This window comes from Cryptomeria japonica, chromosome 10, assembly GCF_030272615.1.
Source record: "Cryptomeria japonica chromosome 10, Sugi_1.0, whole genome shotgun sequence".
In the NCBI taxonomy this organism is placed as follows: domain Eukaryota; kingdom Viridiplantae; phylum Streptophyta; class Pinopsida; order Cupressales; family Cupressaceae; genus Cryptomeria; species Cryptomeria japonica.
The window spans coordinates 732677172-732821350 of NC_081414.1; the positions used below are offsets into that span (position 1 = coordinate 732677172).

The 144179-nt window shown below is 35.5% G+C and overlaps 1 protein-coding gene and 1 long non-coding RNA gene across 4 annotated transcripts; one reads left to right on the forward strand and one right to left on the reverse strand.

The window, feature by feature from the left end:
• Positions 1 to 7093: 7093 nt before the first annotated feature.
• On the forward strand, positions 7094 to 24974 carry LOC131858712 (uncharacterized). The gene is made up of 3 exons (XR_009359052.1): positions 7094 to 7427; positions 13965 to 14217; positions 24670 to 24974. It is a non-coding gene; the product is annotated as an uncharacterized LOC131858712 (long non-coding RNA).
• Positions 24975 to 51894: 26920 nt separating this feature from the next.
• On the reverse strand, positions 51895 to 110888 carry LOC131045574 (disease resistance protein RPV1). Of its 3 annotated transcripts, XM_057979182.2 has the most exons (10): positions 110176 to 110888; positions 68314 to 70974; positions 68126 to 68185; positions 58529 to 58669; positions 58371 to 58442; positions 58195 to 58277; positions 53646 to 53802; positions 53008 to 53317; positions 52816 to 52915; positions 51895 to 52690 (listed from the first exon to the last, which is right to left on the reverse strand). In XM_057979182.2, exons 1-4 carry the CDS (start codon positions 110688 to 110690, stop codon positions 58612 to 58614), a joined length of 3294 nt encoding a protein of 1097 aa, XP_057835165.1. In that variant the 5' UTR covers positions 110691 to 110888; the 3' UTR covers positions 51895 to 52690; positions 52816 to 52915; positions 53008 to 53317; positions 53646 to 53802; positions 58195 to 58277; positions 58371 to 58442; positions 58529 to 58611. The 3 variants fall into 3 exon arrangements, with proteins under 3 accessions (XP_057835165.1, XP_059068067.1, XP_059068068.1); XM_059212084.1 differs by lacking the exon at positions 53646 to 53802; XM_059212085.1 differs by lacking the exons at positions 58195 to 58277; positions 58371 to 58442.
• Between the last annotated feature and the right edge of the window lie 33291 nt (positions 110889 to 144179).

A 144179-nucleotide genomic window follows, 5' to 3' on the forward strand; every position in this document is an offset into this window, starting at 1 on the left:
AAGTTTTCTCACTAAATCTGCATGTGCTACAAGAGAAACACCTGAACCATCTGGACTCTCAAAGCCATCAAACCAGTATAACCAAGAATCGAGATCAACACTGCCAGTAGCCACAACCAAATTAGGATCATGGAGCTCTCTAATAACCACATCATGTGGGGAGAACTGAATTGTTTTACTAGAGCCAAAATGCAAAATCTGATAAATAGAGAGGAGGTTTGTCAAAATATCAGGAACCAAAAGAACATCCTGAAAACAACCCGTCAATGGAACAAAACCTGAACCTGAAACTGAAAGTTGTGCTGAGTCACAAACTGCAATCTGTAAAGTATTATTGTGAGCAATTGAGGTAACAAGCTGCGGTGAGTGTGTCATGTGGTGAGAAGCCTCGAAATCAATAATCCAAGTGGATGCAGAAGGAATAGCTCGTGCAGAAAGAGCATGCCATTTCCCAGTAGAAGAGGAAGATGGAGGTTGAGGAGGAGAAATATGATGCTGTTGCATGGCTGCCTCCAAGGCCTCTAATCATTTCCAACAACGAGAAACTGGATGACCTTCTTTGCCACAGAAACTGCAAATTTCATCTGACTTCTTCTTAGTCTTGGAGGAAGACTCACTAGACTTAGAAGAGTGCTCCAATTTGGGATAGGACTTCGGTTTGTAATCAGACTTAGGTGGTTGCTTGCAGGAACGCTCACTGCCAGCTAAATCCTTCTTAGGCGTCGGTTTCTGCTTCTTGTTCTCTTTAGATGTCTGAGCAACCAATGCTTTCGACTTTGATCCATAAGCTTGAGTACAATGCCTTCCTATGTAGAATTGGCCACAATTTAAAGGTCTAAAATGTCATTCAAAAGTGCTCCAACCCATCCAAATCTTGCACAAAGTAAATGCTAAGAAATTTCGTCATTGTTTTTACATGTTGAACATCTAGATGGATGACTTAAACCCATACTCCTAAACTTTTCCACTGTCAACTGTATTCTCATTTCTCTTGCTTTGTACATAATAATTCTTTAAGAACACTATGGCATCTGTTTTCATTTGATGATCATTTCATACTATGCCTGTGCCTATGTTTCATCCATTTGCATGTGACAAAGGATCACCAAGCATACCTCTTTTGTCATTATTCTTTGAGGACTTGATTGTTCTTTGGATGAAAATTCCCTCCTAAATTAATTTTTACAATATGACAGCCTTTTCTCTTGCCTAACTTGCTTCCTGAAGCAACGACATAGAAAATATAGACATTTACAAAACAATGCCATCCACTTACAATAGACTATCCCTCTATGGTAGAGATGAAGCTAATCAAGACGATATGTTTAAATATGAATATAAAAGTTCATACAAAATAAGAGCCATCAAGAAGAAACCAACTTTTAAACTATGCTTCTTACTCCTTCAACCATGCTCCTATAAATTTTAAAGCTCTTCAAATATCTTTAACTACCTTCTCTTCAATGTGCTCATCATCAAAGCTGAGAGACATGGTTGAAAAGAGTAGCAATAGAAATCTAGGGCTCGAGCTAGAATAAGCTAGAATAAGGGGGAGTATGGGCAAAAGCTTCAAGTCAAATGATGGGAGACATATATCAGATTGATATACACGCTTCATAACCTTTTTTTTCTTATTCAACTTCTCCTCGCACCCACCCCCGTGCACTGCCACCTGAGCAATCAATGTGGAGCATAAGTGCATGTCTATAAATAGATGAAGAATTGTGGATAGACGAGGAAATGGTAGTGTTCCCTTAATGTTCCTCCTAAGAATCATGTATGTTTTTAGGTGCCCCTTCATTAATAATAAGCTAGCACAAAACACTTGAAAAAAATTGTTCCAAGCTAATTTTACACATCATTAAAAGATTACCGTAACTGCTAACCTTGACCAAAATTTACCCTTAAAACCAAACTCATGAAAATCTAGCAAAATTTTTTTAAACCCAGTCCATATCAAAATCTCAACAAATTACCAAGTACTGCCATAGATTAACACAAGGGCCTCCCACTCAATGTATGTCATCTTGCTCCACAGTATACCATAAGTTAAATTATAAAAAAACACAATCTTCAGTCCAACAAACATACTCAATTCGAAACAACAAAATAACAATCCTTCCAAAATGCTTAAATATGCAAGTATAAGTGTTTTGGACACAATACTTTATCAGTGTTAAATAATTGTGAGGAAAAATATTTGTTGTATCCATAAAGCCAAAACCCACACACCTTATCAACAACATGCTGTAAATTTTATGGATTCATGGCTAGCCATACTCCTTACATTGGATGGATGTATCTTTTGGTAGGATACAAAGGTGGAGACAAAAATGTGGTTTTATCATTTTGTGCGTGAACATAAGAGTACAAAAGTGCAACCATGATAAATTAGGATTCACAATAAGTTGACCATCTGGCAATAGAGTCCTGCATGTTTTGTATCCAGTTTGCAGACATCGTCTTCCATAATTTAGTGAATTTTTTAACAATACCTAAAATCTTTAGAGGGCACCATGAAATTAGATATGCTAAATTTCATTGATGTTAGTTTGAGTTTGTGGGTACTGATACAAAGAAAGATTCGCTAGAGAAAAAACCACTACTTTTGCAGGTTCACGAAGCTAGAAAGTACGATTAAAAGAAGGGCAACTGGGCACCAAAAATTGCTCCCACAAATAACCCTGTGGGTTAGAAACACCTCTATAGGGCTGCATAGAGAAGAGCCTCACAGGTTGTAAGTCTGATGGAAAAGTTCCTATTAAGCACAAATTCTATTTTCTCATGTTTGTTGGTAAGAATTACAACGAAAGGTGATTCACTTAGCGCAAAAGAAAATCTAATTAAATGTTAGTAGTATAGAAGACTGGTGAATGTAACCATTGTTTTAAGTTTTTCTCAAAAATGTAGATTTCCTTAGAGTTATTCCCATTTCAATTTTCAAGTTGTGTTATCAGTTGAAACAATGCAAAATGACAAGCTTGAGGATATATGTGTCTGTGCATGATAGAAAAGAATATAATTTTTTCCTCTTGAAGAAAACTATCAGTTTTATGAATTTTGCTGCAATAATTTGTCTTGACCATATTACACCCCAAACATTGGCTCTAACTGTTTATAATCTTCCAAAAACTTACATTACCTTAGCTGATGATTAAATTAAGAATACTCTATTTATATCGATGCCTATGACCTGCCATGGTGAAATCAAAATAAGTCACAGCTTGCATTACACCCAAAGCAATCTTACCTCAGAGGGTGGAATGATAAACACAAATTTGGGGCAGAAGAAGAAATAAAAACATATGAAAGAATCCATGAGACCCTGAGAGACCAACCTTTCCGTCAGGGGGCAAAGCAAGGGCTGTGCAAAGCAGAGAATTTCCCTTCCAATAGTTTGGCATATAAGCATGGGCGAGGGCTCTTTTGGCAAGCGCATCCTCCTCCTCCTTGCTCGACTTAAAATCATAAAAATCAGAATATAAAAAATCTCTGTTAGAGTTCATCAAGATAAGAAAATGGAGGTGTTTTCGTAATCGCCAATGCTCTATTTGCTCGTGAAGAGTGTCCTTAACTTGTCTTTTCTCTGCATTTGTGATAAATGCAATGAACTGGTACTACCGCCAACTGTGGGAAAACTTGGCACTGGCTATGCAGGGGAAAATTTGCACCCCCGATTCTCGTGCTCGTCCTCCTTCCGTACGGATGCAGTCAGAATTCCTGCAAAATTCGTACTCTCCTATAGCCTTCATTTGTCTTAAGGCTCCCGACCATACGGTAAAGTTAAATATTTTTTTTTATAATATTTTTATTTATAGTATTTTTTTATAATTTTTATTTATTATAAAAATAACGAAAATTTTAATATTTTTTTAATAATTTATTTTAATAATAATATTATAATATACAATTAATTGATTTTAAGATATATATTATATGTAAATTTCAATAATTTTTTTTTTTAATTTTAACTTTTAAAATATATATGTAGATAATAGTTTATTTTTTATAAATATATATTAATTTTTATATTACATATTGAACTTTTAAAATAAATTTTAAAAATAAGTTATACGTAATAATTTTTTATTTTTATTTATATTTAAAATAATTATATTATAATATATAATTAAGTGATTTCAAGATACATATAAGTAAAAAAAGTTTTTGCTTTTTTAAATTATATTTTTAAATTTTTAATAGTAAATTATATGTTTAAATATTTTAAAAATTTTGTTCTTATTTATTTTAATAATCATTATATTACAATATACATAATATATAACTTAGTGATTTTAACATATATCAATTTTTTTATATATATTTGAAAATCACTTAATTATATGTAAAAGATCCTCTCCCAACCTCTGCCCCTCTTCCCCCCCAAAACCCTCATTATGAACATCCAAAAGAATCCCTTTTCAAAAGAAATTTCCATATACCTAGAACTGAAAAAAAATGTCACAAATCTATAACCCTAAAAAGTTAAATATATAGTGAACAACTTGCACAAAACCCTCATACCTTGCCATGTCTCCATTATTTCCATACATGTCATAGATTCAACTTAACACATTATTTTGTCAACCTAGGGTTAAACAACTACAACAATAACTCTAATACCAAATGTTGGAAAATATGTAGCCATACAATGACAATTTCCAAATATCTTTAATGAGGAATCTATCCAAACAAGTACTCATAATCCATATATGAAAAAGAATATAAAACATAATCATCAAATATGATAAAAGATATAACCTGGGAAAACCCTCATGAGGGTAAAACCTATCCTCCAAAAACTTCCATCAACCATATATTATTCAACAATTCAACATAACAATACATCCATGAACACCTCAGAATCACAAGTCCTATACAGGTACTCCATGTGTACAAGCATGTAAACACACATCTCACGACATGCTTCAAACCCTCACAAATGCAACAAGAGATGCTCTCAACCCCTTAGCCAATTTAGCCAATATGAACAACTACCCTTGTGGCTGCTTTTATAAAAACAATCTCCCACAAAACCATTGGTATTACACAAAACCATGTGACAAATATCATGGGATTATAAACCATTAAACCTGCATTTAATTTTGGGTACTAAGTTTCCAGGAATTTTGACTGCATCCATACGGAAGGAGGACGAGCACGGGGACCGGGGGTGCAAATTTTCGGCACTGGCTATGCAAATTTTAAAAGTTCAATATGTAATATAAAAATTAATATATATTTATAAAAAATAAACTATTATCTACATATATATTTTAAAAGTTAAAATTAAAAAAAAATTATTGAAATTTACATATAATATATATCTTAAAATCAATTAATTGTATATTATAATATTATTATTAAAATAAATTATTAAAAAAATATTAAAATTTTCGTTATTTTTATAATAAATAAAAATTATAAAAAAATACTATAAATAAAAATATTATAAAAAAAAAATATTTAACTTTACCGTATGGTCGGGAGCCTTAAGACAAATGAACGCTGTAGGAGAGTACGAATTTTGCAGGAATTCTGACTGCATCCGTACGGAAGGAGGACGAGCACGGGGATCGGGGGTGCAAATTTTCCCCTGCATAGCCAGTGCCGGAAAACTTGGCATACGTCGAAATATGTGAAAACGTGGATCGAAAAATGTGCTTGGAAAAAATTAGACATGCTCGGAAAAGATTTCGTTATTGGCTCAATAAATGTATGCCCGTCAAATAAATGCCATTGCCAACTGTCCCCATTATCAGGCAAGTTGCAACTTTCTGACAAGTGAGTTTTAAACTGGCTTTTTTTCTAATCTTTTTTCCTGGTGGCACATTATACACCCCTTTTTTATATAAATATGTGCGCACAAATTTGTATCATATATATTTAATATGATTTGATTGATGTAATGGAATATGTAATTTAAAAATAGTTAGTGATATAGATTAATAAGAATAAAGAAAAATGATATTAATGTAATCATGTAAAATAAAAATTAAATATAAACTATAGAATTTTCAGTCAAAATTTTTAATTCCTTGGTGTGATTTGTTGAAATAATTGAAAAAATGAATCCGCCTAGAAATTTAATAAAATAAAAAACCACATGAATTTTTGCATTAAAAAAATTTAATTTAAAAAGAAGAGGGTAAGCACATTGCCATTGACTGTTATTTTAATCTTAATTTGTTTAAACTTTCAAGTTTAAATACTGCAAGTGTGACAGGCTGCCAATTTTCAAGTTCAAATACTGCAGATCGCCAGTGGTTTTAGTGGGGTTATTTACTTCTGAGTGCCATTCTAAGTCCAAATATTGTAATTCTGTGAGATCGTCAATATTATCAAATAACTTCTTCAATGCTGTACGCTCTTCTAATTTTAAATATTGCAATTGTGATAGGTTACCAATGGTAAGGAGGGGGTTAATTTGATTTTGTATAACCTTCCAAGTTTAAATATTTCAATTGTGAGAGGTTCCCAATAAAATTAGGAAGGTTAAATACATAGGAAACAGGGTTAAATTCTTTGTGAATGAGATCCTCAGTCACGCTTTCCAAAGTCTTTTTCACGTCATTCACCACTTTTTTTATCAGCTGAGCTTCCAAGCTGCACATGACCAATTTAATAACAATTAAAAGAGATCACACAATCTATCCTCAAGTAAGAAATGTTGATGTAAAAAATTGAAGTAAGTAAGAATAACATTAATGTGGAAACTTGATGTCATTAATTAAAAGAGATGTAAATTGATATTTGAAACTATCAATTGTAAAAAGTACTAAGTATTATTATCTATGTACAATTGTAAAAAAAGTTGGAAACTGATAAAGTATTATTAGTCCCTGCCTTAGAATTAATATTTTCTATCTCATTGTCAGCATATTAATTTTGCTTAGAATATTGTGTCAATGAGAATATATTTTCCCTATCTTAAAGTTTAAAGATATAATTGTTAATTTTTAGAATTTTTCTAGTAGCAAAAATTAATTAAAATTATATCTTCAATGTTCCCTCATAAGATTGCGTATGAGTTTGTTATCCAAAAACATTGAAGATATTATATCATGGATGGTGAAAACTTGATGTAGTTTCCTCAAAAAATCTAAGATAATGTTTGCTAGGGTTGAAAAGAAAAAATTAAAATAAATTATTATTCCTCGAAGAATGCAGCTACGAGTACGTGTTAATAATAAAAATGCAGCTGGCATTCTGAAAATATTAATAAGGATGCAGCTGGCATTCTGAAAATATTAATAAGGATGCAGCTAGCATTCTTAAAACGCGTACGTGAGGCTTCTTCATTTTAGAGGGTTTGTTTTGATTTTTGCAGCAAATATCAGTTCACTACGACCGCCTGACCTTTGAATTTCTGAGCAGAAGATCATTGAAGGACTATCGTTTGTTTGTCTACACAGGCAACATTGCAGGTTTGAATGGCTTGTATTTTTTTGGTCTACATTGGCAACCTTGCAGGTTTTTAATGGAGATATTAACTCTTCCATATGTTGCATTAACTTGATCATTTGAAAGTGTCTAATTTTTTCTTTCCACTTCGAGAATGAGTTTCCTCTTATTTTCATTGCGATTTTGGGGAATTTTTGTCTCAGTCAATGGCATTCACATCACAAATTCCTGAAACCCTGATACTGTAAGTTTCCATGTCCTTTTTGTCTAATTTATTTCTGCGTGTTGTAGCAGGGCTACCTCTAGGTGTGGCACATTCAAAAAAAGAGTTCACACACTAAACCACACAGAATCTGAAACCTCACTCTTTGCTCGGTTTATATATATAATTATAATTTACAGGCGGAGGACGAGGTAGTCCTGATTAATGGCTCTGTCTAGAATTAAGAATACAATGGCTGCAGTGGTCGCAGGGAGAGGTTGTTGTACTGCCTCAACGCTCTTCTTTTGTTTGTGTTTCCTGGCGTCAGGAGCCTAAGGCCACTACCACACTCTGCACGTCACCGGCTTCATCTGCACCTACCAATAGGAGCTCGCCACATACCCTGCTTTGACTATAGGATAGGTTCATTTTTTGTCTGAAATCATTGCTAGAGCTTAATTTGCCGCAAATATGCAAGTTTGATTTTAATATGTGTGCATTTACATACAATCTTGAGTCCGAGTCATGAGTTATGTTGAATCGTTTCTTGAGAAAGGCCTGGACAAATTTTAAAGTTCTTACTGTCTTACTTGACAGGTTAAACCTGTGCCTGAGAGAAGTTATAGTAAATTTTAATGAAAAATTTTATTAGTAGACACTGCTTAGAAGTTTCAGGACATTTTGACATTTTAGGTTTACACAGCTTCCTGGAATTTTTTTCTTTCAGCTATTGCAGATTTTGAAAGAAAAAAAAAATCTAGAGGCCAAATTGTATCAAACGGAAAGTACCTGATGAAATATTAACTATTCCAAAAGTAGTTTGTGAATTTTGTTACAGAGCAGAAAACCTTTCTATGATTCGTTTTAAACTTCTTGTCCTTAGTTTCTCTTAGTACCTGCAATTCTCCACCTTCTAATGTTTCACAGCTTCGACACCCTTGGCCATTTCTGAAGTCTTCTACAATTTTGGCATTTGAATCCTTTGTTTGAAAATTTATTTATTGGATGAAATCTTTAGAGGGCGGCTTATTTTCAATTGAGATTTGAATGGATTCAAAGAGTCGGAGAATTCTTTCCTCACCATAGGAAGTTGCAATGGTTCTATGGCTTACAACACATAACGTGGCTACTTACCCTGCTTTGACTATAGGATAGGTTCTTTTTTTGTCTGAAATCATTGCTAGAGCTTAATTTGCCGCAAATATGCAAGTTTGATTTTAATATGTGTGCATTTATATTCAATTTTGAGTCCGAGTCATGAGTTATGTTGAATCTTTTCTTGAGAAAGTCTTGGACAAATTTTAAAGTTCTTAGTGTCTTACTTGACAGGTTAAGCCTGTGCCTGAGAGAAGTTATAGTAAATTTTAATGAAAAAAATTCTTAGTAGACACTGCTTAGAAGTTTCAGGACATTTTGACATTTTAGGGTTACACAGCTTCCTGGAAATTTTTTCAACAATAGCTATTGTAGATTTTGAAAGAAAAAAAAAATCTAGAAGCCAAATTGTATCAAACGGAAAGTACCTGATGAAATATTAACTATTCCAAAAGTAGTTTGTGAATTTTGTTACAGAGCAGAAAACCTTTCTATGATTCGTTTTAAACTTCTTGTCCTTAGTTTCTCTTAGTACCTGCAATTCTCCACCTTCTAATGTTTCACAGCTTCCACACCCTTGGCCATTTCTGAAGTCTTCTACAATTTTGGCATTTGAATCATTTGTTTGAAAATTTATTTATTGGATGAAATCCTTAGAGGGCGGCTTATTTTCAATTGAGATTTGAATGGATTCAAAGAGTCGGAGAATTCTTTCCTCACCACAGGAAGTTGCAATGGTTCTATGGCTTACAACACATAACGTGGCTACTTACCCTGCTTTGACTATAGGATAGGTTCTTTTTTTGTCTGAAATCATTGCTAGTGCTTAATTTGCCGCAAATATGCAAGTTTGATTTTAATATGTGCGCATTTACATTCAATTTTGAGTCCGAGTAATGAGTTATGTTGAATCATTTCTTGAGAAAGTCCTGGACAAATTTTAAAGTTCTCAGTGTCTTACTTGACAGGTTAAACCTGTGCCTGAGAGAAGTTATAGTAAATTTTAATGAAAGATTTTCTTAGTAGACACTGCTTAGAAGTTTCAGGACATTTTGACATTTTAGGGTTACACAACTAACTGGAATTTTTTTCTTTCAGCTATTGTAGATTTTGAAAGAAAAAAAAAATCTAGAAGCCAAATTGTATCAAACGGAAAGAACCTGATGAAATATTAACTATTCCAAAAGTAGTTTGTGAATTTTGTTACAGAGCAGAAAACCTTTCTATGATTCGTTTAAAACTTCTTGTCCTTAGTTTCTCTTAGTACCTGCAATTCTCCACCTTCTAATGTTTCACAGCTTCCACACCCTTGGCCATGTCTGAAGTCTTCTACAATTTTGGCATTTGAATCCTTTGTTTGAAAATTTATTTATTGGATGAAATCTTTAGAGGGCGGCTTATTTTCAATTGAGATTTGAATGGATTCAAAGAGTCGGAGAATTCTTTCCTCACCACAGGAAGTTGCAATGGTTCTATGGCTTACAACACATAACGTGGCTACTTACCCTGCTTTGACTATAGGATAGGTTCTTTTTTTGTCTGAAATCATTGCTAGAGCTTAATTGGTAGCAAATATGCAAGTTTGATTTTAATATGTGTGCATTTACATTCAATTTTGAGTCCGAGTCGTGAGTTATGTTGAATCGTTTCTTGAGAAAGTCCTGGACAAATTTTAAAATTTAAAGTTCTTAGTGTCTTACTTGACAGGTTAAACCTGTGCCTGAGAGAAGTTATAGTAAATTTTAATGAAATTTTTTTTTAGTAGACACTGCTTAGAAGTTTCAGGATATTTTGACATTTTAGGGTTACACAGCTTCCTAGAATGTTTTTCTTTCAGCTATTGTAGATTTTGAAAGAAAAAAAATCTAGAAGCCAAATTGTATCAAACGGAAAGTACCTGATGCAATATTAACTATTCCAAAAGTAGTTTGTGAATTTTGTTAGAGAGCAGAAAACCTTTCTATGATTCGTTTTAAACTTCTTGTCCTTAGTTTCTCTTAGTACCTGCAATTCTCCACCTTCTAATGTTTCACACCTTCCACACCCTTGGCCATGTCTGAAGTCTTCTACAATTTTTGGCATTTGAATCTTTTGTTTGAAAATTTATTTATTGGATGAAATCTTTAGAGGGCGACTTATTTTCAATTGAGATTTGAATGGATTCAAAGAGTCGGAGAATTCTTTCCTCACCACAGGAAGTTGCAATGGTTCTATGGCTTACAACACATAACGTGGCTAGTTATTTTAGTATTTTTTTGACTGCGTAATAATCCTACCCAATGCTTAGCGATGATACTTGAACCCTGTCGTGTGGATTACATTAGGGAACATGTTGCAGCGAGTACCCAATTCCAATATTTAACATGTCTTATGGGGATTTGAATATGAGACTTGGAAATTATATCATGTCTAAGTGTATTCCATTCAATTAGCTTTTCAGTACTAGACATGTCTTCCCTTTTCGTGGTTGGTAGAGTTGGATGCGGTACTTTTTGATTGGGAAGTAATCTAACCAATTCCCAGCGATGAAATTCAAACTGAGTCATGTGGTTTCTATCCGGTACCATGCAACAAGTACCCAATTCCAATACATAACATGTCTTATGGAGATTTGAATATGGGGTATTGCCATAGTTTTAGGTTTATGTTTATTCCATTCAATTACCTTTTTATACCAGACACGTTTTCTATGGATTTGAATTTTGGACTTTACCGTAACTTTATATTTTATTATTTTGTATCATATCGTTCAAGTAGTTTTTCAATGCTAAACATCCCTTATGACAATTTGAATTTGGGGCTTTGCTCTACTGTTGTGCTTGATTAGCTTTTCACTATTTAATATGCCTTTTGAGGGATTTGAATTTGGGGCTTTGTTACAATTTTGCATTTAATTTTCATCCGGTCAAGTATCAATATCTAACATGCCTTCTATGGATTTGAATTTTGGGCTCGGTTATTTATCAATGCAATACTTTCCATATTAGGTTCCTTTGATAGCCTGGAACAAACTTGAATTTTCTTTCATATAAAACCAAGCAAAGAATTAGACAAGCAAGTGATTAGTATCAGCGATGAGCTCAAATCTCTGGGCAGCTTTTTGTCCATTGTTGATCAGTTGGTGTTGATCCCTGTTGTGTTATTGTAATCTGTACTGTTGTATAGCGTTTTTCAGCCTATATGATCTCTTGTTTCAGTTTAACTTTCAATATATAAAATATAAGTAAACCCCATTTCAAATCCCTCGGCTAATAGTAAATATTATGGGAGGAATTTTAATCTCAGTGACCATAGAAATATTGGATGATACAAGGTATAAGATTTTATTCCGTAGGACCATTTCACATTAAAATTTATATATAGATCTCAACTTTACTCAGCAGCATCTGCTGAGTAATTTGATGTGCCCCCATCCCACCCTAGCTCCGTGAGACTACAGCCTTTTGTCAATTACAAATAAAATTATAAAAGTCAGCATATGGTGGTTCAAAATTCCAAACTCTTACGATAGCTATTCATGTCAAATTTTACGATTTGCATAAATAGAACAAAAACAAAGGATACAGATAGAGAATAACTTTCTTAAGTTATAACCAATTACATAATCCAATGCAAGAAAAATGTATGTCAAATAAAAACAAAGAGAAATCTAGGCCCAAGAAGAGTTGGACAATAAGAAGAACTGAGAGAAATCTAGGCCCAAGAAGAGTTGGACAATAAGAAGAACTCTCTTGCTTCTCGAGACAGCTAAGGACATGACTACCAACCACCAGAATATCTGAATTCAATCTTTTGACTTCATTCCAAATCCCTTCCTTCGGATCTCCTCCTTTGATCCACGCTTCACATGCAAGCTAATAGAAGAACGTGGTTTTTGAGGCAGAGCACAAAGAGAGAATATTTTTAAATGGAAAGAGAAAAATTCATAAAAGCAAAAAATAATATTATAGTGTCAAATATGCGTATGAGTGACATATTCTCATTACATATATAAAGGCAGGTGAATGTTTGGGTTTGTACCTCATCTAGTTGGGTTGAAACTTTAAGATGAAAGCAAACAAAAGACTAACACTAATTTTTACCTACTCGTTTTCATTGCAGTGCCTCACAAAGTACTCTAACAAATGAATGCCCTTTATCTTTTTATTGTTCTTTAGGTCCTTGAAATCATCTGGGCAAGCAAAGATACTATCCACATCAGTGAATGTTGCAACATAACATTCAAATTTCATCATCTCATAGGAAGAAATCGCTAAAGATTTAGACATATTTTCATTCCAATTTTTAATGCTTTGATCAATGTCAACGTCGTGTTCCAGAGCTCACATTTTGTACAAATAGAAAGTACACTGAGAAGGGTTATGCAGTCTGCACCTACATCTGCCAATTGCATTTGGTTAAAAGTTTCTAAACCCTTTTCAATAAATACAATTTGTGTTGTAATCATTGCATTCCTTCATACAACATTTCTTTGAGGTACTTTCTCAAACAGTTCAGTTCCTTGTCCATGCTTTTACATTTTGCATACATGTCTAACATGGTAGCACAGGCTGAACGTGGACTAACAAATGTGAACTGACCAGCGTACTGACCAGCGTAGAGACCTGCTTGTAGCATATAGTGTCGATGCTCTATGAAAATTCTCATGTCTTCTGTAGGCTACAATTATTGTATTCCCTGAGATGGGTTAACAAATATTTTTTCCACTTGTTAAGGGAGGCATGCATACATGTATTTGTTTTTGTGTGTTGTGAAGAAGTGATGCAATACTTGTTCTCTATTAAATAATTTTAGATTCCGGTTCAATAACAGTCTTTGCTCTGATCACTCTTAATATGAATCAGTCTTTGTATGAGATTTACTGCACTTCGAATTCAATTAAAATGCACAATTTTTACTCATTTTCTATTTTAGCCATTGAGAAGTGTGACATTGTGGAAAATTAAATTATTTTGGTCAAACAACAGTCTTTTCTCTGATCACTTGTAATATGAATCAGCCTTTGTACGAGATTTACTGCGCTTGGATTTCAATTAAAATGCATAATTTTTATTCATTTTCTATTTTAGCCATTGAGAAGTGTGACATTTTGTGGAAAATTTTTGCCCATTCTATAGCAAGACTGCACTTTAGCAATTTTTGCATTTCCTTACTGTTATAGGGATAAAAGTTTGAAGGTTCGGGAAGTGCAACTTTGTTTGCTTTCAAAGAAGTTATGAATTTTACATTTTTCTAAATTTGATATTCTTTTCAATGTACACAGGTAGCAATTCACAAAAGTGTCAAAGCATTTATGGCAAGAGTCACAGCTTGAGTGATGCTTCCCTTGCTTCTTTATATTGTGGAGGGTGTGAGCTGTTTATGGATTACTTGATAGTCTTGTTTGGTTTTCATACCAATTTAAGAAAGAAAGTTGAAGAATTTTGCTAAAAGCTTGATTCAGCGCAAGTTTTGTCCACCTTGGTTCCTTAGTTCATTCTGTACAGATGAACACCTTCCATTGAATGTATTGAGAGGTTTAATCTTATTTCCAAAAGGCTCTATCAATAATCTAGATAGATTGCTGTTTTCAATCCCCAAAACAAACTAGTAGCCGCACTGTACATGATTTAATATTTTTGTCAAGATACTTAACTTTTGAACATCTCCCAACAATTAATGTTATTAAATTTTAATTGCTTTTTTTTGATAAAACCGTGTATGAATTTTTTCAACATTTATAAAAAACTCTGATCGTGTATGAAACACAACTTCTAATTTAATATATGATAATCCAACTATTAAATACTAAATTAAAAATACTGAAAAGTGGGCTTCGTTACTTACCCTCCAGTTGTATTCATGGACCACCCTGAGCGCGAACAGATCTCTTTCAGGGCATCCTTCCATCCGTCGATCTCTTTTCTTTGGTATCGAACTGAATGCCCATAAAGTTGTAGACATGGACAGGTCTGTTGAAGAGTATACTTCCACCACTCAATCTCTTCTCTTTGGATATGATCGGAATGGCTATAATGTTTTCCAAATGCTTGTTTGTACGGACTGGAGATCCCTCGAGGATATCTAACGTGAGTTGGTTCCACGTCATAAAAGAGAGGAATGATTAAACCCTCAGTGTTCACCATTGTTGTGGCCTCCCTCAGACACCATGCGGACCCAGCATAGCCTCTAGTAAATATGGGAATGCGTATGGCACTGCTTTCGATTGCTTTTTCCAAACTCAATCCAATTATTTCTCCCTTTTTCAGTTTCTGGCTGTCTAAAAACACATTGAGTCCGGCATTGGTGAGAGCTACATAGAGTCCTTTACATGCTTAGTAATGTCTCTTTACTCTTTATATGCTTTACTACATCTCTTTGCAAAAGCATTATTTTTTTTTTCTCACAATCAACTCCCTTTGGGACTATATTCTCAATTTATTTCATGGTTCTTGTTGTCCTTTGTTGCGGGATTTAATGCATGCATTGCCACTGTCTCTGTGTCAATAAACTAGTAGGCCATCAAGTGTTTAATCTCAATTGTACTAATCCTGCCCCTTTTGTCTATGACATTCATGTGTTATGTGATAGTAGACCTTTTAATTAGTAATGCCCTGATTTGAAACTTTCATCATGGGTTCAACAATGCACTTTGCCTTTTAGGTTGTCTTTATTCAAGTAGAATGCCATTTATCGTTTCAACAGAGATAACTTCAAATTTTTTTTAGTCTGCACTAAATATTCTCTAGTAGCTTTTCTTTTACCTCAATAATCCTTCATGGAGGATAGAAGAACCTTTCTCATTGATTTTACCCTTTCTATTCTCATTTCTTTTGCTTTGTACATAATAATTCTTTAAGAACACTGTGGCATCTGCTGTCATTTGATGATCATTTCATACTATGTCTGTGCCTGTGTTTCATCCATTTGCATGTGACAAAGGATCACCAAGCATACCACTTTTGTCATTATTCTTTGAGGACTTGACTGTTCTTTGGATGAAAATTCCCTCCTAAATTAATTTTTACAATATGACAGCCTTTTCTCTTGCCTAACTTGCTTCCTGAAGGAATGACATAGAAAATATAGAAATTTACAAAACAATGCCATCCACTTACAATAGACTATCCCTCTATGGCAGAGACGAAGCTAATCAAGAGGATATGTTTAAATATGAATATAAAAGTCGTACAAAATAAGAGCCGTCAAGAAGAAACAAACTTCTAAACTATCCTTCTTACTCCTTCAACCATGCTCCTATAAACTTTAAAGCTCTTCAAATATCTTTAACTACCTTCTCTTCAATGTGCTCACCATCAGAGCTGAGAGACATGGTTGAAAAGAGTAGCAATAGAAATCTAGGGCTCGAGCTAGAATAAGCTAGAATAAGGGGGAGTATGGGCAGAAGCTTCAAGTCAAATGGCGAGAGACATATATCAAATTGATAATGCTTCGTACCCTTTTTTTCTTATTCAACTTCTCCTCGCACCCACCCCCGTGCACTGCCACCTGAGCAATCAATGTGGAGCATAAGCGCATGTCTATAGATAGATGAAGAATGGTGGATAGACGAGGAAATGGTAGTGTTCCCTTAATGTTCCTCCTAAGAATCATGTATGTTTTGAGGTGCCCGTTCATTAATAATAAGCTAGCACAAAACACTTGAAAAAAATTGTTCCAAGCTAATTTTACACATCCTTAAAAGATTACTGTAACTGCTAACCTTGACCAAAATTTACCCTTAAAACCAAACAAATCTGAAAATCTAGCAATTTTTTTTTAAACCTAGTCCATATCAAAATCTCAACAAATTACCAAGTACTGCCATATATTAACACAAGGGCCTCCCACTCAATGTATGTCATCTTTCTCCATAGTATACCATAAGTTAAATTATTAAAAAACACAATCTTCAGTCCAACAAACATACTCAATTCGAAACAACAAAATAACAATCCTTCCAAAATGCTTAAATATGCAAGTATTAAGTGTTTTGGACAAAATACTTTATTAGTGTTGAATAATTGTGAGGAAAAATATTTGTTGTATCCATAAAGCCAAAACCCACACACCTTATCAACAACATGCTGTAAATTTTATGGATTCATGGCTTGCCATACTCCTTACATTGGATGGATGTATCTTTTGGTAGGATACAAAGGCGAAGACAAAAATGTGGTTTTATCATTTTGTGTGTGAACGTAAGAGTACAAAAGTGCAACCATGATAAATTAGGATTCACAATAAGTTGACCATCTGGTAATAGAGTCGTGCATGTTCTGTATCCAGTTTGTAGACATCGTCTTCCATAATTTAGTGAATTTTATAACAATACCTAAAATCTTTAGAGAGCACCATGAAATTAGATATGCTAAATTTCATTAATGTTAGTTTGAGTTTGTTGGTATTGATACAAACAAAGATTTGCTAGAGAAAAAACCACTACTTTTGCAGGTTCAGGAAGCCAGAAAGTATGATTAAAAGAAGGGCAACTGGGCACCAAAAATTGCTCCCACAAATAACCCCGTGGGTTAGAAACACCTCTATAGGGTTGCATAGAGAAGAGCCTCACAGGTTGTAAGTCTGATGGAAAAGTTCCTATTAAGCACAAATTTTATTTTCTCATGTCTGTTGGTAAGAATTATAACGCAAAGGTGATTCACTTTGCGCAAAAGAAAATCTAATTAAATGTTAGTAGTATAGAAGACTGGCAAATGTAACCATTGTTTTAAGTTTTTCTCAAAAATATAGATTTCCTTAGAGTTATTCCCATTTCAATTTTCGAGCTGTGTTATCGCAAAATGACAAGCTTGAGGATATATGTGTCCTGTGCATGATAGAAAAGAATATAAATTTTTCCTCTTGAAGAAAACTATCAGTTTTATGAATTTTGCAGCAATAATTTGTCTTGACCATATTACACCCCAAACATTGGCTCTAACTGTTTATAATCTTCCAAAAACTTACATTACCTTAGTTGATGATTAAAATAAGAATACTCTGTTTATATCGATGCCTATGACCTGCCATGGTGAAATCAAAATAAGTCACAGCGTGCATTACACACAAAGCAAAGCAATCTTACCTCAGAGGGTGGAATGATAAACACAAATTTGGGGCAGAAGAAGAAATTAAAACATATGAAAGAATCCATGGGACCCTGAGAGACCAACCTTTCCATCAGGGGGCAAAGCAAGGGCTGTGCAAAGTAGAGAATTTCCCCTCCAATAGTCTGGCATATAAGCATGGGCAAGGGCTCTTTTGGCAAGCGCATCCTCCTCCTCCTTGCTTGACTTGAAATCATAAAAATCAGAATATAAAAAATGTCTGTTAGAGTTCATCAAGATAAGAAAATGGAGGCGTTTTCTTAATTTCCAATGCTCTACTTGCTCGTGAAGAGCGTCTTTAAGTTGTCTTTTCTCTGCATTTGTGATAAATGCAATGAACTGGTACTACCGCCAACCGTGGGAAAACTTGGCATGCGTCGAAATATGTGAAAAGGTGGACCGAAAAATGTGCCTGGAAAAAATTAAACATGCTCGGAAAAGATTTTGTTATCGGCTCAATAAATGTATGCCCGTCAAATAAATGCCATTGCCAACTGTCCTCATTATTAGGCAAGTTGCAACTTTCTGACAAGTGAGTTTTCAACCGGCTTCGTTTTTCCTGGTGGCACATTATACACCCCAATTTTATATAAATATGTGTGTACAAATCATAATTTTGTATCACATATATTTAATATGATTTGATTGATGTAATGGAATATGTAATTTAAAAATAGTTTGTGATATAGATTAATAAGAATAAAGAAAAATGATATTAATATAATCATGTAAAATAAAAATTATAGAATTTTTCAATCAAATTTTTTATTTCCTTGATGTAATTGGTTGAAATAATTGAAAAAATGAATACAATAGACACATCCCGCCTTTGACAGAAACTAATAATAAAAGATTCTTTGAAATTTAATAAAATAAAAAACCACATAAATTTTTGTTATTATGAATGTGAAAAAAAAAAAACACATCAAAAAAATTAAAGCTGCCTTAATGACATTTACTCACCCATATTTCTTTTCACATAAATAAATAATAAAAAAAGAGAGCTTTCCATTGATCATTATCGACAGATGCTTCAAATTCAATTTAAAAAGAAGAGGGTAAGACTACATTACTCCCAGAGCACATTGCCATTGACTGTTATTTTAATCTTAATTTGTTTAAACTTTAAAGTTTAAATACTGCAAGTGTGACAGGCTGCCAATTTTCAAGTTCAAATACTGCAGATCGCCAGTGGCCAGTGGTTTTAGTGGGGTTATTTACTTCTGAGTGCCATTCTAAGTCCAAATACTCCAAATACTGTAATTCTGTGAGATCGTCAATATTATCAAATAACTTCTTCAATGCTGTACGCTCTTCTAATTTTAAATACTGCAACTGTGATAGGTTACCAATGGTAAGGAGGGCGTTATTTGATTTTGTATAACCTTCCAAGTTTAAATATTTCAATTGTGAGAGGTTCCCAATAATATTAGAAAGGTTAAATACATAGGAAACAGGGTTAAATTCTTTGTGAATGAGATCCTCGGTCACGCTTTCCAAAGTCTTTTTCACGTCATTCACCACTTTTTTTATTAGCTGAGCTTCCAAGCTGCACATGATCAATTTAATAACAATTAAAAGAGATCACACAATCTATCCTCAAGTAGAAAATGTTGATGTAAAAATTCAAGTAAGAAATGTTGATGTAAAAATTGAAATAAGAAAGAATAACATTAATGTGGAAACTTGATGTCATTAATTAAAAGAGATGTAAATTGATATTTGAAACCATCAATTGTAAAAAGTACTAAGTATTATTATCTATGTACAATTGTAAGAAAAGTTGGAAACTGACAAAATATTATTAGTCCCTGCCTTAAGCAGGGAATTAATATTTTCATCTCATTGCCAGCATATTAATTTTGCTTAGAATATTGTGTCAATGAGAATATATTTTCCCTATCTTAAAGTTTAAAGATATAATTGTTATTTTTAGAATTTTCTTTGCAGCAAAAAATAATTGAAATTATATCTTCAATGTTCAATGCTTGGGGATAAGATAAACATTGAAATTAGTTTCCTATTAGACATTGTGCTCAAAAAATCTAAGATAATGTTTGCTAGGGTTGAAAAGAAAAAATTAAAATAAATTATTATTTCTTTGAAGAGTAAAGGTACGAGTACGTATTAATAATAAAAATGCAGTTGGCATTCTGAAAATATTAATAAGGATGCAGCTAGCATTCTTAAAACAAGTATGTGAGGCTTCTTCATTTTAGGACGCGTCTATTTTGGTTCCAAAAAGACACCGTCGATTTTGCAATTAATGGTTGCGGTTGACTAACCTGTCACTAACATGCTGTATAAAAGGTCTGTTTTGGAGCTAGAATAGCTGCGGCCTTCATTTTAGAAGGTTTGTTTAGATTTTTGAAGCAAATATCAGTTCAATACGACCACCTGAACTTTGACCTTTGACCTTTGGCAACCAATGCATAATCAATCTGAGAATTTCTGAGCAGAAGATCATTGAAGGAATATCTTTTAGGCAACATTGCAGGTTTGAATGGCTTGTATTTTGTTTGTCTACATTGGCAACCTTGCAGGTTTTTAATGGAGATATTAACTCTTCCATATGTTGCATTAGCTTGATCATTTGAAAGTGTCTAGTTTTTTCCTTCCACTTCGAGAATGAGCAAGGCCACAATTTTCCTCTTATTTTCATTGCGATTTTGGGCAATTTTTGTCTCAGTCAATGGCATTTACATCACAAATTCCTGAAACCTGATACTGTAAGTTTCCATGTCCTTTTTGTCTAATTTATTTCTGCGTGTTGTAACTAGGGCTACCTCTAGGTGTGGCACATTAAAAAAAAAGAGTTCACACACTAAACCACACAAAATGTGAAACCTCACTCCTTGCTCGGTTTATATATATAATTATAATTTACAGGCGGAGGACGAGGTAGTCCTGATTAATGGCTCTGTCTAGAATTAAGAATACAATGGCTGCAGTGGTCGCAGGGAGAGGTTGTTGTACTACCTTAACGCTCTTCTTTTGTTTGTGTTTGCTGGCGTCAGGAGCCTAAGGCCACTACCACACTCTGCACGTCACCAGCTTCATCTACACCTACCAATAGGAGCTCGCCACATACCCTGCTGACTATAGGATAGGTTCATTTTTTTGTCTGAAATCATTGCTAGAGCTTAATTTTCCGCAAATATGCAAGTTTGATTTTAATATGTGTGCATTTACATTCAATTTTGAGTCCAAGTTATGAGTTATGTTGAATCGTTTCTTGAGAAAGGCCTGGACAAATTTTAAAGTTCTTAGTGTCTTACTTGACAGGTTAAACCTGTGCCTGAGAGAAGTTATAGTAACTTTTAATGAAAATTTTTCTTAGTAGACATTGCTTAGAAGTTTCAGGACATTCTGACATTTTAGGATTACACAGCTTCCTGGAAATTTTTTCTTTCAGCTATTGTCGATTTTAAAAGAAAATAAAAATCTAGAAGCCAAATTGTATCAAACGGAAAGTACCTGATGAAATATTAACTATTCCAAAATTAGTTTGTGAATTTTGTTACAGAGCAGAAAACTAATATTGCAAAAGTAGTTTGTGAATTTTGTTACAGAGCAGAAAACCTTTCTATGATTCGTTTTAAACTTCTTGTCCTTAGTTTCTCTTAGTACCTGCAATTCTCCACCTTCTAATGTTTCACAGCCTCCACCCCCTTGGCCATGTCTGAAGTCTTCTACAATTTCGGCATTTGAATCCTTTGTTTGAAAATTTATTTATTGGATGAAATCTTTAGAGGGCGACTTATTTTCAATAAAGATTTGAATGGATTCAAAGAGTCGGAGAATTCTTTTCCTCACCACAGGAAGTTGCAATGGTTCTATGGCTTACTACACATAACGTGGCTACTTATTTTAGTATTTTTTTGACTGTGTAATAATCTTACCCAATGCTTAGCGATGATACTTGAACCCTGTCGTGTGGATTACATTAGGGAACATGTGCAGCGAGTACCCAATTCCAATATTTAACATGTCTTATAGGGATTTGAATATGAGACTTGGAAATTATATCATGTCTAAGTGTATTCCATTCAATTAGCTTTTCAGTACTAGACATGTCTTCCCTTTTCGTGGTTGGTAGAGTTGGATGCGTAATTGCAGTAAATTTTAATATCTTTTTGATTGGGAAGTAATCTAACCAATTCCCAGCGATGTAATTCAAAATGAGTCATGTGGTTTCTATCCGGTACCATGCAACAAGTACCCAATTCCAATACATAATATGTCTTATGGAGATTTGAATATGGGGTATTGACATGGTTTTAGGTTTATGTTTATTCCATTCAATTACCTTTTTATACCAGACACGTTTTCTATGGATTTGAATTTTGGACTTTACCGTAACTTTATATTTTATTATTTTATATCATATGATTCAAGTAGCTTTTCAATGCTAAACATCCCTTATGACAATTTGAATTTGGGGCTTTGCTATACTATTGTGCTTAATTAGCTTTTCACTACTTAATATGCATTTTGAGGGATTTGAATTTGGGGCTTTGTTACAATTTTGCATTTAATTTTCATCCGGTCAAGTATCAATATCTAACATGCCTTCTATGGATTTGAATTTTGGGCTCAGTTATTTATCAATGCAATACTTTCCATATTAGGTTCCTTTGATAGCCTGGAACAAACTTGAATTCTCTTTCATATAAAACCAAGCAAAGAATTAGAAAAACAAGTGATTAGTATCAGCGATGAGCTCAAATCTCTGGGCAGGTTTTTGTCTATTGTTGATCAGTTGGTGTTGATCCCTGTTGTGTTATTGCAATCTGTACTGTTGTATAGCGTTTTTCAGCCTATATGATCTCTTGTTTTCAGATATATAAAATATAAGTAAACTCCATTTCAAATCCCTCGGCTGATAGTAAATCTTATGGGAGGAATTTTAATCTCAGTGACCATAGAAAAATTGGATGATACAAGCTATAAGATTTTATTCCGTAGGACCATTTCACATTAAAATTTATATATAGATCTCAACTTTACTCAGCAGCATCTGCTGAGTAATTTGATGTGCCCCCATCCCACCCTAGCTCCGTGAGACTACAGCCTTTTGTCAATTACAAATAAAATTATAAAAATCAGCATATGGTGGTTCAAAATTCCAAACTCTTACGATAGCTATTCATGTCAAATTTTACGATTTGCATAAATAGAACAAAAACAAAGGATACATGATAGAGAATAACTTTCTTAAGCTATAACCAATTACATAATCCAATGCAAGAAAAATGTATGTCAAATAAAAACAAAGAGAAATCTAGGCCCAAGAAGAGTTGGACAATAAGCAGAACTCCCTTGCTTCTCGAGCCAGCTAAGGACATGACTACCAACCACCAGAATATCTGAATGCAATCTTTTGACTTCATTCCAATCTCTTCCTTTGGATCTCCTCCTTTGATCCACGCTTCACATGCAAGCTAATAGAAGAACGTGGTTTTTGAGGCAGAGCACAAAGAGAGAATATTTTTAAATGGAAAGAGAAAAATTCATAACAGCAAAAAATAATATTATAGTGTCAAATATGCGTATGAGTGACATATTCTCATTACATATATAAAGGCAGGTGAATGTTTGGGTTTGTACCTCATCTAGTTGGGTTGAAACTTTAAGATGAAAGCAAACAAAAGACTAACACTAATTTTTACCTACTCGTTTTCATTGCAGTGCCTCACAAAGTACTCTAACAAATGAATGCCTTACAAAGTACTCTAACAAATGAATGCCCTTTATCTTTTTATTGTTCTTTAAGCCCTTGAAATCATCTGGGCAAGCAAATATACTATCCACATCATTGAATGTTGCAACATAGCATTCAAATTTCATCATCTCATAGGAAGAAATCGCTAAAGATTTAGACATATTTTCATTCCAATTTTTAATGCTTTGATCAATGTCAACAACGTGTTCCAGAGCTCACATTTTGTACAAATAGAAAGTACACTGAGAAGGGTTATGTAGTCTGCACCTACATCTGCCAATTGCATTTGGTTAAAAGTTTCTAAACCCTTTTCAACAAATACAATTTGTGTTGTAATCATTGCATTCCTTCATACAACATTTCTTTGAGGTACTTTGTCAAACAGTTCAGTTCCTTGTCCATGCTTTTACATTTTGCATACATGTCTAACATGGTAGCACAGGCTGAACGTGGACTAACAAATGTGAACTGACCAGCGTACTGACCAGCGTAGAGACCTGCTTGTAGCATATAGTGTCAACGCTCTATGAAAATTCTCATGTCCTCTGTAGGCTACAATTATTGTATTCCCCGAGATGTGTTCACAAATATTTTTTCCACTTGTTGAGGGAGGCATGCATACATGTATTTGTTTTTGTGTGTTGTGAAGAAGTGATGCAATACTTGTTCTGTATTAAATAATTTTAGATTCCGGTTCAACAACAGTCTTGCTCTGATCACTTGTAATATGAATCAGTCTTTGTATGAGATTTACTGCACTTGAATTTCAATTAAAATGCACAATTTTTACTCATTTTCTCTTTTAGCCATTGAGAAGTGTGACATTTTGTGGAAAATTAAATTATTTTGGTCAAACAACAGTCTTTTCTCTGATCACTTGTAATATGAATCAGCCTTTGTACGAGATTTAATGCACTTGGATTTCAATTAAAATGCATAATTTTTATTCATTTTCTATTTTAGCCATTGAGAAGTGAGACATTTTGTGGAAAATTTTTGCTCATTCTATAGGAAGACTGCACTTAAGCAATTTTTGCATTTCCTTACTGTTACAGGGATAAAAGTTTGAAGGTTCGGGAAGTGCAACTTTGTTTGCTTTCAAAGAAGTTGTGAATTTTACATTTTTCTAAATTTGATATTCTTGTCAATGTACACAGGTAGCAATTCACAAGAGTGTCAAAGCATTTATGGCAAGAATCACAGCTTGAGTGATGCTTCCCTTGCTGCTTCTTTATATTGTGGAGGTGTGAGCTGTTTGTGAATTACTTGATAGTGTTCTTTGGTTTTCATGGCAATTGAAGAAAGAAAGTTGAAGAATTTTGCTAAGCTTGATTCAGCGCAAGTTTTGTCCACCTTGGTTCCTTAGTTCATTCTGCACAGATGAACGCCTTCCATTGAATGTATTGAGAGGCCTAATCTTATTTCCAAAATGCTCTATCAATAATCTAGATAGATTGCTGCTTTCAATTCCCAAAACAAACTAGTAGCTGCTCTGTACATGATTTAATATTTTTGTCAAAGATACTTAACTTTGGAGACTATGCAAATTCCTAAAAGAATTCCTAAAAGAATTTGAACATCTCCCAACAATTAATGTTATTAAATTTTAATTGCTTTTTTGGATAAATTCATCATTTATAAAAAACTCCAACTTCTAATTTAATATATGATAATCCAACTATTAAATACTAAATTAAAAATACCGAAAAGTGGGCTTCGTTACTTACCCTCCAGTTGTATTCATGGACCACCCTGAGCGCGAACAGATCTCTTTCAGGGCATCCTTCCATCCGTCGATCTCTTTTCTTTGGTATCGAACTGAATGCCCATAAAGTTGTAGACATGGACAGATATGTTGAAGAGCATACTTCTACCACTCAATCTCTTCTCTTTGGATATGATCGCAATGGCTATAATGTTTTTCAAATGCTTGCTTGTACGGACTGGAGATCCCTCGAGGATATCTAACGTGAGTTGGATCCACGTCATAAAAGAGAGGAATGATTAAACCCTGAGTGTTCACCATTGTTGCGGCCTCCCTCAGACACCATGCGGACCCAGCATAGCCTCTAGTAAATATGGGAATGCGTATGGCACTGCTCTCGATTGCTTTTTCCAAGCTCAATCCAATTATTTCTCCCTTTTTCAGTTTCTGGCTGTCTAAAAACACATTGAGTCCGGCATTGGTGAGAGCTACATAGAGATGATCAACCACAGTATGTCTGACATCTTTCCCCCTGAAACTCAGAAACACATGATATTCTTTATTACTTCTGAAAGGTATTTTAGCTGTGGGAGGGATGTATTCTTCCATCTTGACTTCTTTCATGTTGAGAGTTGCGAATGAAAGGATTGAGCCCAAATATACCCACAGATCTTGGAACTCTTTCACAAATTCCAGACTCCAGTGCCGAGTCCTTTGTACGAAGCTAAGTCAAACTGCATCTCTTTCCGAGAGATTCCTCATTTCACAGCTCTTTCCACCATAAAATTCTAAGGCACGTTTACTTGTAAATTATAACCTTCAAAAATCAAGGCAAGCCGGGCCACTTTTGTTATTTTTAATTCTCCATGGCATATTATTTTTGTCATATTCAATGTGCTACATTTAGGGCAGGTAGACTGCGAGGTCAGTCCACAGCTGGAATTAAAAGAAGTGTGTATTTAATTAGTATCCCATACCCATGTATGTATACCATCATCTCATTTTTTTAAATTTTTTAATTTATTTTACATTTAATGTGTTCAATACGGTTGAATTTTTTTCAATTTAACAAAAGTGATTAGAAATAAATAATAGTTTAAAGAATGAACTTTTAGATTTGAGAAACTTGTATCAATATCTTTAAAGAAGGAATCCTTTTGCATACCTTTATATCATCATCCCTTCTTTTATTATTTTTTAATTTACTTGATTCAAGTGTGTAGTTTTTGAGTATTTAATGTGTCTTATTTAATATAAATTGCATACAGTTGGAATTGAGAAAATTGTGCATTCATTTAATACCTTTCAATATTTTTAAAGAAAAAACTTTTCACATTTGTTTAGAGTCTGATCCCTTCTTTTATTTTTTAATTTTAAATGTTATGTTAAAAATCTTGTCATATTTTATATATAATTTTTAAAATATAAATAGATAATCTCATCTTCAAATATGACCAAAACAAGGTCTTCTGTAAAAAAAAGGTAAGAATTTAATAAAAATAAAAGAATGACTATCAAATATATATTAAAAGAGTGAAGGTATTCTTCTATGGTATTTTTTAAAGAAAAGGTTTATTATTTAAAAGGTATATTAGGAGGGTTTTGGACTCGAACTTTTTCAAGAATTCTAGATGACAAGTAGTACAAACAAACCCTAGCTAGAAGGTAGACACAAAACAATGTTAATGCTACCTAAGAGTCATAATTTTGTTAACTATTTATAATTAACAAAAGAATTTTTTTTGTCTCATCTATCATGTAAACTTATTTTCACCATGGTTTTAATAAAATAAAAGCTTTGCCACATCTAGCTTCTCAAAAAACAAGCCTTATCCTACTTTATTATATCTTCCATCTTCCTACATAAAGTATTGTAATTTTTTTTTGTTTGGTCAAAACACAGTGGCACAATTTCTTATCCTACTTTATTATATCCTCCATCTTCCTACATAAAGCATTGTATTGATTTTTTTGTTTGGTCAAAAGACATTGACAAACTTAGGATCATCGATGTTGTGAATTCATTTGGATGATGTCACAACATTTTTTCTTAATACTTTTGAGGCTTCAAGGAGGCACTGGTCTCTAGTTCTCAAGCCTCATTTGATGGCTTTCAATTGGATCACTAGCCTTTTTCTCCTCTCGTGGCCTCATCTTCCAGAAACCCTCATGTTGGCTTAGCTAGTGCATAGGGGCTCTCTCTACCCACGGTCCAGTTGTGTAAAATTCTAATTGAACCTACATAGAATAAAGATCTAGCATGGAAGAATAAAACAAAGTTGTAGAAATTAAAAGAACAGGGCATCTATAGAAGATTGGAATGTTTTATGAACTGAATACAATGCAATACAGTAATTATAATGAATTTAATTAAGATTATGCACTATCGTAAAATATAAATTATGGGGAAAGAAGCCAATGAAAACTAGGCTAACACATTGTTGCATTAGTTAGCTTATTGTAGTAATTCATATGAGATGAATGCCCGTAATTACGGAGAAGTGGTGAAGCAAACTATCACTTCAATTATGTGATTTATGAAGAGGAACCACACTGTGAGTTCTATGATGCATGAAGATGTGATACATGAAGTTAAAACTACCACTAACAACCCCCGTTTTAAGTCTAACTAAGGAGACATAATAAAATGAAGAAAAGAGGAAAGAGGGAAAACCCAGTAGGAAGAAAACCTCTCCTCAAAATAGATGCTAACTAAGTATAATAACTATTGTGTTGTAGTGTCCTTCATGCCAAGGTGGTCTCGAAGAGAGTGAAACTTTTGTTCAGTGAACGTCTTCGTGAAGATGTCTACAATTTGGTGAGAAGTAGGACAATACTACAAATCAATGATTCCATCATGAATCAAATCTCAGATGAAGTGCATGCGAACCTCAATGTGTCTAGTTCGTTTTTGTTGTACAAGATCTCTGCAAAACTTTTGTGTACTTTTATTGTCACACTAAATGATAGTCGAACGATGTAAATGTATACCAAGCTCACTGAGGAAGTTCTGCAACCAAAAAGCTTGAATGGTAACATTGACTGCACCTCTATATTCAGCCTTTGCAGATGATAAGGCAATCGTAGATTGCTTCTTACTTGACCAACAAATGGGGCCAAATCCCAAACTTAGAACATATCTTGAAGTGGAATTGTGATCAATGTTATCACAAGCCCAATCAGAATTAGTGTAGACAATGAGATCCAAAGTGCACCTACTGAATAATGAATCCCATAGCCGATGGTTCCTCGAACATATCTAAGCATACGCTTCACAACTTTCCAATGTAGCTCATGCGGCTCTTGCATGTGTTCGGAGGCAACCCCCACTACGTATGAGAGATTTGGATGAGAGTGAGTGAGATAAAGAAGATTCCCCATAAGTTTATGGTAGTGTATACAATCAACCAAGGGTGTGTCCTTGCCATCTTCAAGCTTCACGTTGGATAGGAAAGGTGTGGCTGTAGGATTGCAATCGGTCATGTGAAACCGAGTTGAGAGATCTCTCGCATACTTGGATTGAGAAACTTTGATTCCTGATGCATTTTAGTTGATTTCAAGGCCAAGAAAAAAGTGTAAGAGACCCATATCTGTCATGCAAAACAATTTTGATGGCCGCAATGGCTGTGACGGAATCACCTATTATTAGTAGATCATTTACATAGTGTACTATGAGAAATAGAGAGTCAGATGTTCTCATCATATAAACATTTGGATCAGATTTGCATTGAACAAAATTTTGAGAAAGAATATAAGAATCCATTTTAGCATACCACGCTCTAGGTGCCTACTTGAGGCCATATAGAGACTTCTTGAGTTTGCATACCAATGAGGAATTTTGCACATAACTTGGTGGCTGCTTCATGTAGATCTCCTCCTTGAGATCATCGTGAAGAAATACATTCTTCACATCCATGTGATGTACCTCCCACCTTCTTGTTGCTGCAATGACAAGAGCCAATCAAATGGAGTCCATTTTTGTCACTCGTGCAAAAGTTTCATCATAGTCAATGCCATGAACTTGCTAAAATTCTTTAGCTACCAATATTTCTTTGTATTTTCTCACTTGTCCATCTACTTATTTCTTTGTCCTAAAGATCCACCTACACCTAACAAACTTGCGATCAAATGGAAGTGGAACCAAATCCCATGTTTGGTTCGCAATAAGAGAGTTGTATTCATCATCCATGGTTGCTTCCCAAAGAGGATTCCCTGCAGCTTCTGCATAAGTTTGAGGGTCAAATGTTTGAGCCACATAGGTATACATTGGTATGAGGGGATCGGTAATGAAGAGTGCATGAGAGACATCATATATATCAGTTAAGCTCCTCGTTCTTTGATTTCTCACAGGGGATACTGAATCATCACTTGAATCCTTATTAGAGATTGGATGTGGATCTTGACATGCATAAGGTTATTCATCTAGATCAGATTCAGAATCACTGGCTGCATCATATTCGAGATCTGTAGGAGGTGGTAGCACAAAAGTGGTGGCATCTTGCTTCTGATACACTTGCATGGGACTTTCATCAAAGTAGACACTCCTCTCAATGAAGAGAGTTTCTGTCGAAAGATCTAGTAATCTATATCCCTTTACACCATATGGATATCCAACAAAGATGCATTCTTTTCTTTGAGGCTCCAAAGTCTTCCTCTTATCTGCAGGAATGTGAGCCCATGCATGTGATCCAAAAATGCGAGACTTCTGGTTGCTTACCACTCCATGCTTCAAAAGGTGTTTTTTCGGTGACTAATTTATGAAGAGATCTATTATGTATGTATGAAGCATAGTTGATTGCTTCAACCCACAATTTGTAAGGAAGGGATCTAACATGCAACATGTAGCTAGCCATCTCTTTCAAAGATCGATTCTTCCTCTCAGCTACCTCGTTTTGTCGCAAAGTGTAAGGAACCGTGTTCTGCAATTGTATTCCATCTTCATCACAAAGATGTTGAACATTGTTGACATACTCCCCCCATTATCTGTATGGAGGATCTTGATAATTTTGCTAGACTGCTTCTCTGCGTGGGCTTTGAAAATCTTGAGATTCTTAAACACTTCAGACTTGAACTTTAGGAAATACACCCATGTGTATCTTGTGTAATCATCAATGAATGTTAGGACATATCTGGCTTTGCTCATGGAAGGTTCAGAAAATGGACCCATGAGATCGCTATGAACAAGCTCTAAGGGAGAAGAGGATCTCCATGCCCCTTTTGGAAACTTTTCTTGTGGATGCTTTCCAAGAGCACAACTTTCACAAATTCCATTAGAAAATTCTATGATAGGAAAGCCTTTCACCATCCCCTGTTTGCTAAGTTGTTGCATGTATCTAGAGTTTAAATGAGAAAATATTTCATGCCAAATTCTACTTTCATCATTTGCATGTGTTAGCAATAAAGTAGAATCCGATTTAGCAACAAAGTTAGAAAAGGTATACAAATGAGATTGATGATTCACCTTATTAATATCAATCTTAGAGTTGTCTTGCATGTCAAATATGCTCACAAAATCTAGGGTGAATTCAACTATCCTTCCGGTGCCAATATGTGTCATTTTATAGATAAAGAGAAGATTAAAATAAAGCTTTGGAATGTGCAAGACATTCTCAAAAATTCCAATTCCAAGCTCTACTCTCCACATTTTGGTTGCGTCTACTGGAGAGTCATCTCCCATGATAATAGGAGGACTAACATATGGTTGTAAAGAGGAGAGAGCATCTTTTGTGGCTGCCATGTGCATCCAAAGAAGAATGAATAGAAATTAATGCATGTGCTTTATCTCTTGCTTCTAGTGCTTTTTCTTCCTGCTTCTTCTTGGAATTTTTTGGAATAAAATAACCAAAGATTATTGTTCTGAAGTGTTTGCACCATGAGATCAATGATCTTCTTCATGCATGATGATTCTGGATGGTAACCATGGTTGCAATAGTTGCACTTTGATTTGCCCTTTTTATCCTTCTTTTCCTTCGATCTTGTAGATCCATCTAAGGCTTGGTGTTGTCTTCCTTTTTCAAATCTGGATCTTTCTTCCCTTTGCCTTTTAATTGCTGATTTGACTTCAAATTGTTCTTCCCACTTGTTTGCATAACAAATGCATGAACTTAAGAATTTTTTTAATGTGCTCATCTTTATGAGCTTATCTTGCTCATGTATTAATGACTCAATAAAAACATCGAGTGTGGGCATCTTCCAAGTTGCTCCTATTGTAAGCTTGACTGTGTAAAAGGCCGAGACAAATACCACATATTCTAGACCTAATTTTGACATAATAGAAATAATTAATTTGTTTTCTTCCTTGGATTTGTCAATTCTGCATCCTTTCAACTGGAGTAATAAGGCCTTGAACTTTGTGAAGAAGCCTTGAATGTTTTCAAAACTCTTTGGATCTAATGAATTTAGTTCATTGTCAAGAATGTGACTCCACATCTCATCTTGCTTTCCAAAAAGAGTCTCCAACGTTGTCCAAACTTCATTTGGATTTTTGCATTCTTCCACATGAAACAATAATTCTAGAGACATGGATAAGCATAAGAGACCGTAGGCCTCATCCATCCTATTGAAGTATTTAGATTTTTCAACTACAAGATTTGGTTCAACCTATGTTGCCATAACTATTCGATACAAGCCTCTACTTCCGAGTTGAAGCATAATCTTTGGCTTCCATTCAAAATAGTTGTATGGTGTGAGAAGAGCAGAGACTAGAAATTCCATTCTTTGCAACATATTTGATCTTCAATACTTGCAAATATAAATTGTTTTTTTCTCCTTCATAGCTTCTAGGCTTTGATACCATGTAAAATTTTGATTGAACCTACACAGAATAAAGATCTAGCATGGAAGAAGAAAATAAACTTGCATAAATTAAAAGAATAGAGCATCTACAAAAGAAGACTGAAATTTTTTATTAACAGAATACAATGCAATACAACAATTATAATGAATTTAATTATGCATTATGCACTACTGTAAAACAAAAATTACGGTGAAAAAAACCCGATGAAAACTAGGCTAACACAGTTGCATTAGTTATCTTATTGTAGTAATTTGTATGAGCTTAATGACCATAAACTACAGAGAAGTAGTGAAGCAAACTATCGATTCAGTTATGCGATTTATGAAGAGGAAGCACATTGTGAGTTTTGTGATGCATGAAGTAAAAACTACCGCTAACAAGTCACCTCTTCCCACTTCCCATGGCCTACTGAGTGTTATTTCCTTCTATTGTTCGTGAGGTTCTATAAGGTGGACACATTTGTGATAGGGAGGCATATCTTCAAGAACATGCTTTAGTTTGTAAATTTTTAAAGATATGGCTGAAGTTGTGTAATCTACACCCTTAGATCTTTAAAAACTAGAAACATGCTATGGAAGAAGAGATTTGTATTTACCCTCGTTCCAAGGACTTTTTCATTTGAATTTGACTCTCTTGAAGATAAAATTCAATGTTAAATAGTGGTCTGCAATGGAGTTTTCCTATGCATCAAGTCGCGTTTCCCATCATTTGACCCTCATACTAAGTCCTTCTCCTCAAATTTCCTCTAGCTACAGTTATCGTATTTACCCCTACAATTATGCGAATTAGAAATCCTACAAGCCATTGGGAATAGTTTAGGCAAGTGTCAGTGCACCTCAAATGAAATGGTTAATCACCAAAGTTCAATATGTGCACGCTTGTGTGTTGTGATGGATCTTTCCTAAGGCCTTCTCGTCGAGGTCTCTCTGTAGGTGGGTTGATAGATGCTAGAGATAACAGTAGATTATGAGAAACTTGCATTTAAATGTTTGAATTCTACAAATCATCCTACCTTTCAATGCCAAAAGCTAAAGACTCAAGCACTAGGTTCTCAATCTTCAAGTGATCGTCCACCTTGGTGGATTGGGATCAATTCCCTGCACTATATAATTCCACTTGAAGCGCAGGTTGGGGCTACCATCTCTCAGGATCTAAAGGGCTCTTTGAAGCCATGCTCCTCTCCTACGCTTGATTTGCTTGATACATCATTTGGGGAAAAACATGATGCCCAAGATGTTGGTGTGGCATCAGCGATATCTTCCACCTATTGAACAACGCAACCACGAAGCTTGCAGATCTATTTGAGGTCTCATTAGTTCCTCCTTATATAGAAAAAGATTGGATTGAGGTGAAAAGGAAGAAATCCTCTCTTCGTAAGCTTCAAATGACACTTAGATCATTAAAGAGAAATGAGAATTATGAATGATAATTTATTCTTCCCATAAGTGGAGGTGCTCATGAAACTCTATATTTTTTTGTGTATGCATCCTTCTACGATGCCTTGATGTGCTCATGAAACTCAGACATTCCTGATGACATGTAATGGCTATTTGATATCTAATAATAAAAAAAAAAATGATAATTTATTTTTATTTTTATTTTATTTTATTTTTTATTTTTTAAATTTTTTTTAATTTTTTGTTGTGTTAATGAAAGTCCATGCTTTCATTAATTGGCTAGTTTTGTTGGGATATTAATCTTTTGATTGATGTACGCTTTTTTGTTTACATTTTGTACTCGTGTTAAGGTTGTTGACTCCATTTTGACCTTGATGCCAAAAAGTGTGCATCATGGCTAAACTTAATCATGGTTCATTTTGACTCTTATCCGTCATAAGTGGTTGCGTGGCAGTAAAGGTGAGTGAACAGGTTGTTTGACTAAGTACTTAAAACACTTGGATATTATGATCCACGTGGGAGGCAATGTGTTATGGATTTCAAATGAAGTTCATTTTTATTTACGGACACTAAAAGTCTTGGTTAAGTTTGAAAAGAAAGAAAGGCTTTATCATATCTGTGTTTCTTCCATACCTCAAACCCTAGCCGCTGCCGTGAACTATTCTATGATTGCAGAGCTTATCTTTGAGGCTACACTTGTGGGTTTTCTGCTATGTTAAACAGCTCAGTTCAAGCTATCTTTTGGTGGTATTTTCGGCTTTGTTTCTTGGGATAATATAAAATTTTTGTGGGATTTGCTAAAATCCTCTTCAGGTGATTCTTGGTTAACAATGACAGGTAATATCTTCTACATTTCATTGTCTATTTCGTTTATTTCACAAAGGCAGTGCAAAGAACAAAATAAGGAAAAGTTTACAATTACTCTTTGGTGGTTTTTTGAATCTGTTATCCATGCTTGCTTACATTTTTGTTATGATTGGTTATTCTGTTTCTTTCCGCATTTTGGAAATCAGAATGGAAGTGTTTGTTAAGAGTAATCATTATTTGCAATATCCTCTTCAAATGTATACAGAGCATTTACATTTGTTTTTAAAAAAACAACAAAACAGTTGGTGTAACTGTGTGATCTATTTTCAGTTGTATTGAGTTTTAACCCTAACGCAGGTTTGAAAACTCTACTTAAAGGGTTTCTCATGAAGACTTCTGAAGACATAAAATCTGTGTGATTTTCTTGTTGAAAGGCAGAGAGAGAGAAAAAAGGGATTTTTCAGCATTATTGAGACTGAAAGTATTTTTCAGAATATTTTTTGTATGCATTGAGATACACACAGAAAACAATGTGTTTCAGATTCAGAGGTTGAAATTAAATTCACCTGAAAGTATTTTTCACAATAATTTTTGTATGCATTGAGATACACACAGAAAACAATGTGTTTTAGATTCAGAGGTTGAGATTAAATTTACTCTCTCTGTTTGAAGTTGAAAAAGACTTCCTTATAGTTGGAATAATATTTTATAGTGCTCAATTTTTTTTTCTCGTTCCAACCATTGATAACCTTGTGATTACAATATTCTGTAATTTCAAGGCTACCATTGTTTGAAACTTGAGATTGTAGAGGAACAGGGGTTGGTGCTCCTTGAACAATGTACAGGGTTGGTGCTCTTTGAGAAAATAAAAAGGAATTGTTACCGAGTGGTTTTTCTACCCCAAGAGGGTTTTCCACTCACGAAAATCTTGGTGTTGTGTATTCAATCTTGTTTCATTGTATTTCACTAGTTAAAGCTCTGATATTCCAATTTCTTGTTATTTCTTTGTTTCAGTTCATGTTACTTGGCAGTCACTGCAATATTCTTTTAAGTTTATATCTGTTTTGTAAAAGGAGCTTAGTCATCTTGTCTTGCCTCAAAGCACATAACAAAGATTATTCATTTGATAATTGGATGATCACTTTTACATGCTTTGACAATAGTTTATTTTTCCTTGAGTTATGGTTTACTCGTTCTGATTTGAATCGTGTAAAGTCTCTACTAATTTGTCCTATTTTCTAAAACTCGTTTTTCTAATTTATTAAAACTGTTCTTGTGTTAAAGTTCATACACTCTGATTCACCCACCCCCCCACCCCCACCTCAGAGTGCCTCTACTTCCAACAAAGGTTATGTAATTTATCTTCTTTTTTTCGCATTATATTAATGGGTACGGCTCCTTTATGCCTAGCTTATGAATTAAAAAAAAAAATCTTACCTATTCATTTTAATGTATAATTTAAATTTTATTTATTGAATGTTATAGAAACATTTCATATTTTTTCCAATGTGCAATCAAAATTTTAAAACACAATTAATGAGACATTTCATATTTATCCATAAATTTAATGGAATTTATATTTAAAGAGTATACACCTTACATGAAATTATTAAATTTTCAAAAAAATTGAATCTCTCTTCTCAACTTTCCTCTTGGAGAGTTGCTTCCATGTTTTCATTTTTCATAATGATCGTATGAAAATGGTGGTGAGATTGTAATTCCATCCAAGGCATTAACACATGATACGACAATAATTATTAAACATGCTCTTTCCCTTGGTCTTATATATGTTATTATTGGAGTGACCAGGTCACTTTGCTTCATGTAAAAAATTAAAGAGGAGCAACAATTTCCCACCTTCTTGAGGACAAGAAGTAATTGCCTTATTAATGAATTTTCATTTTCATGAGAGGGGGAGGTGACGTGCATATCCATTTGTTCTTACTAGCTCATTCCCTATCTTATTCTATGGGGGGGAAGCAACCCACTCCCCCTTAACCTCCATACATGCACTTGTGCTTGTTGGATCTAAGCTACCTTAATCTGACATGATATTCAACATGACCTCCTTCCTCTCTTCAATATATTCATTCATTGGTAAGAAAGAGATTGGGTTCTATGCCAAGGAATCCTTGGGAATCTCCTCTCTAAAAACCTTGATTTTGATCCTCAACTTCTTATTCTCTTCTTTAGCATTACACCTTTTGGCAATATGTCCTACCTTTCAATAGTTGAAGCATCTAATAGGTAAGAACTTGTACTCAGATTCCTAAATCTAATCCACCATAGCTTATGTTGACCTTTATGGAGTGTTTAATAGGTTTTCTTAAGTACTACATAGATCCTACAATAGGTGACTATTTTTCATCATTTTAAGGCTCAATAAATCTACACAAAATCCCCAAGTGCATACCCTATTAATTGAAGTATATGCTCTATCCAATAATCTTGCAACAACTTATGCAAATGAATTTAAAGGGGGGTTTCCTTAATAATTTATGTGTGGGGATCAATTTCTGGCATCCATGCTCTTAAGAATAAACCCACATTCCCCATGAACCAAGGTCCTTCTTTGAGAAAATTATCTTTCAAATTAGAATTGGAAGACTATTTGTAAAAATCTTAAGTTCAAGAAGCTCACCTCTAAATTGAATCAAAACCTATTATTTCCTATTCATGCCTTGATATTAGCCATAGAAGTTTGTATCCCAATAAATTTAGCAAAGACAACATTCTTCTTTATTTCTTCCACTGTGGACATGAGGAGTTCATATGGGATGCAAATGATTGTGGTATCCTCTAAGATCTCCACATTAAAATTTCCAACAATTATTTAGTTAGGTTTACTTTTTCTCCCTTCTTACTTCTTCATCTACCTTTAAAAAACGCGTTTCCATGTCTTGCACTCATGTATTTCCTCCTTGGTGATATGTAATGTCCCCTTCTCACTAGTATTCACACATTGAAGGAGTTTGGCCTATTAGTTGACCCTCGTAGGCCAAGGAGTTGATGAGAAGGTCGCTTGGGTAGTTGTTTGTGGCTGCACATTTCATTTTTATATGATTTTTGGTGAGATAATACATTCTCATGTATGATGTTGTAATACCCTAAAAATGCTCACCTAGACCAAGGGACCCTTAATCTTGACAACAAACTCGACGAAGACCTAATCAAGGCAATCTGATCATCTAAAATCTTGAGCATCTTACTAAATATTAAGACCTTTAGTTAATTAAAGCTAAGCTATTTGGATTAAATTGACCCTAAAATATAACAACTATGTAATTGATTTCATCAATTATTTAGTTTATCAAATCAAATTAATCCAACCCATTCAAATCCTATACATGGCTAATTTAGTTAATTTTAGGAATTCATAATTCAATCAAAACAAACTGGAGGTATTTTGGAAATATTTAAATCCTAATTATCCCTCAGCAATTAAAAATCAATAAAGGCAAACCACTTTCATTTAAAAAGCCTTTTTCTGATTATTAAATATAAAGTGTGGGGAACATTCTTGTCATTTCTGTCATAATGGGGAACATTTCTGTCATCCCTATCATAGTGGGGAACATTCTTGTCATTCCTATCATAAGGAAATCAATCTTTTATTCACCTCCCCATGACTGAATCTTGTATTCATTTATCCATTCTTGGGAAATTAGTCTTTTATTCACTCCTCCATGAGTGAATTCTTTATTTCTTGGGATAGGCAATCTAATCCCTTGTCTCCCTTGCTCTGGCTTTTAAAAACTCCTTTGCCCATGACTTTCCAAAAGACATTCTCCTTGGGCCTTGCAAAACCACTTAAAATTCTTAAAGGCTTAACCTTGATCAAACCATGGTTTATTCACTCTACCCCCTATCTTTGGGAGTTTCCTATAAATAGGAGGGGAAAATGGGGTAGAAGGGGAATGCATCAAATAGGAAATGGAGGCTAGAAGCTAGAGAATAGTGTCCTCATTACGCTCACTTAATTGCTTACATTCATGCTAGCTTTATTCATCTCATACTTAGATTAGATTTTCTACATTCTAGGATGCTAAATTATTTTTTTATCATTCATCCTAGAATTCTAGTTGTTTGCAGGGTAAGTGCACCAAGTTGTGGTACCAAAAAGGTGTCACTTTTTACTTTTTCATAACAACGCATCATTGGCATGAAAAGGTCGTCCAAACCTATAGGTTGGATACCCAAGGAAAATCTAACCCAAAGGGTTGGTATTCTCCCAAGCAAACCATTTGGTGAGTGCCAAATGCAAAATTTTAAATTTTCACATCTGACGTGCGCCAAATGTTCTGCATTATCCAATGTGAAGGTTTTGTGAGTGTGTAGATTTTCCAATCCGGGCACAAGTTATATCCACCCTCGAAGGAGAATATATACATGAAATGTAACATTTAAGCATAGCTCTATAGGACTTATAATGTAGATTCTAGTTTTTAGAGGATCATATAAAATTTCAGACAATTAAATTTCAGTAATCAGCATGTCAAATTTTAGTAATCTGCATGCTCCTATCAACATTCTTTAGCTATGTATCCCACTCTCTTTATCTTCCTGAAACTCTAGACCTATCTCTCTCCCTCTCTTGTCTCTCTAACTTCTCTATCCTTGACTCTCTCCCTCTCTCTTCTCTCTCACTCTCTTATTGTTTCTCTCCCCTCCCACTCCTTTCTCTTGGTTGCTACCTATCCCTTTTATCCTCTGTCTCCCCATATCCAGGGTTGTCCCTCCCTCCCTATTCACCTCATTGTCTCTCCCTTCTTACATTATTACCCACCTTTCTCTCCCCCTCTAGGTTTCTCACTTATCTAATTGTCCACCCTCTAGTTCTCTCCCTCCCTCTCCACCTTTCTCTCCCTTCTCCTTACCTCTATCTATTTATGAAATCTCTCCATCTCTCTCTCTCTCTCTCTCTCTCTCTCTCTCTCTCTCTCTCTCTCTCTCTCTCTCTCTCTCTCTCTCTCTCTCTCTCTCTCTCTCTCTCTCTCTCACTCTCCAAACCTATCTATCTCCTCATTCTCTAGGTCTCTCACTCCCTCCATGTCTACCTCTCTATCCATCTACTCTTACTCATCTCTTTGTTCTTCTATCTCTTCTATTCTCCGTCCCTCCCCTCTCCAAGTCTCTACCTTTCTTTCTTCCTCTCTCCTTCTCTATCTCCCTCTCCCGCTCTCTCTTTTTTCTCTCTTCCTCTCTTATTCTCTATCTTCATTGTCTAGGTCATTACCTCTCCATCCCACCCTCTCTCCCCTCTCTAAGCTTCTCCCTCCCTTCCTCTCCGCCTATCTACCTCTTCATATAGGTCTCATTACCCACCTCTCTTTATCCTCCGCTATCGATCTCACTCCTCTCTAGCCATCTAGGTCTCTCACCTATCTATATGCCCCCTCTATAGTTCTCTATGTCCCTCTCTACCTCTCTCTCCCTCCTCCTTAACCCTATCCCTTTATCAACTCCCTCCTTTTCTCTTCCTCCCCTAGCCTCTTTATCTCCTCCTTCCATAGGTCTCTCACTCCCTCCATGTCTACCTCTCCATCCATCCCCTCTTACTCTTCTCTTTATTCTTCTATCTCTTCTCTTCTCCCTCCCTCCCCTCTCTTGGTCTCTCCCTTCATTTCTTCCCCTCTCCCTCTCTACCTCCCCATCCATACATACCCCCATATATATCTCACTCCCCCACTTTTTAATTCTCTTTTCCTATTTTTCTCTCTCTCTACATTCTAGGTCATCAACTCTCTCTCACCTCTCTAGGTTTATCACTTCCTTCTTCTCCACCTATCTACCTCTGTATCATGTCTCATTACTCACTTCTCTCTCCCCCCTCTATCTATCTCATTCCTCTCTCTTGTCATCTAGGTATCTCATCTCTTTTTCCCAATATAGTTCTCTCACCTATCTATTTGTCCCCTCTCTAGTTCTCTCCCTCTCTCTTCCCCTCTATCTCCCTCCCCCTTTACCCCTATTTATTTTTTAACTCTCTTCTCGTCTTATCTCTTTCCCCCTACCTCTCTATCTTCTCCTTCCCTAGGTCTTGTATTCCCTCCATGTCTACCTCTCCCTCAATCCCCTCATACTCTTCTCTCTCTTTATTCTTTCATCTCTCCTCTTATCCCTCCCTTCCATTTATAGGCATCTCCATTCTTTTCTTCCCCTCTCCCTCTCTATCTCCCTCTCACTCCTTATCCCCATCTCTCTCTCTCCCTTCCCTACTAATTCTTATTCTCTCTTTACTGTCTATATCATCAGCTTTCCATCACACCCTCTCTACCCCTCTCTAGGTTTATCCTTCATTCCCTCTCCACCTCTCTACATCTCCATCCATATCTTATTACCAATCTCTCTCTACCCCCCTCCATCTATCTCAACCCTCTCTCTCTCTCTCACCCTATCTAGGTCTCTCATGCCTCTCTCCCCCTCTAGTTATCTTATATCTCTATATAACCCATCAGTTAGGACCCGAAGGCAACTGAGAGGGGGGTGGGGGGTGAATCAGTTGTCTATTAATTTCAACCCAAATATAACTTAATAAAAATTGATGGGTATGTGCAGGATCATGGTGGGCCAAACAAGCCCTTAAGTGGCAATGAAAATCAACAAAATAAAGTTAGGCACCTTGATGTAAAAATTTGAATAAATTACCAACATTATTTTAAAAATATGTAAGAAGAGAATTTCTAAAAAATTGTATTTAGTTTTTAAGCTACTAGTTCTTTTCTGAAAATAAAAAAATATATTTGACAAAAAATTGAAATTTCAATCCAGTAGTACTAAATTCAGGAAAAAGATAAGAAGCAGGTGCTTGTCTAACCACCCTAAGAAAAATCAAATCATAATATTTTTTAATAATATTTTAAATATAAGTAGAAGACTCATGTCCGGATGTGACACATATTTGTTTCTATATATTTTTTAAATAAACAATTAATTATGATTTTTTTACTACAACTTTTTTAAAATCTAAAAACTTGTATGTCTGACCACCATAACTTGTTCAAAACTTTATGAAATTCAAATTTTATTTTTTTAATCCTATAGTATACGAAGCATAGAATGTGAGGCATTTTTCAGATTCAAAAAATGTGACACCATTTGAAAGTTATAGATATTTTTCAATCAACCTATCAATCAGGACTTAGTTTGAATATCACCACTTTTTGGCCCCTCATGATCCTGCACATACCCTGATACTTAATACCGGTAAACCAAACTTAATGTCGGTAGACAGGTTAGCAGTTAATATTAATACCGGTGAAACTCAATGCATAGAATAGAAAGAGAAACAACATCCACAACACATAACACAGAGATTTGTACTTGGAAACCCTGTGAGGGGAAAAACCATGGTGGGAAACCTTACCCACAATCAGATGATATTATTCCAGATAGTATGTGTATGCAAATTGGGTCTGCACAAGAAGAAAGGCCAACCGCCTAGAGCTCACTGCTCAATCACAAAATAAGAGTCACACTGACTACAATTGGATGATTAAATCCAATGATAATGTACTGCTCAAAGTAGCATCTCCAATGTTGGATTCAGTACCGGTTAAGCTATGATAATCACCTTCAAACCTTCCTTGAACCTTCTCTATGGTCTACTCATATGATCTTCAATATTCACACATACATGTTACAATACCATAACCATATACCATCTCTCTATCTCTTATGTTATCTCATAAATGAGATCTTACATATATACCAAAACCTAGGACCAAATGTGTAGGTCGGCTCACCAAGAATATTACAACAAAATAAATTACAAATAAGTCAAGATGCGATGCATCACGTCGACTCAATACATTTACAACAATATCTAATTAATTAAATCACCTTCATAACGTGTCGTGCTGATCTGGAATAGATAATGCATGTCGGTCATCACCTGGACCAATTTGCCAGTAACAACAAATATGTCAACTCGATTAGACAAATAACCAAAATACCAAAACCAAGTGTCCAAACCATGTCTTCGACATAACCAAGTAATCTCCAGATGATAACAAGTCATCTTCAGTGTCGGTGAACAATATAACCTGCTGGTGAGTGATATATCGGTGACTGTGCATAAGTCACTGAACTTGCCGGTGAAAATAATGTGTCGGTTCAACATAACCAAAGATCTCCAAAAGGATAAGTGTTGATAAGTGTTGACATCAATGACAAAACCAATGCAACATGTCCATAATACCAACAATCTCCCCCTTTGGCATTGATGGCAACACAAGATGGAAAAACATCTAGATGCCAAAACATAATGCCAAAAACCAAAAACCAACAATCTCCAGAATAGATCAATACTAGAAATCAAAATACAGATGCAGAGAGTATATATCACTCCCCCAATGAATAATCTCTCCCCAAAGGATAATGTTTTTCCATAGATATCTCTCCCCCTTTGACATCAAATGCCAAAGCAATAAAAATACCAGATACAACCAATTCATAGAACCAATTACAATAACCAATGACTCCCCCTAAGAAGTAGCTCCCCTCCATCAAAGCCGGAAGAAATATTGCTGATGAGATAAGCATTTTGAGCCTCCGAAATGATGGGTGGAATAACATCCAAAATTCCTTCACTGTGGTAGTCCTGATCTTGATAGTTAGCATTACCAAAGAAAAAATGAACTATGAAAAAAATATCCTCTTTCTCTTTAAGAACAAAACCATTATCATCCTGCATAGAAAAAAATTATTACTCGCTCTTCGAACCTTGACTGAATAGTGAAAGAACTTCGTGTTTCTATCACCTTCCTTCAACCGCATATCTCTTGATTTCTCTCTTGAAGATTTCTTCCCTGACCAGAATCTCATTATATTCTGTATTTAAAGATTTCTCTAACCTGAATTCCTCCTCACCCAAACCACCATCAATCACCTTCTAATGAAACTCTGCAAATTCTTTCTCAAGTCTGAGATTTTCTGTAAAAAATTCTTGAAAACCTCGCTATTCCATTGCTTGAGCTTCTCCTTAATGAACTGTAATTTTTTAAAGAAAAGGAAATCTTTGTTGTCTGACCTCTAGGGGGCTTCCATCCACCAACTGGCCACCATCTCCAAGAATCCATCTTCTCTTAGCCACATCTTCTCAAATTTGAAGGGACATCTCTCCAACACCGCATCTTCATGAATACTAGCACAAATTAGATATTGATCAGACCCAGTAATAGGAAGTATTTCTGCCTGCAACAGTCGTTGATCTCTATCCCATTCACCCCCTAACAAGAACCTATCCAATTTCTCCACAATATAAGAGAACCTGCTACATCTGTTATTCCAAGTAAATTCTCCCCTTGAAGGGAACATCCACAAGGTCATTGGCACAAACAAAATCAATAAAGTCCTTTTGTTTCAAGTTATTCCATCCAATCCCCCCACTCTTATCTTAGGGTCTTAGAATGGAATTAAAATCACCTCCCAGAAGGAAAATTTTATCCCCATTACTATCCAAAATAGTTGATAGGGACTCCCAAACCAGTTTCAATTCCCTGGGGTTGTTCAAACCATAAACATTAATCAGATTAAAATTGAAATGTAACGGCTTAGACCACACCTCAATCACTGCCCCTCTGATTTTATCAGAATAATATTAACCAATGACTCCTTCCACAGAACCCCGAGACCCCTAGAAGCACCAATCGAATCAACAAAAAGGTATTTCCAATCGTTGAAACATCTAGCAAATTTACTGACACTATCACCTTCTAGTTTTAGCTCTTGCAAAAGAACTATTTTAGTTCTCGTTTGGTCAAAACATCTTTTGACCAAACGCACCATGTCAGGGGCATTATAGCCCCTGATGTTCCACGAAAGGACTCTCATTGCTCCCAAGAAAAGGCATAGCCTTTTCCTAATTTCAATTTTTCCTAACCAGCTGCATTGTCGACCATTTCCAGCTTAACTCGAACAGATTTCCTACCTCTCTTTTTCTTTTCACCAACTGTTGGCTTTGAAATAAGTGTCAAGGTCTAATCCAAGTACCTTTTGTTTGTTATGCCCATGCTCGCTGATAAGCAGAGTTCATCCCCATCTTTTGTTTCCTCCTCCGAATGAGACTCCTAATCTAAATCCACTGAAAAATTATCTTCCTCCTTATCTTCCTCAAATGAACTTTCTATATTCCTAAAGAGAGATATCTGAATATCTTTAAAGATGTTATCCGAATCATCCCCTGTATCACCAAAGGGGAGTGTCTAAGTAACCCCTAAGGACCCAACAATCATCTGAGCATTGGTACCCGTTTCTCTAGGCTTATCCATTATGAGGGGTAGCATAAATGTATTCTGAGTGTGTACTGGTTCTATAACCCTCCTTTTGAATTCATTATCGCTAGAAAAAGCTACTGGAAAATTATTCTCACCTTGAGGGTTCTCATTGACACTTGGATTTACCGTGTTCAGAGACTCAATCTCCATAACCTGGAGTCTCCTCAAGGGCATAAATACCTCCCTGCTTGAACAGGGCCAAAAGTCTAGACCTAGGTCAGGATCACCTAGACTTTGTTCAGTGCCGTCCATTTGGTCTCTCCTCTGTGTCATAGCATTCAAAAATTCTGGATCTTCAACACCAAATGAAGCTTCCTTAGTAAGGAGCATATCTGTTAGAGAATCTTGTTCCAAACCTTTGCCTTTCGACAGGTGCAAACATTCGTTCTCTAGGTGGCCCAAGCCCTTGCAAACCTTACACATATCTATATGTTCTTCCACCTCCACTGTTTGTTTCCACACTCCTTCATCAGTTCTTAGTTCAACTATTTTTGGTAATGGGTTCTTCGTTTGCCAGAGAATGCACAATTTAGCATACATACTATAGTCTTTAGATTCAATCACCTCATTAACTTTAACAAAAGTACCCAACTTATTCCCAATCTGTTGCAAGGTTTCCATATTCTAATACTCATGAGGAAGATTATATTAGCCTAATCCACATTGGGGTTTCCGTTATAACTTCCTCTTTAGGGTTGACGTTTGGAGTCTAGTCCTTAAGATAGAAACCCTTACCACCCATCATATATGGACCACTATTAAAGATTCATTCTTTGTCCTTAATAGTTGGGCAAGTTACCACATAGAAGCCATTCAGTAAACTTTTTAGATCCATCTTCCCCCAGTGTGTATTACACCAATCCCTTACCCTTCTAAAAGTCATCCATGGGCCTGTAGATTTTAAGAAAAAAGATTTTTCCTTCAGGTTACTAACAGATTCATTCCAAGCCTGACTATTAATAGATAAGGATACAACTGTAGTATACTCAATATTAGGAAATACCTTATCAAAGCTCGACCCTTGACCCAGAGATTTCTTTCTCCAAAACGTCTTCTCTATTCTCCTGAAATCGAAAGGCCCATCAAATCTCAAGCCCGTGAAACCCCATCTATTGTTCTTTGTACTATCCTCTTTTTGAAGATTGGTTCGCAGCAAACCATTTTGACCATTGAAGTTTTTTTCTGGAGCCTTCCATGCTTGAAAGGGAGGCCTCCATCGCCTATCCGACCAGTGATTTTTCACCCTCCTATTGAAGGGCCAAGCATTGTTTCCATGCCCTGACCATCGATCCTAAGGCCTATGAAACCCTGGCTCTCGCCTGTGCTCCGTAATTTTTTTTGAAGCAATTCATTTATATTTATTATTTATTTAATATAATAATTATTAAAATCACAAAAATTAAAAATAAATAAATAAAAAGTTGAGATTATTTATTGGGTTGAATTGATTATTTTTATATATATCACAATTGAAAAAAAAAATAAAAAAATCTAAGCTTTCAAATTTGAAAATATAAAAAAGTATAAGGTTTTTCATTAAACATATATCCAATTTGGAGTTAGTTGGCATGGTGGCAATGATTTGTATAACATATTCGTAAATTAACAGTATTGATATGGATTGAATGGAAAATGCCTGAGCCCTGGCGTGTATAACATATATCCAGAGGGATTTGTATAGACATCATGGAAAAAAGATGAATGAAATGGCGAACGGGTTTAGAATTACAAGGAATTAAATAAAGTATTTTAATATTCATAAACTAATATTTTCATCTTAAAGACTACCAAAGCAGAACATGTCATGTCAAAATGATTTTCATTCAACAGGGCACAACATGGTTTGTCAAGTCAATGCTCTTACCACTTGCATAGAAGTATGTATGAAAAGTTCTAGTCATTGGACATGATGCTAGTCATTGTTCGTCCACTGCACATTAAAATGTCTGCATTTATTAATGTAGTATACATCATTACTATGCGGAATGGGCAGAGTAAAAATGGATGGAAAGCGAGATCAAAGGTTGTAGACATTTCAATCATCTTGCATACTTCTAAACAAATGTGAACCGTTGATTTCATATATCAGGCCGTCCATCTCCTATAATAAGACGACGTCAATGTAATTAGGATATTCCTCTAATTTTGCAAAATTTTATTACAATATAATATTTCTTATTTCATCACACCCATGCTCATTATATTAAGTGAAATCTATTTTTAATATTTTTATATAGGGTTCTACAATGAGTTGCAACATGACAAAGTTTTCCACATCTATAACACTTGGTTTTTTATCTACCCTTAACTTGATCTTTTCCTTGATAATGTGTATCATTATGAGAATGGTATGCATAGCCATATCGATGTATATTATTATCATGATTTTGATAATACCCTAGATTTCTCTATTCTAACATCTATCTCCCCTAATACCTCTACCCCTCTAATTTTGACTACTGACATGAAATGTACTAGCTATGGATTTAGACCTTCCTCCATTTTCTTATTTTATAGAGTAAAGTTATCATAATAACTCATAAATTCAACAAATTTATCAAAATTAAGACATATGATGTATCTCATCAAGTTATTGTAAAAATAAAATTAATGACTATTTAGTGATCATAAAATTGCAAAAAATATTCATTGTTATATTCTAATTCAAAACATCCTTTTGTTTTAAAATATACTCTCATTTTATACTATCTTTGGAAGACAGAAAAAAATGCCAGTGAAATCAACTATATTCTTATTAGGCTTTTGTCATATAAATCTAACATTTTTGAAAAAATATTATTGTTGCATTTGATGGAGGGGCATCGTCCTTGTTCGATTTCTATTCCATTGTTTTTGTTTTGTTAAGTTTGTCTTACTTTCTTAATTTCCATTAGGCAACAATTCGACCATTCACCGTTAGTTTTCAATTATGGAGGATGGAATTAAAATATTAAAAACTTAGGTAGACTGGGGTGGAGAGTTTATGGTGGTTGGAAACATCCAAGGGGAGAAAAGACCCGTAGGAGGCTATCAGGTCGAGACATTGCAGACACAAAGTTAGATACCTTCATAGGATAGGGGAGACGATTTTGGCTAGAAAGATAGATTAGTGGAAGGTGTCACTGTCTTGGGAGGATTACAAACATTAGTGAATGAATTAGAGGGAGGTTGAAAGCCTACCATTAGAGGGAGGTTGAATGCCTACCATTACGAGGAGTCGTTGTCTTAGAGGGAGGTTCAAAGCCTACCATTAGTGAATGAATTGACATAAATATCTTGTAAACTCTTCCTTATTTTGCAGAAATAAAAGTATGCCCTTTAATAATTGATGTTTTGTGTTTCTGTCATTCCAAGATAAATTGCATTAGTTCTTGTTTGGTTAGTCTTCATCGTATTTGGTAACAAAACGTTAATTTCTTGTCACTCTAATGAGCCCTTCTGAAATCATGTCCACTTGGAAGGCAGGATTAGTTGCGTTTGATTTTGATTGGAAAAGGATTCCATCAATTTGGTATCAGAGCCTTAAAGAGATTGGGAGATGGTGGAGTGAGTAGTATGTCACCAAGAAGAATGAACAAAGGAGGTGGTCAAAGAGGTGAGGAAATGGAATATTTGAAATCTTACAGTAGAACATTATGACAAGGTCAGATGCCATGGAGTAGGCTTAGAGAAGAGGCGCAGTAGTGGATGATGTTAGTGATGTTGACGAAGAAGAGGAACCCCAAGCCAATGATAATGCTTTTGTAGAATCGGTTGGAGATGATGAAAGATTAATAAGAGAAATCATGAGTATAGGATGCGAGGCAAAGGTAGAAGTTTCCACTTATTCTGGAGGTCTAAATGGTGAGGAACTCATCGATTGGATTAATGAACTTGACAAATATTTAGAGTATGAGAGAGTTGTAGAAGAAAAGACAATTAATTTTGCCTCTACAAGACTCAAAGACCATGCTGCAATTTGGTGGGAATATCTTCAATAAGAGAGATGAAAGAAGACTAAGGAAAAGATTAAATCTTGGGATAGAATGGTTGCTAAGTTGAAATCTTGGGATAGAATGGTTGCTAAGTTGAAGGCCAAGTTGTTTCCGAGTGATTATCAAATCAATAGTTTCAAAACATTGCTGAACCATAAATAAAAGGATATGTCGATGGAAGCTTATATAGTTTAGAGTTTTACAAATTGGCGATACAATTTGGTCATAGTGAAGAGGATTTGGAGGAAGTGGCTAGATATGTGAACAAGTTGAAGTATAGTTTGCAGGATGAGTTGAGTCTTGCATCCCCTAGATCATTGGAGGAAGCCTACCAATTTGCCATTAAGGCAAAGGAGAAGCTTACGAGGAAACAAAGCCAACAAGAAAAAGTTAGAGGAAGACGATAGTATGCTAATAAAGAATAACAACAATATCAAGATGAGGAAACAAATAGTTTTATTGGACCAACCAATCAAGAAAGAGGAGGCTATCAAAATAGTGGAGGTAGATCATATGGAAGAGGTGGTTATCAAGGAAGAGGAAGAAGTTTCTTGGGTAATTTTTTAAAGTGCAATTAGTATGTTGGTCATAAAAGTTGGGAGTGTCTTGAGTTTCTCCAGGAAGGTTGAACAAGGCTTGAAAGGAACAATCAGATTGTGTAAGCAAATCAAGAAAGAGTGGGATCACCTTCTCATCACAACGAGAAACCTGAGTCTATAGAGTCTTTGTTGTAAAAAAGAGTATTGTTGAAGCCACCAAAGGAAAGCCAAGAATTGGTACAAAGGAGAGATTTATTCAAAACAAAATGTAAGTTTCTTGGTTATCAAGGAAGAGGAAGAAGTTTCTTGGGTAAATTTTTTAAGTGCAATTAGTATGCCGGTCATAAAAGTTGGGAGTGTCCTGAGTTTCTACAAGAAGGTCGAACAAAGCTTGAAAGGAACAATTAGATTGTGTAAGCAAATCAAGAAAGATTGGGATCACCTTCTCATCACAATGAGGACCCTGAGTCTAGAGAGTCGTTGTTAAAAAGAGTATCATTGAAGCCACCAAAGGAAAGTCAAGAACCAGTACAAAGGAGAGATTTATTCAAAACAAGTGTAAGGGAAAAGGTAAGTGTTGTAAATATTTCTACAAGATATTCAGTGGCAGTTGAAATGGTGGATAAACTAGGTCTTGAGAAGGTTACACATCCTACACCTTACAAAGTTTCTTGGTTACAAAAGGGTCATCAATCATTGGTAGATGAGCAAGCTTTGGTTGAATTTCAAATAGGAAGCTATAAGCATACTCTTGTGTGTGATATCATGCCTGTGGATGTGTGCCATGTCTTTCTTGGTAGACCTTGGCAGTTTGACTAGAATGCGATGCATGATGGTAGAAAATATACTTATACTATTGAGAAGGATGGAACTAAACATACCTTGTTGAATTTAAAATAGCCAAAATGGGACAACCATAGTGGCAATGGTAAGATAATATTACCATCTGGGAAAGAGTTTGTAGATGGTGGCAAGGAAGACAATCTATCAGCAACAACCAAAGAGGTGTTTCTTCGTTTTGCAAGGGTGTGAATGATATTGATTTGCACATGGGAAATTGTAGATAAGAAGGAAGCATAGGTTGGAGCAACAATGATTAAAGAGCATAAAGGCAAACAAATGCAAGATGAAGAAGGTACAGAGATGGGAGTGGAAAGGAGTGAAACAAACTTATGGGTACAATTTTTAGCAATAGAACAAGAGTTGACGAAGAAGCTTATTGATAGAGATATGAGGACAAATAGGATAGTGGAGGACGCAAAGCAAAAGTTTGCAGTTGATGATAAAGAAGTTATTGCAACAAAAGAGGAAGAGTTAACATTGTTGGGAAATGTTTCATTTTCGTTTGACAAGTTGAAAGATGAGAAGTATGGGAAAAAGTATGGAATAGTGTGTGATTTTCGTAATTATATTGAGGGTTCTATTGGAAATGATTGGTTGTTGAATGGTTTGGCCATTGAGGAAGACAAATATGCAATGATAAATGAATGGGTTCGAAGACATGGAACTCTTCAATTTACATGAAATTGTTTGTATAGATTTGTGTGAGGATGAATGGGTGAGGAGAGTTTGGAGGACAGCATAGTAAACAGTGTTTATAACTTCAAAGTTGTTCTAGAACGATTGTAGAAAAGGCGGAAGAAAAGATTAGAGTTATATAAGTTTATATTAATGACCTCATGTGCAACAGTACATGATTTGTTTTGTCTCCTGAGGAGCCTAATGCAGGGGCATCGTCCTTGTTCTATATTTTGTTCTATTGTTTTTGTTTTGTTAACTCTGTCTTCCTTTCTTAATTTTCGTTGGACAGTTATGGAGGATTGAAATTAAAATGAGAAAAGAACTTAGGCAGAGGGCAGTGGAGAATTTACAATAATTGGAATTGTCCAAGGAAAGAAAAGATCCGCAAGAGGCTGTCATGTCAAGAGATTGTTGACACAATGTTAGATACCTTCATAGGAGAGGAGAGACAATTTTGGCTAGGAAGATCAATTAGTGGAAGTTGTCGCTGTCTTGGGAGGATTACAGACATAAAAGAATTGCCAAATGGGAAGGAAGGAGGCACTGTCTTAGAGGGAGGTTTAAAGCCTGCCATTGGTAAATGAATTGACATCAATGTCTTGTAAATTCTTCCTTATTTTGCAAAAATATAAGGATGCTCTTTAATAATTGATGTTTAAAGTTTCTGCCACTCCAAGATAAATTGCATTAGTTCTTGTTTGGTTAGTCTTCTATCATATTTAATAACAGAATGCTAATTTCTTGTCACTCTTCAACATGAACACACGTATCTTGGGTATAAAGCAATTGGTTGATGGTAAGGTTTTAAAATCTACTAAGTTGAAAATAGCTCAAAAATGATCAATCATTTCCAATTAACATAATTGGAAATTGTTCGAGATCATTATCAAACAACAAATTTTCAATTTATAAGATATTATGTACAATTATCACAAAAAAAAAAGTTTTTAGAATAGGAAAAACCTTAAATTTACACTAATATCTTCAATTTGACATAATACCATCATATTATTTTAACAAATATTGATGAAGAGATTTGAATCTTTGACCTTCAAACACACTATTACTTTAAATATATGATGTTTTGATAGTACATGTAATGTATTGTAAAGGTTCAACTAGAAAACTAAGGATAGATTTTTTGCATTGGAATTTTAGATCACTCTATGATCCATCAAAAAGAAGATAAAAATTAATACACAATTACAGAATCGACTCCTTAAATGAAACAAATGATCACAAAAAAAAAACATAATCTTAAGACAATGAAACAAAAATGAAAAATATAAAAAAAAACCCCAAAAAAATAAATTATGATGCATTAAGGCCAACCTATTATAGATGTAACAATAAAAACTCAAGAGGATACGTAAACCTATTTGGAAATTTTTATGCGATGAAAATTATAAAATTATGTTAGCAAGTGTGTTTAATTTTGAGTATTATAAAATTTGTAAATAATTACAAAACAAATTTTTGAATGACCCTATCTTTTACCCAAAAAAAAATACAATGCCATCTACCAAGATTATGGCTAAATCGCCTGGCTTAACGATGTCAAAGGATCGAGAAGCCTTTGGGATGGCAAGACATTTGATTTTTGAGGTTTTGCTTCTGTTTTCTCGTATGGACTGGACTTTTGGAGTTGATGTGTAGCTCATCAGCTACCTCACCATTACGAATGGAATGAAGAAAGATCCTTGTGACTGCCATCTTCACTTGATTTATCTGGTGATTCTTATTGGAGATTCTCTTTATGTTCAGTTCACTTTTGTTATGTTTTATGTTCTTCAAAAGCTACAGAAAGTGAGTTTGCGTGTATCTTATAGGATTTCCCCTGTTATAGTTGAATCCGTAAGCAATTGAGATCCAGAAAATGATTAAAAATCATCAATCTTTAGCTGGAAAATCAATTCCCTGTTTGGACGAATCTTCTGAAATAGATTCATGCTGATGTGCCTTCAGAAACTACTCTGGTGGAAACTGGAAGACACTGAAATTTGTCCCAGTCATAGTCTTCTTCATTCTTCAGACTGGGTTTACCATATGGGAGGTGAACATGACAGAGTCCACAACTGTGGAGACATCTCTGTTTTAGCTGCTGATGACTACACAGCCAATTTTGGAGCAGGAAGAGTAGTTGCCAAACTTAGACGTGGTCCCTTGAACAATATAAATTGAAGACGAATGAGTTCAAAGAGAACAAAATAAGCCCAATTAGGTCTCTTTATAATAACTTCGTATCTAAATTGTAATTTTAAAAAGAAATGCATCGCTTCATCAGTACCTAGGTTGAATTAGAGAGAACATCAGAAGCTATTGTGCGACTTCTCCACAACATATCTTTGCAGTATTGTTCTCAATGCATGTATTTCAGCCAACTCAGCCTAAAAACAAAAATTAAAATACATTAATACCCGTCAACTTTTGAATTATGTATTTTACGTCTTTTGAAAATGCAGAGCAATCCAAAACATACCTGGAGATTTGAATCTACAAGGGTTTTATGAAGATAATTAATGCAACATTTCTGTATAGCACTCCAAAAGTTTTCTTTGGTGTCATGTTCATCTGCAGAATGCTTAAAACAACTAGAAGTAATCTTGACAAACTTATCATTATTCCCGGCAAGAGAGTTAATTTCTCGATGAGGTCCTTAGATGTTTCACTAGTTTCTTAACCATGAAGATTTTCAAAATACTGTTGATAATCTTGTGGAATGGTGTGCCTCAAAGACCCTTAAGGGATTTATATCCGGATCCTGCTATATTCATCCAAGCAAATTTCACCTGTACTCACAAAAAGTCAAAGAAAAACAAGTAGGTAAAGATAGCTAGAAAGAAAAAATATACATTCAATCATAAAATCTGTTCAGAGATGGATAACCATTTAACCATAGAATTGATACTATCCAATAGAATAAAAGTTTTATATCCAGAAATTCATATCACTTATAGACATCTATAATACTCACACGAATAATTTGGAAACATGCATAAAAAAGACATTATCACACTGAAGACTTGGTTAAACTAAGTTCCAAATGATAGGTGATAAATATTAACATATAAAGTTTCTAGCAACAAATTCATGCAAGCAAGAAGAAATGTTACAGACCAATATATTGTGTTGAGAATAGAGTCGCAGCAACCATTGGAGTTAGAAGAACTTGCATAGAACAGGGTTCATGACTATGTCTGCTTCTGTAGAGCAGACATAGTCATCAACGCAGCAACCATTGCATAGAAGAGGGTCGGTGCCACTTTCTCTGCTTCTGCGGAGTAGAGTAAGCAAGTCAAGCTTAAAACGACTACAAAATTAATATCTTGAAAATTAATGAAACTTTATTGAAATATTTCATGCAATTCTATATTCAAAGCATAGCATCTACATAGAACATAATCATTCAGATTCCCAAGTATATATGCATGCTTACTATAAATGTGCGTTTGATCCAAGGAACAAACTAATTTAATACTGAAGGTTCTAAAAGGAGTTAAAGCTTCTAGATAGTCTCCCAAAGAATAGAATTACGTAAAAATGAAAGCAGCAATTAAAAAAAATGAGATATTGCATTTCAAGAATATAATTTATCAAAACAAAACAGAAACATTGATGGAAAAAATACACACAATCGAATCCAGAAAATTTCATAAGAATAAAACAGAAATTATCAACCAAGAAACATACACAATAACATAAATCATATTGAATATGATATTTGTGAATGATGAGTGTTAAATTAGAATGGAAATGAATTGAAGTCTAACGTAGACAGATTAAAGCTTGAAATGAACTATAAGAAATTAATGGGATCATAAAGCTGAAAATCTTTGTGAACCAATTACACACCATTTGATAAAGACAATCCGAAGAAAACAGTGGATAAATGATAAATTGAATGAGATGCAGTTTCCTACTTTCTTAAAAGATTTGCATTTCTTATCAAGACAAATTTGATCCCCAATTCGCACTCTACACATGGAATAAAAATGAGAATATTGGCACAAAAGGGGAACGTCTGAGATGGATATTTTGACCGTATTTTTTTGACTTGATAAGAAATTAGGATCTTACTCTGATACGAGTAGTGTTTTAGAGTGATGTACAAGGTGGATCTAAATAGCAATGTTCTACGTGATGCCACTTTTTTTTCCCATCAATAAGGTCAACTGGAGTTCTATTAAGTCTTGGGATTAGCAAATATTTTAATATCATAATAAGAGGGGTTTCTGAATTGGTATGAAGCCTTTAATAATGACAAAAATAGTTAATGGTCTAGTTTGGGATTAAATAGTAAGTCAGGTATGGATATGCGAAAGTGTGTTATTTGTATGGATTTTAAGAAGAAAGGAAGTCAAATGAGTGTTCAGTATTCTATTAACAAACGGCTTAAATCACACACTAAGTTTTGATTTCTGACTTCTAGGCTTAAAAATGTTAAACACTCAGAATTGACTGATATTATCTAGGCTTAATATGTTGCTTAGTGTGTGTAGTTTAAGGCTGACCCTCTATTAAAGCAAAATAATATATACAATGTTTTCTATTTTGCTTAGTGTCATTTCTCTTTTAGGAGGGAACAGTTGCAAAAAGAAGGGAACACTTACATGGGTGATTTGATTGGTGAGTATTTGGCATGTGAGCAATGATTGCAAACATAAAAAATTAGAGGAAGTAGAGGTGTAGAATATGCTTCTTATAGTAATTTAAGTAAGGTATATAAAAAAATTAAATTGATCGTATTGTTACAAGAGTATAAACATAAAAGAAAGGTACCATAATACGACAATTTATTAGGATAAATTTTTTTTGAGAGAAAAATCCTACTTGAAAGAAACTGCATGTATACTTAAGTAATCAATGAATACGAAACACTTGCAGGGACTAACCCATTATAGAAAAATCATCAATTACACTTATGGACTATTTTTTGCAACAAAATAATACCTACAAACTCACTATGAAACCTCCATCTCAAGCACCTAATAAATAAGAGAAGTAATGCTAAAAAACTTAACATTGTAACTAAAAAATAATGAGCCAAGGCCACCCAAAAAGTGATGCCTAAATCTTTAATAAAAAATCCAATGCCTAAATCCCAAGATGAGTTCATAGGCTAAAAAAATAGCGTATTCATTCCTCAAACTCGTCGTAATCAACTAAACAAATTGAGATATATCTCATTATGCTTCATAACATGCACCTAAGTTGGTCGACAAGTGTAACTCCCTCATATAGCACATTCTTATGCATCATAGATGCTCTTATATTTCCAATGTTGGAGGCCCAACTTTCGAAGGCCATTACATTTGATTTGGGAAGCCAATTAAGCTCCATTTCTCTTAATTGTACATCTAGAAGAGGTTCGCATCATCATAATCTATTTGTCCCAATTAAAACCCATTTCAATATTTTTGGGGCCAAAATCAACCTCCAGAGCCCTAAAATTTGGACCTTTTTATTCTATAACTCAAAATTTGTATTATTTTATTCTTAACATTAGGATTAGGATTGAGACACATTTCTTAACATTCTCCGACTTATTGAACACGTTGCAAAAGCAAAGAGAATACCAACACTAGGAATTATTTGCCAAGGGCTAAGAGGCCCATAGACTTATTGCACCACTTGAACTTCTCTATGTTGACTTGCTTTCTCAATGCATCTATGACATTCTACAAAGTGTCAACTTTCTTCAGCATCATCCTCCCATCATGTACCATGTCACAAACAAAAAGGTACAAAATATTTTTTTGCTATGTCCTTGCATGAAAGGTTGGGTTCTTTGCCAAACATATGGTAATCTAATGGTCACAAAGAAGTTTGACGGTTCCTTGACTTAGCCCCACAAGCATGATTAGTTGTCATATATTGAAACTATGTAGTAGACAAAGTGACCATAGCCTACTACTTACTCATCCAGCTAATAAAACCACCAAATGAATTAAACACATCCACTGGTGGAATTTTTGCTATAAACATCTCTTATCCAATCTAAATCCATGAACCCACAAATATCCTTTGATTGTTGGCTCCTTGTAGAATCAACTTGATAACAAATAAAGTACTTGAAGGTACTCACAAATATTTGAAGATCCTCTTAACTACATCCAAATGATGTCATCAAAGATTAGTCATAAAACAACTCAAGAATACCAGTACTTGGGTGATGTCTGGTACATTATGGACCATAGCATACATCAAACTCGCAACTACACTAGCATTTGGAACCCAAGCCATGGCCTCCATCTTTGTGGTTGTCATTGAACACCACTCAACCATTCTCAATGGACTACTGTTTACCATATTGAAATCTTGTAGTATTGAGTTCACATACTTACTCTGTCCCAACCAAAGCTTTTTGTCCATTCCATCTCTTCTAATATTCATACCCAATATATACTTGGGAAACCCCAAGTCCTTTTCAAATTGTGATGAAATTTGAGACTTCAAATCACAATTCATGTCCTTGGTGTTATTAAAAAAAAACATTTTATCTACACATAATGTGATAACTAGAAATCAATTGCCATCCATTTTATAAGCAGCACAATATTCTAATTTTGATCTCAAAAATCCAAAGCCAACATAAACGAATCAGATTTTTGGTATTACATTTTAGTAGACTGTTTGAAACCATACAAAGATTTTTGAATTCACAAACAAAGATTCCTTTGCCTATAACAATATAGTGCTTTAATTGTGTCACGCAGATCTCTTCCTCCAAGCCACCATGTAAAAATGTTATCTTCACATTTATCTGTTATATCTCTAAATCAAATGATAATGCTACAACTGACGAGAACCTAATAGATGTCTACTTATCAACTAGAAAAATAACTTCACCAAATTCTATCCTCTTAACTAGGAGAATATTCTTTTGCCTGAAGTTCAATTCCTCTCACTAAGAAAAAACTAAAAATTTGTTTAGCCTTCCCCCAACCCTACCCTCGAGTGAATGACCTGTCCAATAACTACTGTCTACAAAATGTATATCTAGATTTCACTTCTATTTAGGGACAGTTGTTCATAAAAACTTCTGGAGCAACATTTGTTCTGATATATTCGTTGTTGACTGCCTTACACATAGATTTGTTGTTGACTACCTGTCCAAAAACTGAACAAATGCAATAGAGACCCTGGTCTATCGAAAGGCCAAGCTGGGGCTTTTTGAGGCATTTTCTTCATTTAAATTCACTCCTTTGGTAGTCTTTCAAAAGTTGGAACAGGGTGAGAAATCAAAGGAACTCGGTTCATTTAATTTCGGATGCAAATCCACACCCACAGACTAACTGGGATACATGGTGAGACCCTCTCTTGCATTTGATTTTATTCTAGCCTCTAAAGGCCTAGAAAAAGCCCAGTCAAAAAGAGCTCCGGACAACTACTTGTAAAGGTAAATCCACCAGTAAAAATCAAATCGTACTTTTATGGGACAGACCATAAAATCAAATTCACACGGAAAGACAGCATAGGGTTTTTGATGATTCACTACTTTCATCTGATTTACTTTGCATATGGGTTTTCTAATAATCTACTGTACATATAATATATCTAGGGTCCAAAAAGAGAGAAGCTACAAGAAATTTGAGTTGAACTACATGCCCCTGCATCAAGAGCTAAAATCTGATCTAGGGCAATCCAATCAGTCTTATTGGTTTACCTGATAAACATTACTGCCTAAGAGTTCTTTCAGCCTCTTTTCGCTCTCTCAAATACTCACTTCTATAGCCAATACCAAATTGCCTGTTCACAATACCAAATTACATCAAATAATATTGATCTCTCCACAAAATGACCAAACAGGTCAATGGGAATGTAAAAGTTTATCTAGCTTACCTTCTTGTAAATTTGATCTAGAGCAGCAGACATAAAATCTGGAAGTTCTTTTGCTTGGTCTTCTCTAATCTCCTTTTGAAAAAAAATCAATAAAGCAGTTCATAGCGATTCAGATTGAATACACTTCCCCAAGATTAATATGAACGAAAATAAATTACCTGCCAACTGTCCAAACAACTGATTATTTGTGTCTCTATCATGCACCAGCTCCTGCAACGCCGGACATTTCAAAACAGAAATGTCAGAATGATTTCTTGCGCTTTCTCCTGGGTCGTACCACTGAAGAGGCCTCTGACAATCTACAGCCACAAATGGAACCCAATCACAGAACAACAAAAGAGTATTTGATCAATATTTTATATACAAAACCTGCAGCTTAACCCTCTCAACTTATGAGCAGAAAACAAATCTTTAGGAAAATTGAATAGTGATTAGTCTGTTAGAGCATTGATACATTGAATAATCACTGGTTAAAGTAGAAGCCCTCCACCATAGTTCCAAGAAGTAACCAACAAAATACCTTACACGCTTGCACCAAGAATTTGATAGACTGGCGAAAAACTAATTACATGTTAGACAATGCAATAGTCTTCATAAACTGAGGTAAAAAGCCATTAGTTATGTTGCCAAAAGCAATGGCCACACTTATAAAACATAAAGCTAGCAAACACATACTAGCATAAATTGTAAGCAGCAAGATAACAGCACCAACTTATCAGTTATTTAGTAGGTCACTTGCTCAGTGTTCAAAAGCCTATAAGGGAGCCAAAGTCCAACATTACCCTCACTTTTAGCCTATAGCTTGAGATTTTTAATCTCTTCGATCTTGCCTTCACATTTATTCTTTTGAAGTGACCTTGCGAATCCAATCATTCCCCCTTTTGCCTCATAGCACTAAGGCTCTGTCTACAATAAGGCGACTAAGTCTTTAATTATGAAGTGCTTGCTTCTTTGTGTCCTCCAGTTGAGCGCTAACTAGGTTTATCAGTAAGATAGTTGCATATTAGAAAAAGGCACGGTGTGTGTGGGGCACAGTTGCATCACACCTGTTTGTAACAACTTTTTGTTTAATTAGAATTGGAATAAAGGAAGATGTGTGTTCAGTCAACTATTGGAACTGCCACCAATTAAGGAGGTTTAACTGTCTGAAACTCGCATTGATTGATTTCCAATATTGAAAAACGTGGGGTAATGAAATAACACTTTTGGAAAATTAGCAAAATATTCACCTCTTATTTTAGTTTTAGTGGCACTGCTACAACAGCGGGGTCCACTGGAGACAAAACCCTTTAAGGGTGAACCTGTCGTCTTAGGAACAGAAACCCTCAGGAGCACTATGTGGTGTATCTTGATAACAAATTTATACAGGGTGAATTCAGACTTGCAAGCGGTAGAGTGCATCAAAGTCATCAAACACAAGCCAATTCTATATCAGTCAGTGTAGAGTTTGCATGCCGGGAGTGCCCAACAAGGAACATCATGCAATTAGGCTCAATCTTAATGTATGTCTATGACTGAACAAAATAATGATAGATTTATGTGTCTACATGCTGATTAGAATAGTTTTGAGTTTGTTTTTTCTATACCGTTGGCTGAGGTAATTATAGTAGTAGCTTTAGTTTACTTTATTATAGTGAATTAAGGACATAACATCCCCTGTAGGAACCTTGACCTGATTAGCACCGTCATAATAATCATTTTTGTGGATCCAAGCCTCTATCTTGAAGAGAGATTGCCCTGTTCATTGTGATCCATTGTAATGCTTGTACTAGATATTTGTGTGGAGGAGAAGCTACTCTGAAGGTGGAGTCTCCGTGCCCTGTAGTACATGGTACAGCAGGTTGTCTAGGGTCATACAAGAAGCCAGGGGTTTTGATGCCTTGTGGCCTGCTTAGGAGACACACAATGGACCTAAAAAGTAGGTTTGGCTTATGAGAAACTTTATTGTGGTCTTATGATCATCTCCTATCCTGCAATAAAATAACTCCCCAAAAAAGGGTAGTGTACAATAATAGAATAAGGGGTTAATAAAAATTAAGGGTAATTGAATTCAGGGGACTCAAGTTATTTTGGCATACTGTAAATCAATGGTTGACGCTAGGTACAATAGTTTGTTAATTTCTTTGAATACTAGCTGAGGGATTTTGCATTGCAATATGTGCAGGCACCCCTACAAGAAGACCTCCCCATGCTCAATATGCTAATCAGAGCATTTTCATTAAACAAAGTTTGATGACGAATACATTGAGCTTCAAAATTGGCAATACGAATTTTTGTTTTTGACAGAATTAACTGATACTTTCCATCATCTGAATGCACATGTTCACCTATCAGATACCGGACGTGATTACGATACTCGTCGATATAGGTTAACATGAATTATTTTTCATTTTTTCAGAGTTATATCCATCTATCAGATACACCACACCATTTGGTGCAGCACCCAGTTTACAGTTTATAAGGATACATCAAAATTCAGAATGTCTTTAGGGTGAAATGTTAAACAGTTCTCGAAAAATTGAAAGTGCAAAATGAAACTATTTATTAGTTTATTAAGTTGAGAGAAATTTTTAAAATCAAATAATTATATTTGAAAAATTGTTGGCTAGGGTATTAGCGGGAGGTATCCAAGTCTAAATGTCACATATTCTTTAACAATTAAATATTTAATTTAATTAGATAATTTAATATACAATTAAAAATAATATTTCAAAATGAAGTGAAGATTTTGAATCATAATTATTAGGAGCCTCTTATCCTGATCATTATCATGCATCTCCATCTTGAAGATCTATTTCTAGACATTAAGAAATTTAATATGAAGTTTCTTTGGGTCTCTATATGGATCTCTTAAGAGTTATCTCTTGAAAATTGAAAAACTTCTAATGAAAGTTTTTTACAGGTAAATCATATAAACTATGTTGGGTTTTCCTAAAAATGGTGATATGTAATTTAAAAAAGTTAGAATACCTAAAAAAATACTACTAAGCTTGTATTTTTCTTTTTTTTCATTAAATTTTACAAGATTTCTATTAAAAAACAAATTCTTATCAAAAAAGATAATAGTGCAAAGGGAAACAATAATATGACTTATGAATGCTATGCACAACTTGAAATTTTATCAAGTGAAAATATAGTCATCTTTAGAATGCTTATTGTGGTCCTTAAATAATGACATTCCCCTTCCAATTAATCTTTTGTAACATAATTATGAAGATTTAAAATAGTATTTTGTATTATATGATGACTTTCAAATATCAATACAATTAATCTTTGCTTTCCTTAACATGATTTTCAATGCTTTCAGATTGCCCAATAATTAAGTTACTTTTTATATTAAACACTACATTTAAATGGTTATTTTAGTTTATTTATAGCTCTTCAATACTTTATTTTGTTTAAATTGTTTATTTATTTATAATTGAAACTCTTAAAAACAATTATATTACATAAGAATTAAATAACTAATTATCTTAAAAAATTAAATTATATTTTTAAATTAAAAATTATAATCGCATCGAATCTGTTCCTTATATGAACATAATCAACTAACTTTCAACCATCTAATCTTCATTCACTTTCTATTTTTAACCACTAGATCTTCATTGATTTTTTATTTTGATGTCAATCCTAATATCTGATTCTAGTGCCTATTCATGCCTAAAAGTTTAGAAAGCTCTTTTGGGCCTTTTCTTTCTTCCATTTTCCTTTTTTAATCATCATTTATAGTATCTTGATAGGGATCCAAACATTTGCCTCTCCTCTCAACCTCTTGTCCACTTTCATTCCCAATCCTCGTAAACCTCCATTTCATCAATGTGGACTTTCAAAGTAGTGTTCTAAACTTCTCCATTATCCCCACATACACTTCCCGAATCCTTTTCCACAAGATTTGTCAAAATCACTCCACCTTCCCTTTGTGAGATTCCTTTTCATCTCTAGACATTTCGACCCCTATTCCAATATCATGTTCTAGCAACCATTTCTACAAATATTTTATTATCTCTCTTCCATTCCCCTTTTGCAAACTTTTGAAGTTGATTTCAATTTTTTCTCCTCCATTTCATCCACTTCCCTTATCTAGTTCTACCATCTACTTCGACATCAAAATCTCACAGAACTTCCAAAAACCTTTTGTCATCCCCTTCATAGAAACAATCCTTTTGTCATCCATTTCTTCTTGTACAAAATTTAGCTTGACTTGTATACATCCTTTCTTCCACTTGGACATCCTATACTGATGTCCAATTATACGTACTTTTCCTACCCTTTCTCCTATCCATTTTAGCGCTTCTGTTCACTCATTTTGCAAAATTTTTAAGTTCATCTAAACTTCTTTTGGATGTCTCATTCTACATGGAAATCATGCATCCCTTTCTTGCCTCTAGTTCCTCATCAAATTTTATTTATTTATTCCATATCCACCTCTAAACTTTTGGATCTTCCTATAAATGTGTTATTAATACTAAATTTGACTTATAAAACTACCAAGCTAGTCTTTTCCAACTATAAAATCTTGTTTATCCCAAGGGCACAAATCCAAGTTTAAAATCAATAGTGGATGATGAAGAACATCATGCCTACATTAATATGATGGTTGAGTTACTAATGTAATTGGTCTTCACGCGAGATCCAAGCTATTGTTTCAATATATTTCAAAGGATTTTGACTTGTTTTACACAACATTTATGAAATTTGGAACTCTTAGTCAAATTCCCACAAGATTTAAGTGACCAAACATAGTGATATAGATCTGTCAATTCACTTGTCATTCCAACAATTTGTCATTTCTCATTTTCGCATGACTACACATGCCAAAGAGCTTCTAGGGTTCCAAAATTTTCAAGTCTAGTTGCCATTTGATCAATTAATTTTATAAATCACAAAAAGGTATATCTAATGTGTAGCACATATTTACAAAAAAATTTCTTATCGGACGTTTGTAGTCTTCAAGTAAACTTTTGAGCGACAAAGTGTGATAGGATCTTCTTCGCTTAGGTTTTCTGTTTCTATATTTATTGCTATGAATTCAATAGAGATTAGATAAATGTCACAACATTATAAATTATTCTTTTTAATGATCTTTCCAATATTGCATATGGATTTCTAAGGTTTGGTGATGACGATTATACATGTTCAATTATCGGTATCTTCTTTTAGTAGGTGCAATTTTGTAACTCAATACAAGACATCATTATTGGATATAATGATCCATCATACGCCTAAAATAGAAAATATTAATCACTAGTAGTGGAGTGAGAAGTAGTTTGTGTCTATTTCATGATTTAGTATTACTCCTAGGGAAACATTTTTAGCAAGCTTCAAGATTTTTTACCATTAGAATCTTGTCTTGGATGTTTTCATTGGCTTAATAGAGGTTGTATGTGCAATAGGTTAGTGCTTGGTCTATCAACAACTTTTGTAGCAAGGCATACAGTAGATACTACTACAAGTTTATTTATTTTTTATCTATAGTTTTGATCAATCATGTTAAGGATACCTCTACAAACCCCTTATGGGTCTAATTGAGCCCAAATTCAACAATTGATTATACACTCAATAGTTGGCCTTCCATCATTTACTCTTTATTGATGAGTTGATCCATTCACCTTCATGAATGATGCTTGCCTAGACTTGAAGTGGATTGATTCTACAAAAAGAATAAGAAATAATTTCAAATCCCAACATGTACCCTATTCTAAAGCTTCCAATTTGGCATAGGCTATAGACAAAGACTTGCAAAGATTGTGGAATTCGGATATATACCCACCCTTGTATTTTCTCAAAATTTCCCATTGTGCCTATTCAATTAACCCATTTTTTACATATACTACAATCATCATTTTAGTCCATGAGACCATATCTCTTTGAGGCATATTGTCAAACAATTTGATTGCCTTGTGTATTCATAAACATTTTTTTATATCAAAATGAATTAGTTATCCAATGATCTAGAGAACACTTGGAGGTAGTAATCTCATAAGGATGGTTCTAGGCGATCCGACAATAGGGGGTTACACTTTCACCCATGAACAAAAAATGAAGTTGACAAAAAAAAACTTTAACAAGCACCTTCGTACAAACATGTGTTCAAATGAAGGATCATTTTTTATCTTCGTATGAACAGAAAGCCTTCATTGGAAGGGGAGAGGCGTTCAAACAAAGGTGCCTCTAGGGGGGTCTTTGTTTGAATCCCCCTCGAAACTTGTTTTTTAATATTAAAAGGGATTCATTTAAAGGGGGGTTAGAACGAACCCCCCGCCTCTAGGGGACCTTTGTTTGTGTAATGGTGGAAAAATGGTGAATGATAGATCAAGAGGACAACTACTCTTTCCCTCAAAGAGAGATGAGAGTCTCACTATTGATTACCCTTCAAACACGTTTCACCATGTTACATTTGGAAGAGGAGAGGATAATTCACTAGATTCAATCTCTCCACACGAAGATGGTAGATTGAATTCTGAATGAAATGGGAACGATAAGTTGATCCCCTCTTCCTTGTTTGAAATGGAAAGGAATTGATTGAATTATGTAATGCAAAAGTGATAAAGGACTGATTATAACTTGAGAATGGAATATGGGATGAAGTTGTGCGCCTGGATCTGGCAGTAATATGTCCAGACGAAGTTGCCCTGCAAATTTGAGGAAAAGTTATCTGGACCGTGGCAGGAATGTACGCGGTCCTCCGAAAAATCCGCGAAACGAAAAGGGTTTTTCCGCCTCTGCAAATGGAGCCCGAATTTGAAAGTACAGTTGCGCACCTGCAACCTACACAGAGAAAAAGAGAGGAAAATGGGTTGGGATTGGGGGTTTGCCTTTAGGTCAAACCCCAGTTTTGGAATTAACCAAGTAATGAAAGAAAGTACTTGCAAATAGATGTAAATGAAAGACTGAATTGTAAATCACCTCAAGGGAGGTTGTGATAGCAATGTTGATAGAAATGTTTGTGTGGAATTGAATGTTGAAATCAATCTCCTCTTCAATGGTTGAATCCTTGACTTGAATGCAATACGTAGCCTTGAAGGGAGACTTCAAGAATGTTTGATCGCTTATGCAACTTGACACACTCCAATCTTATCCAACTCCAACTTATGCAAATGAGAGGACAAATGCCCCTTAAATACATGTTAGTGGATTTGATTTTTGTCATAGGCCGACATTGGGAGAGTTTTCCGCCCAATGCACAACCAACAATGCAACCCTAGGATGGGTCTTGCCCAAAAATAGGGCAGGGACATGGGTGCCACGCCCCTGTCCTACCCCTTTCTCCAAGGCAGAGTGCAGATGGGGTGATGCAGAGGCCAAGGAAGAAGTTTTTTCTAAGGGTTGAGCAATCTCCGGTCTCCGATCAAGCTAGAGGATTTGAACTTGCGTGCGTGAGGACCCTAATGCAGTCAAAAATTGCTAGGGTTGCAATTTCATGACACTACAGTTTGAATCTCTCTTGAAACTTATTTTTAAATATTAAAAGGGGTTCATTTAAAGTGGGGTTAGAATGAACCCCCCTTCATTCAAAGGGGGGGTTATAATGAACCACCTAATTTTCTACATCTCTTCCTCTTCTTGCAACTTTTTACAAATTTTTGGCCTTTAAAGCTTAAGTTGAAGATTCCAATGAAATCAGCTTGACAAACCAAATTGCAAAATGATACTCATCGAAACAAGCCTTCCAACAACTATGATTATAATATATTTTAATTCTATTATGAATTTTTTATTATTCTACTAAACATATGTTTTTCACTAAACATCAACTTCTTTTTTCCACATGAGGAAAAATAGTAGATTACCAAAAAAAATTCTGAAAAATATCTGAGAAAATGGTATTGATGTCCTTGATCTAACAAGGAAAAAATTGAATTCCAATTCATACAATAAAAGTTATCCTCCTAATAGTACACCTATGTCTAAATTGTAATTGGTTTAACTTAGAAAATTAATTTTAAAAAATCAATAAAGTATTATGAAACCATATGCATACATTAGATATTGTAGTTACAAATATTATTTCGAAAAAATTTAAATTTTATTCTTCATAGAAAAAAAGTTATGTGGTTTATAGTACACATCACGTTTTAGAAAGAGTGTGTACTCTTAATAATTAGTTACAAATTTAAATGCAAATTTAATCCAAAAAAAAATTAAAAAACATATATTTAAAAACCTATAGACAAAATGTCACAAATCACTAGTTTGCATCATCTTCAAAATCCTCACGATTTAGCAACTATAGGTGTGAAAGTGAATATTTAGTTCGAAATGTTCATTTCAATGTCAAGTTTGGCCAAAAAGTGTAACCCACTATGGTGGGATCAAGGCCTTATAAACTTTGGTTGTTCTTAAGCTACCTCCTACTTAACATATCGTATAAAGTGTGTTTCAAACCTATAACCAATGTCAATATCTTTCAATGGTTTAAATGTTTAGTTTATGTTCAAGGACCTAAAACTTTATGGTAAAATATTGAGAAATTTTAGACCAACCCAATCTAGTGGGTGCAACTCTTGAAGGACATGGTGGTGGGCTCAATTCCTAAATATGGTTATACTTCACCTTACATAAAGGTGTCCCAATGACATTTGTCTATGCATAGCCACCTTCAGCTCTAGCCTATGACTACTACAAGGGAGATCATTCCTAGTGGGATTTAAACTTGGGTCTACGATGTGTAACTTCTTACTCCTCATTATTAGACCCAAACTTGATAGGTTGCATTTTTTGACATTTCAAATACATATCTACAATGATATTTTTAACGATAATATTTGGCAAATACCCATTTCAGTTACAATTTGATGAATATTGATGCCTTTTGTTGATGATAGTTGACCTTAGACTCATTTGCAAGAATCCTCTAGGATCCTATATCATTAAACTACCAAAATAGAATTTGTTTTGTTATTGGCAAATAAAATGTACCATCATATTCTAGATTTACACTTAGCCCTTAGATTTTCTCAAGAGTTTCCATTTCCTATTCAACAAACCCATTGTCACATATACTACAATCATTATAGTCCATGAGACCCATCTATTTGAGGCACATGTCAAATAATTTAATTTCATTGTGTATTCTTCAACATTTTTTGGGATCAAAGTGAATTAATAGCCTAACAACTTAGATCACACCATTTCGAAGTAATAATCTCGTAAGGATATTTCTCAAAGATAAGACAACCCCCTATAAACTCTAGTTGTGTCTAAAATTCCTAACACTAAGCATAACATTGGAAGTGGCTTTCATAGATATGACCATTGTTTATATCTTTCAACAACTCTGTTTTTCATTCTATACACAAGGACCTAAATATTTGGGGTAAATTCTCAAGAATATTTATGGCAATATATTATTTCATGAAGACTATGAAGTAGTCGATACATAGAAATATTTATAGCCTTGTCTACCAAGTAATACACATAGTGACTGAAATTTATGAAAAAATTACCCTAAATCTAAGTTTGGGCTTGATGTTGTCCTTCTATGGCTTCTTCCCTATCTATTAACTCTTTTTTTTTTGAAATTATAAAAACAACATTTACTTTATGATATTGCTATCAGTGTAGTTTTTGAGTCAAACTCATTGACCCATATTTCACAAGAACCCATCTCCCATGAGAATGAATGGTCCATTTAGCACTCATTGCATTTAGGGACGCTCATAAAATGAAGCATTGGAACTTTCCCTCTTCCTTATCAACATTTACTCTCCAATATTTTGTTTGATAGAAATAAATTAATGGAAGAAAGAACTTACCGTTGATAATCATTAAAGTTGTTAAGTAAAATCTCCAAATTTCCAAATTTGGGCGCATTTCTGCATAAGTAACTCATCACCAAATACAAATGTGTCAAATTCAAAACAAGAAAAAGTGTGTTATCTATTTTCCTACTCTAAACACCATTTTCGGATGAAAAAAGTAACACTACTTATCATGCACCCACCTCACTTCAATCTCTCTTCCCACCAATTGTGTGCCTTGTCTTCGTAGGCGTTGATAGCATCGACGACTCAATATTCGCAGGGTGCCAATGGAATCAGGGAGGTTATATAAATTTGTACATGTCATCAAATCTAAATGTGATAGACTTGATAGGTTGCCAATGGAATCAGGGAGGCTATTTAAATTTGTACACGCTCCCAAATCTAAATGTTGCAGCTGTGATAAGTTGCCAATGGTATCAGGAAGGTTATTTAAATTTGTACACCCTTCCAAGTTTAAATGCTGCAACTGTAATAGGTTGCCAATGGTATCAGGAAGGTTATTTAAATTTGTACACCCTTCCAAGTATAAATACTGCAGCTGTGATAGGTTGCCAATGGTATCGGGAAGGTTATTTAAATTTGTACATCCTCCCAAATCTAAATGCTTTAGCTGTGATAGGTTGCCAATGGTATCAGGGAGGTTATTTAAATTTTTACACCAACCCAAGCCTAAATGCTGCAGCCGTGATAGGTTGCCAATGGTATTAGGAAGGTTATTTAAATTTCTACCCCCTCCCAAGCCTAAATGCTGCAGCTGTGATAGGTTGCCAATGGTATCGGGGAGGTTATTTAAATTTGTACACCCTCCCAAGCTTAAATGCTGCAGCTGTGATAGGTTGCCAATGGTATCAGGAAGGTTATTTAAATTTGTACATCCTCCAAAATCTAAATACTCTAGTTGTGATAGGTTGCCAATAGTATCAGGGAGGTTATTTAATTTTTTACACCATCCCAAGCCTAAATGTTGCAATTGTGATAGGTTGCCAATGGTGTCAGGGAGGTTATTTAAATTTGTACACCCTCCCAAGTTTAAATGCTTTAGCTGTGATAGATTGCCAATGGTATTAGGGAGGTTATTTAAATTTTTACACCATCCCAAGCCTAAATGTTGCAGCTGTGATAGGTTGCCAATGGTATCAGGAAGGTTATTTAAATTTGTACACCTTCCCAAGTCTAAATGCTGCAGTTGTGATAGGTTGCCAATGGTATTAGGGAGGTTATTTAAATTTGTACACCCTCCTAAGCCTAAATGCTGCAGCTGTGATAAATTGCCAATGGTATCAAGGAGGTTATTTAAATTTATACACCCTCCCAAGTCTAAATGCTGCAGTTGTGATAAGTTGCCAATTGTATCAGGGAAATCATTTAAATTTGTACACCCTCCCAAACCTAAATGCACCAGCTGTGATAGGTTGCCAATGCTATCAGGAAGGCTATTTAAATTTGCACATCCTCCCAAATCTAAATGCTGCAGCTGTGATAGGTTGCCAAGAATAATAGAAAGTGGAAAATGGAAGCTGGAAATATCGCCGTGTACTTGCATTATCCTCAACTGCAAAATGTTACCCACAAGAGTGAATTGAAATGTCTCTTGTATCGCAAAGCTGCATTCTTCCAACTTTAACCATATTAAACTTGAAGGAAGCATGGCTAGCGCGTCAATGTGCAGATTCTTCAAGTGAAGAAAACGTAGACCAGGTCTGTAAACTGTTTCAAGCCTCTGCGAATTATCTTCATTCAGTCTAAGGCGAGAGAAATTGACATTATTGAATATGGTGTTCAAATGAGCCCCCTCCCATACTCGGGTACCCTGTCTTTCGTTTTCAACAATGGTTCGCCCCATATCCCGGATATGGTCATGCATATCAAATACACCATCGTCGCCAATTTTTATCAGTAACTTGAGGCAAAGATTAGATATAGCCATATGCACCCTCCTGTACAATGATTTCCAGAAAATAATGGGACAAATTTTGTGTTCTCCGATGAAAAAGCAAGCGATGTCCAGGAATATTTCTTTTTCCTCTTCACTAAGAGCATCATAACTGATGTAGAGTGTTTTCTGGATGTCTTCATGGAGAGTAATGTTGTCAATAGCTTCCGCCCAGCAGTCTCTGTCATTATGCTTATCATACAAAAAGGCTCCAATCACTTCCAGTGAAAGAGGATGCCCCTTACAAGCTCTCACTATTCTTTTGGAGAGATCATGGTGACTGGGGATTGGAGATTCTCTCAGAAATGCATGCCAGCTAAATAATTTGAGACTTTCATTTATCTGCAATCCGCTCATCTCGTGGATGCATTCAGATGAAACCCCCGCAAGATGGAGAATGTGCCTGTCTCTAGAAGTAATAATAAGTCTGCTGCCAGGGGCCAGCCAATCCCCAACCAAAGCATTCAATTGCATGACATTATCTACATCATCTAGAATAAGCAGAAGCCGTTTTCCTCCCAAACGATCTCTCAACAAAGATTTTCCTTCATCAACACTGTACACTTTTTCACCACATCCGGTTGAATCTTTGATCATTTTTCTTTGCAATTTTGTAAGGCCCGTGGCATCTGCATCAGTGGCCCGGACATTAAACACACAGGAGACAGAATCAAAATCAGCAGACACTCGATTATAGAGAGCCTTGGCAGCTGTGGTCTTGCCAATACCGCCAATTCCCCACAATCCAGCTTTGACCACACCTTCCTTTGAATTCAGTTTAAATTTCTGAATGAGATGTTCGGTCAGGCTTTCTAGTCCAACAGTGTGCTTGGCAACTTCTAACGGCACTCTGTCCAGTGTCTTAATTACGTCATTCACCACCGTCTTCACTAGCTGAGCTTCAAAGCTGCAAATAGCCGATTTCATAACAATTTAAAAAAATGTAAATTTAATGTTCACAAACGACAGTGCAGACCAATAGAAATTGCAAGAGCACTAAATATTCCCCTTCTTCTAGTTACATGAAGAATCGCGAGAAAAGTTTTGGAAAATAATAAAATATAATTATTATTGTATAGGAAAATAATGTTATTTTACTTTAGTATAGCTGTCTAAAATAAAGTTAATACAAAATTATTTTATTTTATTTATATAAAGTTCAGAAATATTTTATTTTCCTTTACATCTTTTTAAAAATTATTAGAATGTTCAAAAAGATTATTTTAGTTGTTTAAAAAACTATTTTTATTTAGTTAAAACTTAGTTTATTTTATTTTAAAATTATTTAAGAATTGTTTAATTTATTTTTATTTCAAAATTATTTTATTATTTTTTGTAATATTTGTATAATGTATCACATTTGTAATGCTTGAAATAATGAGATTCATATAATTATCTTTCAAATTGTTGTCAATGCATTTGAATTTTGGATGGTCTATAAGTAGGGCATCAGCCACATAGTGATCAAAGATGAAATTACAAGGACTAGTCAAGCACAACAAATCTGTAGTGTGTAGAGTCTAATAGTTTGTAGAAGCACAAAAAAATCTGTAGTGTCCTATAAATGTTTAAAGGGATAGTTCCAGTAGTGTAATCATCATAAAATATTTCATTAAATGATCAAAATGTAATTAGTTTGGCCAACTAATTAAGTATTTTGGCTCTACTTAGACCAAGGAGGTCATTCCTAGAGATCTTGTAGGATAATAATTAAAAAAAAAAGAGCTAGTCAAACAACTTAAGCTACATCCTATGTATAAATATGCTCTAAAGGTTTTTTCAGTTTAACCAAAATATCCTTGACTTATCAATCTTGTATACCATAGACCTCTAGACAAACAGATCACTATTAAATTAAAATGCAAAACCATATTTGTAAGCCCAACTATTAAACCCTACTAACTGAACAAAAAGATTGTTATGTACTTAGCAATTTTCCTTCTAGTGGAAGCTCCCTGATATGATGAGATTTTAAATCCTTTAATACTTTTAACAAGAAAATATAAAAAGGTAGAAAAAAATAAACTAAAAGAAAAGAAAAGAAATCCAACTAGAACACAAAAGATTTCTTTTAACAAAAAAACAAAAACAAATTATATCTAGTTATAATCTCTAAAATAAGTGTGTAAGGAATGACTGAAATAATAAAACGGAAACTAATTATACATAAAAATAATCAATCTTCAAATGAAATGTTGACATCAGAACAATAAATCTTAATTATAAAAACTTAAAAAATACAGATACTCCAACTTTCCCCTCTCTACTAATTCTACCATTTTAAGTGATGGAAATAAAAAATTATTCTTTAAATCCCTGTCTATATATGTAGGTGAGACTAATGTTTCAACTAAAACCCAGCATTAATCCTATGTTGGTAGCCATGCATGACCGAAAAATATAGACTTATACCAAGGTTCGAGTTTTCGATTTTTATCACTGTTTAAAAAATAATGGCTTGTTTGACTTGTCATTGCACATTGCATATTTTCCTGGGGTTTCATTTACTTGCAAAATATTTGAAAAAGAAACAATCCCATAGGAAAGAGGACGAAGAAAATTAAGCAGAATTTAAAAAATCTTTGTTGTTGATTGCATGGACACAAGTGGTTTGCACGATGAAAGACATGGAAAGCTTATTTTAGGATTTTCTCTATTTTCAATTGTTTCCACAAGTATTTAATATGCAATTACAAACTTCTTGCCTCGCAAAGCTCAAATACAATCCACAAATTATACAGACAATACCCTGCCCTAACTCTCTTAATGCTGCTTCCTTTCCTCTTGGCAGTGACAACACACACCTTTCTACGCAGCTTCTCACCCACATTCTATTCTTTGCACAGCCCACTATTTTCTTTCCTGCGCTGCCATTCACTGCCTATGATGTCACATTGACTGCTGCCCACACATCTCCATCAGGCCCCTCTTTTTTTCACCTCCCCTTCCCATTCAGGTACAATGATCACTATATATATTTTTCATTACAGCTTTCAATCTCCTCCTACGGCTGAAACCATTCCTTATGCTGCACCCCTCTTCTCTTTCCTTCCTTCGAACCTTCTACCCTCCTTCATTCAACTCCCTTAGTTAATGCCAATGCCCGTTATAATTCTGTATTTGGTCATTTCTAAAATAACTGATGCCTCTGTCGGCTTTTATTGCATATTAATCTTCCTCTGACCAAGGATTCTCCCAAGGAATATCTTTATCTGAATCCCCCGAAAACTCCCCATCATGCTTAACGTGGAACATAATGAATATCCTCCACTCTCTTTCACAACCTGCTGTCTCCTAAATTCTCTCGCGATCTTTAGCTTCCACTAACTGTTATAACTCCCATTTTGCCACGGGTAGGTAGGATGCTCCTGCATCATTTAGGAACTTTCTCCAATCAATATTCCAAATTTTTGAATAAGAATTATTTGATGTATCTTTTAAGTTCCAATGCAGTGATATATTCCTTTAGCTAAGTTATCGCATTTTCAACTTCATGAATGATTGCTCCCAAAATTTCAATGTAAAAGCTTAAGGGAAACCCATACTGGCACTGTTTAAGGCAGGTCTTATGTGTATTTGAAAGTTGAAATGCTATGTTTCACAAGTATATCAGATATGTTCATGACCTATGGTCCTCCTTAGAAAACAACAGCTTTTTAATCTTTTAATGAGAAAACTTTTGTGAAGTAACCCCATGGTATCATCCTAATGTCAACCAATCTTAGGTCCACTCTAGAGTCCCATGAACCTATGTATCAACACCTTTTGCTTGAGCCTCCAAAATCTTTGTTCTATTTCCTCCAATGGCTCTGGATTTTGGGGACCAATTTTGGTATCTAATGGCAACCAATTAAAAGTTTTCTCGAACAAGTAAATGGAATCACTATCTTTACGACATGCTGCTGTAAAATCTTAGCATATCCTCTCTTACCATGTTTTTTCTTCTTGCACAAATAATACTCTAAAAGATTGTGGGAATAAGTTTCAGAAGTTTTCTTCTCTTGTGGTAGAATGAGTCTGATCAGTCACAATTTCAATTAAGGAGTGAAAAATACAGGGCAGAAGTTTTCCATTAAGATTTAGCAAGGTGCTTAATTGACCTCAATCCAGTTCAAGTGCGGTTAAGGTGAGTGGAGACTCCCATTTTCTCCAAGGATTTCCAGCCACTTTGTTTCAGTTTCTTTAATATCCATCATTTTTACTACCAGTCTGATATCTTTGAAGGTTTTTGACTGTTGATTCTTCTTACAATCAATTCTGGCAGGGCATGGATAAGGTGCCACCACAATATATTCTAGCTACATTTATCACTTCTATTATGATTGGAGGGCTTTACTTCTTTTACCACGGTGTAGCAGCTCAATTATCCTAAAAGAAAGAATTCAATATGAGAAATCCATCAGCTTACCACTATCATTTTTTTTATTAGGCATCACGATTCTTTCCTGACCTTTCTCCTGGCTTGACTCTCACTCTCTGCTTGTTCTTTTGTACGTGTATCTTACATTGCAAGTAACTTTTTTAATATATATGAAAGATTTGAGTTTCTTTATTGCAGGTCTTAATGTGTGGATTGGTTGGAGTCTGAGAATATCAGTCCCCTTGATTTCAGTATGAATCAGGTCCGATGAAGTGGGTTTTATCAAAAAAGTTCCACTGTTGCAATATACCTGCACACTCCAATTGGACTGATTATCTAACAGGCCATAACTTCTACTAGGAAAGACACTTAATTGGTGCTACGGCCCATTAATGAACTTGTCCATGCCAGTCTAAAAAGATATACGACAGCTGATGCAAGTTGCATAGTTAACAACTTAACATGACTTGAGAGAATATTAGCAACTAATAAACACCCAATGTCTCTGTTTTAATCGATTCTGCATTTGTTTTACTATACACATTGACTAGATTTTGGGTTGAAACCTCCTGGTGTCCCTGATAATATGATGTTCTCGAATGAAGAACTGTAGGTTTCAAAGCTTCTGGCCCTGTCTTTTCTACCACTTCACTGCACCCAAGAACGCAGGCTTATGTGAAAGGTCATATATGTCAATTGCATCTTCTTCCACCATAGAATCAAAATTATTTTCTTTTCCCTTGGATCACAAAGCTCACTAGAAGTGTTACCCATAGAGACCATTACAGGATATATGGGATAGGGAAGCTGGTTATCAATTCGAAATGATGCAACTTGAAAAACAAACTTCTGTTGATGCAAGTCCTGTAATATATTGATCTTGATTTCCTCTAACACAAGCAAAGGCTAGTTCTTGTGGAACAGAATCTACCATGACAAATCCAATGAAAAGCAAATAGACTGATGAGGCTGAAGAAATTAGACATCGGTAACTGTTCAAAAGCCAACTTCACATTTTGCAAATTGTTCTCTACTTTTTTAGTCTAGGTTGTGCAGAGAGAATGGTGAGAGCTCATCGAAACCATAAGAGGAATTAACATGTCTAAGGAAGCCTTCTGTTGGCGCTATTGCTATTGTTGGCTATGGTGGTGTGCCTCATTTTCATGGCATAATTGCCAATGGTTCCAGTCTGCCAAGTAGATGTTGGGTAATCCAACGATAAGTCATGGTTAGTGGTCTCATCAAACATATAGTTGCCATTACCTTGAGTCAGTAAAAGTTTTGCAGTATTTACAGTCCCAAAATGACTTTTGCATCCAAGAACTCTGCAGGTGGGGAATTGAAATATGACATTTCAGAATAGGGAAGAAATTTTAAGTTTTCAATGCTCAAAAATGAAGACAACTGTGTACAAGCTCTCTAAAAAAGGATTTGACAAAGTATCTCCATGTAAGAGGCATATACATTTCGCGAGATTTTGCATACATATACATGTACATGTACACATCTATTGCAAATATATATGTACATTTACACGTCTATTGCAAATGTGTAACATTTATTGTTTAATGAATTAAGCATAGATCAATTTGAATTATTTTGAAGTTTTAAGAGTTTGATTATTTTACTAGATGTTTGATTATTATATATTTAGTTAATCATGCGTGTGTCTTTTTTATTTTAAGTGTTTCGAAATAGATTGATAGCTTGTTATTAGCTTTTTGGCTGTTATGCAATACCTTGCATTGTTAACTGTTATGCAAGATAATGCAAGCCTTTCGATTCAATAATCGATGGATAAACTGGGTTTTGAATGCATGCCAACCCCTAAGTTTTCAGTTCTCACTAATGGAAAACCTGAAGGCTACTTCTCATCTTCCAAGGTATTAGACAAGGGGACTCAATGTCTCCTTTTCTCTTTATTATTATGGTAGAAGCATTTGGCAGAGCTATTAAGGAATTGCATAACAGCAGTCTGATAGACGGTCTTAAGATTACTTCGAATTTTATTGTTACTCATCAGCAATTTGATGATGACAATATTGTTAAAGAAGCAAAGCATTTTCTAAATATTTCTACCTCATATGGTAAAGCCTTGGGTCAGATTGTTAATAAGGAGAAATCCAAAATATATTTTTTCTCAACACCTTAGCAAGTGGAGAGAAGAATTTTGAGTTTTTTCAGCTGCAAGAAGGGTATTCTTTCATGTTTTTATGAATAATTTAATAGTAATATTAATATAGACTGCAATATCGACTCTTCCTATCTACCTATTGTCATATCTAGCACTAACAACAGGGATGATGCTTTCATCATCAAGAAAATGAGAAACTTCCTCTGGCAAAACATGGAAGAGAAGCATAGAATAGCCTTAATTGCTTGGGATAAAATCTGCAAACCGAAGTTATTAGGTGGATTGGGTATCCGCAACCAACAACTTCAAAACCAAGCTCTAGGAGCGAAACTTGTATGGAAAATGATTAAGGATCCAATAGCAAGATGGGCTAGGCTAATGCATGCTAAATATATTTCGGATGAGAATCAAGAAACTTAATGAGAGTTGGCAAACCGCCAAAGGGATCTAGGATTTGTAATTTCATAATTAAGAACAGGAATCTAGTTGCAGATTTCATTTCTTGGGATGTCCATGATGGTTCCACATGCCTTTTTTGGGAGGACTCTTGGGGTGGCTACCCAAGTTAGATAGATTGATTTCAATTCAAAGCACAAGAAATTGTCTTAGACAAAATTGGGGTATTCATTTAAGGGATTATGTAGTGTTTTCGGAGGACAATTCTTCTTTGGACTGGAATTGGAAGAGTTTTGAAGGCTCTAATGAAGTATAGTTGCTTCAAGAGACATTAGAGGATTGACAATTATTTTTCAGAAATGGACAAGTCTCCTTAGATTGGACTCCTAAAACAGGTCAATATAATGCCAAAGATGGCTATTATCTTTTAGCCAATCAAACTAAAGATAATAGTCTAGGAATCCCACAAATGTTTTTTTGCAGCGGCAAACTAATTCCAAAAGCCAGGATTTTTGCTTGGTTAGCAGTGAAAAATAAATTTTTAACAACAGAAAGATTTAAGAAGATAGGTTTTGAGGGTCCCTCAAGGTGTGTTCTGTGTAAGGCACAGGAGGAAACCGTTGATCATCTACTTCTTAATTGCCCTTTTTCAGCCAAATGCTAGAGATGGCTATGCGCTAGACTAGCGTGGATCTCAGCCCTCTCCAATGATATTGTTACCCTCTTTCAAGGATGGCCAATTAGGCCAAAAGATGGCCTTCTTAGTTCTCTCTGGGAAGTCAGCCCCTCTAGCTTCATCTGGGAAATATGGAAAGAACGCAATAGGAGAATTTTTAATAATAAAGCAAGAAGGTTAGAATCAATCCTAATATCCATAGAGACCTCCATTGTGGAAAACATCAATTGCAAGCTAGCACTGAACTCCATTCCTAAAAAAGAATTTACAGACTGGGATGTCAAGATTTGTCATAGATGGAATAGGATGAAGGTTCTCCCTTATATAGGAAGCAAAGATCAGAAAAGAAACCAAGCGGTTTGGTCTCCCTCCAAGAGAATTTGGTTAAAGCTAAACTTTGATGGAGCATCCAAAGGCAACCCGAGTCCATCTGGTGTGGATTGTATTGTCAAGAACCATGAAGGAATCATTAAGGGTAAAATTTCTCTTTCCATTCTTACTGACACCAACAATGCAGCTGAATTTAATGCGCTCATGCATGGCCTTTCTGAATGCTCAAAGACAGGAATCAAACACCTTGAAATTGAGAGGGACTCTGCTATTGTCATTGTAGATGTATAAAAATGACCATATTCCTAAATGAATATTTTATGTTCATTTCTCTATTTAATTAAATCCAATTTAATTAAATCACCCACGTTCCTCTATTTTAATTAAATAAATTACTCAATTTATTTAAATTAAATTCACTAGGCCTCTTTTGACATTTAATGAAAAATCATTTTATTCAATTAAATCCCTTTTATCCACTTTTAATTAAATTCAAATTTAATTAAATAGTTTATCCTAAATTGAATAAATCTAATTTATTTGATTTCCCCAAATTACAACCAAATTGAATTAAATTAATTTTATTTAATTAAATCCTATTATCCTTCCATCCACTTGCAAAATCCTACATCTCCCACTTGCTTCCTAAACCCTATTCCTAACCCCCCTTCTAGACTCTTCTAATCGCTTCCAATTAGCCTAATCCATCTCCTAAACTTTGTCACATCCCTAAGCAAGGGGAACTCAGTTCTCAAACCCTCAAAGTCTTTGAAAACCCTTAAAGGCTTCAACCACTTAACTTTGAAAGTCTCCCAAACCATTAATGGTTAACTCAACCCTCTAGCATGATTAAAGAATCTCCCTAAACTAAACCTCCATGTAACCCGAGGGTCTCATCAAGCATTTATTGCTTTGACCATGGTTATCCTTAATCTTTTGCACAAGAGTTTATCCTTTGGATAAAACCTTTATCCATCGGATAACCCTAACCTAATCTTAACCTAAACTTAACCCTTACCCCCTAAGGTAACCATGAGGTCTTCCTAGGCATTTAATGTCTCCAACCCCTTCTCTCAACCAGTCTTATGTTAATATTTGTCACCATTTCATTGGTGCCAATTGCAAACATGGATTCCCAACTTTCAAACTCAACCCTTGATTAAATCTTTCAATCTTGGCCATCCATTGCCCTATTTTTGCTATAAATAGAGCTCTCATTCCTCCATTTTTATCATCCAAGTCTTTAGCATCACACTTATACTAAAATCCATCCAAGCTTTAATATATCATTTTGTGCTCATCATTTAGCCTCTCTTTTCAATAGGAATTAATCTAAATATGCATGTTTAGAGTATTTTCCTTATCATTTAGCTTAATCATAGACTAATATAGCATGCTAGGATAGTCTTGTTACTAATCTTGTCATCTTATAAACTAGTTTATTGCATTTATAGGATCATGCATAGCTTAGGACGCATTTCATCTTAAAATCAACCAAAGTATCCTTCGTTCTTGCATTTGTCATCCCTAAACCACTTTGCTCAGCAATCTGAGAGCAAAGACATTGGTTTGAGGGACCTTGTGAGATAGAGAACCATGGAACCAACCTTGGGAAGCTGAGTCATACTTCATGACTGCATAGCTTGCACCAAGAAGTCCTGTGGGTGTGTAAGCAAGGCTCCTTAGGCTTCATTTTTCACATTTCAAGTTCTATTGACCCGCTTTTCCCGTATACAATCATAAATGCTTTACCCCAATTGGAGACTGCAAGCCCAATTGGAGAATTTTTTATTTTTTGGGGGAAAAGCTAGAGAACTACTCATGCAGACATATTTACAGAAAAGCCAATTCAGAAGCAGATCTTTTATCAAAATTAGCAGCAAAGGGTCATAAATTGGTTTGGTGCAAGGACAATTTCAAAATTTGTAAGTATTGCCAATGATTCAATCTGTTGATTTGCCAGATTCTTCTCAGAGGGTTAACAACTTTATGATGGTGGTTTAAAAATCAAGTTTTAATTAATATTAAATAAGCAACAGCTTCCCGTCATTTAATATTCCTTGTAGAATTTAAACTCTCAACGAATACTTCTAGATCTTTTGATCCAATCAGACCCGTTGTCAATTATCAGTCATGTTGAGTAACTTCCAAGGTGTAGCTACCAAGGTGTAGATGCATTTATTGATCTCTCGAGAAGAGGTACTCTTTGCTAGGTAATCAAGTCAAATCCCAAGGATCTGTTCTCTTTCTTATTATCAGAGCAATCGGCGGGGTTCTCCTTTCTTCAAAAAGGACTGAGATAAATTAGTCACACGGAACTAATCATTCTCTAAACAAGGCAGGGGTAATTTCTAATTCTAGCAGGTTTTTAATTTTGTCTCTCAATTAAATCAGTCAATGTGCATTTAATAACATGGCTCCGGTCGATGAAACCCGAGATCAAGATTTTAGGAGACCCAGGATTATATTTTTTGGAACCCGAACTCACCAATGGCTCCTAAACTCAAGGCTATACCATACCCCACTTGCCTTGGATGGCAAATTAAGTGGGAGAGTGAGTTCATGCTTTCTTGCACCGGACGGGAAAGTCACATCAAGAGAATGTTTCTCACTAAGATGGCAAACCCAAGTTGAGGGTGACAAAAAACTTCATTAATGACGACATTTCGTTTAATTCCATATTTCTTTAAGCTTGGCATCCTTGTTTCTTCCTCATTTTCTTTCTTTCTAAGCTGTTTCTCGCAGATTTCTCTCTTAGCTGAAGGTAGGTCTTCACTATAAATTTGGCAATGGCGGGTTCCTCCAGGATTATTATCATACTATTTTCAGACTCGATCACATGTTTTAGAGTGGACGCTTTGATATCCTTGTCTAGCCCCCTTCGTCAATGCAGCTTCAAAGAAATCACAAACCTAAGACTAAAGCGTATCTTACGCACTGTAAACCCCTTGGTTATTTTGGCAAGAAAAATGATCTTGGGGCAAGGTCATTTGGATAGGAGGGAGTATTATAGAGACAATTCGCAGATTCCATCAAGATTTGTGGCCTTAGTTCTTGATGCTGGTTTCTCTAAAGTGGAGACTACAACGCTTGTATCTGAATTATTTGAGTCTAAATTGTTAGGGGTCTAGATAGGGTCATGAAATATGCCCTTCCCGGCTCTGGAATTCCGAGGCTGGGGGATCTTGCTGCGCCTCATGAGCTAGGAGATAACATTAATTTCTATCCCTTCTTACTCGACCTCAAGGGCCAGCCTTGATGAGACACAGGTAAATTGCAGCCATGGTGGTTGATTACTTAAAATGGAGAGTATTGACATATCATGCTCAAAACCCAGATGAAGAAATAGTGTTTAGAGATTTCACCATCTTTCGGCTACACAAAACAATGAGTTCCTCCCCAATCAAGCGAAGAAGAACTGATAGATTTGTAGAATGCCAAAGAGGGTGGTTGTGGAAGTGGGCATGGCCGAGGTAGGGGTCGAGCTGGTGGTTGTGGTCATCGTAGGGGCTGGGGACGTGCCTCAAGGGTTTAATTCTGTTTGTGGAAAAAGAAAGCTATGTATTTTTTGGTCTTTTTTGTCTTGAATTTTGTGAGTCTTAAACAACTTGCTAGTTATAAGTGGATGGTAGTAGTAGACTCTTAAGCTTGGTTTACGGTTAAGCTGAACTATTTCAATTTTTTGTGGGAGGATAAATGTTTTTATCAGGGTTTAGCCTTTATCTTGGTCAAGAAGGATCAAGGCATGCTTAAATTTTGTATTATAAAACTTTCTCTATAATATTAAATATTTTGGCTCTTCTTTTATTGACAAAAAAAAACAAGTGTCCTCCAACATCTTGTTCTTACACATGGTTAGAAATCAAGTATGGATCTATAACATGTTGGTTCATCTTCCCATGATGTTGCGAACATTTTTGTTATTTGACTCACAATAGTGCTTCTTCTCCCATTATACATCTAATTATTTTGTTTATATCGAAGATATCCCACAAAATAACTATTATGTACCATTGTATCATTCATTATAATCCACACAATGTTATCTTTATTCATTTAACAAATGAACATAACATTTGCATAACGGAAGTGTTTATGATCACAACCTACAACAAGATAGTTACACACATCTAGATATTTATTTGAAGTAACTAATGATCCTTATTTCTACTGTCATGACCCACCAATTTAGAAGGAATAGTAGCTCTTTTAATACCAAATTAAGGTAGAGGAAATTTTGCTAGTACTCCAAAGAGGGCCAACCCAAGTTAAAGAATACAATTATAGGAAAACAGTGGCTGATCAAGGATAATAAACATCATTCAAAAGGTCCGACCAAAATTAAAAGAATATAATTAGCAAGAACACTTACTGAGAACTAGGAAAACTAATTAAAGTTTAAAGGCAGCGATTACAACTTATAAAGCAGCGCTTAAATTTGAAGAGAAAGTCACGACTCTGGAAAGTAGGTCTCTATTCAAAGTTATGTGCCCCTCCACTTGAATATGCAAATATAAAAAGGAAGTCATTTTATTTGGAAAGGAGAGAAATCTATCAAGTGAAATCTGAAAAACAAAAAGGAAAATTAAGACACAAAGTATAAATACATATTACCATCAGCAATAAAACATTGTGAGATAAGTTTAAGAATATAAATGGAACATAAATATATAGATGCATAGATATACCTTGCAGATAATCTAGGTTACCGGGTTCGCTCCTGGGCCGTCCTGGTACGTGTCCGGGTTCGACCGGGTCTGTGGTACGGGTCTGGTTCGACCAGGGTTCAAAAAACCCAGAGTGGGTTTGACCATGGTCGAACCCGGGCGGCTGGGTGGCCCCGTAAAGTCAAAAAACAAAGCAAATTTTTTTTTTTTTCAATTCCACCTTGTAAAAAGTGAAAGTTATAACCTAAAATTGACTTCTAAATCATTTTATTGACTCATTTCACCTTATTTGTGTTGCAAACAAATTTTTTATGAAAGTAGGTTGAAGAAAGGGTGAACAAAATTTGGCTTCCAAGATCAAAGAGGAGGAGTTGAAGACTGATTTTAGAAGCTTCAACAAGTGTTGCAGCATCATTTCCATACATTTTCAAGCTTCCATTGGCTGCAAGAGGTAGCTTTTTAAACATTTTTTTCCAACTATTTTTGTTTCACAAATTGTCAAACATGAAACTTGAATTTTTTTTCATTATTTAGTTTTTGTTTTTGAATATGTTTATTTTATTTCTTGCCATAGGAACTAGAATGACATCTACATCTTCCTCCATTGGCAATGAACAAATAATTGTAAAACAAAGAAATGATCCAAATTCTCCCTTATGGAAATATGTGTACATTATAAAACAACTTCCAGGAGGTGGGGGATTCCATTGGAAATGCCATGGATGTGATATTGAATGTAACGGTTCATATTATCGGGTGGTAGGCCATTTGTGTGGAATAAAAGGAAGAAGCATCAAAAAATGCCTTGGAAAAAATGGTAAACCTATACCAGATGAGACAGTGATGAAATATATTAGGGAGCATGAGGCGGCAGAAGAGAGGGAAGCCCGTAGATTAAACCAAACCGCATCAAAGAAAACAAAGGGAATGCAAGGCCCTTCTAATCCCAGTATTGTAGTAGAAGACCACCCCTTCTTTGCCACAAATGAACCTCAAAGTGAACCACCCTTGACACGTAAAAGAACAAAGGGGCCTTTAGAAACCACATTCCAAAATGAGAGTAGAGACAATGCTGACCAAGATATAGTAAGGTGCATTTATGCAAATGGGTTGTCATTCAATGTTGTTCGCTCCCCATATTGGAAGCAAATGATAAAAAGTGTTAATGAGGCACTAAGAGGGTATAAGGGCCCTGGTTATGAGAAGGTACGTGGAACATTATTGGAGAAAGAGGTGAAGAGGGTTGAAGATGCATTGAAACCCATAAGGGAATCATGGGTTGAGACAGGTGTAACAATTGTTTCAGATGGGTGGAAAGATGCTAAAAACCGTCCCTTGATCAATGTCATAGCGGTGTCCCCTAAAGGGCCAATATTTTTTAGAGTTGTGGATTGTGAGGGCCAAATAAAAGATGGCCAATTTATTGCAGAAATTCTCATCTCTGCCATTGAGTCTGTGGGATCCCGCAATGTTGTCCAAGTCATAACGGACAATGCAAAAAATTGTAGAGTTGTTGGTTTGTTGGTTGAGCAACACTATGATCACATCTTTTGGACACCTTGTGCGGTACATTCACTCAATCTTATGCTACAAAGGATTGGGCAAAAAATAAAATAGATCAGAGCTGTGTATGCAGAGGCTGAGGACATCCAGATGTTCATCACAAACCACCACATGTCTCAAGGGATTTTTAGAACCTATTCGAATTTGGAGCTATTGAAAGTAAGTGAAATAGTAATTTAATTTTACATTTTCTGATTTTTTTGAATTTTCAATGTTCATAATATCATTGTGTAAGCTATATTGTGTATTCTTCTTTAAAGTTTTGCTTTATTTTTTAATCATTTGGCATTAATTTGTGTTATAGGTTGCTGAGACCCGTTTTGCATCAAACACAATTGTCTTAAGACGACTTGTGAAAGTTAGAGTGGCACTATGCAATATGGTGATCAGCACCAATTGGGCTGTATGGAAGCAAAGTAGCACTGAGAGGGCAGAAAAAATTAGGGATAGAATATTGAATGAGAAATGGTGGGATCTTGTTACATATCTCCTAAGTATCACCAAGCCCATCATGAGCATGATTCGCTATACAGACATGGATAGGCCTTGCATAGGTGAGATTTATGATGGCATTGACTCAATGCTTGAAAAAATAAAGGTCACTATAAATGAAAAAGAGAATGATCCTCAGGGGAAATTCTTAAAAAAACTGGAAGTAATTATTGTAGAGAGGTGGAATAAGATGACCACTCCTTTGCACCTTCTTGCCTATGCCTTGACACCTAAGTACTATAGCAATCAGTTTCTTGATAAACCAGGAAGGATTCCACCATGGAGAGATCTAGAAGTATCTGATGGGTACAAGGCAACATTTCTTAGACTATATCCCGATGATGATTTGCAAGATGTTGTTACAAATGAGTTCATAGAATTCGCAAATGGGATGGTTTAAGTGTTGATGCACTTCGTCATAGATCCAAGAAGGATGCTCATAGCTGGTGGTACTTCCATGACACATGCTTCCAACACCTACAACCCCTCGCTATAAAAGTTTTATCGCAAGTAAGTTTAATTAATTAAAATTTTAAATTTACAAGTTTTAGTTTATTTATAGTTTACTTTGTCTTCATAGGTTGCTAGTAATTTTATTTTTATTAAATTATTAATGTATAACTTTAATTGTTTACTTTGTCTTCATAGGTTGCTAGTTCATCTGTTTCAGAAAGAAATTGGAGCACATACTCTTTCATCCACTCAGTAAAGTGCAATAGGCTGCTATCAAAAAGAGCGGAGAATTTAGTATATGTGCATTCCAACCTACGTCTTCTTTCACACAAACAACATGACTACACACAAGGGGAAACAAAGATGTGGGATATAGAGCCAGAGCATACTGATTTGGATGCTCCTGCTTCTCAGCTTCTTGCATTGACACTTGATGACTCAGAAATTGAGCCAACTTATAGTGCAAGTGCAAGTGGCATTGGCTCATCTATTGTCAATGTCAATGAGGAGGAGGAGGATGAATTAGATGATTCATTTGATGATTAAACTTTAAGTTTATATTGTTGAAAGTTGAAACAATGATACTTGAATATTTTGTCATTTGATATTAAACTTGATGTATATGATGCTATTATCAATTATGGTATGATCATGATGCTATGATTACAAGTATATGTTTGTTTTGTTGTTTATATGATGCTATGTGACATGCAAATATTAATTCATGCTTATAGGCTTCACAAATATCAATCAATATATATATATATATATATATATAATTTACATGTTTTTGTACTAACGAACCCAAACCCCTTTTCAAAATTTTGTCGTACCGGGTTGTTCGAACCGAAACCTGAACCCGAACCTAAACCGGCAACCTAGAGAATAATTAATAGCAAATTCATATAGCTAATTGGGTTTAAATTTATTAAAAATGACTTACAAATAGGAAGGATAAAAGACCTTTCAAGTTTACAAGAGGTGAAGAGCGACCATTCCTTCATCAAGTACACTACCCTAAGATGTATTTCTTGTGGGTCAAAAGGTGTATGACTACTCTTGATCTTGGTCATGCTTCTTATTAGGCACACCACCTCGAGATGGAAGAATGGAAGATCCTAACATGCTCATGGGCTGGGAGGAAAGTGAGTGCCCCTGAGCTTGAGGGACGCAAATGAGTGCTCCTAGGCTTGAGGGACTTTCAAGTATGCCACATGCAATTCTCATGGGTCGAGAGGCATATGATTGCTTCTAGACTTGAGGGTCTTCCCAAGTACACCACCCTAAGATGGATGGACAAGGATCCACAAATCCTCTCCCAATACAAGGACAATTATCCTTGAGATTGCGGTTTGCAAACATTTCTATCAAATTCCTAATACAATTACTTTCGGAATTTGCCTTGGAATAATTATTAATGCTATTAATTTATATTGAATTAAACATGAATGGTGTTGATATGGACGCATATGTTATCATGAAATCTTGATATTTATGTTCATGCTTTAGATGTTATCATATGTTCTTATTTCTTAATGATTGATATTGTTGAAGGACCTAAACCAAGACTATCTTAAATGATGTATTACATTTGACAACATTTTATTATATTTAAGCTTGTAAGTGAATTATCTTCTTAGACTTAAATGGAAATGTTATTCTAGGGCAAAAATCAAGAAGATCCCAAGAAGGGACATTACAGCTACATTGGGATTTATAATCTTGCCTCTTCAAGTTGGCGAAGTTTTATTACATATCATATCATCTTCTAATGGGTTTCCCATGTTACTAGAAAGGATTTGGTTAAGAAAGGCCTTGGTTACAATAGTTGAAGCAGTTCTTTCTATGTCCATCAAAATTTTAAGTATGATCATGGAGATGCAATTTTGAGAGTAGAGATTAATGCACATGTACCTATTTTTAAGTCGAGTCATTTCACATTTAATAATTATATAGAAATAGTAACTGAAGTTCTTTGTGGTCATAAGGACAAGGACCTGTTGTGACCTATTTCATACATCGCCCCATTGCAAATGGAGACCCCCAGTAGCTATCTTTTTTAGGGTTTTGTCTTAGCCTTGCAATTTCATAAGTCTTTGTTTTTGAGAGTTTAGAGTTAGAGTTTTTCAAGAATCATCCCAGGTCAAATGGAGGATTCATGCTCAAAATTGCATCTGGACGTCACAAAAGTGCTTAGAAGTCCTAAAAGACGAAGATCACAATTACTTAGAGTCAACTATGACACCTTCCTATTTTTTACAGATTTTGTTTCTTTCCTTTTTTATTTTTGGCACTTTTGGGACCAATCCAAAAAGTAGCTTTTTTGGCTTGCTGCTTCTTTTTTTTTTTTTCAGATTTTTTTAAAGTTGACTAAGGATTGGGTCCCTCAGGTTATGGCAACAACATTCCTATCTTCAAAATCAAAAACTTGTCTCCAAGTGTAAAAAGCAAGGTAAAATGTCCAAAAAAATATTCTTCCTAATGTTCTAGATAAATGTGAGGTATTGAGTGAAAAGGTTCATCTAAGTGTTCATGGCTAATGGTATGCAAGGACCGTCAAGGAAAGAACAAAGAGGAGATGACAGACCATGGGAAAAGTCTACCCTACCAAGGTAGCAAAATGGCCACCTAAGGGTGAAGTCTGTCAAGGAAGGAGCCAAGGGTACATGCTAAGACAATGGCCAAGTCCATCCTAGGATATACAAACACTCTTGAAGTTCGACCTAGGCAAGAAGGAGATGGCGAAGAAATGGCAAGGTCCGCTCAAGGTAAAGTTTGCACTTGTCTTAACAAGCATTAAGTTCACCCTCCTAAGCAAGACAATGTCCAAGGACAAGTTCAAGTCCGCCATGACATTGAATAGAATGTCCAACATGAAATCAAGTCTGCGAAGGTAAAGAGGAGATGGCAAAAAAAAGGCAAAGTCCACCCAACAACTAGAAAGGAAGTTCCTAAGGAAAGGTAAAGTCCACCTTGCCTTGAAGTCCGTCATGACATGGATGCCACCAAGTCCACCAAGGAAAAGATGAAGATGGCCAAACAATGTCAAAGTCTGCCCAAGGGGGATGTCCAAGGTGTTATGAAGTTCGCCTAGGAAGTATGTGAAGATGGCTAGCCCAAGGTGAATTCCGCCAAAGGAAGTAAAAAACAGTGTTCAAATGAAGTTCGCCATGCCATCAATGACAAATGGCTTGTGAAATAAGAAGTTCACCTAGATGAAATTGGCATAATGATGTGCCAAGTCTACCAAAGCGCGTCAAAATGTCTTAGCACATGGATAAGTTTGCCATGGACGAAGGTTTAAACCAGTTTTAAGTTGGAAAAATAAAACTCAACACTTAGAATATTTTTTATATTTTTCCGACACTTTAAGAAATTTTTGAAATATTCAACACTTAGGAAAATTTTCGAACCCAAGAAGGATCTAGAAGATTCTATGCCAACTCGCTCAAAGGGAAGATTAAGTTTCCATTTTCAAAGAAATAAAACAAGTCCAAGTTCAATGAATCTAAGGAAAAACATAAAGCGAAAAAACACAAAAAGAAAAAACTAACATGAAGTTTCTAAAAATCAACTCTTCAATTGTATATCTATTCAACTTGTCACTTTCAATCCATTATCAAGTTTGAAGATTGAAGTTCGGTTGTAAAAGTGTTTTTTCTCTCTCTCAAGGTTACGAAAGATAGATTTTCAAAGGAGAATTTTTGGAGACAAAGTAAAATTTCTGAGTTGAAGGACATAATAAAGTGCTTTTTCTGAGTTAAAGACATAATTTCCAGAATTGAAGATAGTTTTTCAATCACAAGTGCAAATTTGAAAGGTTCAAAATCTGACTTTGATTTAATTATTTGCCCTTCTTTTGTCTTATTCTCGTGAAATTTGATAAGTACTTAACCAAATTCTTCCATTTTCAGTCTGATTTTTCGCAGAAATTTAACTTTTTGACAGACTGAAAGTGAAATTTTTTAGCAAAAGGTCCAAAAATCGGAGTTGGAATATTCACTTTTTTTGAAAATAAAGTTAAATTTTCATATCTATTGCAAGTTAATGACCACCAAATGAGGACCTTTAAGAAAGGCTCAAATGAAGTTTGCTAGTAAAGGATTGTAATCGGAGTCAAAGATCAATTCCAAGTGGAAAAATGTCACAAAAATCAACCTCGAGCACCTAGACGTCAAAGATTTCAAAAGGAGAATGTATGGGCAAGATGGATTTTTGCCAACACCTATTGCTTGCCGAATGATGAGAAATGGCATTGTCCAAGCAGTTGGATTTCCACTAGCTATGGAATGCGCTGAGCTTATGGTTGAATGTGCCATACACTATAACTCACAAGGTAGGCAAGTTATTGCATCAGATGGAAGAATACTGGCTCATCTTGGAGAGTTAGCCATCCAAGAATGAAGACCAACTTGAGCTATGTGCAACAAATGTCAATAAGTCATGGCTAGAGAAGCCAAGGCCCAACCTTAAGAAAGTGCCAAAGAAATTGCTTTGCACGGACTTCAAGGAGGAATATGGTGATATTATTTTATTGCTGAATAGTATAATGGGTAGCCCTCAGGGTGTGCCATTTGAAACATGGATATATTGTTTTATCAATGAGATCACCTCTGGGGTCAAAATGTTCAACCGGTCCAAGATAATCAGTGATAGCCTGAATGAGCAATTGAAAAATTTGGAAAGGACGAAGTTATTTTACATGAGCTCCTACGTTGTCTATCTACTGGCAAGAAATTACAGATACACTAGATTGATTTGCAAAGGCATAGTAGGCAATGGCGTAAATGAATTCAAGTCTTATGACTACTATCTACAGGTGCAGCTTAGTGAGAAGACCCATTTCAAAAGGGTAAATGATGCGTTCTTAATGTATATCACCAAAACGTTGCAAGGAAGAACCCATCAGAGGCTCACTCCAGAAGCCAAGAGTTTGATAAGAAAGTATGGATCCCGATTTATCCAATTTCCAAGATTCACATACATATGGGTCCAAGGATTTACTTGATGTCCTTATTGGCTTCCAATTTATTCCACTAATAGAATGGTCTTACTTGAAGTCCTTTGGCAGTTGGAAACATATCGATTTTTTCAAATAACAAAGCAGAAAGTGTCTATTACCTTTCTATTCTTTATCAATAATATGTTGGAGTCTTTCCCAACAACACAGGCAGATGAGGGTCCTAGGTTGGAAATGCAGTGGTATTCATTCACATTTTACTGATCTAGGGCTGATTTTGATCCACACAATCGTATTAGAACGGTGAATGGAGAAAAATACAGACATATGGTTGATTTGGAAGATTTTTGGGCAAATGTTCCATACGAGTATGACATCAGGAAAAGACTATGGTCTAGATTGGTAGTAAGATTGATCAAAACAATAGAGCTCCTTTGATTGCCGAATTAGTTGGAGGATGATGGAGAGTATACTCAACCACACTTTGATGAGGACATGCATGTTCCTCCTGTAAGGTGGTCAGAACCCTAACTTGCAGATTTAACTACCTTGATGCAGCCAGTTGTCAAATATTCACAGTGGTGGGTTGATTGGCAAGTCCAAGTGTTGAAGCGAAGGAATGTGATTGTCACTTATAACTTGATGGGTGCCATGTAGTCATACTCTTCAAATAAAGGGGCATCTCAAAGTGCCAGGCCAATTGAAAGCATCAATTAAAGAAAAAGGAAGGGAAAAGTTGATGACTTTTCAAGGTCAAAGGTGAAGGAAGTCGTGAATGAGGAACTTTCTCAAAAGATGCAGAAATCAAAACCATCCCATTCTGCTACATCTAAGAATCTAGGTAGCCTGATGATTATTGAGAATCAACCACTTCCTGAAATAAAAATTCCTTCGCCAATTCATGAGCGAAATATTGGATCAGTCCAGCAAGAAGATGAAGAGCCTCCATCTCCTACAGACACAGAGATATTAGAATCAAAAAATGAGATGGATATCTTGAGCGATGAATTTCAAGAGGGAATGATTTCGGCTCTTAAAAGAGTTCAAGATATACCATGTGAAGAGTGATTAGGAAAAGGAAGGAATTGAGCAACCTACGATTCCTGATTGGTTGAAAAGAAAGGTTGAAAGTAAAAGAACTAGTGGAAGTCCAAGAATAGGACGACACAGTCGATTTCTTGGCTAGATTAGAGAAGGTTGCTACAAAGAAGCCAACCAAGAAGTTTTTCATAATCCAAAGTGATGAAACAAGTAGTTCTACAATCCAAATTGTTGTACCCCAAGTGGACAAGGGGAAGGAGGATATTACTCTTCAAGAATACGAAATCACTAGTATCGACTTGGGACTGACTACAAAAGGTCAAGAGGTGGAAGATTTAGACAATTCAGTCACTTCCATGAAGGTGAGATTAGACAAGGAGATTGGAAAGAAAAGTGAATACAAGAAGAAAATTGAGTGTCTGAAGGAATGCATTTAGCACTTGACCAAGTCACTTAACCAAGGTGATGCAACAACTCCACTTTTAAATTCCTTGCAAGAAGCAATTAACAATATTGAAGAAGAAAAGGTGACAAGAAGAGAGGCTAAAGAAAGAATGGCAAGCAAAATAGAGGACGCAACCACATTCATGGACAAATTGATGTTGACATATGGACAAACCTCTTTTTTACTCTCTAGAATTGTGAGCATGGTAGAAGTATGGGTTGACCTTCCTGATGTTCAGGACATAATTATTTTGTGCCTTAGGGTGTTGAAGAATGTTCCCAAACATGAATTGATTGATGGAAAATTAATCGCAGTAGGAGTTTCATATGATTTCAATGCATGGCATTGGGCATTGGTTGCACGAAGCGAAATCCTAGAGAGGGTGAAGATTGATAGTGTTAAGGCCGAAGAGCAGATTAAAGAAATACAAAGAAAAATCTTCCTTGTAACTGCCGATTTGCTTGAAAAGGAGACCATCCGAGAAAGTGATATGCAGCTCGAAAATCTCAAACTTAGAACTATGTAGATTTTGTTCACCGTTACTAGACCAGTCCTGAAGCAAAACTTGACCAAGGCATCAAATTTCTTGTCCATTCAGGATGCCTTCCAAAAGCAAGAATTGAAATGGGGGTTTCTTTTGCCACTTGTGCAAACAACTTGGATGAATGGGAATACAGGATTAATATGATGCCACATGTCATCATGGAAGAGATCAGCTTGATCATGTCCAGGTTCATTGAATAAACTACCACTCGCAAGGATAGGGATGTGCCTTCCTAAAAGATAGCTCCTCATGCCATTTGTCTAGCATACAATTGTCCCTTGTGTTATTTTGGGAAACTCTATCTGGAGTTGTTGTGTCTTCATCTCAGTTGTTGATCTTAGATTGATTTCAGCCTTTCATTTATTTTTGGAACTCTATATAAACTCTTATTCTCTTATTTTGTTGTGTGGAGAGATTTATGAAATTGTTGTTTAGATCTATCTTGATAATATATGTTCATTGCAATTTACTTTGAAGACTTATTGTTATCACGTGGTTGCATGGTTGCATATTTTCCTTCAACATAGAATAGATTTTTTTATAGTAAATTTGCTTTCAAATTTGTTAAATGTATGAAGGATTTGATAATTTAGATTGATGAAACAATTGCTTATACTTTTTTTGAATAGATGATTTTTATTCAATGTGTAAAGTTATCCTGAGCTTATATCGTGGATGCTTAACTTCTACTTTGGATGAATATTGTTCTTTGGATGATGTCATTCATATTTTAAAAATCTCAAGAACAAACTTAGCAGATTGGACCTACTTTTTTGGGTTGTCTATAGTGTGACGAAGCAAAGTATTGTTGATAGGTTTCACCTGATCTCTACCATCTCCCGAGTTCTTACGAGTAGTATAGAACTTATAAATCCTTATCTTTTTTGCCCTTTTTTGAAGTTTGAAATTTGAAAATCCAAAAAAAAGAAGAAAGAGAGCCCAGTGTTAAATTTGTCTAAGTCCTAGCTTGTGAATGATATCAATTGAGCATAACTCCCCCTTGTATTTCAGCATACATAACCAAGGAAGCTATCCAACATAAAGTTGCTCATTCGCACATATAAACCTTGGGAGTCACTGTGTGGTATTTCTTTGCAATCTTGGCACACGTAGTGATTTTGTTCAAGAGAGGATAGAGTGTCCTTGCCATTTTATTCTAGTGTTTGGTGAATGATAAAACGTACACTGACACAAATTGGTGCTAGGAGGGCAAAAACAACACAAATTTCTATTCACAAGTTGAGGTAGTAGAGATGAAGCAGTATGGTGTTACTGCATGAGTTTCCTTTTGATATGTCATTTGAGCAACTAGAGCCAAGACAACCAAACATTACTTATCAGTTGTGTTGGCTTGCTTGGAATTCCCAGACAGATTATGTTCAATTCAGACAAGTAAGACACGTTATTGCTAAAGAAGAAAAGGGTTGACAAATTGACGAGGCAATTAAAAAAGAGTTGGAAGAACAAGGATTATTGGTCCTTCAACGATAGATTCTTGAAGATATACAACAACAAGCTCTCGAGCCAGCCAATCAGTTAACACCTGCTCATCCCCAATAAATCTAAATTTTTTTTTCTGAAATGATGCAAAATGGTGCTTCCAATCGCTTCTGAACCAAGTAGGGATCTTGATCCGGTATTGCAACAAGACGTGGGCTTTCACGATGATTAGGAAAACATCATTATATAAATAATTGTACACCCTAGCATGGAGAGTAAGAAGAAACGCTCCAGATTGGTTTCAGATGCGCTTTATTCTTGAGGAAGAAGAAATAGTTGGTCGCATTGAGGCCAACTTTTGAAGAGAACTTAATTTACAAAGAAATCAAGTGAATCCTCAACCAGCTCCCATGCAACCTCAGCCAACTCCAGTAGACCCACATCCAACACCTACAAATCCTTAATAGAATTAAAGAAAGTCACACTGGATCATGTTAGTTCATCCTCCCCTGAAAAATTTTGAAGAGTCCTTAGATCAACGCCAAGTTCATCCAAAGAATTTGTGGAGTTGGAATCTTCAACTAGATCCAAGCAAAGGAGAAAGACAGTTTCATTAAGTGAAGAGACAGATCTACAAAGTGAAGAAATACCCATTGAAGAGGCTATTTCCATCTTGTTCCATCTTTCAAGTTTGTTCCAAATACCAGCCCCAAAGTTTCAATTCCAAGAGTTACCTAGGAGATCCCAGTTCTAGGAACCCTGGTTCTAGAAGCTCCAATTCAAGCAATTTTATTGCTAGTTACTCAACAAATTCAAATAAGAGCTCATCAAAAAAATGTTCCAATGCCGTGGTGACCGGCTAATGCTTTGCCTATGGTTTTTACTACTTACCATGACATGTCAAAGAAAATGGAATAATTTTGTTCCAAGTTTCCTAGTGGTGACTTGAGTCGCACTATCGACGAACATATCAATTTTTTTCAAGATCTCCTTCAAAATGGAGATATCCAAGAGGAAGATGTCGCTTGCAAGCTATTTCCATACACTTTTGATGAGGAGGCCTCTTATTGGTATATCCATTTGCCAGTTGACTCTATTCACAATTGGCAAGAAATGAAGGATGCTTTCTTTAAAAAATTTAGGATGCCAACTTCTCCAACGGATTTGTATAGACAATTTGTGGAAGTGAAGAGGCAAGAGCACAAACCAATTAGCACATTCAACAACAGATTCTATAAGGCTTAAATAAGGTTATGAGATCCTTACAATTTGGACAATGTTGCAGCACTACCAACTTATTTTGTATCCTTGGATTGCTTTACCTATATGTTTGTAAAGATAAAGAATCCGACCCCAACAAATTTAAAGGAATCATATGCCGCGGCAATCTTGGTGAGTAATGATCTAGGAATAGGAGCTGCCTCAAGGCTGCTCAACTATTTGGGAAATCTTGTTGTCCAAAATCAAATTCAAGATATCAATCGGGCATTGGCTTAGTGTACACTTGTCATGAACCCATTTCCTGCCACAAGTAATCAATTAGTCCTTCACCCAAGAGCACCTATTTCTCAAGTACCACCGCCATGAACGGTGTATCTTCAAAATACAACAACTTCAGTCCGAACTCAAGAGGAAAAGGATGAGATGAAGGAATTGATTTACCGGGTCAAGAAACTGTCGACTAAAGTTACATATTTTAGGGGTCAAACTAATCAAATAGAAAATATGCAAAGAAACTATCAGTTGCATCAAGGGAATTACTAAGGTCAAGGTTCCTCTAGGTACCAAGGAGGAAATCAAGGAAATAATCCCAATTACCAAGGAATTAATCCAAGTTTTTGCGACAATGGTCAAGGACTCCAAAGGAAAACGTGTAATACTGCACCAAATAACGAGAATGTGTTTTCTCCGTTGGATAATCCACCATCTTCCGATAAAGTGTTCCTAGCTGAAGCTGCACTATCAAGATGGTGCAAATTGTACAACATTGATCAACATAATGAATTGGATTGTCACGAATTCCAAGTAGCAACGAACATTTTTAAAAATGAAAAGAGAAATACGGAGGATCCCCGGTGACATGATATGAATTGGTCCTCGCACCAAGATATGACTAGGCCATTATCGTTGAAAATTTCAAGTTTCCATCCCAAGAATATACATCATAATAGCCTAACCAAGGATTCCCACCCGCATCTGCAAATGACCCAGTGGAGGTGCCGTAATACCAAGTTGGAGCAGAAACTTAGATCCCATCAGATCAATCATCTACCATTAATGGATATAGTTTCCCTCCATTGTATAATAGTGTATTGGTGGAAGGAACTAGAGAGGTCCAAGCATTTCAACAAACGTCTGGAAACCCGCTTAGGGTATATCAGAGGAATAATCGCCATAATGAACCCTTAATCACATCTATTCCTCCAAATAATTTCCAGAACCCACCAAATCCAAATGCTACCAATGTACCATCTCTTCCTAGAGATTCGCCTGAATACTGGAAGCAGAATGTCTAATCAAATGGAGAAAGAGAGGCTACTACACCGCAAGTTGAACAAATGAGACAAGCTACTGTCCCTCAAATAGAGCAAGCTTAGGCACAAAAAAAAGATCGTCACGGGGAAGAACTGAAAAAATTAAGCTCATATGTGCTGGAAGTATTTAAAAGAATAAAGGTCAGCTTACCCTTGATTCGAGAAACACTCCTAATCAATTTGACTGAAGTTGTTGCCCCAAGGAACACTTCACAAAACATGCCGAACAGAAATGTACCCCATACTCCAACAAATACAAATGTTATTCAAGATGAACAAGAAATGCTAATTGATGCTCCACAACAACCTTCTAACTTTGTAGGAATGGTCTAAACATCATCCAAATTTCCAAAACAAGAAGACATAGCACTAGAAGAAGTTCTAAGGAACATGGACATATTCCAAGAAGAAGAGATTTTGATAAATGAGCTCCCACAAACCTCACAGAAGAAAGGACTTGTCCAAGGAGAACAAGAAGAAAAGAATCAAGATGTTATTAATCAAGTAAAACATCTAGTGGTCTTTTACCAAGGAAAGGACGAGCCCACTCCGTTCTTACTATCAGTCAAAATATTTGGAAAACTTGTACATAACTGCTTAGTAGACTCTGGTGCTTCTAGCAATGTGATGCCTCTCGCTATGTGCAAAAGACTTGGAGTGATGGCTACATAGACCAATAAGAAGGTCACTTAGTTGGACAAAATAGAAGTCCATGTGGTAGGGGAATTAAACAATATTCAGATGCAGCTAGCAACAGATCCTGGAGTGCAAAATTGTATCGACATTTATGTCGTTGATATCCCTGATGGCTACGGCATGCTTTTAAGAAGAGATTGGTCAAGGAGATTGAATGGATATATTTCCACTGACTTTTCTCATATGTAGTTACCATGGAAAGGAGTCTCGAATAAAAAAAAAGATTGACAGTACGCTGAGGCTCAAATTGATGATTACTAAATATGGAGAAAACAATGAAATATTGTTTCTCGAAATGGACTTAGGTTCCTATAAACCTAGGATGGATGAAATCTTAATGTTACATGCATCACCCAACAAAAAAGGTGCTGAAGAAGAGTCAAATCTTACAATGGTATTCACACAAAACGATCAAAATAAGAATGAAAGGCTATTTGAAAGTTTTAGGGACTTCATTCAAACAAGTGTAAGCCGAAGAGTAGAATTGAGAAACAAAATTCACAAATTGATGTTGACCAACTGGTGCGTGATCTATGACATGTCCAACTCAAAGTTCACATGCAAAATGTGCCAAAAAGCCATTAAGGAAGCTCGTCAAATACTTCAACAATTTGCAGATCCTGAAGAAATTGAGGAAGAAAGCAATACTAAGAATAAGGAAAACAATAAAAAACAAGGGTCTCGAGAACATAAAGCTAAAAGTGATAAAACAAACCAAATACAAAGTGGATATGAGCAGAACACTACTGATACACGGGCTCAATCACCCTCTCAGTCAACGTAATAAGTTTGGTCCATAAGGTTTGATGGATCTACGTCAAGGAAAGGAGCCAAAGCTGGTTTTGAATTAATAAGTCCAAATGGAGAAGCATACCTTGCAGCTCATAGACTACAATTTTCGTGTACAAATAATGTCATAGAATATGAGTCGTTGGTTCATGAATTATTGCTAGCTTTAAGGAATGGAGCCAAAGTTTTACATGCCTTCGAAGATTTAGAAATAGTTGGGAGGCAAATAAGAAAAAAATACATTTGTCACGATGAGATATTAACTCATTACCGGAATAGGGTGTGGGATCTTATTGAGAGATTTGATGCTTTCATTATTCAGTCTATGAAACGATCAAACAATCAAGTTGCAAACTCTTTAGCACAGACAACCAGTTTGTTGGAGCCTCTCGCCATGGATGGCGTAAACTAGTTCACAATAGAGTTATCATCAATACTATCAGTCCCTATTAACATCACAAATTTCCATGTTTTTGATGATGATGACCACATCCTTGAGCTCTTAACAGGCTCAAATGTCTTTGAAGCTGATGGCATCATGAATCTAAAGACAAATGTCATCCCCAAAGGAATGATTCAATTGGAAAGGATATTTAATCAAGATCAAATCAATGCAATAAAAAGCCAAAGGATTGAAGGTGACCAATATGAAAAAGTAAATATAGGAACCAAAGAAGAGGTTAAGAATGTATGCATAGGCAAAGTCTGCACCCCAAAGGAAAAGGCTGGATTAATTCAAAGCATGAAAGAATTTGCTGATGTCATAGCATGGAGCTACGAAGATTTAAGGACTTATGACACTTCTATCATCACGCATACAATTCCTCTCAAGCCAGAAAGTAAGCCATTTAGATAGTGCCAAAGGCCGGTTAACCCAATACTAGAACCCTTATTCACCAAGAAGTAAAGAAATTGTAATCAGCAGGAATCATATTCTCAGTATGCCACTCAACGTGGGTCGCCAACTTAGTTCTCGTCTAAAAGAAAAATGGAGAAATTAGGCTATGTATTGATTTCCTAAACTTAAATAGAGCCTCATAAAAGGACAATTACCCTCTTCCATCACTCGATGAGGTTTTACAAATTATAAATGGGTCGCAAATGATGTCCTTTTTGGACAGATATTCTAGATACAATCAGATACTTGTTGAATACGAAGATAGATTGAAGACAACATTCACAACAAAATGGGGAACCTTCGCCTACAAGAGAATGCCCTTTGGGATAATTAATGTAGGGGCCGCATTTCAAAGCGCCATGGACATCGCCTTCAGAGACTTGATTGGAAAATGCATAATCATATATATGAATGATCTGACTTTTTTCTCAAAGAAGAGAGAAGACCAAGTAAAAGACTTGAGGAAAGTATTTCAAAGATATCGAAGATATGGGATTTCATTAAATATAAAGAAATGCATATTCGGCAACATAGAAGGAAAATTGTTAGGCCACCTGATCACCGAGAATGGAATCCTGATTGATCCTGAGCGTATGGAGGCAATTTCAAGAATCAATTTGCCTGCTAGCCAAAAGGAATTGAGATCTTTCTTTGAAAAGACCAACTTTGTCACAAAATACATTACAGGCTTTGCTAAAATAGTAAAACCTTTGAACGAGATGTTAAAAAAGAATGCTAAAATAAAGTGGACACCATCAATAAGGAGAGATTTTGAATAACTCAAGCAAGTCATAGCCGATGCTCCTGTCCTAGTTAATCTAGATTACACAAAGTCATTTTACTTGTATTCCTTTGCATCAGAGCATTCTTGTGCCGCAATGCTTACACAACAAACAGAAGAAAAGGACGAGCATCCCATAGCTTTCATGAGCTCACCACTTAAGGATGCAAAGTTGAAATGCCCTAGCATCGAAAAATAAGCTTATGCATTGGTAAAGGCCATCAAAAAATTTAGACACTACATTTTAAGGAGTAAGGTCTTTGCCATTGTTCTCGATGCTGCAGTTAAAACACTCCTAATGCAAAATGAGCTAGGAGAGGGAAGAGGAAAGTGGGTCGCCACTATCCAAGAATATGATATTGAATTACAATCAACAAAGCTAGTCTGTGGGCAAGCTTTGGCCTAGACTATGGCCATAGAAGGACCTGGCCTAGTGCAACAAACGTATGTATTGACCGACACTTCCCCAAAGGAATAGTATTACGACATCACCTCATACCTGATAAATCACAAGTATCCTACACAAATGAATCCATCACAAAAGAGAGCTTTCAGGCTTAAATACCAACGTTACATGCTTCAAGGGTCAGTATTCTACAAAAATAATCGTGAAGGGATCTACCTAAGGTGTTGGGCGTGATGAAGGTAAAAGAATCACGTAGCATTTTCACTCTAAATTTGGAACAAGTCATCGAGGAAGTCAGGCGATAGCTAACCAAATTCTGGGGGTTGGGTACTATTGGCCTTCTGTTTTCAAAGATGCATATGAGCATGTTAAAACCTGCCACACTTGCCAAGTCACTACAACCCATGAGAAGAATCCTTCTATGCCACTCCAACCAATCACGGAAGTGAAGCTGTTCGCAATGTGGGTACTCTATTTTATAGGCATGATGAACCCACCATCATCAACACAACATAAATACATTTTTACTACAACTGACTGCTACACCAAATGATTTGAAGCCCAGGCACTAAAAAATTGTACAATAGATCCATTGATCAAATTTCTAGAAGAGAACATTATCGCTAGATTCAGATTTCCTAATGCTCTAGTGTGTGATAATGGTTCCGCTTTCACTTCTTTGAAGTTTTCCAATTGGGCATTTAAATATGAGATCATCTTAAAGTTTTTATCAAATAATTACCCCCAGGGTAATGGGTTAGCAGAGTCCACAAATAAAAATTTACATAATGTTATCAAGAAGCTATTAGAAAAGAATCTGAGAGATTGGCATACTCAACTTAGGTTTTCTCTATGGGTAGACAGAACAAGAGCCAAGAAATCATTGGGGACCTCCCCATATCACTTAGTTTACGGACAAGACCCATCTTTCCCATTCAATTTAGGATCCCAACATTGAAGTTTATACAAGAATACTTGGATCTAGAAGATAGATTTCAAATTCATTTGTCACAATTATTACTATTAGAAGAACAGAGAGATCAAGCTCTCAAAAATTTGGCCAAACACTAAGGAATTGTCAAAAGATGGTACCATAGACATGCTACAGTTTAGTCCTTCAAAATCGTTGATCTATTCCTTTATTGAGAAAAAGCTTACAAAAGAAGAGGGGTTCATGATAAATTTGATAACCTATGGAAAGGATTGTATCAGATTGTCGAGATACTAGGAGAGAACGTGTTCAAATTGAAAACATTAATAGGAGAGCACATCTCATTGCCCATCAACGGGTAGTTTCTGAAACATTATTTCAAGCCCTAAGTTCCTTGATGGGACTTATGTGTAAATAGTTAGAGTAACTTTTCTTGTTTTTCTAGTTTAGTTTTCTTTTATTTGATAGTTTAGTTGTCTTTTGCTTTCTTAGATTAGTTTTCTTTCATTAGGCTTAAGGTTGCTTAGGTTAGTTTTGAATAAAAGGGGATTCTCATTGGAGAGAAGGGTGATGTTGGTTTCACACACACTTCTGGTATACCCTACTATATTATATCCAAAATATTTCTTTGATAAATATTTTAGAGAACCTTCGAATTCCAAATTAACTATGTCTAAAGCATCTTAAAGTTAAAATTAGTACTTGACTACAAAGGGAATCATCTATTGTATCTAGACACTAAGTCTTTCAATTATTATATCTTGAACACATTAAATTCTCTGAGTCAATGTGGTCTCCTAGGTGAAGTCATGGCTACAAACATATCATCAAAGGTCTTACTTCAATGCCACTATAACACTCAAGCTCATGTGAGCTTCATTGCTTACAAGCCAAAGTGTGGAAACAAAGTGAAAACAAAAAGAATATCAAAAATGAGAAAAGGAAAAAGAATAAAAATCAGAACACTTGGCTTTGGGTGTGCGGAAATCTATATAGGTGTACACTCAATAAGAAAGAAAATAAATCGTCGGAAGTAGAGCAATCTCTCTGAGCTTAAAGAGATAACCTCGTTGGGGCTATAGAAGCTCGCTGGTAGCGAGGCTCTATCCAAGGAAGCTTTTGGAGTTAAGACAAATTACACAACTCACCATGATGGAACCAAAGAGTCATATTTTTCTTATGAGACGGAAATGAATGCACTTGCGCACACTTGTAATTGGGGGATGAAATACCTTGATACAATTTAGGATTCCTCTTCCTTTTTTAGTACCCTTCTTAGCTAGTGAGTAAGTTAGTTTAAATTAATCTAAGATTCCAAGTTTGAAATGAATCTTATCTTAGTAATATTCAAGAATATTTCCTACGTGGAGTCGCCAAATGTTGTGACTTATTTCGCACATCACCCAATTGCAAATGGTTACCCCCAGTAATTTTCTTTTTAGGGTTTTGTCTTAGCCTTACAATTTCGTCTTTGTTTTTTAGAGTTTAGAGTTAAAGAGGTTTTTAGGAATCATCCCAAGTCAAATGGAGGAATCATGCTCAAAATTTCATCTGGATGTCACAGAAGTGCTTAGAAGGCCCAAGGACAAAGATCACAATTGCTTAGGGTCAATTCTGACACCTTCCAATTTTTTTGGGATTCTGCTTTTTTTCCTTTTTTTTCTATTTGGCATTTTGGGACCAATCTGGGAAGCATCTTTTTTGCCTTGCTTTTTTTCTTTTTTCAGCTTTTTGGAAAGTTGACTAAGGTTTGGGTCCCTCAGGTCATGGCGATAGCATCCCTATCTTCAGAATCAAAAACTTGTGTCTCCAAGTGTAAAAAGAAAGGTAAAATGTCAAACAAAATATTGTTCTAGATGTCCAGATAAACATGAGGTATTGAGCAAAAAAGTTCATCTAAGTGTTCATGGCTAATGGTATGCAAAGATCGCTAAGGAAGGAACAAAGAGGAGATGGCAGACCATGGGCAAAGTCTGACCTACCCAGGTAGCAAAATGGTTGCATAAGGGTGAAGTCCGCCAAGGAAGGAGCCAAGGGGGACATGGCAAGCCAATGGACAAGTCCACCCTAGGTTGTCCAAATACTCTTGAAGTCCGACCTAGGCAAGAAGGAGATAGCGAAGCAATGGCAAGGTCTGCCGAAGGTAAAGTTTGGACTTTGCTTAAAAAGAATGAAGTCCACCCTCCTAAGAAAGACAATGTCCAAGGCCAAGTTTAAGTCCACCGTGGCATTGAATAGAATGTTCAACATGAAGTCAAGTCCGCCAAGGTAAAGAGGAGATGGCAAAAAAAAGGCAAAGTCCACCCACCACTTAGAAAGGAAGTGCCAAAGGCAAGGTAAAGTCCTCCTTTCCATGAAGTTCGCTATGACATGGAAGCCACCAAGTCCACCAAGGCAAAGATGAACATGGCTCAACAATGTCAAAGTCCGCCCAAGAGGGATGTCCAAGGTGTTACGAAGTTCACCTAGGAAGTATGTGAAGATGGCTAGCCTAAGGTGAAGTTCGCCAAAGAAAGTAAAAAAAAAATGTTCAAATGAAGTTCGCCATGCCATCAATGGCAAACAGCTTAGGAAATAAGAAGTTTGCCTAGATGAAATTGGCATAATGATGTGCCAAGTCCACCAAAGGACATCAAAATGTCTTAGCACATGGACAAGTTCGCCATGGACGAAGGTTTAAACTAGTTTGAAGTTGGAAAAATAAATCTCAACATTGAATATTTTTTATATTTTTCCAACACTACTTCCAACACTTGGGAAAATTTTCAGATCCAAGAAGGATCTAGAAGATTCTATGCCAACTTGCTGAAAGAGAAGATTAAACTTCCATTTTCAAAGAAATAAAACAAGTCCAAGTTCTATGAATCTAAGGAAAAACATAAAGTGAAAAAAAACCAAAAAAAAACATGAAGTTTCTAAAAATCGAACTCTTCAACTCTATATCTATTCAACTTGTCACTTTCAATTCATTATCAAGTTTGAAGATTGAAGTTTAGTAGCAAAAGTTTTTTTTCTCTCTCGAGGTTAGGAAAGAGAGATTTTCGAAGGATAATTTTTGGAGACAAAGTAAAATTTCTGAGTTGAAGAATGTAATAAAGTGTTTTTTCTGAGTTGAAGACATAATTTTCAGAATTGAAGATAGATTTTCAGTCACAAGTGCAAATTCGAAGGTTCAAAATCTGAGTTTGATTGAATTTTTTGCCCTTCTTCTGTCTTATTCACTTATTCTCGTGAAACTTGCTAAGTACTTAGCCAAATTCTTCCATTTTCAGTCTTATTTTTCGCAAAAAAATAGCTTTTTGACACTCTGAAAGTGAAATTTTTGAGCAAATGGTCCAAAAATCAGAGTGAGAATCTTCACTTTTTTTGAAAATAATGCTATATTTTCATGTGTATTGCATGTTAATGACCACCAGAGGAGGACCTTCAAGAAAGGCTCAAATGAAGCTCGCCAGTAAAGGGTTACAGCCGGAGTCAAAGATCAATTCCAAGTGGAAAAAAGTCACAGATAGCAACCTTGGGCACGTGGATGTCAAAGATTTCAAAAGGAGAATGTATGGGCAAGATGGATTTTTCCAACACCTATTACTCGTCGAATGATGAGAAATGGAATTATCCAAGCAGCTCGATTTCCACCAGCTATGGAATGTGTTGAGCTTATGGTTGAATGTGTCATACGCTACAACTCACAAGAAAGGCAAATCATTGCACTGGATGGAAGAGTATTGGCTCATCTTGGAGGGTTCTCCATCTAGGAAGCATCTTAAATACCTAATTATAACCGGACTTCATATAAAACTAAAGGAGAAACCAGGAGACTCTATGAAGACCAACTTGAGCTCTATGTGACAAATGTCAATAAGTCATGGCTAGAGAAGCCAAGGTCCAACCTCAAGAAAGTTCCAAAGAAATTGCTTTGCATAGACTTTATGGAGGAATATGATGATATTATTTTACTATTGAATAGTGTAATGGGTAGCCATCAGGGTGTGTCATTTGAAACATGGATGTATTATTTTATTGAAGACATCACCTCTGGAGTCAAATTGTTCAATTGGTCCAAGATAATCAGTGATAAACTAAATGAGCAACTAGAAAATTTGGAAAGGACAAAGCCCTTCTACATGAGCTCCTACATTGTCTATCTAGTGGCAAGAAATTGTAAATACACCAGATTGATTTGTAGAGACATAGTAGGCAATGGCGAAAATGAATTCAAGTCCTATGACTACTATCGATAGCTACAACTTAGTGACAAGACCCATTTGAGAAGGGTAAGTGATGTGTTCTTGATGTATATCACCAAAAAATTGCAAGGAAGGACCCATCAGTGGCTCACTCCAGAAGCCAAGAGTTTGATAAGCAAGTATGGATCCTAGTTTATCCAATTTCTAAGATTCACATACATAAGGGTCCAGGGATTTACCAGATGTCCTTATTGGCTTCCGATTTATCCCACTAATAGGATGGTCTTACTTGAAGTCCTTAGGTAGTTGGAAACATATCAAGGTTTCAAAAGAACAGAGCAGAAAGCGTCTATTACCTTTCCATTCTTCATCAGTAATATGCTAGAGTCTTACCCAACAACACAGGCAGCTGAGGGTGTCAAGTTGGAAATGCAGTGGTATTCATTCACATTTTACATATCCATGGGTGATTTCGATCCATACAATCATATTGGAACGGTGAATGGAGAAACATACAAAAATAAGGTTGATTTGGAAGATTTTTGGGCAAATTCTAGAGATGAGTATGACATCAAGAAAAGACTATGGTCTAGATTGCCAGTAAGCTTGATCAGAACAACTGAGCTCTCTCATGTGCCAGATCAGTTGGAGGATGATGGAGAGTATACTTATCCACACATTAATGAGAACATGCCTCTTCTTCCCATAAGGTGGTCAGAACCCGAACTCACAAATTTAACTACCTTGATGTAGTCAGTTGTCAAATATTCAAAGTGGTGGGTTGATCAACAAGTCCAAGTGCTGAAGCGAAGGAATGTGATTCTCACTTATAACTTGATGGGCGCCATTGAATCATACTCTTCCAATGAAGGGGCATCTCAAAGTGTCAGTCCAATTTTAAGCATCAATCCAAGAAAAAGGAAGGAAACGATTGATGACTTTTCAAGGTGAAAGGGGAAGGAAGTCGTGAAAGAGGAACTTGCTCAAAAGAAGCAGCGATCAAAACCATCCCATTCCGCTACATCTAGGAATCTAGGTAGCCTGATGATTATTGAGAATCAACCGCTTGTTGAAATAAAAATTCCTTCTCCAATCCATGAGGGAAATATTATATTAGTCCAGCAGGAAGATGAAGAGTCTCCATCTCCTACAGACATGGAGATACTAGAATAAAAAAATGAGATGGATATCTTGAGCGATGAATTTTAAGAGGGAATGATTTTCGCTCTTAGAAGAGTTCATGATATACCATGTGAAGAGAATGATCAAGAAGATGAAGGTATTGAGCAACCTATGATTCCTAATCAAGGTTGAAAATAAAAGCACTAGTGAAATTCCAAGAAGAGGACAACATAGCCGATTTCTTGGCTAGAATAGAAAAGGTTGCTACAAAGAAGCCAACCAAGAAGTTTTCCACAATCCAAAGGGATCAAATAGGTTGCGATACAGTCCTGATTTTTATACCAAAAATGGACAAGGAGAAGGAGGATGTTACTCCTCAAGAATACAAAATCACCACTATCGACTTTGGACCGACTACAAAAGGTCAAGAGTTGAAAGATTTAGATAATTTAGTCGCTTCCATGAAGGAAAGATTAGATAAGGAGATTGGAAAGAAAATAGAATACAAGAAAGAAATTGAGTATCTAAAGGAATACATTCAGCACTTGACCAAGCCACTTAACCAAGGCAATGCAGCAACTCCTCAACTTTTAAATTCCTCACAAGAAGCAATTAACAATTTTGAAGAAGAAATGGTGACAACAAGAGAGGAGGCAGCCACATTCGTGGCGAAATTGATGCTGACATACAAAGAAACCTCCTTTTTACTCTCCAGAATTGTGAGCATGGCAAAAGCATGGGCTGACCTTCATGATGTTCAGGACAAAATTATTTTGTGCCTTAGGGTGTTGAAGAGTGTTCCTAAACAGGAATTGATTGTTGGAAAAATAATCACACTAGGAGCTGCACATGATTTAAACGCATGACATTTGGCATTGGCTGCATGAAGCAAAGCCTTGGAGAGGGTGAAGGCTGATAGTGTTAAGGCCGAATAGCAAATTAAAGAAATATAAAGCAAAAAATTCCTTGTAACTGCTAATTTGCTTGAAAAGGAGACCATCCGAGAAAGTGATATGCGGCTCAAAAATCTCAAACTCAAAACTCAGGAGATTTTCTTCACCATCACTGGACCAGTCTTGAAGCAAAATTTGACCAAGGCATCAAATTTCTTGTCCATCCGGGATGCCTTCCAAAAGAAGGAATTGAAATGGGAGACTTCTTTTGCCTCTTTTGTAGATGACTTGGACGGATGGGAATACAGGATCAATATCTTGCCATATGTCACCATGGAAGAGGTCAGCTAGATTGTGTCCAAGTTCATTGAACACACTACCACTCGCGAGGATAGGGATGTGCCTTCCAAAAATATAGCTCCTCATGCCACCTGTCTAGCATACATTTGTCCCTTGTATTATTTTGGGAAACTCTATCTAGAATTGTTGTGTCTTGATCTCAACCATTGATCTTAGATTGATCTTGGCCTTTCATTTATTTTTGGAACTTTATATAAACTCTCATTCTCTCATTTTATTGTGTGGGGAGATTCATGAAACTGTTTCTTAGAGCTACCTTGATAAGTTCATTTGCAGTTTACCTTGAATCCTTATTGTTATCACGTGGTTGCTTGGTTGCATATTTTCCTTCAACATAGAATAGATTTGTTTAGAGTAAATTTGCTTTTGAAGTTGTTGAATGAATGAAGGATTTGATAAGTATAGATTAGTGAAACGATTGCTCATAATTTTTTTGAATAGATGATTTTTATTCAATGTGTAAAGTTAGCTTGAACTTATATCTTGGATTCTTAACTTCTACTTTGGATGACTAGTGTTCGTTGGATGATATCATTCATAGTCTGAAAATCTCAAGCACAACCTTAGAAGATTGCACCTACTTTGTTTAGTTGTCCATAGTGTCACAAAGCAAAGTATTGTTGATAGGTTTCACCTGATCTCTACCATTTCCCGAATTCTTAGGAGTGGTATAGAACTTCTAAACCCTCATCTTTTTGCCCTTTTTTGAAGTCTGAAATTTGAAAATAAAAAAAAGAAGAAGAGAGCCCACATTGTTAAATTTGTCTAAGCCCTAGCTTGTGAATGATATCAATTGAGAATAAGCCCCCCTTGTATTTCAACATACATAACCAAGGAAGCTATCCAACATAAAGTTGCTCGTTCGCACATATAAACCTTCGAGTCGTTGTGTGGTCTTTCTTTGCAATCTCAACACACAACGATTTTGTTCAAGAGAGGATAGAGTGTCCTTGACATTTTATTCTTGTGTTTGGTGAATGATAAAACGTACAGCAACAGAACCCTCAAATGGCAACTCCTGGTGAAGTTGTTAAGTATGAGCACCAAGGTCAATTCAAAAGTTATACAATATTTATTATAAAAAAGGGAACAAAAAAATTTCAAAAAATAAGCTAAGGAGCACGTAAATCCATCTTCATTGCCTCAAGGCTTCTCTAAAATAAAAATTAACCTACAATTATCGTCCTCCCCATAAAAGAAGCAAAAGTAAGTTATTTATCATCCTTCATATATACAAAGCAAATAGGAATTCATTTGTATCCAAAAATGAACAAGAAAGTTAAATTTGACAATCCCATTGTCAAATCTTTTAATGGTACTACCTTCATGTGGGTCCTAAAGAAAAATGCAAATTCAATGGCACAAACGTAACTCTACTTTAAAAGTGGAAGAGCAATGGATAACAAAAGGTGCACACCCATTCCTCACATATCAAGTGTATTTACTAAAAGTTACACATCATTTTGATCTTCAATTACTTAACAATTGTTACAAACCACACTTTTGGGATGAAAATAAATTATTCGAATATGACCCTTTGAATAAATTTGGCTGATATTTAGAACTTTCATGCTCTACATATATGATTACATCATTTAGGTGATGCCTTCCACTTGGAAGGGCACATCTCCTTTGATCAGAAGAAAATCTGAAATAGTTGAAAAAATATTTTCATATTTTTTTAGTTTTTCTAGACATTAGTAAATGGCATTTTTGAAGGCCTCCAGGGTATTTCTAGCCCTTGAAAGTGGGGTTTTCGCCTACCACTCTTGGAGACCTTTCCAACGAGTTAAATGACTCATAATTTTGAGTCCTGTGTAGAAAGTTATGCCTAGTTAAAGTTAGGACAAATTTTATATAGTTTTTTTGAAAAAATTACATAGTTTTAGATTTTATTATGTAAATAAACCTGATATGACTGTTGGTTTTTCAATTCTCAAGGAGTTGTTGGCGACCCTTGGAATCCCTTGGACTACTATATGTTGGATTTTCAAATTGAATACAATACTTTTAGGCTTGCTTCAATTCTAAGCTCTCCTGTTCAGGTAACAAAATTTACAATACCGCAGGTTCTCACCCAGGTGTTGTCATCCGAATCCATAATTCGGATCATCTTTTATGACATTTGCCACTATTCTACTATGTTAATGAGATATACTTCAATGATTAGTGTGGATATGATTTCAAAGCTTATGGTTATTCTTGTTCATCATATGCTTTACTAATATGATATTTCCCTATGTTTCTTATCGATCCTTCATGATTAGCCATATGATTTCAATACTTGTGATTATTCTTGTTGATCATATGCTTTACTACTATCATATTTTTCTATGATGCTTGATTTATCCTCCATGATTGTCATGCTTATTTGCATTAGATATAATATACAAGCCATTTTATGTTTACTATGTTTTAGGATGATTATATTTCCCTAAAAAGTTTTTTTATGATTCAATATCTCATATTTACATGTTCTTACACAATCTCTATTTAGCATCATCACTACTTCGATCCTACTAAATTTTGGATTGACATTATATATGCTATCATGAAAATACCTTTAGTATCTTCTTATGGTGTCATGTGACACTATCCTTGTATTCCTTATTACATTGTTATTGAGATCTCCAAGATTAAATCAACTTATAACTATTTTTCTAAATTCACCTCCAACTTAATTGCCTTCTCAACATGTAACTAATTCAAGGAAGACATGGCACTAATTTCTTTTCTTAAGTATGATTATGACAACCATTGCATGATCAAATTTAACTAAAATTCTTGAACAACTCTTAATATTTAACATTTTAACTTACATACAACTTCTAATTTTATTTTAATTTGATTTAAAAATATATTAACATTTTATAAACCCCTGGAAAAAAAAATTACAGATTCAACTATTTATTATTAGAAAAATTTAAAAAAATCCACTCCATAAAACCCTATCCTTAAAACCCTCACATTTAGAAAAGCAAGTAGAGAGATAGAGAGGTCCGTTACTTACCCTCTAGTTAAATCCATGGACCACCCTGATCGAGAACAGATCTCTTTGAGAGCATCCTTCCATCCGTCAATCTCTTCTATTGGGTATCGATCTGAATGACCATAATGTTTTAGAAATGCCTGCTTGTACTGACTAGTGTCATTCAGAGGATATCTAGCGTGAGTTGGATCCACGTCGTAAAAGAAGGGAATGATCAACCCCTCGGTTTTCACCATCGTGGCGGCCTCCTTGAGACACCATGCGGAGTCTGCATATCCTTTTGAAAATATAGGAATGCGTATGGCGCTGCTCTCGATTGCTTTTTCCAAGCTCGAACCAATTATTTCTCCCTTTTTCAATTTGTGGGTGTCTAAAAACACATTGAGTCCGGCAGCAGTGAGGGCTTGATAGAGATGATCAACCAGAGTCTTTCTCACATCTTTCCCCCTGAAACTCAGAAACACGTGGTATTCCTTATGGCGAAAAGGAATTTTGGTCGTCGGAGGGATATATTCTTCAATCTTGAATTCTTCCATCTTGTTAAGAGTTGCAACTGAAAAGAATTGCAGAAAGGCTCGAACCCAAACACCTATACAGAACTTGAACTCCTATAACAGAGTTTTCTGATAGTGTGGGAAATTCTCGTTGTTTAATGCCAACTCAAGTAGTACTTGTACAGAAGAAACTCACTTTACATCTGTTTCCAATTAAATCAGGTCTAGTTTTTATTATTATTTAAAATCCTACCACTAATGTTAACATCTTGTCAGATTCAGCGAGTGACAGAAGTTGTGAATCATTTAGTGGCCATCAATATCTTCGAAGAAAATATCTTCTGTTTCCAATTAAATCAGGTCTAGTTTTTATTATTATTTAAAATCCTACCACTAATGTTAACATCTTGTCAATTCAGCGAGTGACAGAAGTCGTAAATCATTTAGTGGCCATCAATATCTTCCAAGAAAATATCTTCGCACTCGTTCAGTCAGGCAATATCTGCGATGACTACGTACTGTTTTCCGTATCTTTGTTTGTCTTTTCTCCTTTTCATTTTCGAAGGGACGCCAAATTCAAAACCCAATAGGTAATGCGATTATAGAAAAGGGTGAAGCCCTTTAAACCGTACTGTATAGTCTAGGCCTCTCTATGCCGTGTCAGTCTGTGCTCTCTAAAGGGAAGAGTATTAGTAGTCGTCATAGCTAACTTTGCGTATTCATAGATCTGTACATGGGATTTTGATTTATTTTTTTAGTTGTCTCTGTTTGCGACTTAACTGCGTATAACTATTGATCTTGCTTCTGGGTAGTAATGATGCACACTGTGGAATCATTTATGTGCACAAAGGTGAAAAAGTACACATTTCAAAGTGTCATTTGATACCTAACTAAAGATGTTTTAGTAACAGTCAACTCAAAATCACTAGTACTTGTTAACAAATGTCCCAATAGTGGTGCACAAATGGAACAATGTTCCAATAGTCGTGCTTGAATGGGCCAATTAATTACAAAAAATGATCGGCTATTGGTACAAAACAAATTTATTAATGGTGTTTTCACTATGATGGCTATTGGGGGGTCAACATGGCAATAAGGTAACGGTTATTGGAACTATGTTATCTATTGGTGCTCTTCCCCTAAACGACTTTTGATTATGCTCTTAGTGCGTGCAGAAAAAATAGACTCAAATAATTTTTTTTAAAGGTTTTGCCCCATTTCACCGTTCAAATATTTTTTTTAAAGGGCTTTGCCCTCTTCTCACCCACACAGTGGAAACATATCCAACGCTGCATCCCTCTTCAGACCTATGCGGTGGAAACATATCCACCACGCGGGTACAAAGAGTGCAAAGCTCAATTTTTAAAAAATTATATAAAATATATAAAAGAAAATTAAAAATTTATAGGACTTTGCTCTCTTTGCACCTGCGTGGTGGAAACATATCCCCAATTGCATCGACACTTCCACCACGTGGGTGTGAAGAGGACAACCCTTTAAAAAAATTATTTGAGCGGGGAAATGGGGCAAAGCCCTTTAAAAAAATTATTTGAGCATATAAAAAAAATTTGATATAAACAAATTTATTAATGGTGTTTTCACTATGACGGCTATTGGGGGGTCAACATGGCAATAAGGTGAAGGTTATTGGAACTATGTTATCTATTGGTGCTCTTCCCCTAGACAACTTCTGATTATGCCCTTAGTGCATGCAGAAAAAATAGACTCAAATAAAATTTTTTAAGGGTTTTGCCCCATTTCACCGTTCAAATATTTTTTTTAAAGGGCTTTGCCCTCTTCTCACCCACACAGTGGAAACATATCCAACGTTGCATCCCTCTTCACACCTATGTGGTGGAAACATATCCACCACGCGGGTACAAAGAGGGCAAAGCTCAATTTTTAAAAAATTATATAAAATATATAAAAGAAAATTAAAAATTTATAGGACTTTGCTCTCTTTGCACCTGCGTGGTAGAAACATATCCCCCATTGCATCGACACTTCCACCACGTGGGTGCGAAGAGGACAACCCTTTAAAAAAATTATTTGAGCGGGGAAATGGGGCAAAGCCCTTTAAAAAAATTATTTGAGCATATAAAAAAAAATTGATATATGTTAAAATCACTTAGTTATATATTATGTATGTTAGAATACAACAACTATTAGAATAAACAAGAATTTATTTTTTTTAAATTACATATAATTTATTATTAAAAAAATTAAAAAATAATTTAAAAAGTAAATATATTTATTAAAAAAATCTATTGTGTGTGTGTGTGCACGCACATGTGCGTGTGTCTGTTTTTTAAAAACTAAAAAATAATATTATTTAGATTTTATTATGTTATGAAGGCCACTTGTTCCTCCTTTCCTCAACCCTTCTTGTGCATTGATAGTAGCAATTGTTTTTCTTCCTTTAGGTGGATTGATGGGTCTACTCTCCATGCAATCAAAGCCACAACCTTGGCAGAAAGTCTGTGAGCATTTGTGGCACAGGCCCATTGAACCGAAAAAGACATTCTTTATATGGTGTTTGTTGTTGCATAGGTTGCCTATTAAAAATCCAATTGGAGAATTCAATACATGTTATTTCTGTAGAGTACCTAAAATTGTCAATCACTTGTTCTTTGATTGTTTGTTTGCCAGAGAAGTTTGGTGTCTATTTGGCAGTTCTATAAATTGTAATTTTAACATCTCTTATATTTTATGTGGATATGTGGCCAACCTCAAGAAAGATGCAATTTTTTTCTGGTCTATTCTTTCAGAAAATATTCTTTGGACTATATGGAAGTTTAGGAATGATAATGTATTTAATGATAGATGTAGGACACTCGTACCAAGTCTCTGAGGGGACTCATTATGCATGATATTTTCTCGTAGGCAACTATGATGACGAGGTTATCCAAAAGAAAGACCTCAGGAAAGATGGCACTGTTAGAATCTTCAGGTGGGAAGTGTCTCATGGATTCACTTGGTCAAAACAAGATAGGGACACTACTCCTTTTGAAACTACCCTTCATAATGTTATGAGGGAACTAAATGAGATAAAGGGCAAAGAAGACCAACAACAGCAGGAGATAGCCATCTTGATCATTAAAGTTTTCATGCATTCATACCTGGATCATATGCAAACTAGGAAGGAACTTGTATGGATGGATAGTCCTTTGGGTTGGATGGCTTGGTATGAGACAATTGGTGACAACACACCTCCTATTAGGGTTTTCCAGTTTGGTTAATATCTATTATGTAGTTTTTGAGGGTCATTTTTTGTATTAGAATTGGTTGTATATCTTTTGTATCTGTTGTAATCGATGTATCTAATGTATAAGGGCATGGGATGTAATGTGATATCAAAAGTTGTATATGGGGGTCTATATAAGGTAGTCTAGTTATGGATATGTGGGTTGTTAAGTTTTGAACTTCCGTTGATATACTCGATATTGTGACTTCTTGATATTTAATATAATATATATATTATTAAAATTTATATATAATATATATCTTTAAATCACTTTATTATATATTTTATGTATTATCATATAATTTTTAATTAATTAAATAAATTAAGTATATGATTAGCTATTAATTATTATTATTATTATTTTAATTTCGATCGATAATTGATTCATTGTATTAATCTATCAAAAAAGTTACATACTCTAAAGATTAACATATTAAACAACTGTTCAAACCAAAAGAAACCATCCACCTTAACAACCACATATACAACCGAGAACATCATAAGTCTGTCAAAACAAATAGAGTCCGACCAAGCAAGAAAAACTAACATATAAAAGGAAACTATTGCGGTTCATTGACCACCGCAATCTTCTTGCCTTTATCACTCCTGCCAAGTCGTGCATGTGTTGGTCCTCTTCATCAATGTGGTCGTCATGAGATTCCAGGGGGAAGCCAATCCACAGTGTCCTGCCACCCAGGTATTTCTCGGATCCTCTAGGTCGCCCTCTCTTCTTTTTTGGGGAAGAGACTGAGCTAGAATCCTCCCCCATCCTCATTACATTGGAGGGTTTCCATTTCTCCAATTCCCTTTGAATATCCAACCTTTCCCACGCTTGAATATACTCTTGTACTCCATGCATCTCAATTTGAGTCGATGCTCTACGAACTTCCTTGCTGCAATTCGTGCTCCATAGTAGAAAAGGGCACAGTGGAGGAGGAAACTCACTAGAATGCAGCCACACTTTGTTTGGGCACATAAAACCTTCTCCATCCCTCACTATTCGAATGAAGCTCTCCAAACCACCCCTCCAGTTCTCCTTCACACTGTTAGAAACCACCTAATGAACTCTATCAACCCCAAACATCTCAAAAGCCCATGTAACAAACATAGACGCAATATCCACATTTGTGCAATATTTGAATTCCCCTCACATGTATTCATCACCGAGAACAATTTTGACTCTATTTAGAAAGTCTTGGTCTTCAAACTTAAAGACGTTAGAGAGACACTCATCAGAGATGGCACCCCAAAATGCCACCATAGGATGCAACGCCTTGAGGGAAAAGTTCGGCTCCATGGCTGCACAGAGCATCCACAACATATACTCCCTGAAATGCCTTTCGAATGACTCACCACACACCACCTGTTAAACAAGAGAAAACTTAACTTACAAAACACGATAACAGTCACAATAAATGCATATCTTTGACTGATAATTATTGAAACATTCTCCTGCAACACGACATAAAGGCATGTACCACCTTTCTCACCGCCTCCACATTTGGCCAAAGATCAAACCTCTACCACCCTACCCAAGAAAGCTTAAAGCAAGGTGCAAAGGAATAAATGAGATCCTCTAACTGCCACCCCATACCACCACCAAGTTCAAACAACCACCTCCATTAATTACTCATCACCTCAAGGATAACGGATGTAATCGGCCAAAAAGGAACTCAAGGACACCAATCTTATTTATACACTGTAATTCTCGTACCACCTAACCCCATCTCCAACGCCTCATTCGCGCATCTATCAGCCTTCGCATTGCCACTTCAGAAAACGTGAGATATCTTGAAATCTTCAAAGTGCGCAATAATCAACGTGATCTTTTCAATGTCATGGTTAACTCTCCAACTGAGCGACTTGCCACAAATGATAGCATTGACTATCGCTTGGGAATCCTCTTCCAAGTGGAGCTTGTTTACCCCTAACCTTCTTGCAAGATGAATTGCAAGTACGATCACTTTGGCCTCGGCTTCCTTGTTAGATCCATCTGGTAATCTTTGCCAACCTACTCCCACTCTAGTCCCTAGGGAATCCTTCACCACACACCCTACACTTGACAGTCCTGGGTTACCACTAGATGGACCGTTGAAGTTAATCTTTGTCCACCCAAATTTAAGGGGGATCCACTCTACCTCTCTCTTTCCACGGTCTACCGGATTAACCCAATCAAGCCCATTAACAGGCTATTAGCTATTAATTATTAATTTATTATATTTATTAACATATAAAAATTAATTTATCATAGAAGATAACTAAGTGATTTTAACATGGATAATATATAACATAAGTGATTTTAACATAGACAATTTTTTTAACATACATAATATATAACTAATCGATTTTAATATATATCAAAAAATCTGATCTATGTTAAAATCACTTAATTATATATTATGTATGTTATAATATAATAACTATTAAAATAAATAAGAACAAATTCTTATTTAAAAACAAATATATAATTTATTATTAAAAAATTAAATATATAATTAGAAAATAATATTATTATTAATATTTATATATAATATATTACATAAGTCGCTTATTTATATATTATATGTAATAAATTTTTTTATTAAAATAAATAACATTAAAAAATGTAACGAATTTAAACATATAAATTGCTATTAAATTTTTTAAAATATATAATTTATTATTATGCTGAGAGGCGTATTAGTACTCACATAATGGATTGATAAATATTAGTAATGAAAAACCCCCTATGATTAAAATTGATAGCCATCATATTGTATGAAACCCATCATAATTACAATTAGTTTTACTATTACTTAAATAAAAATAATGTAAATAACTTTAAATAACCTAAATTAAAATAAAGTGTACATGTAGTATTGTAAGAAGATAGAATTAGGTTAATGTTTAATAGAAATAATAAAAATACAATAATAAATTGAATAAAATTAAACTAATTTAAATATGTTTAATCTGGTCAACCGATTATAATAAGAGTTCTCTAGATTTTATTTCAAATTAATGTAAATAAAATAAAATAATAAATTAAATTAAATTAAGTAACTTGAATGAAAAAAAAACTAAATCTCTCTCTCTCTATATATAAATAGGATTCAATAAAATATTTACTACATTTTATTTCAAATCAATATAAACAAAATAAAACAATAAATTAAATTAAACAATTTAAAATAATTAAAATTAAATCAAAATAATCTAAATTAAATTAAATAACTTAAAATAATCTCAAAAATAGGGAGACCGGCTCTGCAAAAACCGTTGGACATTAATGGCGGTGCAGAGGGTTTTGCAGGGATTTCGAAAGGGAGGTCGTTTGAAGAAGAAGATGAGATTGTGGTGGATCTCATGGAGGAGATGGAGGAAGATAGACAATTCTGGGAAGAACAAGCGGTGATCGCAAGGATTATCGGCCTTAATTGGTCAAGAAAAAATATCAAACTATGGGTTGCAAAGAAGTGGGGCGAACGAATCGTAATCAAATTTATACCAAAAGGTTTCTTTGTGGTGCTCTTTGAAAAACAATCGGAAAGAGATTGCATCCTTAATCAGGAGAATTGGTTTGCAGATAATCATGCGGTGTACTTGGGTTAGTCCAAGATCAAGGGGGGCCAAAAAGTGGCGATGTGAAAAAAATAGCCTTCCTCACTTGCCTAAAAACGCGAAAATCTGTGTTGACTTTTTGCTTGGCCTGGGTGTCAGTACACCTTGGCCTGGTAATTACCTATATAATATAATATTGTATTATATTATATTATATATTATAATATATATAATATAATACAATACGTATTATATAATATAATAATATATTATATAATATATTATTATATTATATATGTTATTTAAAAATAATTTAAGTATAGAAATCGGATATCCAATTTTCTGAGACTTTTATATTTCGACAATGACAGTCCCGTGAGTCATTTTTAACTCACGGGTCGCGCGAATTCATCAAAATCCGATATCCACTCCATCCGATATCCAGTGTTTTGACAAAAAATTGCAAAAAAATAGATTTAGAGGTAAGAATTTTATCATTTTGAATCATTTTCATTCATTTTTTGTATTTTTTGTTAATGTTTATTTGATTTTTCATTGAAAATATGGTTTTTTTCATGAAAACTAGGTCTTTTTAAATCAAATACCTAATTGTTTAAATTTGTTAACTAAATTTAATTGTTTACATTCAATTAGGTTTAAAATGGGGGAAACAATGAAAACACTGACCAACCACAACTGCAACAACCAAACCCTCATTTGCCAAACTCCCCCTCAATTCTTTGATTGCACAAAATTTGAATGAATTGAGGGGGATTGCAGAAATATATCGTAGGATCCCTCATCTAAACCCATTATTTGATCCTCTCACGTCGATCATAAAAAGTATGGAAACCATGATTGAGGAGCACGATGCCGCCCTTTTGTGGCGAGATTCTATGAAGGAAAAATATGCAGATGGCTTGTCGTATAAGGATATCAAGGATCTTGAGATATCTAAAGCCGAAATCGCCTCATTGTTTGTCAATCCCCGTACTAGTCAGCCCGTAGATCCAAAAAAAAAAAAACTTTCTATCAAATGGTGCACAAATGATGGGATTGTGAAAAACTTTTGGGATCATTGGTGGATGGTTTTCGACAAACCACCCAACAACAATCTTGATATCCCCTTCTATTTCATAAAAAAATTGTATGCTGAGTTTGTTTTACACAAACATGTGAACTACTTTGACATCCAACCTTTCCAGGGTGTAGGCTTAGGTATGCCCCAAAATAGACTTGGGGCAGTCAGAGTAGTCCAAGGTCCATATGTTCCCCCTCCTCCTATTGATCCCCCACCTGCAGTTCAGCATCTTGATATCATTTGTGAGGTGGCTTCATGGACCATATCGGCTATTCACTTTTGAGTAGCCTTTTGGTTTCTCAGGTTGCATCAGCAGCTCAGCCTACTCTTGATGGTAGCAGTGCATCCGGTGCCAGTGACACGTCATCCTCAGCTCCACACATATGTGTGCCCCATAGTTGTGTCATGTGTGGGTACGTATGCTCGGGTCCAGTTGGATAGCCCATTGATCCTCTCGTGGACAGTGCAGATTATGAGGTGCATGAGATGCATGATGCATCAGATGTTATTACACAGACTGGAGGATACCCTGGGGAGTCCTCACATGCTAGAGTCAAGGAGGCACCGTCATCATACATTGATGATGTATTGGTAAGATTTGTGTTTTCATAGTTCATGTTATATTTTAAGTACTAATTTTTATTTACATTGTCTATTTAACTGTTGATGACCGAGGATGAGTTGAGATAGATTCAGGAGGGCACCTTGTCGGCCATTTCATTTGGCCTTGATAGCTTGACGGTAGATATATTATTGCACCTAGTTGTTTGTATTTTATTGTACATACATGCTCATCATTTATATTTGTATTAATTATATTATGTAGTAACTTGCATGTATATCTTATTTTACTCTTGTAGGGCACAAGCAGCACGAGTGCGGTGCAGTGTGATTTAGGATCTGTTAGTGCAATTGGAGACAAGGGAAAGGTAATTGAATGCAAATATGATTGAATGAATAGTTTAAATAACTTATAGTGATTATACATGTCTAGACATAGATTGATAGTTTCATATACTTGTTATGTATATATACAGAGAACTCTTGGCTTCACATCCTTGATGACTACACCCAGTATACCTGAAGAAGAAGAAGAGATGCCTCGAGTAGATGTGTGTTTATTTTATTATTTGATTAGTAGATATAATTTGTTATTATCAGTGACAATTATATGCTAACTTGTACCAATGTCATGTTTCTGAACATATGTAGGTTGTGTATCAAAATATTCAAAACATACCTCCTCTACCAAAGACATACATCAAGAGTCCTGAAAAGCTGAAGAGAAAACGTGGAGATGAGGTAAACATGAATAGTTCAATTATAGTTCATTTTTATGTTAACTTTTCGAATGTGAATTATAAAATATAACTAATATTAATTGTGGTTTGTTTTTCTTGTGCAGGATCCTTCAGAGCCGAGCAGTGCAGCGAAGAAGATCGATTTTGATGATCCATCAGCAGCTTAGGATGTATGTTATAAATAGTTTTGGGATGCTTACATGTCTAGTTGGCATGTATATTTTGTATATGGACATACATTCACGTATTTAGACATACATTTTGTTTCAGTTGGTGTTTATGCCATATTTGTGTATGGACATACATTTGTAATCATTCGACATTTTTATATATACAGAAGTTGATATTCGATTATATAAATTGTTGCTCATCTGTGCGTGGTGTTATCATGGAAATCTTTAATCTTCAATCCAATTATTAACAATGGCTAATAATGGTTATTTAATGAACAATACAATTCATTTCATTTCATCGTAACTGATGTTTTTATAATGAACAATTCATTTAATGAACAATACAATACAATTCATTTAATGAACAATACAATTCATTTAATCAACAATACAATTCATTTAATCAACAATACAATACAACTCATTCAATGAACAATACAATGAATGAACAATACAATTCATTTAATGAACAATACAATACAATTCATTTAATGAACAATACTTGATACAATTCATTATTACCCTATGCATGGTCCTATTTTGCCCCCCACCTCGGTCGAATGCTTGGGGTTTTATTAGGGCAGCAATTTTTTCGTTGGCGAAAAAATCATCAATCTCACTCAATTGAATGTTGTCACGTGGTCGATTTCTCATTCTACTCATTACGATGACGTACCGTCGACTCCAACATGTCCAGTTAGGCATTATTACCCTATGCATGCTCCTATTTTTCCCCCCCACTCGATCCGATGCTCGGGGTCATACCCTATCGGCCTCGTCACTTGAGTGCCCTAAGTGCTCAAAATTATCAAACTTTGACAGACCCTAACTTGGAATCTGTGGCACCTGGGAATGATCTGTTTGAACCTACGAGGTCATGAGAGGGGTCCCTACAAAATCCTATCTCGGATTTTCAATTTGCCCTATGGTTTTATTAGGGCAGCAATTTTTCAGTTGGCAAAAAAATCATTAGTCTCACTCAATGGAATGTTGTTGTGTGGTCGATTTCTCGTTCTTCTCATCGTGATGACGAACCGTCAAATCCAACATGTCCAGTTAGACATTATTACCCTACGCATGCTCCTATTTTGCCCCCCCACTCGATCCGACGCTCGGGGTCATACCCTACCAGCGTCGTCCCTTGGGCGCCCTAAGTGCTCAAAATTGTCAAACTTTGACGGGCCCTAACTCAGAATCTGTGGCACCTGTGAATGATCTGTTTGAACCAACGAGGTCACAAGAGGGGTCCCTACAAAAGCCTATCTCGATTTTTCAAGTTTCCCTACGGTTTTATTAGGGCAACAATTTTTCTGTTGGCAAAAAAATCATCAATCTCACTCAATCGAATGTTGTCGCGTGGCCGATTTCTCGTTCTGTTTGTCGCGATGATGAACCGTCAGCTCTGACATGTCTAGTTAGGCATTATTACCCTATGCATGCTCCTATTTTACCCCCCCACTTGATCCGACACTCAGGGTCATACCCTACCAGCGTCGTCCCTTGAGCGCCCTAAGTGCTCAAAATATTCAAACTTTGATGGGCCCTAACTCGAAATCCATGGCACCTACGAATGACTCGTTTGAACCTACGGGGCCATGAGAGGGGTCCCTACAAAAGCCTATCTCAGTTTTTCAAGTTGCCCTATGGTTTTATTAGGGCAGTAATTTTTCAGTTGGTGAAAAAATCGTTAGTCTCACTCAATCGAATGTTGTTGCGTGGCCGATTTCTCATTCTGCTCATCGTGATGACGAACGGTTGGCTTTGACATGTCCAATTAGGCATCATTACCCTATGCATGCTCCTATTTTGTGCCCCCACTCGATCTGACGCTCGGGGTCATACCCTACCGACGTCGTCCCTTGAGCACCCTAAGTGCTCAAAATTGTCAAACTTTGACGAGCCCTAACTCAGAATCCGTGGCACCTGTGAACGATCTATTTGAACCTACGGGGCCATGAGAGGGGTCCCTAAAAAAGCCTATCTCGATTTTTCAAGTTGCCCTACGGTTTTTTTAGGATTGCAATTTTTTGGTTGGTGAAAAAATCGTCAGTCTCACTCAATGGAATGTTGTCGTGTAGTCGATTACTCGTTCTGCTTGTCGCAATGATGAACCGTCAACTCTGACATATCCAGTTAGGCATTATTACCTTATGCATGCTCATATTTTGCCCCCCCACTCGACCTGACGCTTGGGGTCATACCCTACCGACGTCGTCCCTTGAGCGCCCTAAGTGCTCAAAATTGTCAAACTTTGATGGGCCCTAACTCGAAATTCGTGGCACCTGCGAATGATCTGTTTGAACCTACGGGGCCACGAGAGGAGTCCCTACAAAAGCCTACCTTGGTTTTTCAAGTTGCCCTATGCTCTCCCTTCCCATGCCCCGCCTAAAAAAAACACCAAATATGAGGTATACGCCTCTCCACATGCATTATACTCAACCAATAAAACATACGGGCATCCTTGAATTGACCCGTACAGTTATCTAACCATATTATATGTCGGTCAATTGCAATATCTTTCTCATGCAAGAACTCAAAAAAATTCTCGAAAGAATGTTGCACATACTCGGAGGAGTGTGATCTATCATCACTCATATAAAAATGATACTCCCTGATTATCTTCCTATCCTCTTCTATACTATCAGGAGCATGACTATATGTAATGTGAACAAAAATAGCAATCTGGACTGAATTCTAGTACTGAGACTGTACCTCATTCTGTGGTTGCAATGTATAGTTCTCTGCAAAATCAACCACCAATACAATAGTGCCAATCGGGAAAGAGTTCTTACACATCCTGAACTGATGATCCAACCACTGAGACCTATCGGTGTGCCTTGCATACTTGTAGAAAATATTTTCCTTAAAATCGAAAATAAAATCAGCAATACTCACTTCTCTTTAGACTAATTCGCATCTAGAACCTTCACCTCCACTCTTCAAAGTATATTTCACTATCTCGTATCTTTTTTTCTCAACATAATTATTTCCAAACTCATGTTCACTGCCCTCATGAAAACATGAAACAAACTTTGACAACCCACCGCATTCTAAGCACTTCTCATTCAAACAATCATTTCTATAGAAATAGTAGCCATCATCTCTAGGGCATAAAAATAGATCTTGCAAGTCTCTTGATGATCTTGGAAATAGCATTGCACCACACTTCTGCAACATCTCATTAGTATGCATCATAGAACAAATATGACATAAAAGTTCATGGTATATTGAAAACTCCACATGGTACTTGCAACAACAGGTATTGCGAATCTTAAGAGGAACACAATAAAATGGTTTCAAATATTCAAAGGCCCTTTGTGATATTTGCAAAGTTGGATGTAATTCACAAAAAAATTTGTACAACATTGTTTGGCTTGATTCCAAGAAATGTTTGGGATGCGGTGTGCGGTCTCGGTTGTCGATTCTTAATTTCAAAACATCCTTTACATTGGGTGAAACTCTAGAATTAGAGTGCCAAAATTGTTGAATCTCTTCCTTCACATTATCAGTCAACTTTGTATCAACACGTGGAAGCCTCCCACCAAATGCCCATGTATCTTGTTGATGTGGATCGTCAAGTCTTTGTCTTCGTGCAAGTGCTCTATCCAAAGTTTTACGGTTTATGTTAAAATCAACACAAGTTTGTCTCATTTGACGAGCCTTCCTCAATTGAATGCTTACTAAGGAGGTTGTAATCGCTCTTCAAGTGGCTCTCTTATCTCTTTCTTTGGTATTCTTTCCAATAGAATTGAGAGCGTCAAATAGATTTTTTGCAATAATAGAATTTCTCTCCATCTTCTTGTTCATACGAATCTTCAATTTGTTTAGCAATGGTCTCATCTTTATCATCTTTAGCAATTGAACAAAGAGTTGGCATTGCTCGGTCAATGTCTTATTGCTAAAATTTTGGTTGAAAAGTTGTGTAGCCCACAACCGAACGGTTCTTATTGACCTCTTGCCTTCAAGATTCGCAATAATGTTCTCATCGATTTAAAATAACCATTGTGGGGTTCTTGAAGGTCTTGGATTTGGAATTTTTCTTTCATCCATGAGAGGGTCTTCATCTCTAAAGTAATTAGGTGTTACACATGGTTCACTTGGTTGAGCAATTCCACCTTCAACGTTAAAGTTTTCCACATTTTCACCTCCTATGTCAAAATTTTCCACATGTTGAGCATTTTCATTATCACTTTCAACATTTTCAAAATTTTCAATATTTTCACTTTCAAAATCTACATTTTCATTTTCAATAACTTGTGGCACATTTTCAAATTCAATTTCCTCTTCAGTTGAAGTAACATTAGCAATATTTAACATACCTTGTCTTCTCCTCCTATGACATTCTCTATCTCTTTCTCTATACACTTCAATTTGGTCATTTGAAAGTTTTCTTTTGTGTTTAGACTTCCGACGACTACTACTCCCCATTTCCCTCCACACATGCTCCTTCGTGATTGACAATGTAAGTTTTCACTTTAAGAATCTCCCAAAAGCACAAATTTGTCTCTAGTTGTCTAAAAACTTGTGATCCTCGATAGAAAATAGAATATGTAGACTGTGGGTCGTTGGAATCTACAGAATGGCCCACAAACCCTTTTTTCTTGGTTTTTTGTACAAAAATTTGTGGTCCCCAATAAAATTCCCGTTGCTGCCATTTATTTAGTAATCTGCCACATTGCAGAAATCCGATATCCAATTAAAATCGGATATCAGATTTTATTAGTCATATTTTAGAGAGAGAGAGAAGGAGAGAGAGAGAGAGAGAGAGAAGGAAGGAGAGAGTGAGAGAGAGAAAGAGGGAGAAAGATAGAGAGAGAGAGCGAGAGGGAGAGAGGACCCCTTATGACCCCTATGGACACCCTATGACCCCTAACGACACCAGAGGACCCCTTAAGACACCAAATCATGTTGTTAGGGGTCATATTGTGTCCTACAACCCCGTAAGACACAATATGACACCTAACGACATGATTTGGTGTCTTAAGGGGTCCTATGGTGTCGTTAGGAGTCATATGGTGTCTATAGGGGTCATATGGTGTCTTGGGACACCATAGGACCCCTTAGGACACAATATGACCCAAAGCGACCCAATATGGTGTCATTAGGGGTCATATGGTGTCCTAAGAGGTCATAAGGGTTCATGGGACACCATATGACCCCTATGGACACCATACGACCCCTAACGACACCATAGGACCCCTTAAGACACCAAATCATGTCGTTAGGGGTCATATTGTGTCCTACAACCCCGTAAGACACAATATGACCCCTAACGACATGATTTGGTGTCTTAAGGGGTCCTATGGTGTCGTTAGGGGTCGTATGGTGTCCACAGGGGTCATATGGTGTCTTGGGACACCATAGGACCCCTTAGGACACAATATGACCCAAAGCGACCCAATATGGTGTCATTAGGGGTCATATGGTGTCCTAAGAGGTCAAAAGGGTTCATGGGACACCATATGACCCCTATGGACACCATACGACCCCTAACGACACCATAGGACCCCTTAAGACACCAAATCACATTGTTAGGGGTCATATTTTGTCTTACGACCCCGTAAGACAAAATATGACCCCTAACAATGTGATTTGGTGTCTTAAGGGGTCCTATGGTGTCGTTAGGGGTCGTACAGTGTCCATAGGGGTCATATGGTGTCTTGGGACACCATAGGACCCCTTATGACAAAATATGACCCCTTTTCCCTATAATATGACCCAAAGCGACCTAATATGGTGTCATTAGGGGTCATATGGTGTCCTAAGAGGTCATAAGGGTTCATGGGACACCATATGACCCCTATGGACACCATACGACCCCTAACGACACCATAGGACCCCTTAAGACACTAAATCATGTTGTTAGGGGTCATATTGTGTCTTATGACCCTGTAAGACACAATATGACCCCTAATGACATGATTTGGTGTCTTAAGGGGTCCTATGGTGTCGTTAGGGGTCATACGGTGTCCATAGGGGTCATATGGTGTCTTGGGACACCATAGGACCCCTCATGACACAATATGACCCATTTTTCTTACAAAATGACCCAAAGCGACCCAATATGGTGTCATTAGGGGTCATATGGTGTCCTAAGAGGTCATAAGGGTTCATGGGACACCATATGACCCGTATGGACACCATACGACCCCTAAAGACACCATACGACCCCTTAAGACATTAAATCATGTCATTAGGGGTCATATTTTGTCCTACGACCCCGTAAGACATAATATGACCCCTAACGACATGATTTGGTGTCTTAATGGGTCCTATGGTGTCCATAGGGGTCATATGGTGTCTTGGGACACCATAGGACCCCTTAGGACACAATATGACCCCTTAGGGCATAATATGACCCAAAGCAACGCAATATGGTGTCATTAGGGGTCATATGGTGTCCTAAGAGGTCATAAGGGTTCATGGGACACCATATGACCCCTTAAGACACCATATGACCCCTAACGATATGCTTTGGTTTCTTAAGGGGTCCTATGGTGTCCCAAGACACCATATGACCCCTAACAACACCATAGGGCCCCTTAAGACACCAAATTGTGTCGTTAGGGGTCATATTCTCTCTCTCTCTCTCTCTCTCTCTCTCTCTCTCTCTCTCTCTCTCTCTCTCTCTCTCTCTCTCTCTCTCTCTCTCTCTCCTCTCCCTCTCTCTCCCTCTCTCTAAAATATGACTAATAAAATCCGATATTCGATTTAATCGGATATCGAATTTTTGCCATGTGGCAGTTTACCAAATAAATGGCGGCAACGAGAAATTGTTTGGGGACCACAAATTTTTGTACTAAAATCGGATATCGGATTTTATCTGATATCCGATTTTTGTAGTCAAATTTTCAAATTTTCAAATTTCGGCTCGGGAATGCTCTGGTATTTGGCTTGGAAGTGACAAGCCTAGAAAGTCAATTGAAAAACGTGTTTTTCAGTATTCCTTGATTTTCTAGACTTTACACTGGTGGCTGATGACTTTTTTTGTAACCAAAATTGATAAAATGAAAAGGGTTTTTTAAGGACGTTCCCATCTTTCCAACAATATAAGGCTTGTCTTATTTTGACTGTAATAAATAATTATTATTTATTTTTTAATTGAATTCTGACAATAGTCCTCACTGATATACTGATTGAAAAACACTCATAACTTTCAAACGGTATAACATTTTTTGAAACCGAAACATGTGTCACATCCTATGCTTTGTCTACTATAGGGAAAAATAAAAAAAATTAAATTTCATAAGGTTTTGACCAAGTTAAGGTGGTCAGACGCAGGAGTTTCTGAATTTCTAAAAAGCTGTAGTAAAAAATTCATAAATAATTATTTAATTTATAAAAAAAAATAAAAAATATGTGTCACATCTGGACATGAGTCTAATACTTATATTATAAATATTATAAAAATTAATTAAGATTTGATTGTGATTAGGGTGGTTAGACATACGTCTACTTCTTATTTCTTTCCTGAAATTTTAGTACCTCTACATTGAAATTTGAAATTTTCATCAAATAGGATTTTTTTTTTCCAAAAAACAACTAGTAGCTTAGAAACTACATTCAATTTTCTATATATTCTCTTCTTACATATTTTAAAAATAATATTCACAACTTATTTAAATTTTCATGTCAAGTTGCATAACTTTGATTTTCTGAAATTTCATTGCCACTTAAGGGCCTGTTTTGGCACACCATGATCTTGCACATACCCACTTGCAACCTTGGACACTGAATTTTGATCCCATCCCTCTGGCAGTCTATTCATGTCTGAAATGGGTAAGCCTTTACAATTTACCGATCGAATATTGGGGTGAGGTCTTTCTGGAGAAGATCCGCAAAATGCTTGGGACGGTGCTAGAGATAGACATTGACAATGAGGACAATCTATGTAAGTATGTTAGATTAAGGATAGCAGCAGTCAGGGGTATCCCAGAATACATTACATTACATACGTCGAAAGGAGAATGGAGGCAACAGATAGAAGTTGAAATAGAGATCCATCATTGTCCCAAATGCGGTAGCAAGTTTTATGGAGTAGAGGATTGCAAAATGTTCGTTAGAAAGACTAGGAATCCTTTCAGGAGATCTGAGCAAAAATGGAGGTGAAAGTTGGAACAAGTGTTGAAAACGGTTTTGGTTTCAGCTGCAAAGATTCAAGAAACAAGATCTCCTTCGCAACATCAAAAGAAAGGCTCATTAGTATCGATAAAAGTCGAAGAAGAACTACAGTCGAAGAATAGGAATGCAGACGTTCATAGTTGTCCAGTTGAGGGAGGGGAGTCCTCAAGGCAAGAAGTCTTTGAAATCAAGGAGGGAGATGTAGACCCGTCTTCCCCTAGAATTAACAATTCTTGTATAGGGTTATCTGATATGGAATTTGAACTGGATAAGGACTTTAAGGAGCAATTATTTCAAGAGGATGCTTTGGATAATGTAGACCTGAGATGTATTAGTCAATCGGCTAACATCCTTCTTGGTAAAGCCAAAGGATTCAGAGGCAGGAGGAGCAATCGTCAAAAAAGGGAAGACAACACAATAGAGAAGGGAATTGTTAGTGTTTTTTATTTCATGAGGAAAGCTAAGGGAGAAGGGATCTCCTTTGGCAAGAGATGAAGATCATTATGTGGAATGTCAAGGGTTTATTGTCTCTTGACAAAAGATGCTTGGTTAAACAAGTGTTTTGTAGATGTAGTTGTGAAATTATTGCCATTCAGGAAACAAAGCTTAGTTCAGAAAATGCGAATTGGTTTAGAAAGTCTTGTAAAGTATGGGAGGGTGTTTTTCAAGAAGCCAATGGAGCCACTAGCGGTCTGGGCATTATATGGAATCCTTCCTTGCTCAAAGTGACGTTAATAGAGAAAGCCGAACATTGGATGTTATGCACCGTTTACAACTTGAAGGAGAATACGTAATTCCTTCTAATAAATGTTTATGGACCTACAAAAATTCTAGAGAAGTCTCAAGTTTGGAATGTCCTTTCAAACAAAATCTTCGATATGAGGAATGACAGGATAGTAGTGGTTGGCAATTTCAATGCCTTGCTTGATTTAGATGAGAAGAAGGGAGGCTTGAGAATGTCAAACAAGATCATAGAAGACTTTCGTGAATTTGTTGTCCAAAATCATTTGATGGATGTTGTCCCAAAGAACGGGCTATTCACATGGACTAACTGAAGGGCAAATTTCGCACACATTTCGGAAAGATTGGACAGACATCTCATTAGAGAATCCTAGTTGGAGTCATCCTTTCAGGTAGAGGTATCCATTCTCCCAATCTCTCTCTTGGATCATTTTCCCGTGGAACTTAAATTGAGTGAGGCTCCAATTAAAGAAATCAACAGCTTCAAGTTTTTGAGTATGTGGTGGAGAGACAGTGAGCTCATTGCACATCTCGAGCAATGGTGGAAATAAAGTACTATTTTCAGGGGTGCCCCGAGTTATAGCTTTGTGAAAAGACTAAAATTCTTAAAGGATAAGATTAAAGTATGGAATAAAGATACTTTCAAAAATATTTTTGTAGAAAGAAATCTAGTTGAGGAGGAACTATCTCAATTAAATTTTGTCACTATAACCTATGGGATGTCTAATGACGCATATCACAAAGATTTATCTCTCAAGAAAGAATTGGCAGAGATTCTTCTTAGAGAAGAAATTTTTTGGCGCAATAAATCCAGAGAGCTGTGGATTAAAGAGGGTGATGCGAATACTAAATTTTTCCATGCTTTGGTAAAAACTAACAAGAGCAAGAACATAATTGTCTCGATCACAGATCATGATAGCAAGCGACATTCTTCTCCTGAAGCTCTTGAGGCAGTAGCGATGAAATTTTTCAAGGACTTGCTTGGTGATGTTAATGGACATAAACTATCTCAACCTCATACAATGACGAATATCATTCTCAATGAGATTTCAAAGGAGGACAACAAATCACTATGTTGTCCATTCACTATAAAGGAAGCTAAAAAGGTTGTCTTTGACCTGCATCCAAACAAAGCTCCTGGCCCAGACGGGTTCACAGTGGAGTTTTTTTAAAAATGTTGGGGATTTATGGGGAATGACATTCTCATAATTTTGGAAGATTTTAGAAAACGGGGGAGGTTTGTTAAGGAGATAAATCATACCAACATTGCTTTGATCCCTAAAAAGCAGGATTGTTCTTCCATTGTGGATTTCAAGCCCATATCCTTATGTAATTCTTTATATAAAATTATTTCCAAGGCCATGGTGAACATGCTAAAACCGATCCTAATGAAGATCATTTCACCTGAGCAGCATGGATTCACCTCCTGTCGCGAAATCATGGATAGCATAATAATGGCAACAGAAACTATTCATTCAATGCATTCCTCCAAATTCAAAGGTATGATCATTAAATTAGATGTGTCCAAGGCTTATGATCAAGTCATGTGGAGATTCGTATCTGAGGTTCTTAGGAAATTTGGATTTGATAAAAGATGGTTGAAATGTATTGAGCATTGTATTCATTTGTAAACATTTTAATCATAGTTAATGGCTCCGTGTGCGGCTTCTTCCAAGCTACTAATGGGCTTCGTCAAGAAGACCCTTTATCGCCCTTTTTGTTTGTTCTTATGGTAGAAGTACTTGGTAGGCAGATAAAAGGCAAGGTCAGGCAAGGTCTATGGAAAGGATTTTCAATTCATGAAAGATTGGATCCGATCTCCCATTCGCAATTTGCAGACGACACTATCCTCTTCGGCATAGCAATAGAAAGAGAAGCTCATTTTATCAAGAATGTGTTAGAAGATTATGAAAAGGATTTGGGTCAGTGCATGAATAAGCAAAAATCAAGGATATAATTCCTCAACACAAACAAGAGAACTCAATTGAAGATAGAGGGATTGCCGCAATTTGGACAAGGAAGTTTTCCTATTAAATACCTTGGGGTTCCTTTGTTCATAGGAAAACTAGACAAAAAAATGTGGGAAGAAGTGGTCAATAAGTGCAAAGCCAAATCAACTTTATGGAAGAATAAATGGCTTTCGCAAGCGAGGCAGATTCAGATGATAAAATATGTCTTGTCTGCAGTTCCTATCTACTACATGTCATGCTATAGAGTGTCTAGCAAGGCTTTGTTGATATTAGATGGAATAATCAAAAAGTTTATTTGGGAAGGTTCAAAAGAAGAAGAAAAGATCCCATTAATCAATTGGGAAACTGCCTGCATGCTCAAGGATGAAGGGGGGGCAAGCCTTAGGAAAATGAATTTTCAGAATTTGGCTCTCGGTGCGAAACTTGCTTGGAAGATGTACAACTTTCCCCATAAAGGTTGGTGTGAGTTGATGGATTTTAAATACTTGGACTTGAATGAGCCAGAGAGAATATTTACAGTGGCCAACTTGATTGGAGGCTCACCGATATGGAAGTTAATTTGGGAAAGTAGGAAGATCATAACAGATCACCTCAGATGGAGGATTGGAGATGGGCACAAAGGAAAGTTCTAGAGGAACTGTTGGAATGGAGAAAAAGTGTTGGCAGATGAGATCGAGGATCAATAATGGATCAATGAAATGGAGGCAGCTATGGGAGTTTACGTGGCAGATTATGTTCAAGTGAATTGTCGTCCAAATACTCCTATTTCGTGGAAAAGGGTTGGAGAATGGCAAAGCGACAACAGTGTGAAGGTGGATGCCATTCTCAATAGCAGGAAAACTTATATTTTGTCTGAAAATGACTCCCTTATATGGAATGCTACCAAATCAGGTAATTACAAGGTTAGTTTAGGATACGAACTGCAAAGAAAGAGGCAACAAAACTGCGAATGGCTTGATGTTCTATGTTGGGACAAATGGGTGTTACCTAAAGCTGGTGCCTTCCTTTGGATTGCATTGCATGGAAGGATTCTTACAAGCCACAAATTGAAAACAATAGGTATAGTGGGGCCCAACAGATGTTGCTTTTGCAAAAAAGAGGAAGAATCCACAAAACATTTACTGTATGGTTGTTTTTATTGAAAGCAGTGTTGGGATTGGTTATTGTTGAAGCTTCATAATCATATGGTGTACAACAGTACTTTCAAAGACTTCATCTTTGCTTGGCCGATGGGGGGCAAGTTTTCAAATGGGGAAGTCTGTGGATTACTGGCCCATCTATGGTTGTATGACATGTGTGGAAAGAGAGAAACATAAGGATATTAAGGGAGGAAGAGATGGAGGTCACTCTTTTTATTAATAAAATCCAAGTGGCAATAGAAGAAACTATTAATGGTAACATATATGGGAGTATATTTAAATATTATTCTAAATGGGATATGGAGATGGAGCAAATATGGAATTTGAAACAAAGAAGTAGTCACCTTCAAGACGTGAAATCAGTTGAATGGAAGAAAGTTAAGTGGTCACCTCCCCCCCCTGGGTGGGAAAAATTGAACTTTGATGGAGCTAGCAGAGGAAATCCGGGCTTATCTGGTTATGGTGTGGTAGTTAGAGATGAGAAGGGTAGCTTAGTTGGAGCAGTATGTGGTCCTGTGGGAATAGCCATTAATAACATAGCAGAAATCAATGCACTAGAGGAAGGTTTGAAATGGGCCTCATCTAATGGGATTACGAAGGTGGTGATAGAGGGTGATTCAAAAGTTATCTTAAGCAGGATAATAAAAAATGGATTCACGAATTGGTGGTTAAACACTTGGATCCCGAGGATAAATTGCCTGCTTCAAAAGTTGATGGATTACCACCTTCACCATACTTTCCATGAAGGTAATCAAGTGGTAGATTTTCTTGCCAACCAAGGTATCATAGAGTCTCTGCTAGCAATGATGTCATCGGTAGATGCAGGGAACAGAGATTTTCAGAATATCTTGAATAATAACATATCTCATTTCTCAAAGATGGGGATAGGGTGAAATATCATTATAAATTTTGTTTTTAGGATAAGGGAGGTACACTCTTATAAGCTTTATTCATGTGGGCTGGGCAGTAGCTGTTACGGTATTCCTAGACTAGTTTTGAGAACCTGGTGGGAGAAGAGAGGACAAGTTTGGATAGTTGGATGGATGGTTCTAGAAGTGTTTGGCCTATTTATTGCAAAGTTGAGATTAGGCAGAGCTAGCATCTCTTAGAATGTGTTATGGTGCATAGGTTCAACCTAAGTTGTCTCTGTCGTGAGGAGTCTTTGGAAGCCCAGTACAAGTGCCTTTTCGATATTGATATAGAAGGTCAAAACGCCATTCAAGGCTTGCTAGAGGATGTATTTAGTGAGGAGAGACACTGGTGTGATGACTACATTTATGAAATCATATTGTTCCTATTGGTTGATGTTTTGCCATTGAAGGAAGATTGCATGCAGAAATTGGTGGGATTTGTGAGGGAAGAAGATGTCGAGGCTATGGGGGGTGCAATTTTGGAGGTGAAATAGGAGTGGGCCAGCATTCTAGGCCCCTATTTCAATCCCAATGCTATCCTGTCAGACGCAAGGTGTTCAAACTCAGAGGATGAAGCCTAGATAGCCGCAGTAGATCTCAGGCTTAGGAAGAAGGATTTTATGACAGAAGAGTGGGAGGTCTTCAGGGTTGGGGTCACGAATGCCAACATGGGCCCATTTAGAAGGATGATACAAAAAGAAGGCGGTTGGCTCTTAGAAGGAAGCATTGATAAGGTGGTGACTATAGGAGTGCGAGTGGCCATCATTTTAAGGCTATTGTAATTTGGTTTTGTTTAGTTTGGTTTGGTGTTGTTAATTGAATATATTATGTAATCTCTCTTTTTTGATAAATATAGGGCGCTATCCCCGCCTTGATAGCACTTGATTAAAAATAAATAAATAAATTAAATAACTTAAATGAAAATAAATTAAATAGATTTAATGAAATTAAATAGTTTAAAGAAAACTAAATAAATTAAATAAATTACATTAAAATAAATAAATAAAATGAAATAAAATTTATCAAAAATAAGGTTTTGAGCGACTCTATAGTGGGCGCCATGGATGTGGCATGAACCCTCATAATTCATGCGGCAGACTCAATGGCAAGGAGTAAAGGAGATTGATAGGGCCAACACTAAAAATAATAACTTCGCTACAGGCTCAAATTGCATCTTGCTAGGAGTAAGGAAAGATTGTGTCTTGATATACAAATAGAACGAAAACCCTAAGAGAAATCAGTAGGGTAGCTAGAAGGGGCCAAGACATAAAAGACTCCAAGGAGAATTTAGATTCGCTCCAAGGGAAAGGGAAGAGCCTAGAAGGAATTTCATTTTCAAGGAGCATACTAGAAACTCATTTTGGAAACCAATACAATGGGGCAGAGGAGATGGATGGCCCAAGAAGGACTCAGGGGTAGGAAGACAGATGACAGACCAGACATATATCAAGAAAAGTGGAAGTAAAATGATCATTCTTCCTCCAAATCTCCTTAAATCATCACCAAAGATTATTTAGGAGAAGACACTTTTTGTCAAATGGAACAAAATTGAGGGCTGGTAGGAGGAGATTATGACATGGTGGAGAGAATCTTTTATAGGCAAGTTAAGTATTAGACCCCTCTAAAATATGTTTTTTTCTAAAAGAATGTGTAGACACATAAAATTGTTCTATATAATTAAACAAATAGTTTATTTATATAATTATTTTATCCTAATTCTATTAATTAAATAATTATTTATTTATTTAATTAATTCATTTAGCCTCTTCTAGCCTTTTCCTCATTTAAATAAATATTTTAATTTATTTAAATTATCTTTTCCTAAATTACATAAATATTTTATTTATTTAATTGATCCCATTTGTTCTATTAATTAAATAAATCTTAATTTATTTAATTAATTCATTATCTTTTTCTCTTCATGACACATGTCATTTATCTCTTAATTTTCCTCTACCTACCCCCTTCATTATTTTATTATTTCTTTTAGCTACCCTTTAAACCTAGTTGACCATTTATTTATTCCTCTATTTTTTAAAGCATCTTCTATATAAGAGGATTCTCTCTCTTTCTAACACATAATGTGACTATCAAGCCTTCTTGAAATCAAGCAACTTCACAACCACAATCCATTCTTTGTTGAGGTCTTATGCACCTACAAAATCTGAGAGCAAATTATAGACACCTAAAAATGTCTCATTGATCATGTACTAATTATTTGTCTAATTGATTAAATAATTCTTTAATTCTTTAATTAAGTTAATTAATCTTATTCTTCTAATTTCATATTTCTTCTATCATCTTACTAATTATTTCAATTTCAATTCTATCATCATTTAATCATTTAACCGTTTTCTAATGTTAATTAAATATTTATTATTTAATTAATTGTGATTTTTAATCCTCAATTTAAATAATCTTCATTATTTAAATAAATTCTATTTTCAATTTCTATCTCTATTCAGTTAATCAATTAATCGTTAACCTTTTTCTAAATATTAATTAAATATTGTTATTTAATTAATTATGATCTAATTCCTTTAATTTGAATAATCTTTATTATTTAATTAAATTCAATTTCTAAATAATTAAATAGTTTCTTTAAATTATTTAATTAACTAATTATTCTTGTAATTCTAAATCCCCAAATTCTAATTTCATTTAATTTCATTAAATTCCCCAAACTCTAATTTTATTTAATTTCATTAATTCTCCAAATTCTTCTAATTTCATTTAATTTCATATTTCTTCCAGTTCCAAATACATGTCCATGATTTCAAAAATCAAATTGAAAATCAAAGCCAAGTTCTAAATATATTAAGATAATATAATTTCATGTTTCTTCCAGTTCCAAATACATGTGCATGATTTCAAAAATCAAATTGAAAATGTAAGTCAAGTTCTAAATATATTCAGATAATAAATTAAATTTAAAATAAATTCAATATTTGAATTAAATCTCATGCAAAGATTAAATTGAAAAAACTCAAAGTTCAAGCACATGCTAAATTAATTAACTCAATCAATTAATTGATTAATTCAATTATCTCTTCGATCTCTATTTCTATCTTTTAGTTAGATTTTTCTAAATAAAGCTCTCAATCAACTTTCAATCAATTAACTATCTCCGCCTCTTAATCCTCCAATCATTCTTTTTCATCCTTCAATCAACTTTTTGTCAATCAGTTGACTCATTTAATCTATTCAATCTATTTTGTTCCACCTCCAAATCAACAATTTAACTATCAATCAGCATGTGAGCTCACCCAAGTTCCACCTCTTGATCAATTTGTTCCTTTTCAATCAATCCTCTCCAATAATCTATAAATTGAGCATTCAATCTCCATTTTCAACAATCACGATAAATCACGAACTTTGAATCTTTGTTTCAATTGCAGGTTGCTAGCGTGATATCTGAGAGCCACCATACCACAAAGTAGAGAAGAGAAATGGAAGCCATGATGCACAATAGGGAGTTCTATATTGTTTATAATTATTCTATATGCATCTATATTTCATTGAGTTTTTGTTTGAATTCTATTAGGATAGGGATTCATGATTTCCCTCTGATTTCTAGTTGATTACATGATGAATTTTTACATATGACACAAATATATCAAACAAGATCAATGGAGATAGGAGACAATGGGGATCAAACACTACTTGGTATGTGAATGGTATAATGGTTCAATTTTTTGATTTGCATATTCTTAGGTTTCTTCATTGGTGTATGGTGAATGTTTTATTATAGGACTAGGGTTTGTTGTGGTTGGATCTTTGTGGTTTTGCAATAGTTTGTCATAATCATTTTTCACCTAACTCATTTTGACACGAGAAATGGGACTCTTGTCCCCTTGTTTCTAACATTTTGTTGGTTGTTTTTAGCTTTTTTGTTGAGTTGCAGGTCGAATCAGCAATGACTTCAAATTATTGCGCATCTGCGACATTTCTTTCTACGTCTGAGTTGTCTGTTTTTGCATCTATGTTTTCTATTGGTTATCTACAAGTCTAGATGTCTGATTTCCGCATTTGCGATACTTTTTTCCGTGTTTGCGTTCATAAACTATGTCGGCGTCATCTATTCTCATGTTTGTGTTTTTGTTCAGTGTTTGTAGATTCAAGTTTTTCTTTTAGCGTCAGGATTACAGATTTTTTGTGTTTGCACTCAGAAGTCGCATTTTTGCCTTTTGATCTGCGTTTTTGTTCTGCACTATTTTGTAGGTCCTAACTCTCTTGTTTTTGCGTTTGCATTTTGTTTTTCTATGTCTAGGTTGGATTTCCGTGTCTATGACTAGTATAACCGCATTTTTGCTTTTCAGTTGTTTTTTTTGCTTTTGATTCTTAGGGTTTTAGATTTGGTTCTTGTCATGACTCTCTTGATTGGACTAACAAGTGGCGTAGTTGTTCAAAGAGAAAAAATGTATTTTCAAAGGCCCCTTTTTCATATTTGGATTTGGATTTTTAAAATTAACCTAACTTGTGTGCTTGCAAGTGGGGGTAATTTATCAAAAATACTAATCATTTTGTTGCAGGGTAATGTTAGTGTGTGTCTTTTCATTTCAATTCCTAGTGTAATTAGGCTCACATGTTTTCATTGATCTTTTCTTTGTTTGTTGAAGGTTAATTAACTTGCTTGAAGTGTCTTGTGCCTTTTGGTACACTTGTGTTTAGATTAGAACCCTAAAGGTGATAACAAAAGTATCCTCTCCCCTCACCTTCCATTGGATCTTGGGTGTAAGATAAATTTTTATTGTCTTTTAGAGGGCTTGCCTCCCGTCTTGTGAGAGGGAATAACCCAGGCAATATTTTGTTCTGGTTTGCTATATAAAAGATTGTGGTTTTGGATGAAAGTCCCTTATCACCCGGTGCTGATGTGTTATATCGACATTAGTCTCCCTTAGTATCCATGTGATGCATAAAAACCTATAGAGCACAACCTCTGCAGACTAGGAGGCCTCATTAATTTGAGCGAAATTTTGCATGTATTGCCACCAGATGCCTTGGAACATGACTAGACACCTTTAAAGTAGCGACCCACTCTATTTTGATCAAACATCATGATAATTTTAGTGCAAGGGGATATCTAGTTTTCCCCCCAAGATACTCAACATAAGGCTCCTGTGAGATGTGATAAAAATCCTTGGTTTAGCATAAGCTACTTGTAGCTTTTTGGGGAGAGGGTGATTGGTCATCCTTCTAGTCCTAGAGGCCCCTAGTCCTCTCATGAAAAAGGCAAAATTAGTGAATACACCCCTCAAGGTATCCCTACACTTGAGTCAACAGAGATTCTTGGTTGTGGGATGAAGTTACCACCATGAGAATATTGACCTTAGGGTAAGAAAGTGTTTGATGTGTCTTCGATTGTGCTAGACATGTGGAAATTGGGATGATTTGGCCTATTTGGACATGCATATTTTGATCAAATTTTGACAAAACACCTTCAAACATTGTGTCTTCATTGTTTGATGTTTTTTTTTTTACACAAGGCATTCAACATCAAGATCTAGTCATATTCAACAATTACACATTTGGACAGATTCAGAAAATTTTCACAGAACCACGTTTATGACAGTTAAACTTGCATCTGTGTCGAGAAACTGCGTCTATGTGGAGTAAAAACGTGTCTATGTATCATAGAGTGAACATTGTTAGAAACAACATAAACCACATTTGTGACATATAAACTGTGTTTTTGATTTTAAAATGCGTATGGGTTGCTTAAAGTCGCATTTGTGGAGAAGACAATTATCATTCGTAAGGAAAACCGCATCTACGTAGGACAACAATGCGTCCACGTTATTGAAAACTACAAAAATAGTCGTTATCAACAAGGAAAAGAGTGCTTAGGTTTTGGGATCAAAATAAATTCCAAGGCATCTTCCTTTAGTTCTTCATCTTTAATCAATTAGTCCTTAAACTTGTCATACATTTTCAATCATCTTCCCTCATTTATAGATACACACCTTTCAAGATAGAGTCAAAAGGTTGCTTTGTGGTCCTCATCATATCTTGCAAACATACTGCAACATATCACTAGGTGGTTCCTACATCAGATCTATCATCTTAGGATCCCACTTGATACTCTTTAGTCAAGGTCAACTTACCTCATCAAGAGATATATCATCTCTTTGGAAGCCACAACTTACTTTAGATCACACATATCTTGAACTTAAATTTTTTAGATATTGCAAGACAACCCTAGATTCATTCCATCTCATATCCCTTCTTGGTCCTCTATAATCTTCACATTTTCTTCCCTCTCTCATTTTAGCCAAGGTTTAGTTCATGGTTGAAACCCGTTCGCAAAGGTGTAGAAGAGAAGCTGAGGAATCTCTAAGATCTCTCAACATGATTACCTATTAGTTTGATGGAGATGAATTTTACAACCCAATTGAGAGTCCCAATAATATACCAGACAATGACAATGAGAAAAATAGTGATAATAGAAATGCATCTACCACCTCCACAAACATTTAAGATAATATCCTAGATCCAAGGTTCAATAAATTGGTTGAAAAAATCATGAAAAGAGAGACAATACATTTTTCAAGTCATGGCACAAAGTGGAATAAGGCTACCTCATGATTTTGATATTTCACAAATTCTAGAGGAGGATCCTAATCAAGTGAATCAAACAAATGCAAATCCTAAAGTACATAATGGTGGTAATAGGAGAGAACATTTTGTGCCTGAGTCACCCTCGTCCTTATTCCAAAATCCCGAAGTTATCAACAGTCATTCTCAAGCCAATTTTTCTAGGAACTCTTATGAACAATCCCACAATCGTCCTTTTCAATGGTGAAGAAATGCTAATACACATGTTGATATTCATGATAACACCCAATATGATACCAATGCATATAATTACAGTGAAGGGAACATTCAAAATCATGACATGAGGAGACCCTGTGTTAGATTTGGTGACAACATCCAAGATCATTCTTATGATACCCCCTATTATCATGGTCATGACATGTATAATCAACCTAGATCTAGTGTTCCTCATTACAATACCATACCAAGTGGTCCATATGCTAGCTACAACTATGTTCCTCCTCCATATGAACACATCTATGATCCTCCTCCATATGAACACATCTATGATCAATATCATCCATACATGCATTATATCCCTCCTTTTCCACTCGATGGCTCAAGCATGGGACTAACTCAAAAATAAAAGATACCACCTAAGAATGACTTTCAACAACAAATCAATGATTTATAAAAACAAATGGCAGACATAAATGCAACAAAGCAAGAGTGTACAATGAAAGACCTATGTCCTTATCCATTTGATAGAAGTATTATTATGTCTCCATTTCCTCCACATTTCATGACACCAAAATTTGATAAGGATAGAGGCAAAGAAGATCCTAAGGCACACATAAGAGAATTATTCACAACATGTATAAGATAGCCAACAGGGAAACATATTTGATGAGATTGTTCCCACAAATTTTAGGTGGACAAGCTATGGAATGGTTCTCCCAACTTCCACCTGGAATCAAGTCATGGAGTAATCTAGGAAAAGCTTTCATGCAACACTTCTCATATGATATTGAAACATATGTGTCAGTGACTACTTTGTGCAATACCAAATAGAAAAATTGCAAGTCCTTTGCTTCCTTCTTATAGCAATTGAGAGGTCTTGATAGTCGATGCTCTTATGATATCCCACAAAAACAAATGATGAAAAGGTTTACCCAAAACGTCAACAAGGATATTGGATATGAACTAAGAAAATCTTGTTTATCCACTTTTAAGGAAGTCATTGAAAAAGGATTGGTAGCTGAGAAATTCCTTATTGAACAAGACACCATTAAGCTATTCAAGGATAACAAAGATGAATAAAATGGGAAAGATAAACCCTACTTTTGGAACAAGAAATAAAACATAATCATTGATGGGGTATTAGATGCAAATATGGTGAAACCAAAGATGACTTTCCCAGGTGTGAGTTCATCCAATTCGAATAATCAAGTGAACACTCATAGAACATCAAAACCTTAAAGAAAATACACTCCATTGGAAGAGCCAATTGAGACAACATTTAAGAAATTGGTTGCAAACAAGCTTGTAAAAATACTAGCCAATCCACCATATGAACCAAAAGTGAAACCTACATGGTGGAATGATAATGAGTATTGTGAGTACCACAAGAGTAAAGGGCATACAACTAGCAATTGTCATAGATTGAAGAACATTATACAAGACCTTATTGACAAAGGTGACATAAGTTGATGGTCACACTTCCAATGAGGAACATGTGATGTTTAAGGAATTATTCCCTAAACATGATAAAGGAAAAGCCAATGTAGATAATCAAGCTAATTATGCTAAGATGTCCTATGATTATAATTATACCATTAACCACATTTCAGTGGACAATCATGTTTCTACCATTATTATGAAGGACAAAACTCTCAAAGGTTCTACCCAAAGGAGTAAAGTTGTTTTAAAAGGCATTGGACCATCCTCTTCACCATCTAATGACAAAACCTCCAAATATAATATTGTGACCCATCGAGGTAAAGTCACCTTGCAAGGCATTCCATCCAAGACTACAACTTGATCAGTCACCAAAAATGAGTATGACCTTGTAGACCAAATAGGGAAGGCACCCACCCTCATTTCAATTCTTGAGCTTTTGCATATGTCCCCTTCACATAAGGCTATCTTTGATAAAGCATTGAGAGACACCTTCATACCCATTGATTTGAATGTGGACCAATTTCAAGACATTTTGGGATACCTTTCCACTCCACATTGCCTTACATTCACATAAGCTGATGATGTATCCATATGTTGACCGCACAATGCACCTCTCCATATTGAATCCTTTCTCCATAAAAGCCGCATCAAATCAACCTTGATAGATGGAGGAGAAAGACTAAATATTTATACATTAAATACTATTAAACAATTGGGATACTCTGAACAAACTGTGAATTCAAAAAATAAGATCACCATTGAAGCATATGATGATGAAGAACGCTCATCCAAGGGAACAATCACCTTACCTCTGAGAGATGGGCAAGTGACAAAGCACGTGGTTTGTCAGGTCCTTGATCTAGACCTTGCATATAATATACTTTTGGGACGTCCATGGATACATGAAATGAGAGCAGTACCATCAAAATATCACCAATGTATCAAATTTATATACAATGGAGTTGAAGTGACAATCAAAGGCAATCCAAACCCATTCATATATTGAAACAAACTATGATCAAGATTAGAGACAATAATCTCAAACAATAAACAGGCTATTTCTTCTTCAACATATGTTGATCCTGAGTCTTTGAAAGCTTCCACTTCAAAGAAAGAAGAGCTAAAAGAAAAATTCAAGGTTAAAGACATGGAATGTGGTGAGTATATCTTTTATGTTGATCAACTCCCACTATCTCCTAATACATTTAGTCGATGGGAACAACCTAAAAATAATTTGCAATATCAAGGAATTGGGTATGAACCACCTAGGGTTGTGGCTACTAAGTATGAATGCAAATCTCCTCTAGTGGTGCAAGTAGCTCTTGATATTAATAGTCTTAAGAGTGGTTCCAATAAAGAATCTATGGAATATATCACCAGCCCTCTTGAGAACTCATATAGCCTTACCATTTCATCTGTTCATTCTATTTCCACTCCTCTCTTAGACTTGGATCAACAAGAATTACAAAAACACTTACTTATTGGGATTGAAAAATCAAGCTTTGAAAAGAAAAATGTCAAAAGTAAAAAATAAAGAGAAGTCCTTTAGTGGAAATCAAAATCAAAAGCTATTGGACTCTTCAAAAATCAAAAATTAAAATCAAGGATAAAAATCCTATAAAGGATAAATAACAAGAGTTGATATCCCATAATACCAAAATAATTGGGGGCAAAAGTTCTAAAATTTCAATTAAAAAGGTATACTTGTTGATCCGAGTCTCCATCATGTATGCTAATTTCACTTCTTTTCACAATCATAAGTCTTCATCCCTCATCCACTCGTTCCACACATCCATCCACTTTTGGTGATATATCACATCAATGAACCTTTAATGGAACTTCCTTGAGGGACTTTGTTGTCAAGAATGCCCAAAATCGTTAGGTGACATGCATATGGGCCTACATAGTTCACACACTAGTAATTATACCTTAGTTCCTTCACCAAGGAAGACAATAAATGGAACTATAAATCATTCAATCAAGGAATGTCACAGCTATAATCACAAGGTAAATCCTCGTACATTTGAGGTGGGTGACTTAGTTCTAAGAGAGAATCTTAAGAATCAACAAGATAGAGAGAAGAAGGGTAAGTTTGAACCGAATTGGCTTGGCCCTTAAGTCATCACAACAGTCTATGGATCAGGTGCATATTAGCTCTCAACACCAGATGGAGAACCTTTAGAGGACCCTATTAACAACATGCACCTTTTTAGGTTTTATACATAGTTTTTCAGAGTATCCCGATATAAAAAATACAAAAAAATAGTAAAGATAAAAAATTGTTACTATGGTGAAAACCTAGCGAACAAGTGCCTTGTGACACAAAAAAAATAAAAAATTGAAAAAATTAAAGAGATAAATTTGTCCAACAATGAAAACCACTTCGGTGGTGCCCTAGGCAAGTACCATGGCGAAAATCAGGATACCGATGCCATGTGTAGAGACTTTGATCCTCTCTCCATCAAGATTTAATCTCATCTTTTCACTTTGCACACACTCACAGCCTACCATCCCATAATAAATTTATCCATTCCCATCATGACTTGTTATTGATCTACCTAGATTGGTTCACCATTCATAATAAACCCCTTTTCACCCTTTCCTTCCATAATAAATCAAGTCCAATTAGTAACTGGGACAAAATCCTAAATCTAGTGATGGAAATGGTACCCTAAGCATTGCATGTTTTGAGGAAGCATCATCTTTTCATTCCTCGTCCTTTTCACACACAATCCACAATAAAAGGTCATTTGCATCGTGAATCCGCAATAAAGTTTTGTTCTTCTCTGCAATAAAAGTATTAGTTTCATGGATTCAGTTAGTTTCACATGAGACACAATCTACAATGGGCTTTCAACAAATCAAATCTTTCAGCAGACTTTGGCAACAACATGGTTTTGCAACATTATTTGTCCTTTATCAGGAAAATAGTATTGTGACCAGATCAACCATATTAACATATGTGGCAAGAAACACAAATAACTCGAGGATTTCATTGGATGTTTGTGTCAAGTCTTGGTTTTATTTGATTTTTATCTTTTGGTTACACATCTTTTAGCTTTTCTAGGATGTCTTTGAATAGAGATTTTATCTCCA

What these genes read in the sequence shown, in the direction of transcription:
- LOC131045574 (XM_059212085.1), bottom strand. Translation starts at nt 110,690, where the DNA reads ATGGAAGAATTCAAGATTGAAGAATATATCCCTCCGACGACCAAAATT. An exon ending in TCCATGGATTTAACTAGAGG is followed by an intron (nt 70,975 to 110,175) that starts GTAAGTAACGGA and finishes GGCTATTTGCAG; the next exon opens with CTTTGAAGCTCAGCTAGTGA. An exon ending in GGAAGAGAGATTGAAGTGAG is followed by an intron (nt 68,186 to 68,313) that starts GTGGGTGCATGA and finishes TTACTTATGCAG; the next exon opens with AAATGCGCCCAAATTTGGAA.